Raw genomic sequence first — 138,621 nt, forward strand, 5'->3', positions numbered from 1 at the left:
CTTGCTGTGAGGTCTTGAGCAACTTATTTAAACTCTCTGAGATGCCATGTCTTCTTCTGTAAAATGGGGGTGCTCACAAGAAACGACACGTGTAAAGTGTATTGTCATGCTGGCTCGTGAGGAGAGCCCACCTTATTGGCCACCCCAGCCACTGAGTGAAATGATACCCCTGGCCTGGGCCCCAGGATGGGGGAGAATAATGGATAGGGGTCTGGCCCTCCCCTGCTCCCCCACCAGGGAGGTCTCAAGCTTGAAATCTGGAGACTGGGTTTTTGGGTTCTGGAATTGACCAATACCCCCTCCCCAAAGTCAGGTAGATAAGCTGAGGTCCGTTGGGCTGGGGAGATAACAGCCAAGACCGTTACTCTGCAATCAGGCCCAGAAGTGACCTCTAAGGTACTTCTCCATTTGTGGGACCCTGGGAGAGCAGAGAAGGGGAAGATAGCCAAACCTTTGCACCCTCTAGATGGCAGTCTAGAGTCCCTGGCGCCCAGAGCACCAGAGAGCTGTGCTGGAACCGGAGGCGTAAACATGCACCACACAGCTAAGATGTCACGGAGTTGAGTTACCCACCCTGACGACTCCACTAGCTCTTGGCAGTGATATTCAGCAAAATGAGGCCTCAGCACTTGCTGGCCTTTCCTTAGCTGAAGAGTGAATTTGGCTGGTGCTTGACTGATTCACATTTTGATATTTTGTGCATCATGGATTTTTTGCATTTATTTTTTTAAAGAAAGATTGCATTAAAATATTTTAAAGATTTTAATAAGAGATTGCATTAAAATATTATTTATCTTGGCTACTGAATTCTTTGGTGCCTCCTTAAATTTTACAGCTGAGATGAGTGCCTCGCTCATGTCCCTCTGGTCTGGACTCTGGTGATGAGAGTGGGCTAGTGGGATGGAGGGGTAAGGGGGGTGGGTGGCCCACAGAACAAATGACTGTGCATGAAGCTTTACATTCCAGTGGCTGCCTCCTTGGCACAAGATGTTTTGAGGTTGGACAAAAACGCATGTTCTAGATCTGTGATACTCAACGGGGGCAGTTTTGCTCCCCAGCGGACATTTGGAAATGTCTGGAGACATTTTTGATTATCATGACTGGGGGAGGTGCTACTGGCCTCTAGTGGGTAGAGACGAGGGATGCTGCTATACTTCCGACACTGCACTGTGCAGCCCCCCAACAAAGACTTACTTGACTTCAAATAGTGGTAGCGCAAAGGTTGAGGACCTTGATCTAGATCCACAGCATAAAAGAAAGAGCGTTAAGTTTTTCACATACTAAAGATGAGAAAGAGAGGGAAAGAGAGAGAGAGAAAGGAGGAGAGTGAAGGAGGGAGGGAGGGAAAGGGAAACAGACAGAAGTTTTCGGAGCCCCCAAAGACTTAGAAATTCCAGCCCCCCCCACTTCTTGTGTAAACTTGGCAAGTCACTTTCCCTCTCTGAACCTCATTTTTCACATCTGTGAAGTAGGGATAATCACACATTCTCATGGGAATGAGGGGGATGTGTTACCTGGAAGGCACCTGGTCTGGATACACTCAGGAGTGCCTGAGGCTTCCCTTTGCCCCCCCGACCTCCTCCTCTTGTGGGCTCCCAGCTCCCTGGGATTTTCCACTTCATTTGTTGGAATATTGACCAGAGGAAGTGTGCTCCTGGGGCTGAGTGTTCAGACTGGGGCACATTAGGGGCACTAATAATAATTATGCGGATAATAGTCATTGGGGTCTTGAGCACACCGGGGGGGGGGTGTACACCCCTATGAGGCAGTAGATGCCAGGAGGTAGGTCCCTGAAGTCCTAGCAAAGAGCAGAGCTCAGGGGTGCAATGATTGAGCAAACCTCTTACTATCAGCTCCATTGGCCCCACACCGGCCTGGGGCAATCATCCCTGCCTCTTTCTGTTTCCCCCAAAGCCCAGTATAAAGGCCACTTGTGGGGCCCAGCAGCCAGAAGCACTGAGAGTGGAGGCCTGACTGTCGGGAGGTGAGTGCTCCTCAAGCTGCCCAGGGAGGTGGGGTCCGGCGTCTTGGGGAAGCATGAGCCTCCATGGCAAACCTCAGAGACCTGTCCTTAGGACTGTAATGGCCACTGTCCTTCTCCCTTCTTCCCCAGTGTGAGTGAAGTCAGCCCTGGTCCTGAGCAGACCTGGTCCTGCTGGGACAAGGGCCAGACAGTGCTGTCCCAGGGAGGGGTGGTGGAGCTCACAGGAAAAAGGGACTTCAGTGTGTTAGCTGATACCTCCATGTCCTTCCCCTGATCCTCCCGTTCAGGAGCTGTTCACTGGGGCTGGGGAAGGATGTGCTCTAGTTTGCCCTTTTAGCAACCAGTTAAACAAACAGTGCATCTCCGCTATGTGCCAGGGACTGTGCAGACACACAGTTCGTCCCCAGGGAGGGAAGGTGGAGCTGTATCCCTGTGACCAGACTGAGTAGCTATGAAACACCCACTGCTCCTGCCTGTTCTCCTGCTGGGGACAGTTTCTGCTCTTCATCTGGGTAAGCCTCTCTTCCTTCCTTGTCCATCTTCTTGACTGCACTTTTTTTTTGCCTTTGTGGGACCAGAGCCACAGCCTCCCCTCTTCAGCTGACCCAGCCCATCTCCAGTTAGATTTCAGAACCATGAAATCAGAACTGTGACCTGGGCTTTCTGTCAGGGCCCCTTACAGGGAAAAACCACCCACCTGTGAAGATAAAGGGCTTCTCACAGGCGCCTCCTCCTACCTCCCATTCAGCTGGAAGCCAGGTTCCCATCCTTCTGTGGGTGGGACCACAGTTCTTGCCTCACCCAACACCGAGGTGACCCCTGCTGGCTCCTGCTGGTGTCCCTAGGAAGGCTGGAGTGGGCTGTGGGAGCTGTCCATGGTTCTGGAAGAAGGGAGAGCCCGATCTCATGGCAGGTTACCTCTTCCTCCCAGAGAATGATGCTCCCCATTTGGAAAGCAGAGGGACACAGGCAGAGCTGAGCCAGGATCTGGAAGATTCATGGGAGCAGGAAGGACAGCTGGCCCTGACCAAGGAGGCGATTCGGTCAGAGGCAGACGAGGATGAGGCTTCTGGCTATCAAGATGACTTTGAGGATGGGGAGGCCATGGAGTCAGACCCAGCTGCTCTAGATAAGGACATGGACTGCCCCAGGGAAGAGGACACAGTTCAATGGCAGGGCAGTCCTGGGTGCAAGACCTGCCGCTACCTGTTGGTGCGGACCCCCAGGAAGTTTAGGAAAGCTCAGGTAAGTGGCAGGGAGGCCCCTGGGACAGGCCAGGGGAGAAGAGTGGATTCAACCTTCCTCCCTATTCATTTAGACTAGTGGTTTCCAGAGCCTACTGTGTGTCAGAATCTCCTAAATATCTTGTTAAAACACATTTCTGGTTTAACAAGTCTGGGGTGGGGCCTAAGAGTTTGTATTTATAACAAATTCCCAGGTGATGATGATGTTGTTGGTTTGGGGACTGCACTTTGAGAACCATTGATTCGGACCGAGGTTTTGGGGTTAGATATACCTGTGTTCAGTCCTGGTTCTGCCTTTCAGTGACTGGGTCCCCTGGCAAGTAACTTCAATTTTCAGAGCTTCAGTATCTTCATTTGTAAAATGGAGATTATAGTTCCAACCATTAAGGATTGTGGTGGGGATGAAGTGAGATAACACATGAAAATAATTTGGAATAGTCCCTGGGTCACTGTAAACTCTCTGCAAATGGTAGCTATGATTATTCTGAGTATTTTTATTATTTCCTGTAAGAAGTTCCTGACAGCAGAAAAAGGAGCAAGAGATGGGATTGAAGGGGGGCAAACAGGTCCCTGATTTCTGCCGGGTAAAAGGATGGGGCAGGGCTGTCTCCTGGAGACCCAAGGACTTGAGGAAAACCAGAGTGAATTCACTACCCCATTTCTTCTTTCTGCAGCGTATCTGCAAGCGGTGCTACCGAGGCAACCTCATCTCTATCCATAGCTACAACTTTAACTATCGCATCCAGTGCTTGACCTCAGGAATCAACCAAGGCCAGATCTGGATTGGAGGCATCATCAGGGGCCGGGTAAGTGAGGACCAACTGGATGTTCTTTCTGATTGCTTCAAAGAGTGATCTGCTGGCATCAACCTTCATCCCAGCAGCTGAGGTGACCTGAGAGAGGTAGGCAGTGATGTGCTGGCCTGGCTTGTATTGGCTCAGGAGAACCGATGATTGTATGAATCTCTTCCCAACTCTGTGTTCAGTGACTTCATGCTTGTAGCTCAAAATCTGCTATGGTGGATGTATTTACACCAAGGCAACCAGTGATTGTTGTAAGTCAGGGTTTCTCCATCCCTTTTCCTTCTCACCTTCCTACTTAGCTGGTTGTTAACTATTTGCCAGCTATATTGCCCATGTCCAGCTTAGTCTGCCTCCTTGGAACCTGGGTTTCCTCTGAGGTTCCTTGAAAAGGACCCTCAAAGTAGGGTCCTTCTTCTCTCAGACTGGCTCTGGGATTGTGGATGAATAAATGCCATTATATTTGCTACTTGAGGGTGGTCCATGGACCAGCAGTGTCAGCATCACCGGGTAGCTTGTTAAAAATGCACAATTTGGGGCCCTATCCCAGACCTCCTGAATCAGAATCTGCATTTTAGCAGATTCTCAGGCGATTTACATGCATGTAAACTTGGTCTCATGGTTGCTCCTCCATTGTCATCGCTGCAAATGCACAGGGATGGGTCTCTAGAGAATCTGGCTGAGAGCCGGGATGGGGGGGGCGGACAGCTAGAGATTTTATCTGTATATAGATAGTCACTGAGCATTCTCTGGAGCCCTTGAATCTACTGTCTGTCTTCCTGGACCTCTGCCCTCTGATCTAGCCTATCATTTCTCTAGTTTCTGTGTAAGAAATTTTACTGGACTGATGGTAGCAGCTGGAATTTTGGATACTGGGCCTCAGGGCAGCCTGGCAACGGGAGAGGACGATGTGTGGCCCTGTGCACCAGAGGTGAGGGGGCCTGGGCACCAGGGCAAGGGGAAGGGATGGCAAGGTGGACTCTTGCATACTGTCCCTTTGAGCTCCCTGAACACACATCCCCAAACTCACACTGTTCTCCCTCCTGGAGGTCCTGTCTGAGAAGAGGGCTGAAGGGTAGGGATCCCTCAAAGCAAAACCAGGTGATGGGGAGCCCTGTGTGGGGGCTGGAGGCAGACTCTCCATCCTCACAGAGCTAGGCTCCCTTTGCAGGCTCCTTTCCTCCTCCGATATGAGGGTGACTTCGGGGACAGATGAGAGCAGCAGGTGTGAATGCAAAGTGCAGACAAAGGATCGAGGGGTTACTGACAGATAATTCACCAGCTTCCAGCAGCGTGGACACCAGATGTGAGGGGGCCAAGTGCAGTGGCTAAGACCATATGTGCTGGAGTAAGGCTGAGGCGATTCACACCCCAGCTCTGCCACAGGCTCATTATTGCCCCCACTAAGCCTCAGTTGCGTCGTCTGTGAGGTGGGGGTGACCACAGTACCTTGGCCTTGGAAGCTTTGTGAGGATTCCCCACGGTGGTCTGCACACTTAGCAGTCGGCCTCCTTTGGGGGAAGAGCTCCATAAATGTTGGCCACAGGGATGTGTGGGAAGCACGGCTGACAGAGCATAAGGATGGCCTGTGGGGGTGTCATGTGGGTGCCTGAGGGGTGGGGGGCACCCTCTACCCTCGCTGACACCACTCTGCTCTCTACTGCTAGGGGGTCACTGGCGGCGAACTCCGTGCAAAAGGCGTCTGCCCTTCGTCTGCTCCTTCTAAGCCAGTGGCTTGGAGACCCTGCCTCGGAGCCCCCTCCCTTCACACCCTCCTGGCTGCAGCTGGGCCCTGGGCTCCATCCCCAGGCCTGTCCTGGTCATAAATGCAGACCTTCCACAGCACTTCCTGACTTTTTCTTCATTGCTCACTCTGGCGGGTGGTGGTGCGGGCGCTCCCTCGGGGACGCCTGGAAGCGCTGGGTGCCAGGGGGCCGTGAATCCGGCCCGCAGGGAAGCGCGCAGAGGCGCGGGCGGCGCCCCCTGGCGGCGGGGCGCGACAGGGCGGCTGTCCCCTGCCAGCCCTGCTCGCCTCCGCTGGTGACGCGCCCTTCCCCAGGAGATGCGGGAAGATCTCTTTTGGGCGGGGGGCTTGTGGGAGTGGGGGCGGGAGACCGGCCCTCCTGCCTTCTCTGGGTTCAGTATGGAGTGAGGGGCGGCGAGGGAGTGGGTCGGCTTTCCAAAACGGAGGCATGTGATTGACAAAAGAATTGGGAGTGGTAAGATCCCACTGCAAACCACGTGGGATGGAGGGGAAAGCAGGCCTGTTTCCCCCAGCCTGCTCCCCCAGCCCTGTGTCTTCTTGGCCTCAGAAACAGGCCCCTGTTTTCCGTTCTTCCAGTCAAGTGTGGGTGAGATCAAAGTCCCCAGCTTCCTCTGAGATGTGTTCCCCACTCCATTCCCAGGGATGTGGCTGTTCCCCACCCTCTCCCCGTGCCCCAGCCTGCCTCCCTAGACCAGCCACATTCTCAGGAGGGAGCTGCCAGCCACCAGGATGGCCTTGGGGCCCAAGTCAGGGCGTCAAGTGGCAGTGTGGACCCCATCCCGGTTCTCCTCCTCACCCCACTTTCCCTGGCCCTGGGGACACTCAGAGCACAGCTGCTGTCGTTTGCTCCCGGCAGGATGCTGGACTCCAGGAAGGATCTGGGGTTGATGAGGCAGGAAGCTCAGACCCGGGACTGGTCATTCAGAGGGCAGAGAGCCTGGGTTTTGGGGGAGAGGGAGTGGCGCTCAGAGCTGGGGTTGGGGAGAGAGAGATACTTCCTGAGGTGAAGTCCTACATGGGGCATGGGGAGAGTATACAAGTATTTCTGTGAGCACACAGGTACACGTGTGTGTATGTATCCCAGTGTGTACACAATCTCTGTATACCTGTGTCTATGTGAATGTGTTTGTAAATGTGCATAAACCTGCATGAGTCAGTATGTGTACTGTTTGCATATGTACATTCTCAACATCTCTGTGTATTTATGGAGAAGCCTGGATGTCTGTGTACATCTGAATGTGTGTGTCTGTGTAGCTTTGCGTATAACCTTCATAGCCCAGGTCTGTGTGCATGCGTATGTATGTGCCTGTGTGTCTTTGGCCAGGACATCTGGGAGTGTGTACTCACACCAGTGTATGTCTGAGCATACCTGAGTACGGTCTGTGTTTGTGTGTGTACATGTGTGTTATCTATACAGGCATCTGATGGGATGTGGAGTCTTAGGAGCAAAAAGAACAGTATTGCCAGATGTGCTGTGTCTAAAGGCACTGGAGTTGGGGGAACAGGATGGGCTTTGGGAGCCCCAGGGAAGTGGGTGGTGAAGCAGCACAGGGGAGAGTCCCTTGGACATGAGCAGGACTGTGGTCACATGACAGTGGGCCTGGGCATTATCATGAACCTCCCCAGTGCTGGGCCCCAGGGAGGCTTCTAGGTGAAGAGGCCTGTGCTCAGTAGAGGGGTCTGTCCATCTGCCTTGGATGGAGATGGGGTCAGGAAGCTCCTAAGCACAGCATGTCAGTCTCCCCAAGGACCTGGAAGGGGAGCTGCCTGGGGGTCAGGCCCCCACTCTGGCCCTGCATGGCATTTGGCAACAAGCTGATTCCTGATGCCCTGCTTCTAAGAGAACAGTGGGATCTGGCTGTAGGGGGTGGAAAGGATAGGCAGTAAGGGAAGCATGTGTAGGTAGCCCCAGGACTGGAGTTTCAGCGGAATCACAAGCCCCCCTTAATCAGCTTTCACTTATCTCCATGATGGAGAATGGGCTCTAGCTCATCCCAGTAGCCTAATATCCTCCTAGCCAAGACCAGAGGTAGAGGGAGGGGAAAGGATGGGCTTCATACCCATCCAGACTGAAGACTGCAGGTCAAGTTAGATACGATGTCCCTCAAATATCCAGCACTGTCTGTTATTGGGCCTCAATTTCAACCATTATATGTTCATATCTTTGGCTGTTTAAAGGCCTTCAGTCTTGAATAACCCTTGGTTGAAAAGTAAATACTCTTAGAAAAAACTCCTGAGGGTATTATCTATTAATACCTCTGGAAGATTGATTGGTAACTTGCCCAGAACAAGTTTGGTGAGAAGGGACACAGAAGGGAAGGATGGTGTGTAACAGTCAGTGGGCACAGGTCGGGGGTTTCTGGCGAAAAGAAGACATTAAAAAAGAAGATAATGAAGCAGAGTGCTGTGTTCACCATTTTCTGTTCCTGGGGACCCAGGAAGACTATTTCCTAGTATGCCTCGCAGTAAAGTTGGGTTCTGCAGCGGGCTGAGTCTGGCCAATGCTGGCAGTGACGTAGGCCACTTCAAGTCCTGGCCTTTAAATGATCCCCTATGATCTTCTAGTTCTCACTTCCATTGCCACAGTGAGCTGGGAGCATAGCTGCCAGATGGAGGGGCTGTCTCCCTACCTACCATGTTGAACCTTGCGGTTTTGTAGTTTACATGTTACTGCAGCAAAACCTGGTTTAGCCTAACACATACAGAAAAGAAGGTGCCAACAAACGTCCTGATCTTTCCCAGACAGATGAAGCACAGAAGTCAAGATCCCAGACTGGGGAGTCATAAAGCTGTGAATTAGAGTCCAGTTCTACCATTTCAGTTTCTTAACCATCCTAGGCTTCAGTTTCTTTGTCTGCACAATGAGGGCTGAATTAGATGATGAGTCAGCCTGTAGTACATTTAGCCCATTGCAGCTTCATCACTAAACGTCAGCTTTTATGCTGGGTAATTAAAGAAGCAAAATAGTGTTAGGAAGGAACATGGGTTTCAGTTCAAATTCCCATGTATTGCAAGTTCCTTTTCCTATCAAATAGGATGACTAACAAGCCACAGCAACCTCACCAGGGCTGGGGGCAGGTCCCTTGTGGTTACGTTGGTGGTTGTGCCCGGCACCCCGGGGATGCAGCGGGGACTGAGTTAGTTATTGTTATTACTACTGATACCAACCCTAAGGTGAGCACACGGAAACAATACCTTAGTTCAGCTGTGGGGAGGACAACATCAGGGTCACGCTCACTAGTTCACACACCTGCCAGCAGGCTCAGGGGGACGGAAGCACCCACAGGAGGACCACCCCAGTCTGGAGGAAAGGGAGGGGCTGGGCAAGGGGGTCCCTCCAGGACACAGCTGCCTCCATCTCCTCCTCAGAGGACATCACTGCAACTCCAGCCTCAGCCCGCCTCCTGAGAGCTGGCTCCACTGGGGATGCCTGTGGGTCTCCCAGCTGGAGAACGTGGCACTGCCTCCACTGATGTCTCTCCTGGCCAGAGATCCAGACACTGCCCGATTCCGAGGCCGCCCCCAGGGAGGTGTTATCCCACCACCCCGAGGATGGGGCTGCGGGTGCAGGGAGAGGCAGGGGAGGAGTGATGGGCCCTGTGTGGGGGAATCTGACCCCTTCTCCCCTGGGGTGGGGGAATCACTGGGTCAGGCGTTTCCCAGGGTCCATGGCTTCATCCTCCCAAAGCTGCCCCCAACCGGTCTCCCTGTACCTTCTGCAGAGGGCCCGCCCTCCACCTGCAGTTGAGCTCACACTGCTTAGCCCTCCGAGTCATGCCCACACTCCCACTTTTCCAGAGGTGGACTGAGCGTGAAGCTATAATGAAACATACTTCGGGCAGCCCACGTGCATGAGCCCCTTCTAATATCTAATTTTGTATTATTTTAAAAGGTGGCCCAAATTGTATTGCACGCTTCAGGCTTCACAACACCTGGATGTGCTCCTGAGCTGTGCCCTGGCGGTTTCTGGGGCGGAGATCCCAGAAAGGGGAGCGGGTATCGGGATCCATGGAGGCGGGGGGGCTAGATGCCCCCTCAGCAGCCTTTCTGGGTGCCTGCTCTTGCCTCCCTCCCTTAGTGCCACGACATCTGGGCACTCTTTTTGCCACTAACTGTGTGACACAATCATTTGCCATCTCTGGCCCCATTTTGCTCATCTGCAAACAGGAGAGTTGGACAAGATGTTTCTAAGGCCCTTTAGTTTCTAGCATGACAGACTGACCACCTTCTCAGGCCCTGTGGGGAGGGGCCTGGCTGACCAGCTGCTCACAGGGCATTAGTCTCCCTGCAGCCCTTGCACCGATTGCAGTAAGAAACCCCCTCACCTCACAGAACATGGCTGCAGATTTGGGAATCACATGCCACCCCAGTGGTGTCCAGGGTGGCCAAATCAGGCTCCTGGAGTGAGGGGCATGTGGATAGTATGTGTGGCTCCCTTCCCTGGTGTGGGGACAGAGCTGTGGGGTGAGGTAAGGAAAAATTCATCGACAGTCACGTCTCCTATTTCCTTCTCAAATTGGGACCCACCCAGGTTGGAGAAAGGGACCTCACATCACTGTCCAACTGGTTTCCTCCAAAATGGGGCCTGAGTTCCTGGGGAAAGCATGGGGCTTATTCTTTATTATGCTGAACCTAATCACACTCAGGGTTGGGGAGGCTGGAACAACAGGGCCAGACACCCTCTGATGTTCATTCGTCTCTTGTGAAGTGTGGGCAGTGGAGTTAGACCTGGGTTCAAATCCCAGCTCTCTCACTTCCTGGCTGTGTGGCCTTGAGTCTCTCTGAGCCTCAGTTTATCTTTAAAATAGGGGAACTAATATCTACCTCGTAGGATTATTCTAAGGATTAAATGAGATAATGTGTGTGCCTGGTACTTGGTAGCCCCGTGGCCACTCCTTATTATAATGATTTCTATCTCTGTTCTTTGGAGAGGGGTCAACTCAGGTGCTACTGCTCTGTGTGTGTGTGGAGGGGGGTCGGGGGGTTCTTGGGAAGCAGACAGGGTGGAGGTAAGGGGTGAAAGGGCGATGAAGGTCTTAGCTGGGAACACTACTGTCTGTTGGAGCACGGGGAGCCCAGGTGGGGTGCCCTCTTGGGAGGCCTGGAGCCTGAGGGTGAGCATGGGGCCCCGGGAAGAGGCCTAGTGGCCGATGGAGTAGGCCCCCGAATCCGTGGACTGCTTCTCCTCCGTGGTCTGGTCGCCGGGGTACACCGGGTTGGCCGAGGGAGCCCTCTTCAGTGTCGTCTCGGTCACCTGCAGGTGGAAGGGTGGCACCGTGTGGCTCTGACTGTGGGCAGAGTCCTCCTCGGGGACCCCACTTGACAGACTCAGCAGTTGGGGCTCACAGCCTGCTCGTGAGGGGCTAGAGCAAGTCTGTGCGATCCCAAGATTCTTTATGTGCACCTCAAGGGCAAATAAAACCCGCGCTCACCCACAGCAGGATTTGCCCCTCCCCAGCAGTGGCGAGGGGACAATGAGCAGAAGATGGGGATGTTCCCGGACATGACACACAGAGCCCCGGAGATTCTCCAGAGGGCCCACTCTCGGCCAACCCCCTCTTTTCTGGACCCCCAATGTGCATTGAGGTCCAAGGACCTCCCCTAAGGAGCCCCCAAACGGGGAGCCACTGAGAGGCCCAGGGTCTAGTGCCCCTCCCTGCCCTCTCCCTCCACCTCCTGTGCCCCCAACTCACCTCCTCAAACTTCTTGGCTTTGTACTGGTCAGCCCCCTTGAGGAAGTTGAGCAGGATGATGTCACAGAGCACAGTCCCCTGGAGGAGGGAGGTAGGGAGGCCTGGAGGGGCTGCCCTGGGATGGGTGGGAGCAGGTGGTGGTCAGGGGGTCCCTGGAACATGGGCAGGACTGGGGCTCAGGTGAGTGCTCCAGAGATGCCTGACTGACGTTTCTTCTGGGAAAAATGTCCAGGGGCTTTGAGGAGTGTCTTCATGATCTGCCCCCCAGTTTCTGGGGACCACCCGAGCCCAAGATGCAGACAAATGACTTGGTGGAGAAGCCGAGGGGCTGAGGGTGCTGGAGGTGCTGGGCACAGTCCCTGCCTTGCCAGCCGGGCTCTGTTCCTCACCAAGGCTCCTCAGGTCTGTGGATCCGTGGAGTCTCCTCTCCACCCCGTAAGGGAGGGGAAGGAACTCTGTACCAGGCAGAATGCACAGGGGAGGCCGTGCTCCCCACCACTGGAGATGCTCACACAAGGGGCTGAGCGGGGAGGGGGTGGAGGAGACAGGAGCACCTGGGAAGGGGTCGGGCTTTGTGTTCTAGGCAGAAGCAGGGCCTCTCAGGGTCACTCTCGCACACACCCGGCCAGCCGAGGCGCCACCCTGACTGGCCTGTTGGAGCCTGTGGAGGGCCTGAACTCACCACTCCCACTGAGGTGAAGGCTGCCACGGAGCTGATGATGGTGGGGATGATGTTGAACTTGCCAGCCTGCATGCACAAAGACACGGGTGCGTGGGCAGAGGGTCCAGCAGGGTGGGGGTGAGGCCCAAGGCTGCACGGGAACCCCCAGCCCAAGGGACTGTGGAACCCTGGGGGGTCTCAGTGGCTCATGGGCCCAGCCTCTCACGGGCCAGTGAGAAGACAAGACAGGACCAGTGGGGTCCCCAGAGCTGGTCGGTGGGCAGAAACCTGCCCTCGGAGGAGGCTCTTGAGGGCCCAGGTTGGGTCTGGGTTTCCTCCCCTGTCCACCCATCTGCCCAGCCGAGGACTCACATTCCCGTACACCAGCACGTCGAAGCGGATGCCAAAAGCCTTCAGGAGCGTGCGGTACTCGCTGCCATTCTCCATCTTGTAGTACTTGGCAAACCTGGAGGCGGGAGGTGAAGGAAGGTCCCGGTGTGGGCTCCTGCCTGCTACTCCAGGGCCCTCACTGACTGAGCAACCCCTACCGATGGTTTGGTGGGACGCCTGCCACAGACCTCCCCATGCGGGCAGCTCATCCCTGGCACAGGCATCATCCTGGGGGCTTGTTAAAAAGGCAGATTCCCAGGCCCCACCCCAAACCGTTGGCATGAGGATCTCAGCAGGTGGGGCCTGCTGATGATTCTGATGTATGGAAAGTTTGAGCCACGCTGGACTCCAGGCTTCTTCAGTTCTATTAGTTTGGGTATCCCAGGGCCTGGCTCATGGCAGATTCTTCCCTCCCTACAGGCTTCTCAGCTTATGTGGGTTCAAAGCCTTTGTCTGACATTTATCAGCTGTGCAGCCTTGGGCCAGTTACTTAACTTCTCTGAGACTCAATTTCTTCACTGCTGTGGGGAGTGGTACAAAAGGACTGCTTCTTGGACTGAATGAATCCACGTACAGCTGGGGTTAGAACAGTGCCTGCAACGCAGAAGGCACCTGGGGAATGTTGGCTGATGTTGGCTGTTGTTATTGCTGAAGAAATGCATTTGCATTTACAGAAGAGTTTAAAAAGTGCTTTCAGACACCTCATCTCATTTCACCCTCGTGACAAACCTGTGGCAGAGGGCTGTGACTGCTCTGTTTTTCAAATGAGGCTTCAAGGGGTTTAAGTGACTTGTTCAGGGCTACCTAGCCAGCTGAGACTTAACACTACTTGCCCACGTTCGCGACTGTGCCCTCTACACCTGTGCCTGGCCTGCTGGGACGCAGGAGCTGGCTGGGGACGGAAAAGGATGATCACATGTAATTCTCACCGGACACAGCGAGGCGGGTGTTCATGCCCCAGTTTTGAAGGTGGCGGTGGAGGTGAAGGGAATCGCCTGTGGCTTCAGTGAGCAAGCACCCGGACTGCAGTTGTCTTCTGGCTTCTGAAGCCAGGGCATTTCCCACTAGAGGGCACTGCCCTTCGCAGGCAGACTCGCATTAGCAGACTGTGACCTCTTTGGGCTACCGTCCCACAGCTCTAAAGTGGGCTCCTGATGCCAGGGTCCCAGGGAAATGGTGAGGACTAGGTGAGAAGCTGGGAGTGGAGAGCGCAGAGTGCGCCTTATCGTGTGGGGCCGACACAGATCTTACTTGGTTCCAGCTGCCTCCCTTTCAGAGTGTCTGATCCCCACAGATTCCCAAGGCCCGTCCCAGCCTCCTGCAGCAGAAAGAGGGGCCTGAGACATCCCTTCCTGAAGGTGTTCAGTGATTCATGTGGCACCCCTTCCAGGGATATTTGCATTAGAAATTGTGCAGCAGGGAGAATGAAATGCTCAGTCCAAGTGAACAGATTAGGGAGGGATCACAGATCATTCGTGGGGAAGTCATCTTAAATCATAAAATGTCAGCCATCTCCTCTGGCTGTGGAAGACGTCAGAGTCAGGCAGAAGCGAGTCTAAATCCCGGTTCCACCACTTGCTAGGAGTGTGGCCTTTTACGTGACTTAGCCCTCAGGGTCTCGCTTTCCATGTCTGTAAAATGGGGGTGGGGGCTCATACCCCTCTGCAGGCCTTTGAGGAGGGCACCATGGTTCCCTGTCTGCCTGCTGCTCCACACCCACTCTCTGCCCTTCTCTGCAGGGCCTGGAAGCCTGGCCTGTGGAGCCTGCTTCCCCCAAGCCCCTTGCCCTCTGGATCCAGTTGGGTTCAGCTAGTGGGAGGCCCTAGAAGGTGGCCAGAGGATGGGAGGAAGAAGAGGCCGGGTGAGTAGTCCCCCAGCAGCTCTCTGCTGGGCCTCAGACAGAGGCCAAGTTCCCACCAAAGGCCCAGAGCCTAGACGGTGGCCCTGTCCTACAGTCAGGCCTCTCTCCAGGCCCTGCCAACCTAGGGGGCACAGCTTTCCTGTGTGGCCAGCCCTGGTCTATTCCCCAGGCTGCCTGGATCCCCCTGGCCTGCGTGCACCTTTGTGAATAGTCCCCTCCTTTAATCATCCCTTTTGGGACCATTGACTGTTTCCTCCCTGGACACCTGCCCCTCCCATCCCCATTTACAGAGCGGGAAGCTCAGGCCTGGAGAGGGTTAGCTGGTTGGGAAAGAGGGCCGAGTCTGGGCCACTCATTTTCTGCCTGTGCCTGTGCCTGGGCACAGCCAGGGTTTGTATGCCTGAGAAAGGCTGAAAACTGGTCACGAACAGGTTCCCTGGGGGCATGACCTGGGAAGGTTTTCCCAAGGGCTTTGTCGCTGGAGGAAGATGTAGGGAAGGCAGGATATCTTGAGGCTGAGACCCAGAGTGAGAATGAGAGTGGTCCCGGGAAGGAGGCTGGAGGAAGCACAGCAACCTCACCGAAGAAGCAGAGGCCCGGAGGACAGGGAGGGGAGGTGTTAATTCATCTTGAAAAATACGGTAAGTCATGGTCTGGGGCGTGGTGGCAGAGAGCTTCACAGACCACGGCAAAGTGGAGTGAATTCAAGCTGCACCAGCAGGAGGATAAGGGGATGACACCAGAAAGGAAATCAGCTCTGTAGAGGTGAGGAGGTTCAAGAACATAATTCTCCAAAGAGACCTCTAGGATATTTTGAAAAAGCTTAGAAGAGAAGCATCTGGAATGGGCAGAAGGTCCAGGAGGTCCTCACTGAAGCTTCCAGGTTGGCCTGAAGCTAAGTATAGACCATCCCCATCCCCACACCCACCTTTATAGGTCAGAAAAATATGCATATCTCTTGATATAAGCACCTCAATCAAGCTCATGAAGAAGGCACACTGACCCATTTTACAGATGGGAGGACAGAGAAGGTAACTTGTCTAAGCCAGGTTTCTGAGCCACACCAATGACCCTGAAGTCTGTGCTCTTTGCCCTATGCTGTCTTGCCACTGAGCTCTATGGAGCTGCAAGGACACAGCAGCCCTTGTGCCATCTCTCAAAGCCCTTCCATGTCCTGTGGAGTCCTCCATCACTGGGGAGGTCAGGGCCCTTGGGTGAGAGGTGTGGTAACTGATATGCATGGGGACTGGCCAGGGGTGTGAGGGTGCATCCCAGACATTTGGAGCAGGGCTGAGGCTGGGACCATGGCCCTGAAATCTGCATTCCTGGCCCAAGGCTGCAGCCGTGAAAACTGCTCTGACATTGATTCAGGGAACAAAAAGTCAGCATCCTGGCCACTGCTGTTCAAAGCGAGTGCTGGCTAAATTTATCTTGGGAAGGAATGTGAAGGGAACAGGGAGAAAAAACCAAAGCGGACTTGGTTTTTCTCCAGCACCTGCCTTCCAAGAGGCAATAAGCATGATAAGATCATTATCTCACCAGCCACCCACCCCCGGAGGAGGGCTGGCAGGGACGGGTTCTCTTCTCGGCTGGGGGGGAGGACGAACAGCACTCAGGCAGGGAGCGCCCGGGCTGCAGGCTGGGGAAGGACCCAGGAGTCCTGACTTCTGCGCTCCAGGGAGGCTGGTGGTGGTCACAGAATGGGGCCCAGCCCTGTCACACTGGGATCTGGGGTATCTTCTGTCCTGGCACATGGCTGGATCGTCATTCCCAGCTGCCTTGCATCTAGCTGGGGTCCCCATGACCATGACTATTTCTTGCCAATGGAATAGGAAAGCAAGTGAGGTCTGTTACCTGGGGGCTGAGGCGTGTTAGAACAGTGTACCTTCTTCATCTTCCCTGTTCTTATAGCCAGTTTCTCGGGAGCTAGGCGGAAAACTCAAGGCCCAGAGGAGACTGAATCAGTAGGTGGCAGGAGCCCAGATCCTTGAATGACCACGTGGAGTGCCCCACCTCCCCTGACTCAGACTGCCCTGTGCCCAGGGCAACCAACCTACCTTTGTGTGAAGCCTCAGAGATGAGGGGGCTGTTTGTTGCAGCAGTTAGCAGTATTTACCCTGACTGTTACAAACACTATAATTTTAAACCGAGATGCCTGAGGCGCAGGGAGAAGTTATTTGCCAAAGGACAAAGATTACATTAAAACTGGGGAGTTATTCAAGATTAGCCAGAGAGAGGACAAATTCCAGTTGATGCTGCATTCCTCGGAACAAACCCTCTAAGGAATTCTGAGGCCATCCGGGTGCGGTCCTAATGCTGTCTTTAACAAGGCTTTTTGACCCTGGGTATTCACCCAGCATCTCTGAGCTTTTTACCTCAACTGAAAAGTGAATGTAGAAAGAGTTGTGGATTGGATTAGATAATGTTCATATGTAGGAAATGCCTGAAGCTTGTCCCTTTTCTTTCTTATCCCAGATCAAGATAAAATGAAGTCATATCTATATTTACCTTAACTCTTGACTCCTGGAGGTAGCATTAGCAATCATAACACTCAACATATATGAAGTGTTCACTGTGTGCCCAGCATGGTGCACAGTGCTTTATACTTATTTCTCATTTAATACTCAAACAGTCCCAGGTGCAGGTGCTATTCCAATTTTACACATGAGGAACCAGGATCAGAGAGGTTAAGCAACTTGTCTGAGGTCACAAAGCACTAGTCAGTGAGCAAAGCTGGGATTTAAAGTCAGGCAGTGCAGTTCTAGAGTCCACACTCTTAGCTGTTCTTTGTCCACATTCTAGACTGTTCTTTTAGTCGCCTGATTTCTGTTAGGTCCTGGATAATTTATGTCAGTTCTCCAGCTGGGGAACCCTTTTGCATTGGCAAAGTGGGTCTCAACACCCAGAGACACTGGCTGGGAGTGGAACAGGTAACAGAGGAGAGCCATGAGGTGTGGGAGGACGGACACCCAACCTCCTCATCTGCCAAGGGGAAGCACCGAGTTACACCACGCCTGCATCCTGACTCTTCAGCTTTGGTTTTCTTGGTTGGGAAATGGGGTTGGCAAGAGTGACACCACCATTCAACACCTTGGCCTGGATACCAGGCCTCCCCCAGACCTGCCCAGTCCCCCTTCCTAGCCTCATCTGCAGACACCCCACCCTGCCGCCCGACCTCTGCTGGGCACCCCAAGTACCAGCCACACACGCCCCCTGCTGCCCTGTGTTTCCTGGACACATGTCAGAGACACAGACTTCTGAGCCTTGGCCACACCTCCCCCTTGCCTCCCCTTTTCCACCTTGCAAACGCCCAGTCACCCTTGGGTTGCAGCGGATATTCAGGGCGCACCTGCTGTCTGTCAGGCCCTGTACGAGGCACTGCTGATGCCCTGGCAGGAGGAATACTAATTAATCACAGAATCCCATAAACAGCTAAAATCAGACATAAGGGCTGGGAAGGCGAGGAGCCCCATTCCAAGGGCAGAGCTGGCCAAGACACATGACCCCAGCTGGGCAGGTCAGGGCTGCGCGTAAAGTGACCCCGAAGCTGAGGCCTGAAGGATGCGGAGCTGAAAGGTAGGAAGGCCTAAGGTGGGGGCAGCTCTCCTGGCTGAGGGAACTGTGACTCCTCTTATGGGAAAGAGTGTGGTGGCCTGGGGAACAGCTGTATGCACCTCCTCCCAGTCCCATGTTCAGGGACTTCACGCTGGGAGCTCGGAACTGACTGTGGTGGGATATTTGCCAGGAAGATGGGCAAACAGTACACATCAGGGCTTTGATTTCTTTTTCTCCAGACAGCCCATTTTCCAGTGTAGTGCTGAGGTGGAAAATCCCCCTGGGTCTCTGCTGGGACCCAGGCCTCTGCTACTGGTACTGCCATACCAGACTGTGGTTGGTAATCTGGACTGTCAACTACGAGTCAGACCTCAGTCTCTCTCTGCCCAAGGGCCTACCTAGTTCAGTAAGGGGCAGGGCAAATGTTTGCTGAAGGACTGAATGGATTTTGGACCTGTTTGACATCTCACAGATGGAGCTTAGCAATGCTGGACTCCAGGTTTCTCCTATTGACTCGAGCTTCTCCAAATTCTCCCAATTCTTCAGGTGGAGCTGGTATAGGGTGGTAACTCACAGGCTGTTCCCAAACAGAAAACACTTAGATCTGGCAGCTGGCTGAGTGCAAAAGTAGGTGCTATTGGTGGGAACCAGCCCCTTTCGAGGGGAAGCAGGGAAAGGAGTAGAGACATAAAATATGTGGAGCACTTATTCCTGCTGGGCACTAGCTCAGGGGCTTCCACAGCTGTTATTTCATTGAGACAACAGCTCCGTGGAATGCTGGTGGCTTAGGGGCTTTGCAGGGAGAGGGTCCTGGGCTTGAATCCTGGTTTTGCCACTTGAATCAGCATACTTAACCTGGGGCGAAGTACTTCACCTCTCTGGGTCTCAATCTCCCCACCCGTGAAATGCAGATAATAGCAACAGCTTGCAGGTTGTCAACATACAGCAGCTGCTGCCCGTGAAGGCTGAGCACAGCGCCTGGCACAGAGCTTCCAATGAACGTTGTGTACAGATCATCAGGTAACGTGTGGGCTTCACTGGCGGGGGACAAGCATAGCGGCTCTCCTTAGTCTACAGCCTGCCAGGAGCACAACGGGAATCTGAACGGGGTGCTTGACTCGGAGGCCCCTGCCCACCTCCAGCTGCTTTCTTGAGAGAAGGGCGGGGAAGCAGAGTTCAATGCGGCCTTGGTGGGCAGGGCCTCCTTAAACTGGTGCCTGTGAAAACTGTGAGGGAAGCACAGCATGGCTGGGACTGTGCTGATGCCAGAACTATCAGAGGAGAGAACAGGGCGAGACACCTGCCTGCTGAGCAGGAAGGCCAGGGGCAGGGGTGTGGGGTGGAATGGCCCCGGGGCAGGGCAGGCTGGGAGGCTTCTCTGCGGACCCACTGGGCCACCAGAGCCCACATTTGAAATGATTAGAGGTCTACCTCCCCTCCGCTGCTGGGCCAGGGCACCGGGAGGCAGACCTCGCCAGGCTGGCCGGGTTCCTGCCTGCTTCCTCTCTGCCTGGGGGTTTTGGGCAACAAGGAGGCACCCACCAGAGGGCAGGAAGGAGAGTGGGTGGCATTTATTCTGCCCGCTGCCTCCCTGCTTGGCTGTGGTTGGCCTATGGCTGTTGCTCTGTGACTCCTGCTCTTGGCCAGGCCCCCATTCCTCCCACTGTGGCTGTGGGGCTGGGGCGCAATGGCGTCCCTCTTTGCTAGGCCCCGAGTATTTCAGCTTCTCCGTGTGTCTCTTCACAAAGAGCTGACAGCGCTTTCCCACCGGACCCTCCCTGAGACACCCGTGACCAGACAGGACACCCCCAACACAGGGCCCAACTGGACAGGACTGAGACCCTCTCACGTGGGCCTGTGTGTGTGTGTGTGTGTGTGTGTGTGTGCGTACACATACATGTGCTTGCTCCTCATGTCACAAGCAGCAACAGAGAAAGGATCAGAACAAACACCAATTACCATAATAAATCATCTGTCAGATGTGTTTCTGCAGGGCAGTGTTGAAGCTGCATTCCAGTGTGACAGGCCTATAAATAATATCGCATGCTTCAGCAGCCCACTTCCGAAGCCTTTCCCCAGACTCCCGCATGTGCTGGTTCAGACGTTTTAGAGCTCAACTGTGCCTTGTCACCTTAGCCAGCCTATTTTACAGAGGAGGAAACTGAGGCCCACAGAGAGGATGAGACTTGCTCAAGATCACATTAAACATCTGTGGCAAGGCTTGAACCATGGCCAATGGGTCTCCTGATCCCCAGCCTGGGCTGTCTCTGCTTCACCTTAATTTTTGACTTGCTTCCATACAGAATATTTTATGTATAAACATTTTTATTATTTGGGCTCAGGCTTATCATTACCACTATATAAAAAAATTCCTCTGTCATAGGTACTGGTCTTGCTCATCTCTTATCAGCCACAAAGCTCAGGACGTGGTATAATCTGGAAGCTGGGAGAGACCTTCAAACCCCTCCCTATATTAGTCTCAAGAGGTTTCCCTCACTGCCTGAACATCTCCAGTGAGAGGAAACACTACCCGTACAAGTGGCCCGGTTCCAGCTTTGGGCAGCTCCAACCATTAGAAGTGCTTCCCTGCACTGGGCTGACATTTGCAGTAGTCGGTAGTCAATAAATGTTTGCTGAATGGAGAAGGGTTTTTATCACAATGTACGAATCCCTTGGAAGCTCTCAGACATCTGTTTAGAAACGGTCCCATAGAATGGTGGAAATTCCTTCCTAAAGCGGGGAACGTGTAGCTGTTACAGCAATAAACTTGTGGGATCCGGGTTGGACTTGCAAGGGAACACTTGGGCCTGGAATCCGAGTTTCTAAGAGAAGGGGGTGGTATTCTCAGCAAAGCTTTTGCCTGGTGGGAAGTAATTTTGCCAGCCGAAATATACTTTTACAGTCGATGTTATACTGTTAAGAAAATATCTGCTGGCAGATTTATTGCAATGGGGTGCGGCTACATCCTGGGACCAGGCCCACGGGCTATAGTTATTCACTCATAGCCTAGGAACCTAATCAACCTCAAAGGCAGGCATTTAAAAAAGAATGTGTTGTTAATCTTTAAAAATATATATATATTACTATTAATTCATCTTTAACAAGGCAGGGAAAGTGGACATGGGAGCTAGAAGATGTGCCAGGGAGCCAGGTTACTAGCTGTCTGCTCCTGGGAGGAATCCCTTTCATCTCTGTAAAATGAGGGCAATCACACCTGTCCTACCGGGATGCTTGTGGTTGCCAGCACACTGGAGCCAGGCTGCATTGTTTGGGCAGAAATACAAAACCTCTGAGCCTCAGGTTTCCAGCTACAAAAGTCTCTCTTCAGAGTCAATGGGATAATCCGCAAAGAACACTTCCTAAATCCTTGGCTTCCTGGTGAGCACTCCGTGAGGGTTAGCAAATCTTTTCTACCAAAATTATTGGTTGCAAGGATAGGATGGATAGACACGAAAACTATAAAGGGCTAAATAAATTCAGGATGGTTCTAACCGCCTTGCCTTCCGCTTTAACCTAAAAAAAAGTGAAGAGGAAAATGGAAATACACCCCATCAAAGGGGCCTTCAAGTGTTTCTGTGGAGATGATGGGCGTGCTGCTTTTAACACATATTCTATGCTTTTTTGGAAGGAGGAAAATCCAGATTGCAGAAAGAATGATCAAAGCCAAGGGTGCATTTCAATACCGTCTCTGTCAATTGGCCTAAGATCCCGCTGATCTGCACGTTTCGGCATGGAAGCACAGCAGGCGCCAAATTTCAGAGCTTCGTGAAAGCTGCTGTGGGTACATTTCCAACCCGAAAACGATCACTAGAAACACCTACAGCATGAGGAACATCTAGCAGCTGAACAAGTGTTTTTTGTCCTAGACACCATGTGAGGAAATCCAAAACGACGTTGCCTTTTAGTAGCAAAGCTGTCTTAGGAACGCTCAGGGGCGAAACAAGAAATCTGACGTTCCTAACTGCAGCATTTTGCTTCTCTCATCGTTCCCAGCAATCCCTACCCGGTATATCTCTGACAGTGGCTTTGTTATTATTATTATTTGCAAGCATTGTGGTGGTGGAAGGTGCAGCTAGAAGCAACAGCTGAGGATCAGGTCCGGGTTTGAGTCCTGATACACCACTTGATTAGGCTGTGTGAACTTGGGTCAGTCTCAAAATCTTTCTGTGCCTACTGGGTGGGTGTGGCAGTGAGCTGTGAATCCTGTCAAAAACAGCTGTGGAAAGGCTTTGCAAATTTAACTCTAGGGGCTCTTAATTGGAGGTCTGGGGATGGGCTTTTAAAGACCTTCCAAGTCCTGGAACTTTTTGCTGCATAAATGCAGAGGAAAAGCACTGGAGGGCAAGTCCCCAAGCTGCCTGGAAGCTAACTTCCAGCGAGAGAGAGCCGGGCGGGAGCAAGGGGTGTCATCACCCTGCATACGTCAGCACTGCTTGGATTTATCACTCTGAGGATGTATTTACACCTAATTTGTAGAAATAAAATATCCTCAAAAAAGAAATGGCCTGCAAAGTTGCTCATGTCTACAAATACGTGCATTTTTACAGGGCAACGGGCTGTGTTTTCATCAGGGGCACATAAGGGTTAGAGACCTTCAAGAGCTAATGAAGGGCTGGGGTCTCACAAAGGAAAGGGCATCACCGGTGGTCCGTGCTCCTCCCTCCCTGCCAGGCCCTGGGCCTCAGCTGGCTGCTTGGCTTCTGGTGGGCCCGGTGGGGTCACGGCTCCTCCTCACACTGTGCTCCCTGTTCCAGGAACTCCCTGCCCTCACTTCTCAGACCTGGACGGTCACCAATGTCCTGTTATGGGCCCCAGGCACTGCACTTCCCACTGGGGCTTCTCTCCACCCTGCCCGCACCTTTGAAACAGCCCCTTTATTAAAGTCTCCTCAAATCACCCAATTTGCATGTGCCATCTGTTTCCTGCTGGGACCCTGACTGGAACAGTATTCTTCATCTGTCTTTGTATCATCTCTGCCTGTGCACTCACACACACTCACTTACATAAGTGATGCACACATTCATGTGCAAACTCTCCTGGTTACACATGCACACTCGTCTACGAGCAGAGACACCCACTCACATGAAAACTCACACACATCCCCACCTGCTCCCAGCCCTTTGGGGAATGCAGGGCTCTGGTTAAAATCCTGCTCGGGAGAACTGAGGGTCCACCTGCGGCTGTGCAGGAAACTCTCCCTGGTCTAAGCTGCAAGGTGGCACCCCTACCCTGGGTACCTGTCACCTGCACACCTTTGAATTGGCCCCTCTTGCCAGTTGTTATTTTTAGCCATGTTGCACTTTGTCCACCACTAAATCAGACAAGCGCACCAACGCACACTTTCAGTGTACTCGGAAAGAGGCTTCATAAAACTTCCGAGGTAAGGTGGCTCTTGGGGTCTTTAGCCATATGGAATAGGCACGGGAGTATAAATAGAATCTTTTAACCAAATTCCAGGTAGGGACAGATGGAAACCTTCAGGAGATCACATAAAACAAGACTGATTTAGATGGGCAGCCCCAGGTATTTTGGGTGGGAGTTGAAGGGAGACACAACCTGGCTCATGACGAGGTCACCTTTCCAGTAATTGGAGCCGTTGGTGATCGGCAAGCCCTCTTGTGAAGCAGCCCCTTGTATGGGGCTGATGTAGGTGTTGGGAGCACATGACCTCTAAAGCTATTCGAAGATGACCTTGGACAAGTCACTTCCCACTTTGAAGTTTCTGCTTCCTCATTTGTAAAATGACTACCTCAGTCTAGGTGTCTCCAAGAGGTCCTCAAATGCTATAAATTCTCTAAGTCTCTGATTCTGTGGGCAAAGAGCTGCACAAAGTTGGGGGTGGGGGCATTTGGAAAGGAGCTGCAAAAGTAATTAGGGATGGAAATGCAGATCTCCAGCTGCCTCTGGATGTCTGAGTTTGCGGATGAAAACAAGGCTGAGTCCTGGCTGAATGATTCCAGAGCAAACGGCAACATGAGCTGTTGAAAAAAATCTGGCCTCTGTTGGAGAGGAAGCAGCAAATGAATTTGTTTTGGGAGACAAAAGGCCAGGCTATGAATTGTGCCTCCAGCAGCTGCCAGTCTTTAGACTCCCTGGGCCTCGGATTCTTCGTTTTAATCAAGGATGAATGGAATGACCACATAGGGATGTTTTCCTGAGCACTAACAAATATGAATGTCCCTTGTCTTCCTGGCTGGGGTGGAGATCATCCAGAAACTGTGCACATTCAGGCTCCCATGCTTACTGGCTCTGTGACCCTGGGAACCTTGTTTAACTCTGCAAGCCTCTGTTTTCTCATCTGTCAAGTGGAAGGATCACAGCGCCTACCTTGTAGGGCGGGTACAGAACGATGAGCCAAAGCGCCCACAACACCCTGCACACTGGGAACCAGTGCCTGCCTGCCAGCATGGCACTTGGTGGGATTCTAAAGAGCAGCACCAATTATACTGTGCCACAGAAACCACAGTGTGGCCTGCACTCGACCTGCATGTGACCCTTCTCTTATCTTACAGGCATTCAGAAAGGGGGCCTGTAGCCTCCCCCATGTGGGCTCTTAGCTTAGCATTGGGTGTCTCTGTGGTGCCAGCAGCTTGAAGGCAGCATGAAGGTGGTGGGTGGGCACCCAAGGGAGGGATTTGAGGGAGGCTGGGCACAGGCCCCTGTTTGCCATGGCCGTCAGGGAGCCAGCCCCGCGTGCCAGTGCTGTTCCAGGGGCCCTCTGGAAGCTCTTCTAAAGCACAAGGGTGGAACTGAGTAACTTTGCCCCTTCATACCCTGGCCTTGGAGGTCTTTGGTGAGGGCGTCAGTTATTTGGGGTTTCTCTTAGGCCTCCAGGAATTACGTTCACAGGAGCCTTAGGCATCGTCTGATCTGTCTCCTCAGGTGCCATCTAAGCTGATTTACGATCAGGTTTGTCTCATGTCTGGCTGAGCCTGGGTTGAGGAGATTGGGACAGTGGCAGGGCAAGAAACTGGAGATAAAGAACTCCAAACCAATTTTTCCTTAAATGGAAGACCTTGTTCTAAGCCTGTGTGTGACACCAGAGCTTGGGGTCTTCAAGATAGTTATATTCTTCTTATAAGTGCTCCTGCCAGATGACTTATTTGGAAGACTGAAGAATTCCCACTGGCCAGAGGGAAGTTATTAAGATGAAAACTTTGCGTTTTAGATCATGAGAATTTTATTAACATGTTACTATTTTAAGTGGCCATACAAATATCCTTTGTATTGATTTCAGTGTGATGTACTGACTGAATAAATACGCCAATTTCTGCCAGGGAGCCAAACAGTATTTTTAACCTACTTTAAAATATGTGTTGTTTCCTATGGTTTTTTAAAGTTTGGAGTTGATTATGAAAGCACTTTCAATTTTACAAAATTCTTTCCACAGCATAGACATATATTTTAAACTATTAAACATAAAATGTAATAGGGTGGGTAATTACTTTTAAAATTATGAATTAAGGTGAACAATAGGTGAAATAAATTTTTTTTGCTTATGTATGCTGTTATAGTGGAAAACACTGCTACAACAAAGGGAATTTGAGTGACAGTTCTCTGACCATGTAACTGAAATACGTTCTTATACGTATTTTTTTTCCCTGATCGCTGCCTATGTAGCCTGTTTAGGCAATTTTGTGATAAGAATAGTGTGTACTTAATCAGGCCCTGCCAGAAACTTAGGGATTTTCAAAAATAAAGGGAAAAACCAAACAGAGGGCTGAAGCTTTTCACACATTGGCTGATAGGACCCTCAGGGTCATAGTAATACTGATGCATTTCATAGGTGGGGAAATTGGGATGGGAGAAGGTCAAGGGCTTTCAGATGGTTCCACATAGTTTATCCCTGCATTCTGCCCTTTCTCTTTCTTCAAACTGTGTGTGGGGTTGGGGGCAGTTCCCTTACGTCTCATGGGCAATGGGAATATAAATCAGATGTTTTTTGAAGGCTGGTTTGAATTCCCTTCTGGAAAGGCAATGAAGAATTAATGACCATTGTCGATCCTTATTTGTGACTCGGATGAAATTTTCTGGTTATGAACAGAAATATAAAATTTCCTTCGCTTTGTGGAGCAAGGAACCTTAGAAAATTCAGGTCACAGAAGAAGGAATAGGACTGGCAGGGAGTCACATAGGCGTGTTACAGCTTCTGAGCCGGCGCTAAGATCGGGCTCAGAATCACAGAACACAGCATTTCAGGACGCTGGCATGTGGTGCGATTGCCCACTGGGAGCATGAGTCCTGGGCGCGATGCCTCCCAGTTGCGGGAGCCACAGTCTCACAGGACTGACCGATCCGGCTCCCAGGGAGGAACAGTTGGAAAGCCCTTCCTAATTTTGAGCTGAGACCTGATGGGAGGATGAGGTAACTTTCTTTCCCAGAATGCATGGCCGCTTGAGATGCGGTTCTTAGAATAGCACGTGCCTGCCCCACTCACGTCCCGGGAGACGCGGGGTTACCTGAAGTTGTAGCCTGGGGAGATGCTGCTCTTCTGAGAAACACTGTCGAGTCGGGTGAAGGAGTATTTGGGGATGCACTGCTCCCATGCCTTGTCCAAGTCGCACACCCAGCCGATCTTAATACCCAGAACTCCGCCCTGGAGAAAGGGTCCGCATGTGAGGAGAAAGGCCTGTCTCCAGCCTTCCGACTCCCTGTTCTCAGCCAGCATGGGGGCTGGGGGGCATGACAAATGGACTAGTAGTGATTTCCTTTCACTGTCTGGGTGGAGGCCGGAGGCAGGGAGAAAGGAAGGTGGTTTGCTGCATGTCGCTTAGCAGAGAAGTAGGGCGGCCAGGGGCGAGAGCCTTGGGCTTCTGAATCCTACTCTGGTTATCTTCAGTCCCTTAGCTACAACCTGGGACAGAGAAAGTGGCCATATGTCCACTTTCCCATTGCAGAAGCATTTTCACAGACCTAAGGCCTCTGCCTGCAGGGGTCAGGTGAAGACAGGAATGGGCAACTGAGGTTTGGGGGACTAGGGTGAGGGAGGCGAGCCCACCCAGGACAGGAGCCAGTAGAAAGGAGCAAGGCACGACACCTGCTGCAAGCCTGGGATGCCTCCCCCGGGTGGCGCCTCGTGGCGGCTCCCTCCCCACACTTGGCCCCTCTGCCTGCCAAGGGGCGGAGTCTGGCTGGGTTGAGTCCCGGGGCTCCGTCCTGGATTGGTGTCTAGCTGCTCACCGTGCTAGCCAGTCTGGCAAAGTCCTGGCCTGCAAACTTGACCACATCCCCCACCCGCAGGATGGGGCAGAACGGGGCCTTGTCAGGGTGGAAGCGGCACGTCTTCATGTCGGTGGCCGTCAGGTTGGGAAGGAGGTTTCCTCTGGGGAGGAGCAGAGGAGAGAGGCCGGGCGCAGGAGTTGATGCGAAGACAGTCAAGCACGTATTTCTCTCTACCTTCTGAACCCTCCGCCCCCGGGCAGGGGATCTGAGACCTGATCTCTTAGACACTGTCCGCCTCCCTCAACCTCTGTCCCTGCATCTGTCTTGTAACTCCTACCATCTTCTCTCCCACATTAGGTGTGGGTTCATGTCTAGTACCCCTCAGTCCCCAGACTGGGGCTCCCGGAAGGCAGGAGTCACATCTGGTTACTCTGGTTCCCTCTGTCATGGTGGCAGTGATCTGTGCACACACCCCATGCCCGCGAGGAGTGTGGAATGAAGGAGTCAGTGAGGAGGGGCTGGTCTGACTGAGGGAAAAGGGTCACCCACAATGAGCTTGGTGTGGGGAGAAAGAAGTGGCACGAGCCCCTTGACAGCAGAGAAACTGTTGCCAGAGCCCACCCAATACTCCGTGGCTGAGGCCAGCGAGGGGACTGGGACTCGGAGCCCAGGGAGATGGGTGCGGGGGATGAGGAGAGACCAGGGAAGATCTGGAAGCATGGGGAGGGTGGGGAAGGCAGCAGGAGTTAGGGAGGGAGCTAGGACCCACTTCTCAAAGTTGAACAGGGGGAACCGGATGCTGTTCTTGATGAAGATAGTGAAGTTCTCAGCTTCCATCATGACAGGCCTGTGGGCAAGAACAGGTGACCTTGGCTTCCTGGGCTGAGAACAGGGACACATGGGAGCTTTCTTCACCCCGGGAACCACCTTTCCCAGGGTTTGAGGGTCAGACGGCCAGGAGGGGGCAGGTGAGGTGGGCTGCTATCCCAAGTTCACTTCCCCACCCCAGGAGTGACACTACGGGGCACAGGGTTGCCCACAGCTCAGAGAGGCGGAGCTCCCCACATTGGCAGAGGAGAGCTGGTGGGGGGCCCTCTCTCCTCCCCCTGCAAAGGCCCTCACATTTCCACCGTGTCCACTTCGGCAGGGCACCAGCCCTGGATCTCGCAGGTCCGGAGCAAGTTGCTGTAGTTCACGCAGCGGCCGGTGAGGATCCCTATGAGGGGAGATGCAGTGCTGGGGGACCGCCTGGCCCTTGTCCCTCCCTCCTCCCCCTTCCTCAGCAGGGACCCCCTGACACAAGCACAGGGACTTGGCAGGTGGAGAGGAAGGACAGGCAGGCAGAGAGGTGGCCCGTGGCACTGCAGCCCTGCAGAGCTCTCTCCCTCCTCTCCTCCTGAGCTCCGGACCAAGCCACAGGGAGGTGACAGCTGTCCCGTCCTCTTAGCACATCCCAAGCCCCTGCCACCCTGACGCCCTTGTTCGCCTTGTTCCGCATCACAGCCTGCTCTTGCTGGCCTCTGGGCCTGTGCTGCGGCTGTTCCTTCTGCCTAGAATGTCCTTTTTAAAGGCTCCCTGTCCTACCAAATCTCACTCATCCTCCAGGGCTGTCTAAACGCCTCTGCCTCTGAGAAGCCATTTGGGGCCACCCGCCCGCCTGGAACCAATCTCTCTCCCTCCCATGGCTCCCACAGTACCTCCTTGATGGCACGTGCCACCCTACGGCACATCTGTCTGTCACCACCATCCCTGGGCTGGCAATCCCTCTGGGAGGCGGCCCTGCTGGGTCTGGCGTACAGTGGGCATCTCTATGTGCGGGCAGAATTACACGGAACAGGCCAATCCCCCTCCCTCCCCTAGGCTGAGCTCCCCCACGGGGCTGTGCTGTCCTCCAGGGCGCCACTGCCCCTTTGGGGTTGTGACAGGGTGGGGAGGGCTGCACTCACCCCCTCCTGGGAAGCGCTCCGGCCTGCACTGGCTGTCTGAGACACAGTGGTACTTCTCCTCGCTCTGTGGGAGAAAGGTCCGCAGGTGGGCAAAGGACCCTGCCTGGACCTGGGAGGGACCCTCGGCTTCCACTGCCTCCCCACAGGCGGCCTCTGGAGGCTGGAGGCCCCAGGACACAACTGCACGGACCCCGGACCTCTGGGCACACCCACAGCCCTCCTGGCCCTGCTCTCCACCCCCAACTTCTTCTCTGACCTGCTTCATCCAATTTCCACCCACCACCTCACCTCTGGGCAGAACCCTTGCATCTGGTTTTCAGTAACAATCATCTTGGTGATGATGACAAAGACAGAGGTGCCCTTGGGAGGAGAAGGGAGAGAGACAAGAGCACCGTGCCAGTTCCCGAGGTGGGCACTACGGCCACCCCCACCATGCAGAGGAGGAAACCCAGGCTCGGGCTCTGATTTCGCCAGGGTCACAGGGCTAACGAAGGGCGGAGGTGGATCCAGGCCAGGCTCCTCCGGCCACCCACTGGCCCCTTGGGCCCCCTCTGTGTGTTGTGCTTGGTTACAGGACCTTCGGCAGACCTCAAGGGGAGCCCTGCTTCCCTGAATCCTGGTGCTACACTCCGGAGGGCAGGCCCATGCTCCCCCACGCCCCCAGCTGCCATGCGGGGCTCTCTGGGTGACTGATGCCACAGATTCTGGTTTGAGAATCCCACCGGCCCTCTTCTTGCCTCTCCCCCTCCCCTCCAACTGACCCAGCATCTGGGCCTACCTGGGGTGGGGTCACATAATCAGACACATCCATGACTCGGTTGGCGTACTGGCCAAAGCCCTTCACCTTGGTGACCACCGAGGACTCAATGGCTGTGTCCCGCACCTGGTATGCCTTCTCGTGCAGGAAAACCCACCTGGGCAGGTGAGCAGGGGTGGAGAGCAAGAGAGAAGGGTCTGGTTTCATCAGGCAGTTGATGGGAGAGGCTCCCTTCCTGCCAACATTAAGACAACTCGGGGTGCCTGGCGGAGGGAAGGCCTGTGCTGGGGACCTGTGCTATGTGGGACCTACAGTGTTACTCCATCTCATCCCTATTTCTTGCTTAAGAAGCACTTTTAGACTTTTTTTTGCTGATATTCCCACCCATAAAATTTTAATGCTATAGTTATCAGTGTAGGTGCTGTGTGTTTATTTGTGCTTTATACATTAAAAAGGTGATTTTTTCCTAATCCCACAAGAACCAATTTTCATCCCGTGGAGGGTGATGTGGCCCCTTGGAGGATGCATGGCCATCCCGCTGGCTGGCGGTGGAGGCCCCCTCTTTGCCCAGAGGCTGGGAGAGGGGGGCGGGCAGAGGATCTTAGGCCTCTGACCAGGTGTGCATTCCAGGCTTTGTTCACGGCAGTATCCTAAATGTCAGCACACAGTAGGCGTTCAGTTAACAAGTCAACGAAGGCACTTAGGAGCTGGGTGCTTGGCAGAGTCTCCATCTGTGGGAATGGGGGATGAAGACGGGGGTGGATGGGAGCAGCAGCACGGGGGCCTTTACCAGGCAGGTGAATGGAGCTGGGTTGGAAAGCAGAGCGCTGTAGTCTTATTTCTTGGGTTGTGCTGCCACCCAGTGGACATTTACCTGTACTGGCTTCTCCCTGCAGCTTCCAGCCTGTGGCGGAGTGGATCAGGGACGGGCCCCGTTGGGTCTTCCATCCCGGCTTCCCTCTCCAGACTCAGGCTGACTTCCCCAGCAGCCAGAAGGACCTACAGACAACCCTTCCCTATGCATGTCCGTGGGGTGCCTGCCTTTCCCACCACAGCCTTCAAGGCTCAAGCCTCTCTCCGCCTCACTACCGTGCTTGCAGCCTGCGTACGGCCCAAAGTGTCTGTTCCTGACAGCACACTGGGAGGCAGATGCTGTCACTGTCTGCAATGTGCAGTTGAGAAAACCTCATCAAATGGGTTTGGAAAATGCTGTGCACTCTCTATTTTGGAGAAACACCTGCAACAACTTGTGGAATCTAGGCTAGCACTTTGGGAAATGCTGGATTAGGGTCCCTTCCTGCATGCTGACCAGGGTGGTAGAAGGCTGGAGACCCCAGCAGATGAGAATAAGCAGAAGGACTGTGTACATGAGACAAAGCTGGGGGAGGTCTAGACTGGGAAGCTGCTGAGGGCAGTACGTGGGCTGCCCTGGAGCGTTTAAAATGAGGGGTGAGGACTTTAAGCAGAGGAGCTTCCTGACTCCCAGAGAGTTGTCCATGAAATGGCTGCTGCCAGGTGGTGAGCACCACATGCCCAGGAAGGCAAGCCAAGGAGAGGACAGGGGCCCACCTTCCAGCTGGGCTGAGAGGAGGCACCTTCCTTGCAGGGGGTTGGCCTGGACGGCCTCTGGTGTTCCTGATGCTGGGAGTAGCTGCTGGGTCATGCAGGGGTCACAGTCACCTATGGGATGGTCACCTGCCCAGCACACATATGTGAGCACAGGGTGACACTGGCCAGCGACTCCTTGTTCAGTTTTCAGTGAGAGGGTTTGGTGTTATCCCTGTGATAGGGCCTCCCTCATGCACTTGAATTCCAAATGCTTTTCTGAATGGGAGAGAACAGGTGGAGTCACAGCCAGCGCTGGATGATGGTGCTAACAGGTAGCCTGTTTTCCTGTCGCATCCTGGGAGCAGCCAGCATCTGCATGAATGTACCATTAGGATTCGCATACTTGTAAAACGCTCTCAGGAACACCACGCCTCTGTGGAAGCCTGTGGTGCTGTGGGCTTTACTTCCCAGCACTTGTCTTCTGGTTTTGGAAGGGGAGGGGTTCCATCGGAGCCTTGCAAGAAGTATGGCTCACATAGAAATCTCATCTGCTATCCTATGTCCTAGCAGAAGAGAAGAGAGCATCTCTACTATGAAAACTGTGAAGTTATCCAAATGGGCATTATCAGCTCATGGCCTGAGGCCCTGCGGAGCAGAGAGAGTGAGGTCCAGGCCCAGGTCTCTCTGCTCCTAGTGGAGAGCACCTTTGTGCACGTACCTGAGTGGCCACAGTTGCGACATACCCACTGGAAGCTCAGTGTACCCTGCCATGGAATGGACACATCTCCAAGTGCTGAGCTAATGAAATGGTTTCCTGAGGCCCCTCTCTCTGTCCTCAAAGTCCAGGAACATTTGCAGATGAGAAGCAGAGTTCAGATTCTTATTATCGTCTAACCAGCACAGCCTGCTAAGTGCTATAAGTGTTAAGGATTCATTAAATCCTTATCACAATGCAATGAGACAGCTTTATTATTATCATTATGCTATAAATAGGGAAACTGAGGCACAGAGCCATGTGATAACTTGCCAAGCTGGAATGTGCGTTCCAGCCCAGGCAGGCTGCTCACAACCACTTCACTTTAGGGACTTAAGCTGTGTCCCAGCTTGGGGCCAGACCCTGGATCCTGGCCTTTGTCCTGCTGGCTCCTGGGGACAGAGCGTTTCCTAGCTTAGGAAGGTCTTGGGAGGAAGGACCCAAGGGCTTGCAGCAACAATTAACCAACCTCTTTCTTCTCCTGCCTCCTTCCTGTGCCCAGTGGGGAGGAGAGGACACATTCTCTTTCCAAGTTAAGTAACCATTCCAGCGGCCCATAGGGCCCAAGGACATCACCAGCGCACCTTGAAATAAGGGAATGTTTCATTTTCAGAATGGAGGGGCTGAGTCCGTCTCTAAAGGCCAGGGCTAAGGAGATGGGGCAGGACTGAGCCTTCATTTCTTGGCATTTACTCTGCTGCTCTGACTTATTTTTTTTCTCGTATTCCTGGTTTATTATTTATAGAGCGGAAGGCGGGTGGCAACTCCTTGGCAGGTGGGATGTGCAGGAAGGAGGCCAGAGCAGCGTCCCCACGCCCTCCTGGCCACCCCCAGGGGGTCAGGGAGGAGGCCAGGGAGTGGGAGGAGGAGCATGCGGTGCGTGCATTAGGAGGAGCAGGGTCTCTTAGGAAGGTGTGAGCTAGGCAGAGGGAAAGGGGGAGGCGTGATGGGGAGTCTGTGAAAGAATCATAGTTTCCATCTATTACTGAGTCACCCGCCTCAGCATCCCAGGCAAGACACTTGACACATGTCCCCTCCCCTCGCCATAACTCTCCCTAGGAAAGGCATTCCTAAACCCATTTCTGGATACAGGGACTGAGGCTTAGAGACATTAAGTGACCTGTCCAAGCCCCACTCCTAGTTAGTTAGTGTGACAGCAAGTCTCCTAATCAGGTGGTCCCTGAACCACGGCCTCCTGATCATGGGGCTGCAGTCAGGGGAGAGGGGGGACAGCAATGAAAGCCAGTGCCCTCTCCAAACCTGTAAGAGAGGGGCTTCCAGCAGGTCTTCCCAACATAATTGTCGCCTAGTGTGCCAAAGAGGCACCTTGGGCGGTGAGGGTGGAGGAGAGAGCCAAGAAGGCAGAATTCAGGTCCTTCTCTTTAGAGTAGTCCCCCTTTTAAGTGCTTTATGTATTGAGCTTCTACATAAAGTCTGAAATGTGGCTGAAAATTATGAACCAAAGTGGGTAGCTGTGCGATGATGGGTTTGGGGGTCAGGCCTTGCAGGGGGAGGAGAAGGGCTGCATTGGGGTCAGAGGCCCCATCGGCCCCCACGGGTTCTTCCTACAGATGAGCATCAAAGGGCTGGCCATGTTTGTGAGGAGGCAGCTTCCTCCAGGAAGGCGATGCGTCAGACAGCGCTTCCGGGGACTAGGGCCCCACAGAGGCTTCTGCTTCCTCCTCAGCTTCCCACGGGAAGTCCCACCCCAACAGAGGAGCCTGGGGATTCCCACCTGGGCCTGTGCAGGAACAATGTGAGAGATAACCAGGTAAGTCCTCTGTGTACCTGGGCTGGGTAAACAGAACCAGCTTTGAAGAGGTGTCAACCAAAGATAAGCAGAGGTGGGGTGGAGAGCATGTGTGGAGACTGTGAGGTGGGGTGGCACTGTGAGTGTATGAGAGAAATGGTTGGCTTGGGTTATACACGTCCTGGGGAAGTGTGTGTATCTGGTCCGCCTGACAGGGCTGATGCAGAAGAGCTTCAAGTACTAGTTAAGTGTTAATATCACAGCATTAAAAATCCTTTCAAATCCTATTGAGTCCTAGCCACCACCATGTCTCTCCACAGGACCATACAGCCTCTTAGCGGGTTACCCGCAACCACTCCTACCTTCTCCTATCTGCTGGCGTATCAGCCAGAGCGATCTTCCCAGCTCAGATCTCAACACGTCCAGCTGTCTCAGTCACACACACACACACACACACACACACACACACACACACACACACACACACACATTCACTCACTCACACACGTTAAATTGTTTCAGCAGCTTCCCGTCCATTTACTCTCTGTGATCGCGCCCCATCTCACACCACCCACACTGGGGCTCCCTCTGCTCCAGCCATAGAGACCTTCTTTCTTCTCCCCAACTCCCAGGCTCTTTCCATTTGCAGAGCTGGGTTTCTCTGCCTTGAACCCTCTTCCTTTCCTTCTTTCACCTGGATTGCTCCTCCTTGTCCGCCAGATCTTGGCTTGGCAGTCTTAGTTAGCTCTCCAATCAGCTCAAAAACCTCTCTCAGCACTCTGCACCTCTTCTTTGAACCCTGAGCCGCAGGAGAAATTTTATAGTTGTTCGAGGAGATTATTTGATTGATGTCCACCTCTTGTGTTGTAAGCTGCATGAGGGTGAGGGTCCTGTCTGTTTTTGACCACTGTTCTATCCTTGGTGCATAATGCTTGGCATGAGATGCTCGATAAATGTTTACTAAATTAATGACAATGGATTCATGAAGTCCTAATGGTGCATGGGCTCGTGTGCACAGAGATGGGGCTCAAGCCAGGGGGCTGGGCTGCAGAGTGCACTGATGTAACTGGAAGGAGCTGCCCGTGGGGAGCTGTCAGGCCGGGAGATGGATGGGGTTGGATATCAAGACGCCAAAGAGCCTCTCCTGCCTGATTCAGCAGGCCGGGCTCCAGCACCGAGGCTCAGAGCATCAGACTGGACCACAATGAGGGGCAGACAAGGGTGGGGGTGGGTGAGGAGGCTGGTCCAGGAGCCAGCTGCCTCGCCTCCATCCCTCTCCTGCCTGGAGCCACCAGAGCCAGGCCAGGCTGGAATGTGCTGAGGCAGCTTGTGCACTCACCTGCACCGACATACCGTCTCGTGGCTACAATCACAGCGTTGCATATGCACGTGAACATGGAACCTTTCAAAACCAGCTCTGAGTCAGGCTGAGGAGATGCAGACGTGAAATGTTTGCAAACATCATTATTTCACAAAGCCTCAAAGTTGGGAGGGACTTCAGGCCATTTAATCTTACTCCAAAGCTTGACTCCCTTCTCTAATATCCTTGAGAGTAACGTGGGATATACAGCCTTATCTACACCACCTGCGCAGATGAAGCCTGCTAATTGTCACCAAGCATGCAGGGCAAAAATCCCTTAATTCACACCTAACCACCTTTCTACGCACAGCTTCACATGCTGCTTGGACCTTTCAGGCAAGCAGCCCCCTCACAGGCAGCTCCAGCTCAGTGCACACAGGACAGGGTGTCTGCTTCACCTGCCTGAATACTCATGGCAGGTGTCAGTGGCTCGTTATCTCACACCCACAGACCCTTTGTCTCAGCAACAGCATGAGACGAGAGACCTGCACACCACGAAAGGGGACCTTTGAGGTTTCTGCCTGTCTTTCCTGGTGCCACCAGTGTGTGTGGATGAAGGACAGAATCTATGTTTTCTTTCCAGCCATTGTCTGCTCCATGGCTCTTTGTAAATGTGTGTGTGTGCGCCTCCACGAGGTGGGGGCTGAGAGGGGGTGTTTGGACCTTGTTGGCTCTTAAGCAACTCCCAGAATGGGTTATATGGTACAAAGTCAGGTAGAAGGAGGGAGTCTATGCTTTCTGACAAAGGGGAGTGTTTCTGGGTTCTTGAAGAGGGATCCTATACAATGTTCAAAAAGACACTTCTCCTTAGCAACTCTCCCTTTTAGCGTTATTCGTGCCTGTGTTTCTCTCCAGCTCCAAAGTAGTGGATGCCCCCTACTTTGTCCCACCCTCCAAGCATGAGGGCTGCTCCCCTTCCCATGTTTTCTCACCATCTCCCCATGCCAGACGGAGAGTTCTCGTCCTAATGGGATCCAATTTTCCCCTCCCTTCTCTGCCACCAACCTGATCAGCCTGTCATCAGTTCCCTTGTTCCAATGCCTGCCCTCTCCTTTCCTGTGCCCCCTGCCTTTTTGAGACCCCAAAGAGTTGACTGAGGGGAACTGGAAGATGTGGGGTCTCTCTGATCACAGATCAGGGGAGTGAAAGAAGAGAGAGGGGAGGTGGTCACTTGGGACCTCTCCTGGTGGGCTCCAGGCAAGCACTTCCACTCCTCTGAGTGTGTGCCTAGAAACCACTCTCCAACTCCAAGGATTTCCTGGGAAAAAGAACTCATCTGGGACCAGATCCCTGATGGGGATGGCCGAGGCCTGTCCTTGGGACGTGGCTCCATGGAAGGAACTGTTTCCCCCAGGGAGGAGAAGCTCAGGAAGCTGGATAGCAACACCGAGGGGAGGACCAGAGGAGAGGACACCAGGAAGCCCCCGTCCTAGGCCCTGGAGGCCCACAGACTCACCCCACGAAGTAGGAGATGATCAGAAGCTGAACCGCTCGGTTGATGATCCCAATGGTCCAACTCTTCACAACCACCGACTTGGTGGTCTCGTAGGTGAAGAAATCTGATATGCAGTTCATGCTGAGAGAATGCTCAGGGGTCACTCAGAGGGGTCCCAGTGGCGGTCTCAGGAGGGAGAGGTCCTCAGGACCAGGAGACAGAGATCAAAGCCTGGTGGGGGCAGCTTAGAGGGGCTCAAGAAGTGGGGCGCCTGTTCCTTTAAGGCAGGCACCTCTAGTCCAGTGCCCAGGCTCTCTTTGCTCTTGACACTCTGGGCGGCCAAGAGTCCAAGGCCAGGGCGGAGGACCCCCTTTTTGTTCGTCTCCACCCCACTCCCCTGTGATGTCACGGCAGGGGTGGGGTCTCCAATCCCAGGCTCCTGATTGCCTGGGATGCAGCTGCCTAGGGCCCTCTGGGACTCATGTTTTATCTGCACTCTGTCTACCGTTTCTGTTCCGTTCCCTCACACTGCATCTTCATCCCAGCTCACCAGCTGCTCCATGCTCTCCTTAAACCCCTTCCCAATGCTCCCTGCTAGCCACCTAATAGGGTGACTGAGCTGAGTATCCCCTTCATTCCTGAGCTTCTTCCTAAAGCTGCTTAATTCTGCAACCACCCACTCCCTTCCCGAGTTGCCTCCAATAGCATGGGACGGGGGCGGGGTCCCTCGAGCATTTCTTGGTCTCCTGGGAGGTGGTGATGAGTGAAGAGTCCCGTAGTTCCTCTAGCTAACTCAAGTTGACAGTGGATGCAGCTCTACCTGTACGCACAGAATTTTCACTTTTTTTTCCCAATTGCCAGTTTACTTATCTGAATCACTTATTAGATTACATGCTCCTGGAAGGGTGGGGCCGTTACCATCTTATTCCCTAGCTTCCTCACATCCTAAAACTGTGTTGGAGCTCAATACATCTTTATTGAATCCGGTTGAATTTATGCTGCTAGATGGTGCTTCACTAGCCATTACCCAGAGGTTAAAGCCCTAAATTCAGGGAGCAAGAGTACATTCCTATTGTCTCTTGTCCCAGGATTGAGTTAGAAAGCTTGTGTAACTATTCTGTCAGATTGTCAGAGAAATGCTGAGTTTAAATATTCTGTCCTAATTTCTTCATACAGGACACATATTATCAATCTTTCTGAATGTAAAGTCACTGTGATTATGACTGAAGAGAACAGGACTGGGGGTAAGAGATTTGGGTTCTAGTCTCTGGCTTTGCTGCCAACCCACTGACACCCTGGACGAATCTTCTTTGGGTCTCAATTTTCCCAATTGTAAAAGGAGAAGGGAGTAGACAAACTCAAACATCTTTCCTGGTCTGGCCTCCGATTTTGCAAGATGAACCCTAGGACTACCTGGGGGTGCATGACTCCTGAAATTCTAGGCTGATGAGGTTTCAAATCAGTTCTGGCTCCAAGGTGAACCTGACACCAGCCCTTGAAACCGATGCTGCCATTTGCCAGCCTCTTCCAGGCAACTCACACATCGCGGTTGTGGATGTTTTTGGGTGCGGACAGTGAAACTCACTTCAAAAAGGTCCCAGTCCCATGTGACAGGGGACAGTACAGTCACGATGACACTGACACCAGCATTTTCTTTGCAGTCAGTGAGAGGGATCATTTCCCTCCACAACTCTTTTTTCTTCTTGTCCCACTGACTCCTTTCTACTCGAAAGAAACCACTATTGTGCAGCAGAAAGGGACACATCATTCCAACACACACACGCATCTGTGGAAAGTCTGAGGAGACAAAACGTTACGATTTCTCTTCAGAACCTAGGGCTCCACCGAAGAAGGTTCTATAATTATTAAAGAGTCCTACACACTCCCATTTTCCAGGCGGATTTCCGGCGGGTGGACTTCAACCGCAGCCCGGCTTTCCTCAGGTCGTCCACGGGTCCGACGCTCTAGGCCACCGCCTCTTCGGCGGGCAGGGCTCGCGTCTCTCTAGCTAGCTCATCCTCTCGATGGTCCGTGCACGACTTCCGGTGGCGGGACGCGGGGCCGCGCACGCGGGAAAAGCCTCCCCGGCTTCTCCGCATCCCCCGTGTCCCCGCCCCCTTCCCGCGTCCCCTAGTGCGCCCACCGCCCGCACCAGGGCCGTTGCGAGGCTGCAGCCTGAGGAGGTGGGTGGTCGCCCACCCCGTGCCCAGAAGGGCTTGGACCCTGCTTCCGCGCGGGACGCTCGAGGTTGACCGTCCACCGTTCAAATTCACAGGCAGAGAGTGAATCCATTTTACGGGGAGCGGGAGCTGTGGGCCTGGGGCCGCATCGCGGTGGGAGCGCTGGGAGGGAGACCCTCACCCTTGAGCTAGGTTGGGGCACGGGCGAGGTGCGAGCTACGGAGAGGCCCTGGGGTTCCGCCGCTCGTTGCCACGGCGCCCGGTGGAGCGCCCGGAGCGGGTGTCTCTTGGGGTGTAAGCACTTCTCCAGGCCCGGTTCTCTAGCTCGGGCTGGGCCTGGTCCTTCGAGCTCTGCAGAGCCCGCTTTTAGGTTTCCAGTCAGTGGAGATCCTGAGACACCCAGGCTCAGCCAAGGGTTGCCACCTGCTCCATCCGTGGGCCTAGTGAGGTGTTACCGTTTCATGCTTATCTATCTTCCTCTTGAATTCAGATTCCCAACTTGCCGAGTATCTGCACACCCACCCAGGAGTTGGGGCCAGCTCCCAGTTGAGGCCAACAGGGGAAGGTCAGCATGGCAGAAACACTGGAGTTCAATGATGTCTACCAGGAAGTGAAAGGCTCCATGGTAAGAAGGGCTTGGGCTTTTAATACAGGTGGAGAGAGAGGAGAGTAGATTTTTTTGTCCATGAACAGGAGCTTGCCTTGATGATACTGCTACTTTGGAAAAGGACTCAGAGTGTAAGGTGTACCTGGTGTTTCCCCAGCAAAAGGCAGTAGTGATGGAAGAGTACAGACGTCGAGTAACTTACGATGGTGTTACCTCCCAAAAACCCATCATAAGTTGGAAGTGCATTTAATACACCTAACCGACAACATCATAGCGTAGTCTAGCCTACCTTCATTGTGCTCAGAATACTTAACATTAGCCCGTAGTGGGACAAGATCATCTAACACAAAGCCTACTAAGCATTGAATATCTCATGCAATGTACTGAATACTTGATTGAAAGTGAAAAACAGAATGGTCATAGGGATATAGAATGTTTGCAAGTGTATTGGTTGTTTACCTTCCTGACTGTATGACTGATGGAGCTGTGGCTTGCAGTTCAAAATTCAAAACTCGAAGTATGGTTTCTTCTGAATGCTTATTGCTTTTGCACCGTCCTAAAGTCAAAAAATCATTAAGTTGAGCCATCAAGAATCGGGGACTGTTGATATGAGTGAGAGTCTCAGAGTTGGAAGGGACTGTACCTGCTGCTCAGTCCAAATCTGAAATTGAGGACCTGGCAAGGTTTCTGGATACCAGGGTCAGGACTAGCATCCAGACTTCCTGGCTACATATTTCTTCTTTCTGTCCTTTATTACTTCACCTGTTGCACATTCAGTATGGGCATTGGGTGGGGACTGTGAGTCACTCAACATGTGCCATCCCCGTGCATTTCGGCCTGTTTTTCCAATAGAATGATGGTCGGCTGAGGTTGAGCCGCCAGGGTATCATCTTCAAGAATAGCAAGACGGGCAAAGTGGACAATATCCAGGCTGCAGAATTGACAGAAGGCATTTGGCGCCGTGTTGCTCTGGGCCATGGACTTAAACTACTCACAAAGAATGGTCATGTCTATAAGTATGATGGCTTCCGAGAGTCGGTGAGATGTCCTTTTGCTGTAAATCCCCTTTGTGCTGTGCTGCCTTGTTTACTTTTTGTTTTCTAGAGAGTTGGTAGTCTTCTTCTGGTAACTGTGTAACTGCCAGCTTTGGCTCCTTAGAGCAGGGCATTGAGGCCATTAAGCATTGTTCACCTTTGGGTGTCTTATGCCTTGACTCCAGAAGATTTTCTACTATTTGGATTTTTTGGTGGGTGCTCATTGCCTTTATCCAGGTTCAGTCTTAGCTTGACGTTTTAGTTTAGGTTTTGTTCCTCCATTTGTACTGCTTGAATTGAAGACTTTACTGCATTTTAATTTCCACTTCCATTAAAATAATACCTGTACAAAGATAGCACTGTGAGCCCATAACCAGGCATGTCGGTTCCTTACTTTCGTCCTCTCCCAGCCTGAGATCCGGTGCCCAGAAACAACTTCTAACAGCCTTTTAAACAATTTTATAGCTGAGGTTCTAAGTCAGTGTGAATTTCTGATAAAAGGTATATTGGGGCAGTTTCTCAGAAATAGATCATCCCAGCAAGTTCAAGTTTGTGTGAAGACCACCAGGGTTTACTGGGATTGCTGTCTCCCCTCCACCCACAGGAGTTTGAGAAACTCTCTGATTTCTTTAAAACTCACTATCGCCTTGAGCTAATGGAGAAGGACCTATGTGTAAAGGGCTGGAACTGGGGCACGGTGAAGTTTGGTGGTGAGTCCTGGGGAAACTGGGGATGAAAGGTTTCCGCCTTTGCCTCCTTTGGTGCCTTCGTAGTGCTCTCTTTGATTCCCTATCTGTTTGTAATTCAGCATGTATTTCTTAAGGACCAACGTGTGTCAGGCATCATGCCTGGTTTTGCGGGGTACAGTGTGAACAAAAGAGCCCAGTGCTCTGTTCTCAGGGAACCTACAGTCTGGTGGGAATGTTGCTTATGCAGACATGAGGCAAGGAGTTTGTGGCTTGATAAGCTCTTTTCCCACAGGGCAGCTGCTTTCCTTTGACATTGGTGACCAGCCGGTCTTTGAGATACCCCTCAGCAATGTGTCCCAGTGCACCACAGGCAAGAATGAGGTGACCCTGGAATTCCACCAGAACGATGATGCAGAGGTGTCTCTCATGGAGGTGCGCTTCTACGTGCCTCCCACCCAGGAAGATGGTGTGGACCCTGTTGAGGTGAGACCTCCCCGCGTTGCCTTAGGAGCAGGTGATGCTGTGCAGGCCCCAGCTGGCCTGGGAGCAGGACTCCTGCTGCCTGATGACCAGTGTGTGCTTCTGCAGGCCTTTGCCCAGAATGTGCTGTCTAAGGCAGATGTGATCCAGGCCACTGGAGACGCCATCTGTATCTTCCGGGAGTTGCAGTGTCTGACTCCTCGAGGCCGTTACGACATTCGGATCTACCCCACCTTTCTGCACCTGCATGGCAAGACCTTTGACTACAAGATCCCCTACACCACAGTGCTGCGTCTCTTTTTGCTGCCCCACAAGGACCAGCGCCAGATGTTCTTCGTGGTAAGCAGACACTACTGTGGGTGGATTGTCCTGGTTTTGCCTGAATCCCTGATAGATGGATCCCACTGGTGTTCAGTTAATCAGCAAGTTCTTATGAAGCATCAACTTCTGCTAAACCTTGTTGGCGCTTTGTTATTAGATCAGCCTGGATCCTCCCATCAAGCAGGGCCAAACCCGTTACCACTTTCTGATCCTCCTCTTCTCCAAGGACGAGGACATCTCCTTGACTCTCAACATGAACGAGTGAGTGTCTCCCTGGGCTCGCGTCCTGCTGCTGTCCCGGCAGCAGACAGTGTGCCATGAGAAGGCAGCTGTGTGCATGGCCTCATCTGCCTCTGTTGGTAGGGAAGAGGTGGAGAAACGCTTTGAGGGGCGGCTTACCAAGAACATGTCGGGCTCCCTCTATGAGATGGTCAGCCGGGTTATGAAAGCGCTGGTCAACCGTAAGATCACAGTCCCGGGTAACTTCCAAGGGTGAGTGCTGGCCTGGGGTCCTGGCCTGCCCAGGGATGGGCTATACCATTTCTCCTCGGTAAACCCCTCCTGGGATGGGAATGTAGCCTCTTAGAGGCCTGGTTGGATGGATTGTGATGGGTATTGGTTGCCTCCATCAGAGCAGCTTAGTGAGCTTTATTTAAGCACAGGTGTCACTGCCAAAGATGTGTGCCCTTTGGCTCTGCCACCTGCTTCCATGGTAGGCACTGATGGGGCTCCCTGCGTCCTCCACCAGACATTCAGGGGCCCAGTGCATCACCTGCTCCTACAAGGCGAGCTCGGGACTCCTGTACCCACTGGAGCGGGGTTTCATATACGTCCACAAGCCACCTGTGCACATCCGCTTCGATGAGATCTCCTTCGTCAACTTTGCCCGTGGCACCACCACCACTCGTTCCTTTGACTTTGAAATTGAGACCAAGCAGGGCACTCAGTACACCTTCAGTAGCATTGAGCGGTGAGAGCCTCTGCCAGTCACTTCCTGGGCATCCTGGTCCTGACCCAGCCTCATCCAGGAACGCTAGCATGGCCCAGTGCCCTCTCCAGCCTGTGACACTCCCCTGTGACTTGTCAGGCTTCGAGCAGAATTTTTCTTTGGTTTCCTGGGATTTGGTCCTTGGAGCACTCAGCCTTTGGAAGCTTCTCTGTTGCTTTTTCTGCATTTGAAAAATTGTTCTCCTATTACGAAAAATGTATGTGTTCAGTACTAGTTCTTACTCTCTTCCATTTCTCTGTGATGGAAATGCTCTCTCCCTTTCTTGGAATGAGCTTTGGTCTGAGAACACAGCAGCTAATGTTTATTGAGTGCTCACCGCGAACTAAACATTTAAGAACATCTTCACACTTAATCCCCATAACAACTCTGTGAAGTCTGAAATTCAGACGAGTAAAAAGATGAACACACCCTTCCTCTGATGTCCTCCCCCTGCTCTGTGTATATTTGGCAAGTGCACACCCTTTCCTGCCTTTTCTTTCCCAGAACTCTTGAGACCCTGTACATTCCTTTGCCTGCCTTACTGCTGTCCTCCAGGCCTCTCAGAGCTGATGGGTTGGATAATGTGGTCAAGGACTCCAGGCCCCTCAGGCTGTCCTGGCTGATGGTGTCAGAGCAGCATGCATTCACCCCTGTGTTGGCCCTGTGGCCCTATCAGTGTGGTAACATGGTGCATCTCCCCTCACAGGGAGGAATATGGAAAGCTATTTGATTTCGTCAATGCAAAAAAACTCAACATCAAAAACCGAGGATTGAAAGAGGTATCTCTGGGCGGGGAAGGCCGAGCCACTTCTGTTCTCTCTATAGAGGGAGGGGGCATGGGTTTGTCTGGCTTCTTTTTTTTACTTTCTCTTTTCTTCTTACCCTTATAGAAAAAAGAGGTGCGTGTGGCCCTTCCCCCTCCTGGTGCAGGTTTCCTCAGCATGACCGTAGATCAGTCTGTGCAGCCCTGCAGGAGCCCCCAGTGGGGCTGGGAGAGGGAGGGGCTTGGACTAACCCAGCTGGCAGGAAGTCCTTGGGCACAGGCCCTGCACGCTGGCTGTGTGTGGACAATCCAGCCCCAGGGTCTTCTGGGAGCTGCTGCTCTGGTCTTACAGGCATGGGGAGTGCTTTTGAGTGTGTAGTGGTTCTGGCGCCAGGCTGAGTTGGCGCTCACTCTCATCTCTTCCCTGGCCAGGGCATGAACCCAAGCTACGACGACTATGCTGACTCTGATGAAGATCAGCATGATGCCTACTTGGAGCGGATGAAGGAGGAGGGCAAGATCCGGGAAGAGAATGCCAATGACAGCAGCGATGACTCAGGAGAAGAAACCGGTGGGCCAGCCCTGGCAGTGCTGGGCACAGGGGTGCCAGGCTCTTCACTGAGGCCAGGGCTGGGCTTACCCTGGGGCCAAGCTGGGTGTCTGGGTAAGGGAGGGATTTCCAGTGGGGGCAAAGCTGATGTAGCCTGTGTTCTTTTTCAGATGAGTCATTCAACCCAGGTGAAGAGGAGGAAGACCTGGCAGAGGAGTGAGTTTTGGTTTCATCTCTTAGGGGTCAGGTGGTGGCCTATAAGCTTAAGGGACCCGGGAGTTTCTAGACATTTCTCATGTCCCAGCATTCACTACTGACCCAGGGTGGGAAAGTGACCTGCAATGAGAGGATGCATGGAAATGCTTTGAAAGTTGTCGAGGGCTTTTTGTAAGTGTAAGCCACATCGTAAAGCCAGGCAAGTGCGGTGGGGAGGGAATGGGACTGAGAGCAGCTCACCTACTGGCCGGGAGTCCTTGGGTCAGTGTTGAATCTCAGTGTCCTCACTTCTGAGACGTGGGAGTCCTGTTGTGCTCGTTGCCTGTGTCAGAAGTGTGACTCTAACTTTAACATAAAAGGAAATTTTGTAAGTTGGTGTTGACTGGAGAGTCTAGGGATATCATTGTCTTCAGGCACCTTGATCCAGGTGCTCAAAAGTTGTGGGGTATCTGTTTCGGTTTCTTCTGATTTTCTTTTTCTTAGTTAGATAGGTTTGCCCTGTGTGGTGTCAAATGACCCTCAGAAGCTCAGGGAAGGCTTAATCCTACTGGTTTAACACCCGGAAGTCCTTCTTTCAGAGCCACAGTAAATAGCATGATTACTGCCCCTTCCTCAGTCTGAGGTAGATGTGCCCTGCTGGGCCAGAACGAGGCTCTGTGGTTGGAATGAGCCCCTCCTTGCAGGAGCAGGGTGGTTCCTTGCTGGAATTTGGAGCTCTCTTAATCCAGGAGAATTGGTAACGTAATGTTAGGCAGAAAAAAAAAAAGCAGGAGTCATCTAATTCTCTTACCCCATACTTACGAAGATCGGTGAGCAGAGGCTTGTGAGATGCCTTGAACACCGTTCAGCGCTGTGCAGGTAGCAGGTGTTCCATGGACTGAGGAGTTCCACATGTATCAGTCAGGACTGTAGTTGTATGCATATGTTCTGGGTTGGGCTGAAGTTGGTTTTCCTTACTCTTTATAGTAATGTGTTATCTCTTCATCAGAGACTAGAGTAGATCAAGGTGACTAACTCAGAGGAAGTGGTAAAGTAGACTTGGAGCATACTCTGGGGTACAGCAGTGCTTCTGTCCCTCGTGCATGGGATAGAGTAGGACCTGGCCAACGCCATGACCAAAGAGCAGCTGAAGCCCACTGGTTTCTTTCATTTTTTTATTGATTGATTCAGCAAATACCCCATAGTCACGGCTGCGTCTGGAGAGTGGATGGTTGAAGCCACGTCAGCGAAGGGGAGGAGGCAGGGTTGGGGACTGGTGGTGGAGGTCCTGTGGTGGTCCTCCTCTTCCCTTCTGGGCCGGTAGCTTTGGACTCATTTCTCTCCTTCCCCAAGGTGCTGGGGTGCTGTCCTCCCACTCTGAGTCTAAACCCCCCTCTCCTTGGCAGGTTTGACAGCAACGCCTCTGCCAGCTCCTCCAGTAATGAGGGTGACAGTGACCGGGAGGAGAAGAAACGGAAACAGCTTAAAAAGGCCAAGATGGCTAAGGATCGCAAGAGCCGCAAGAAGCCTGTGGAGGTGCAGACTCCTCTAAATGGGAGGGTGTCAGGGAAGCCATTACCTTTACCTTGGGGCCACCACCAGTAGGACCTGTCCATTGGTCTTCCTGGGGCTGCTTTTCGTAGCCAATGATTGTGGCTTTGAGGAGTATCTTCTCGGAAATGGTTTCTCTCAGGTCCTTGAGATAATTAGCTTTTTGGGATGTCTGATGTAGGAGACAGGCTTCTTCTGTCCCAGGAGCCCAAGGAAAAGGGCCCCCGGTGAGCTAGGCATGGGAGCGGAGGGAAGACATGGTTCCTGCCCTCATGGAGCTCTCAGTCTAGCTTGATGCTGTTTAGTCCTTTCTCCAGTTTTTCTCCCAAGTAGGTGATCCAGATAATTTCTTTGGGAGAATGCGGGGTCTGTGGGAAATAGATGGCTGAAGGCATTTGGGTTCTTGAAGGTGAAGAAGGGTAAAGACCCCAATGCCCCCAAGAGGCCCATGTCTGCCTACATGCTGTGGCTCAATGCCAGCCGAGAGAAGATCAAGGCAGACCATCCTGGCATCAGTATCACGGATCTTTCCAAGAAGGCAGGCGAGATCTGGAAGGGAATGTCCAAAGAGAAGAAAGAGGTGAGTAGGTGCAAAGATGAGAGGTGTGACTCTTGCAGCTGATAGAGGGAAGTCCATTGGTGGAGCTTCTCTGTATAAATTTTGCCTACATCAGGGAAGAGGTCTTATCTATTCTTGGTTTTTTTTTTTTTTTTTGTGTGTGTGTGTCTGTGTGTATGAGACAGGAGTGGGATCGCAAAGCTGAAGATGCCAGGAGGGAGTATGAAAAAGCCATGAAAGAATATGAAGGGGGCCGGGGTGAGTCTTCTAAGAGGTGAGTGTCAAGAGCAGAATGGCCCAGTAACTGCTTTTTTAGCAGATTTTGTAGGTCTGGGTTGAGATGTTAAAGATAATAGGTATGTTTCTGACTGCAGCAGGGCAGTGCTTCTGCAAACTGGTGAGGCAGTTGCCCAAACATGGGTGATGTGCTAGAGAATTCCTGGAGGCACTGGATAAACAGGGCCCTTTCTTGAGGGTCAGTTTATTTGAAGGCATAGGGGAAATAATAAAAATACATTGTGTAGCACAATTCACATGGATTTTTAAAAGTAGAGCAAGAGATGTCAAGTGTTGCTTCTCAGGCTGCTTTAGGCCAGGCCCTGATTCTTCTGCTCGTTCACTTATGGTGCTCTCCTGTGGGGCACGTCGAGTGAGATGGACCCTGTGGCTGTATTGGGAGTGGCCCTGGAAAGCTAGGAGAGTTTTGGCTTTGAAGATGGATGGAATCTGAAGGCCCAGCCCCTTTCCCTGTTGATACTGTAGGGACAAGTCAAAGAAGAAGAAGAAAGTAAAGGTAAAGGTGGAAAAGAGATCAACGCCCTCTAGGGGCTCGTCATCCAAGTCACCCTCAAGGCAGCTCAGTGAGAGCTTCAAGAGCAAGGAGTTCGTGTCCAGTGATGAGAGCTCTTCAGGAGAGAACAAGAGCAAAAAAAAGCGAAGGCGGAGTGAGGTGTGGCGGGAGTTTGGGGGGTGTGGGGCGTGGAAGGGTGAGGGGCATCAGAGTCAGTGTGGGGGTTGGGTATGTTTTGGGGCCTGGGCTTCTGATTGGTCTCTGAGAGTGATGAGATGGAGTGGATGGGTGGAATTCTGAGGTTCTGAGGCTAATGCTGGAGATGCGGGAGAGGGGTTCGGTGTTGGGGGCCCTTCACCACCGAAGTGGCTGGGAGACCAGGACTCTACATCTTTCCCCTTAAGAGACCTTTGATTTTCAGGACTCTGAAGAGGAACTGGCCAGTACTCCCCCCAGCTCAGAAGACTCAGCATCAGGATCCGATGAGTAGAGAGGAGGAAAATTCTCTCTCCTTGGGCTTGCCTTGTCATACCCCCGTCTCCTCCCCATGCTTTGGTACCAGTTTCTCATATGAAATGTAACCCTTGGATTCTGTGCCATCTGAGCAAGTTCTCCTGGTGGTATGCACTTCACTGGGGCAGCAGGGTAGGCATCTTAGCCTGACTCTTTATAATTTGGGGAGAGAGGATGGGAGGCAGGGCAATGCAGGATCCACATCCTCGTCCTATTTTCCTGACTTTGGCATGTAGCTGCTGCTCCTGTTCCAGTTGCTGCAGCAAGGTCATGTGAGGTCAGGCCTGTAGCTCCTAACTGGGGCCTATTTCTACTTTTATTTTGTATTTCTGGTCTGTGAAATCATTTAATAAAGGGAACTGACTTTGGAAACCATGTCCTTATGCCTTCTCTCTAACCGTGTTGTCTTGCTCCCACTCCTCTTGGTGGTTACCACACTTATGAAAGGGAGGGCCCTGCTGGCTAGACAGAGAGCTGGTCTCCAGGTACGTCCTCTTCTGTTCCCGGCCAGACAAGCATTGGTTTTCTAACTCTTCTGCCGGGATGGGCCACCAGAGAGTCTAGAAATGAGAGCCGATTTGATTAGGAAGTCTCTTCTCAGTTCCACTCCATTAGCCACATGAAGTGGACGGCTGGCGGGGGGGCAGCTTCTGGCTCCATCCTTAATCACCTATGAGTCAAGGGTCTTCCAGGGCTTTAGATAATGGAATCAGGATTGACTAGCCTCCCTTCGGCCAGGGGAATGGAAACCTGAGCCTGGAGTGTTGGGGAGGGTGAGTGGTGTGTGTGGGGGTAGGGGCAGTCTGATGATGCAGGAAAGGTATGGAGTATGTGAAGGTTTTGTGCAGTGAGGAAGAGTATACACCAGATTTTGAGGTTGGAAGGAACGTCTCTCTGGGGAGGAGGCATAACAGGAGATAAATAAGGAACGAGGAAAATAGAGCTTCTAGTCTTCCTCACGGTGGCTCTAAGTCTGAGCTTACACACGTGGAGTGGGCCACGTTACGTAGGTTCTCAGGTGTTGCCATGGGAAACCCCTCCAGCCGGCCAACAGTTCCCTTCTTTCTATCTCTGACTGGTGCTGCAATCGGTGCGGGGCTCTGAGCCTGAGGATTGGGCCGTCTCAAGGTAGTCTCCTCTCTAGGCAGTCGTCTCGGTGGCCATTTTGCCCGAGCGCTTTTGGTTGTCGAATTGCGTCAGTTTCTCCCGGGTCTGAGCCTGGGGCGGGGCCCTCATTTGCAAGGTCATGAATAATTGAGTACCCGGGCAGCTCCTATTTGCATACGATCGGGCGACTTCGGCACGAGCTTCCCACGCCGGCTACCGCCGGCTCATGGATATTCATAGAACGCTCTGGGGGCGGGGCGCTGGGCGGGGATGGGGGCGGGGCCCCGCCGGAGCTCGCTCTGGCTCGGTCCCGCGGTGACGGCGGCAGCGGCGGCGGCGGCGGCGGCAACGGCAACTGGCGTCGGGGCGCCGAGCCCTAGCGGAGCGGAGCCAGATCCAGGGGGAGCGCGTGAGTGCGCGGGGGCGGGGTCCAGGATTGGGGCGGGGGAGAGGCATGGAAGAAGTGGGCGCTTTCCAGCCGGAACCTCGGGTTGAGGTGGGGTGGGGGTCACCAGGAAAGTTTGCAGGGGCCGGGGGCGCGGGAGAGCTGGCGCGTGTGCTCGGGGGCGGAGGGTGCACCGTCTGGAGCTCGTGCTGGCTGAGCCAGAAGAAAGGGAGGAGGGGGCGAGGGCTTGAGGCGGGGCCGGGGGCGGGCGGAGCCGCTGGAGGGACCCCCGCCTCCCCTTTCCCCGGGCCGCTCTAGCCCCCTCCCCTGGCTCCCTCGGCACACCCCCAGCCACCCTAGTCCGCCCCCACCCAGGCCGCGTCCCCAGTCCCCCACCCCCGTCTGTTCGCCGGCTGCTTCACATCCCGCTCACAGGTCCTCGCTTCTGTCGCCGCCGCCCCCTTCTCTCCCAACCCTCTTCTCCTCTTCGGCTGCCGCCGGCCCCTCTGTGTCCAGAGCTTCCCACTGGGCCCCTCCAGACGGCCCCTCGCCCCGGGCTGTTCCGTCTTCCCGTTGGCCCGCCCTCCTCCAGTTTACAGGCTGTCTCTGCCGACCTCTCTGGCCCCGGATCCGGCCAGAGATCCCAGGGTCCATAGGGGCGACCCCGCCTGTGCCGATGCCTCTCTGGGCTCCTGCCCCTGCGGGAACTTCCCAGCCTCCCCCAGCCCTTAGGCGGTCTTTGCTCTTGGGGGTCAGCTAGTCTCCCAGACTCGGGGTGCGGAGCGCTCAGTGTCACCGGGATTCTATAGCTTTTGGCTCCGGCCTTTTGTCACCTGGGTTTCTTGGCTGGGGTGCTGTGCCTCTGAGCTGCTATGCCCCCCTTTTCAACTGGGGAAGCCAAGCCCCTACCTCATTGCTTCAGCTCCTCAAACCGTAGAGGTGCCCCCATCAGGCCCTCAGGTGAAAGGGTTTCTCGGTTCTGGGCCAGTTCATCATCCTCATTTCTAACCACCCGCACCATGTCAGTTGTAGTAATGTTCAAGGACAAGGAAACGGTCTTGTGTTTTCTTAATTTTATATTTTCTGTCACGTGCCCCTCCCCACGCACACTTGGACTGGCTCTGCAGTTACCCACCCACCCGCAGCCAGCGGTCTTCCTTGGTTGTGCGCTAAGCAAGGGATTGACGGCCCTGGGTTTCTCCCTACCCTCTTCAGGGTGTCTCCCATCTTTGAAACAAGCTGGGGGCAGGGTCAAAGGTGAGTGGTGGGTGGGTTTTGCAGCGGTTCCTCAGGATTTGGTGCGGTGTTTCCAGACCGGCTGGAGTGGTGACTGAGGACGGCACTGCCTGCTGCAGGTTGGAGAGGGTTGGGTTGGGTTGGGTTGTCTTCATCTCACCGACTATGTGCATACCAGGTGATAGGAAACATCCCCTTCCCTTGGAAAGGGAGGCGAGGGGGGCAGTGTCAGTCTTTTGAGTGGGCTGGTGCTTCAGGAGCCAGGATGGGACCTGAGGAGGAGGTGGAGTGTCTGAAGAACAGGTGACATGGGGCCTAGTGGGTGAAGGAATGGTCTGGAATGCTGGCAGCCCGTGGTCTCCGAAGAGGAGGAGGTGGTTACCAAGGATGTTAGCTTCTTGATGACAGTGGAATCATACTAATAATGGCCAACATTTATTGGACACTTGTTTTGTGCTAGGCATTGTGCTAAGCAATTTGCATGCGTCTCATGTAAGCCAACAGTCTCAGTAACTCCATTTATCACATAGGGAAACTGAGGCTTATAGAGCCTCACAGCATGCCAGCTGTCACACAGCTAGAAAGTGGTAGACCCAGCCAGCATTTGAGTCCTGGTATAACAGACCCTGGATCGCCTGTTACAGGCTTAGAGGAGGGGCACCATTTGGCTTCTATCACAGGGCTGTGTCACTTGATTTAAAATGTCTTCTTCTGACCCTCAAAGCCCCTCAGGCCAGCCCTAGGCTGGTGAGTGATGTCTGCATATCCCTGTTTTATAGGCGGAGGATGTCCCACTCTGACTGTCCTAGAAGGGGGAACCCCAGGGAGATTTCCCCCCAAGCTGCCCCACCCCCCGGACGTTCTCAGCCCTGTCCCATTCTCCCAGGCCCGGCCTGGGCCGGCTCCTCCTTCCTCTTGGCTGGGCTCTGGAAATCCAGTGGGAGGCCATTGCTATGGCAACAGGACTAGGCCCTGGTTTTACCTCATCAAATTCCAAGCTGAAGCCAGAGCGATTGAGAAATTAAAGAAAAAAATGTATTCCAGATGTTTACTTTTCCTTATTTTTCCGTGTTTGGATGATACAGCTCCGAGGGAGGCGGGAGTGGGCAGGGATGAGGAAGGAGGAGGGGGAAAGACTGGGGAGAGGGAACCACTCCCAGCTGCAGGAGGGAGGGGGGAAGGAGGGTGAGCGGGAAGAGGGGGCAGGCAGTGGGGCGGAGCCCCAGGTTGGGGAGGAGCGGGTTTTTCCCGTCTCCCCTGAGGTGATTCACAGAGAGACTTCAGGCTTTGTGGCCCTCTTGCTCTGCCCCTGAGTAGATACCTCAAGTGGGACCATCAGACCCAAGGGGTGCCTTGGGAACAGTGGTAAGTGGGGTGTCTGGGAGAGCTGGCCAGGGGAGGGAGCAGTGGGTGGCTTCCTGAAGCTTCAGGATTTGGGGTTAGGAGATGAGAGGTGGAGAGGGATCTGGGAGGAGTGGAGGGTATGACTGCTGGGGCCCTTCCTTGACCTCCTGTCACCCCCTCCTGAAGTTCTCTCTTGCTGTCGCACACTGCCTGGGCCAGAAGCGGACTTCCCTCAGCTGTGCCTACTGCCGGCGCCCAGCCCTATTTGCCCTCTCTCTGTCTCTCTTCCTGGGTCCTCAGCTGCTCCAGCTCACAACCCTCTCTCCCCAATTCTCATGCAGGTTCTGCCGCATGTCATGAAAGTGTCTGCTCTCAGGGAAGGTACAGCCACGGCTTCCCCGCCGCCCCGGGAAATGGAGGAGGGGCTGGTATCTGCTGGCTCTGAGCCAGGTACCTATGGGTGCAGGGTGGAGCAGGGTGGCTTGGAGCAGGGCAGGACAGGCAGAGTCTCAACTTGGAGGGGTGGGCAAGGGATGGTTATGTGAGGTGGTGGGGAATGGATGGGTGGGGGGTGCAGGATGAGTTTGAAAGGTTCTACACTCCTGTTGAGGCCCTTCAAGACCGTTTGAGGTTGTAGAAAGGCCAGCAAGTGAGACCAGACTGACCTTTGAGATGATGTTGGAGATGATATGGATCAAGCAGGTATTTTAAAGGGGGAAATTGAGGTCGAGAGGGCAATGGCATGCACGTAGAGGGGTTTAAACCAGGTCTCCTGGCTCCCTGTCTACACACCTTTCTTGTTCTAAGCCAAATGAGTGGGTGATACAGGATTCTATTAGAAGGGCCATGGCCATGAGTAATTCTAAGGTCTTTTATTTGGCATTGGAATGCCTTATATAGAAGGTAGGTTTCGAGCCTTGTTTTTTTTCCTTGTAGCAGATTTACTTCTGTTTGGCTTAGGTAAATAGTAAGTTTGCATTCCTGATCACACACTGGATGATAGTGGGGAGGCAGCCTGCGTGTGCACGGTGGCGAGGGTGCAGCGGAGAGGTGGAGTGGGAAAGCTCAGCTGGGGTAAAACAGTTACTGTGAATGGTAGTATAGCGGACTGTCACATAGGAGGAAAGGAGGGGACTGGGGAGATGGGGGGCTGACTGCTTAATATGGCAAGCTGGCATTCATTTTTGGCTTGTTTGGCCATTCATTCAATCTCCCATTTGATAAGAATGTGTGATAGGTCTGAAGTGGAATATGAGGAGAAATGAGGTGCCACCTGGGCCCTTAAGTAGCTTTAGCTTATAAGAGGGATTGACTAAAACATTTTGGGAATTTGGAGCTGGGAGAAGATAATTCTGGGATGTGTATGGAATATCAAGGAAGGCTTCATGTAAGAGGTGGCATTTGGCTTGTGCCTAGGAGGACGTGAATGTTGTGATTTTGTAGGGGGGGAGATGCATCTCTGCTTTCTGGTTCCTCTGATAGCATCCCAACCAATCCTTTCCTTTTGGTAGGTGACCCTCGGGCCAAACCCCCTGTCAAGCCCAAACCCCGGGCCCTGCCTGCCAAGCCAGCCCTGCCTGCCAAGCCTAGCCTGCTGGTGCCTGTTGGGCCTCGACCTCCCCGGGGTCCCCTGGCTGAGCTGCCTTCTGCCCGGAAGATGAACATGCTGGCAGGACCCCAGCCCTACGGTGGCAGCAGGCGTCCTCTTCCCTTTGCACCAAAGCCCATGACTGAGGCTTCTGCTGGAGGGGGAGCCCCCCGAGAGACTGGGAAAGAGGAGGCTGGGAAAGAAGAGATGCCCCCCTTGACACCCCCAGCTCGATGTGCTGCCCCGGGGGGCGTGCGGAAGGCCCCTGCCCCCTTCCGTCTAGCTTCGGAGCGCTTTGCAGCCACCACGGTGGAGGAGATCCTGGCCAAGATGGAGCAGCCGAGAAAGGAGGTGCCCGCCAGCCCTGACCGCCTCTGGGGCTCCCGCCTCACCTTCAACCATGATGGCAGCTCAAGATATGGCCCCAGGACCTATGGCATGGCTGCCAGTCCGAGGGATGAGGATGGCGGGACCGTCTCCAGGAGGTGGTCCCAGGAGGAGCCGGCAGAGTCTCCCACAGAGTGCCCAGAGGAGCACAACAAGACCCCCGAGGAGAGGTGAGGGGTGGGAGGCTGTATGTTTTGTTGCAGCCTGGAGGATGACGCGGGTGGCCCCATCTGGGGCTGTGACCTTCACTTTCAGGCGAGTTGTGCGCTGTGAGTGGAGACAGAGCCTGGTTTTGAAGTCACAAAGCATCCCCCCCGGCAGATGGTGTTTTCATTACTATATCCTTTTCACAATTGTGATTCTCTTTACAGAATTGATGTGTGTTTCCAGTAGAGCTCAAATGTACGGTAATTGAAGTTTATTTTTAGTTTTTTACACTGAAGGCTGACCTTTGCCTCATTTAATCCACAGCCAGGCTGTTCAGTGAAGGGAATATTAGACCAGTTTTAGAGATGAAGAAACTGAGGCTCAAAGTGACTTCCCATGGTCCCTCAGCAAGTAAGAGACTGAGTTGGAGTTTGAATTCAGGTCTCTTTGATTCTCAGCATGTGCTCTTAGTTGGGAGTTCCTGCTGTGGGTGGAGCAGTATGCCAGGGGCTCTGTGTGTGTGTACGTGTGTGCGCGCGTGCGTGCGTACCCATGCAGCAGGATGACTAGGGCACGGTCTGCCCACGAGGAGGAGTCTGATGGGAAAGATATGACATGAACCCACTTTGATGCCAGGCCAGCTGGTGTCAGTGCACAGAGATTACAGCCAGATTGGAGACTTGTTGCATGTGATACACTCATGCAGGGTTGGTGCCAGTATAAAGGAAAGCAGGCCAGGAGGTGCCCCCTGGACTGGTGGGCACAGGGCATTGGAGGAAGAGGATGGGGGATCTGCCGTTAGCCGCAGCTGCCTGGAGGCCATCCTCAGGGCAGGGAGAGCCAGGTCAGCACAGTGGGCCCCCTGGGCCCTTGTGGCTCTGACGGCCCAGAGGCTCCCTGCCGCCTCCTGCTGTGCAGGGCAGGGCTCCTTTGGTCTGGGCTGAGCTGGAATATGTTGCGCCTGCCTCTGCCCTACCCTGCTCTCCAGCCTTGCGTCTCTCTCACCTGAAAGTGCCTAGGAGGCAGGGCCCCCAGTTAACCTTCCTTTGTCCCAGGCCCAGGCTCCAGGAGGTCACACCCTGCCTGGGCTGGCTTTGCCCTCCATCCTCCTCCCTTCCCTGGCTCCAAGCAGAGCTTAAGAGGAACAACTTCAACCTTGGAAAAAATGCTCTTCCTCGTCCTCCTCCCCTCTGCAATCCTTCAAGAAATATTGGCAGGGCAGCCCAGACCAGCTGCACTCTCGCTGGCCAGAGGGGAGCGTTAACCCCTCATGGGCTAGGGGAGAGAGGAGTTATGTTTTGGGGAACCTTTGTGGGGTCTGGACATGCCCAGTGCTTTTCCCAGAGGAGCTGGGGGAATTTAACCCTTGATGTGCAGGTAGAGAGTGGGCACTACGTCTGCGGGTTCTGGGCAGGGCTCAGTAGTAAATGCCTTGGGGTAGGGACTGAACTTGGTGTGCTATTAAAGGCGCTTAGGCAGACTCTTAATCAGCTGTCGCCTTACCCATCCTGGGACAGGCTTCTCCATTCTGTGCCTCCATTTCCTGTCTTGTTCCCTCACAGGAACTCCCCTTCGGACCTGGCGTTCAACGGGGACCTGGCTCAGCTGGCCAGCTCTGAACCGTGTACTGATGTGAGTTATCCTCCTGTTAGGAATTAGAGTCACAGTATTTTAGAGCTGGGAAGGTCATCTGAGATCATGTGTTCCACCTCCTTGTAGTTCCGATGGGGAAGCTGAGGCCCTTGGCGAAGGTGACTTGCCCAACAGCCTGCTTGTGCTGTAGATCACTAAGGTGGCTAAGTGTGGGTCAGGCTTTGAGCTCCTTGTTATAAAGAATAACTACAATATCCTTAATAGCTGCCACTCATTAAGTACCTACTGTGTGCAGGCATGTTCCAGGGATGCTGACTAACCTAATCTTTGTGGTAACTAGAAAATAATAGGCCCTGTTGGTCTCACATGAGGGGTGAGGCCCAGGCGAGGCCACCGAGGCTCACGGGCTGAGGCAGGATCTGAGATACCCAACTCCAGTGTCTCTGGGCTGGAGACACTGTCTGATTGGGCTGCCTTCTCGGGGCTCAGAAGAGGGAAGAGTTTCTTCCTGGGGGTTCCCTGTTAGAGCCCCACCTCTCCCTACCCTGAGCTCAGAGGGTGGTCAGCCAGTTTTCCTGAATAAATGATGTAAAGGGTGGCCCTCCTTGCCCATAAAGGCCTTGTTAGCCAGTGTCTCTCCCATTTGCCCAATGGTGGAGACCTGACTCCGTTCATCTGTCTGTCCAACAAATATTTACTGAGCACCTACTATGAGCCATGTGCTGGGGAAATAGTATAGAGCAAAATATATACCATTTCTGCTCTCGGGGAGCTCACCTGCTAATGTGGGGAGGTAGACATGGAAATAGATAACGTGTGTGAATGAGAAGATGTGTGGTGCATCAGACAGGTGCTGGGGAGACCTGGGAATGTAGAGGGTTCTGGGATTAGGGTAACTGGGAAGGCCTTGCTTTGAAGGTGACAGACAGCTGCATGGATGTTTGGGAAACACATTTTGGGCAGAGGGAACTGCAGATACCCAGGGTCAGGTACCTCTCTGGCAGGGAAGCCAGGATGCCTAGATTGCCGAGAGGAGAGGAGCTGGGTGGCAGTGAGGGTCCGTGGGTGAAGGGTTGGGTTGTTTTGAGCATTGTAAGCCACTTGAAGGACCTTGGCTTGAGTGGGTGAGGAAGTCATTGAGGGGTTTGGAGGAGAGGAGTGACACGCTACTGGCTTAGTTGTAAAGAAACACCTCACCCTCTTGGTGGCAGGCAGCTAAGAGCAGCAGCAAGGAACAGTTAGGGGGCCAGTAATAGGCCAGGTAAGAGATGAAGGCAGTTTGGACCCTGGAGGTGGAGATGGTGAGGGGTGGTCGACTCTGGATAGCATTTGAAGACAAGTGGACAGGATTTGCACATAGACTGATACGAGGAAGGCGAGAGTTCAGAATTGTGGATGAGTCCATGGCTTTCGGCCTGAGCAACTGGAAGGATGCGCTGACCATTTACCGAGACAAGAAATTGGAAGTGGGGAGCAGAACTGGGGGACATAGAAATTTGCTTCAGGATTTGTTGAGTTGGAGGTGCCTTTTAGACGTCCAAGTGGAAATGTCAGGTGGGCAGTTGGGTATGAGTCCGGGCTTCCAGAGACTCATCAGTGCACAGATCACCTTTCAGATCGGCTGAGATCACCAAGGGAGTGGGTGAGGTGGAGGAGGGAAGAGGCCTGAGGCCTGACCAGGAGACCAGGAGACCAGGAGACTGCAGGAGCAACGGTGAGGGCAGGAGTGTCTGGCAGGGGTAGAGCTCTGGAGGCCCAACCAAGTCAGCTTTTGGACTGCAGGAGGGGGCTGTCAGGGTCAGATGCTGCGGGCAGGCCAAGGAGGGTGGGCACTGGGAATGGGATCAGCCTCAGGGAGGTCACTGGCGACCTTGACAAGAGCAGCTGGGTGGCCGGGTGAAGGAAGAAGCCTGTTTGGAGTGGGCTCCAGAGAGAATGGGGCAAGAGGCGGTAGACAGTGAATGGAGGTACTGTGTCCAAGGGAGAATGGGTGGTGGCTGGAGAGAGAGGTGAGGGCCAAGAGTGTTTTTTTGTTTTTTAAGATAGAAGAAATGAGAGCAGTTTGTGTGCTGAAGGAAATGAGCCAGCAGAGAAGGAAAAATCAATGATGCAGGAGAGGGGAGGGGCTGGCCTTAGCCCAGAGCAAGGACAGTTGGATGGTAGGAGGGGAGCAGTGTGCTGGGCTCACGCAGGTAGCCAGTGTGAGTGTTCTCTGTCCATGGCCTCTGTTTTCAGGGACAGGAAGCCAGGCCAGCAACTGAGAGAGGATGGGAGGGGCTGGAGGCCTGAGGACACAAGATGCTAAGGGTTGCCTGGGAGCACTGGTGAGCGGGTGAGCGAGTGAAGGGGGGATGTAGTAGGCGCCCTGGATACCTCGGGGGCCTTAGGGGTTTGAGTGGTGGTGAGGCTGAAGCTCCTGGTCACATGCTTCTCTCCAGCCATGGGGGGCTGCAAGGGGCAGCCTGAGGTGGAGAGCTGTGTGCAAACAGGTGGTGCAGGATGAGGGCGAGGTGAGGCGGAAGTCTAAGAAAGTGACTTGAATGGTGGTAAGGCAGGAGGGGAGTGGGGGACGGCAAGCTAGAAGGAGGGCTCGTGGACCAGACTTCACAGAAGGGCCAAGGGAGGTGGGAGATGGACAGACAGGAGGGAGGGTATGGCCCGGGACCCCTGAGATAGAGATTGTGGAGGGGTCGCTGTTACCAGCAAATCTGGGTGTGAGCCTGGGAGAGGTGGCTCACAAAGTTGTTGCGGGAGGGGAGGTCAAGGAGCAGAGCCTGGCTGCCCAAGTGTCTTCTGTGCAGCTGTTGAAACGCTCAGAACTGGGGTGGTTAGCAGGGTGGTGGTGGTGCACTGATCCAGGGGCTAAGCTTCTCAGGGAATGAGGGTCTGTAGGGGCTCCAGCAGGCAGGCCTGTGGGTGGGGCAGTTTCAGTAAAATCTAGTTAAAAACTAGAGTTCTGTGGAGGAGGGAGGAGGGGGAAATGGAAGGGGCCTTGAGAAGCAAGTGGGACCCCTTCCCTGCCCGTTCCCAGTGGGTGGTGATGGGGTGGGGAGAGCCCCACTGGCGAGGCAGCAAGGGAGGCATAACCTCAGTGGGCACAAAGTCAGGCAGAGCAAGGCTTCCGTCGTTGTCCAGGGACAGGCTGGGCGGAGAAGGGGAGGGCTAGGTGCCGGGGCCCCTTCCTCCCCTTGCTCCTGCCCCTGCCTCCCCAACCAGCATCCATCTGCTCTTCTTTACGTCCTAACGCAAGAGGCACGTGCACAAATCTTACTTAATCCTGACCTCACACCATGAACTGATATTGCTGCCGTGAACCCCAGTGTACAGATCAGGAAGCTGAGGCTCAGAAAGACCAAGCGACCACCACGTGGGAGGCACCGGTTTATAAGTGGCCATGCTGGGGTGGCACCCGGCCAGGTGCTTTCACGTCCCCCAGGGTCTTTCTCCTGAATTCCGAGGCCTGCCTGCTTCCTTGGGTAGCGGTGGGACCTGTGGATACACAGACCAGAGTGCGGGGCTTCATCCCTTCCCCAAAACTACTCCTGGGAGCTGGTCTGAGCCTGCACTGGGCTTGGAGTCCTGTTCTAAGACAAATGCCCAATTTTCCTTTTCTCTTCACAAAGCCAGTGATCTTGACCCATGAACCATGGAATCTTAGGAGATCTCTAGTGACCTTTGGGACGGGTGGGAGGATTTGAGCCACCTGAAGTGGTGTGAGCAGTATGATGGGAATGAGGTTGTGTGCATTTTCTGGGGAAAGGGCCTAAAGGAGGGGTCTGTAAACCCTAAGAAGCTTAAGAAGCCCTGAATTGTGTTTGGGTCCTCTCCCTACTGTCCTGAGAGGCCCCTTCTGAGCTCTAGTTTTCTCCCTGGTCTGTGGAGTGGGAGTGTGAGGAAGCAGCTGACCTGGGGGTCTATATGGGGTTTGCAGGTGAGTGGTGAGAGGTGAGTGATGGCTCTTGACCTTTCTCTTGCAGGTTTCCAAGCCGTGGGTCCCCTCAAGTCCAGGCCCTGCCTCAGAGAATGGAGGCACCACCAGCCCAGGCCTCCCCACTGAAGTCTCAGGCCCAGATCCCGGGTCCCTGCGAGTTCACTCACCTGATGGGAGCCCTGTGTGCCACTCTCAGCTGCCAGAAGCCCAAAGTCCCGTGGCTTCCGGGCCTTCTTCCTGCCTCTCTGTGACTCCAGCATCCTCAGCGGCAGTCCTGCTGGGTGAGGGCTCCTGCCGTCCCTCTAGCCCAGGGCTCCCTGCTGTGGGAGTCTCAGAGGCCCATGGACCTGGCAGCCCGGCCCCTGAGAAGGTCTTGGGGTGCCAGAGCCCAGAGCAGCCCCCAGCCACCTCGCCCCGGCCCCTGATGGAGGGGGGTGAGTTGCTGGACCTTGCCCGGACTTTTCCATCTGGGGATGTGGCCAAGGGTGATGTAGACCTGCGCCCCATCAGCCTGGCTCAGCGCCGATTTTCTGAGGGTGTGCTCAGGCCTCCTAGCCAAGACCAGGAGAAGCTGGGGGGCTCACTGGCTGCCCTGCCCCAGACCCAGGGGAGCCAGTTGGCCCTGGATCATCCCTTTGGGAGTGGGACAGAGTCCAACTGGAGCTTATCACAGTCCTTTGAATGGACCTTCCCCACGCGGCCTTCAGGTCTTGGGGTCTGGCGGCTGGACTCCCCGCCTCCCTCCCCTATCACCGAAGCCACTGAGGCTGCGGAGGCTGCTGAGGCTGGTGATTGGGCAGTGTCTGGCAGGGAAGAAGGCGTGTCCAAGCAGGGGCACGGAGCCCAGTCAGCCCCAGAGGGGTCAGGAAGGCCTGGCTCCTGGGCGCAGGTGGATGATCCGGGCATCTCCTCAACCCACAAAGGCGATGGCGAGAGTCAGCCTCAGTCCCCAGCTGTGCCCCTTGAGCCATTACCAACAACAGGGGTCTCCCCTGGGTCAGCCTTGTTGCAGGCAGAGGAGAGGTATGAGGAGGGGGAGCCCCTGGCCGGACAGGAGTCCCCGCTCCCTCTGGCCACCAGGGAAGCTGCTCTGCCCATCCTGGAGCCGATCCTGGGGCAGCAGCAGCCAGTATCCCCTGACCAGCCCTGTGTCCTCTTTGCCGACACCATGGACCTGGGGCAGGCACTGCCTGCTGAGGAGGAGGCCGTGATCCTGGCCCAGGCTGAGACCACCCTACCCAGAACAGAGGTTCAAGACCATTGTAGGGCGTCCCCTGAACCTGCAGGCCCTGAGAGCAGCTCCCGCTGGCTGGATGACCTCCTGGCTTCACCACCACCTAGTGCCAGCAGTGCAAGGCAGGGAGCTGGGCCTGAGCTGAAGGACACGCAGACCCCAAGTGCCTGCTCTGAGGTGAGGCTGGGGGCACAGGGAGGGTGGGGGGCCACAGGATGGAAGCCAGGGCTTTGGTGGGCTTTGTTCTTTCCGCGTGGATTTTATGTGTCAAGAACTTGGGATTCATGAGCAGAGAACCTGTGGATGCAGCCCTCATAGCTGTCCAGTCTGGCAAAGCTGATAGAGCACAGGGTACGGAATGGTGCCCAGGGTTTAGTGTGAGTTCATATCTGACTCCTTCCACTATCTGAATGGGCCTGGGGATGTACCCTAACCACTAAGCCTGAGAGTCCTTTCATGATATCTGCCTCCTGGGGCTATATTGCAGGGAACATTAGCTGTGGAAGGCGCTTGGTGCAATGCCTGGCATGTACCGAGCGGCCAGTCCATCATGATAAGTACTACTGTGAAAGGTAACAGTGCAGCCACTTAAAGCATGGGCTCTGGAACTGGACTGCCTGGGTTCACCTGCTCTGCTCTCTATTTGCCCAGAGGTGACCTTGATCAAGTTACTTTTCTACCTGTGCCTCCTCAGTTTCTTCATCTGTAAGACAGGGATAACAGCCATGAGCTCTCCCTTCCCGTCTGATGTTGAAGACAAAATGAGCTGTAATACTTAAAAAGGACTGAGAATAGTGTTGGTCATCATGAGTGCTAAGTGGTAGCTTCTGTGAATGTTTTTACCATTGAGCTCAAGACTTGCCTGTAGACAGGCAGCTAAGGCCCAGAGGAGGCAGAGCCTTTTGCAGGTTACCCAGCAAGTCGGTGGCTGGGTCTGGGCCAGGGCACCAGTTCCCTTGGCCAGTGCCCTTTCTCCTACCAGGCTGCCTCTGAATTTACGGGCTGGAGTCCAGGTGGCTTTTGAAATGATTTTTCAAGCCCAACTTGGGCTGGTAGAGGGCAGGGCTGGAAGGAAGGCACAGCCAGCGGGCCTCTGGGGCAGAGGGAGTGGAGCCGGAGTGCAGGAGGAGGAGCAGGAAGGAGTTAAGACCAAGCTGGCTCCTGCAGTAGGTGTGTCCGTCCGGGGATGTGGGTGACTCAACTGGCTTGGGGCCTCAGCCAGAGCTGCAGCTGCTCTGGAGGGAGCAGGGCCAGGGCTGTCGGACAGGTCTGGGCGAGGGGAGCGGTGCAGCTCTGTCCCGGCGCCTGCCGCACCCAGCAGCCTGGGGCAGGCAGGGGGCAGGGGCTGGGGCAATGGCCCAGCCTGGGGATGTGGAGCCCAGCATGTCTATTTTGGAGAGGCTGTTGGCCAACGCAGCACTGCGGGATGAGGCCGGCCGGCTCCGCAGCCCTGAGCCCAGGGCTCAGCCGCCGGAGGGAGTGAGTCAGGGAGTATGGGAGTATGGGATGGGGGGTGCAGGGAGCCCTGGCTGGGTCTCCCCCAGGGCCCAGATGAGGGCTGGGAGGTCTTCCTGGGGAGGGCTAGGCAGAAGGGTGCCTTCCTTAGGGAGCAGGGGCCTGGGAGCTTGGGGGCAACTTGGAAGGGCTAAGGGTCATGTTGGAAGCTCACCTTGGTTGGAAAGGAGGTTGTGGAGGGGATTTGAGTCTCAACCTCCCCTACTTGGAAGTGTTCCCCAACCCCCATACCCATGTGAAGACCACTCTACCAGGTGGCCTTTCTCGTGGCAGTCAGCCAAGTATTGCCTAAGGACTGTAAACATAACCATGGGATCACTGAGTGACCATTGCATGCCAGGCTGTTGGCTGAGACTTGGCTCAGGTGATCTTGTTTAATCCTCTTAAACCACTCCAGGCAGTAGGAATTACCTGTTTTAAGGATGAGGCTCCTGAGGCTCAGAGTGGTTAAGTGATTTGCTCAAGGTCACACAGCTAGGCTCCAAACCTACCTAGGGTTTCTTTGCTAGGGTAGATTGTTAGGGCTCTCAGACACTAGGCAGTGCTGACTCTCATTCTGGATTGACTCCCACCCTGATTGACTCTAAGCACTGTCTTTTTTTCTAATTCCCAGGGACTCCTTGGCTGGGCCCAAAAAGATCTGCAGAGTGAATTTTGGATTGCAGCAGACCCACATCCCAGCAGTTTTCGTCCTTCCAGCTGGTCCCAAGACTCTTCTCAGGACTATGGCCTCGGGGAGGCCAGCCCTAGAGGGGACCCAGACCTTGGAGAGCCAGACTGGGCGGGCAAGTGTGGGCAAGGAGTGGGGGAAGGGAGCGCCACGGAGTGGGCCAGCAGGCGTGGCATCAGCCAGGAGGAAATAGAGGTTGGCAGCCAAGATGGGAGTGGAGCGCCTGCCCCAGAGGGGCTCACAGCTCAGGACTGGGTGACTGGAAAGCCAGCCCAGATTGGCGCTCAGAGCCAGGAGGCGGATATTCAGGCCTGGGAGTTTGGAAAGAGGGATTCCCAGGGCACTTACTCTAGCCGGGATGCGGAACTCCAGGACCAGGAATTCGGGAAGAGAGATTCGTTGGGTACTCACAGCAGTCAAGATACAAGCCTTCAGGACTGGGAATTCGGGAAGAGAGACTCGTTGGGTACCCATGCTAGCCGAGATGTGACTGAGCAGAGTCCAGAGCTGGGAAAGAAGGACCACCGTGGAGGGTACGGCAGCCAGGACACAGGCGAGCAGGACCAGGAGTTTGGGAAGAGAGATCCTTTGCTCGGCACCTATGGCAGCCTGGGTGCAGAGCAGCCTGACCAGGATTTTAGGAATGCCTGGCTGGGGGATTATAGCGGCAGTGGCAGCCCCATTGCCCTCGGACCCCCGGACAGAGGCTTTGGAGTGAGAGCCCTGAGCGCCGGGTTCAGCCCCGAGGAAGCCCAACAACAGGACGAGGAGTTTGAGAAGAAGGTCCCGAGTGGGGCAGACAGCCAGGGTGAGGCCAGCAGGGACGTGGGCCGACCTGAAGAGGGAGAGTCACGGGGCTTGTTTGGGCCCAGTGCCCCCGAGCCGCAGGATGGGGCTGTGGAGCAGAGAGACCGGAGCAGCTGGCAGGGCAGCCCTGCTGGCCAGGATGTCGGTGGGCCGCAGGGGAGACAGCAGGCCACAGGCCAGGGCCCAGACGGTGCTGACCTCCCAGACAGGGAGGGGGAGCAGCGTGGCTGGGCCAGCGACTTCTGCCTCGGTGTGGTCCCCCAGCAGGATGTGGCCTTCAGCCCAGGGCAGCGGGCCTGGAGTGGCGGCTTCTGCATGGAGGCTCCAGGCCGGAGCTCTCAGTTTGGTGTCATCGGCAATGACCGGCTGAGCGGTGCTGGCCCCACCCCTGCTGGCAAGGTGGGAGGGGGCTGCTTTGTGCCTCCCGAAAAGGCCTTGGCTGGGCCTCTGGACTGGACTGACCAGCTGGGCCTCAGGAACTTGGAAGTGTCCAGCTGTGTGGGTTCTGGGGGCTCAAGCGAGACCAGGGAGGATGCCATGGGACAGATGGGCTGGTCGGACAACCTGGGCTTGAGAGATGTGGACCTGGCCAGCCATTTGGAGACTGGTGGGTCTGAGGAGCCCAGGGGGATCGGCGCTGGGGAGAAAGCCTGGACTTCTGACCTTGGGGTGGGGAGCAGGGATATGGTTGGTGTGGGGGAGGTAGGAGGCCTCAGCCAGGCCAGAGAGAGTGGTGTGGGGCAGACTGACTGGTCGGGTGTGGAGGCTGGGGAGTTCCTTAAATCAAGGGAGCGTGGAGTGGGGCAGGCAGACTGGACACCTGACCTTGGGCTGAGAAACGTGGCCCCAGGGGCAGGCCAGGTGGATTGGGGCAACAATCTGGGCCCGAGGAATTTGGAGCTGCCCTGTGACCTGAAGTCTGGAGGTTCTCTCGAGCTGCGGGGATGTGGAGTGGGGCAGATGGACTGGACCCAGGACTTGGGACTCCGCAACATGGAGCTCTCTGGGGCCCTGAGCGAAGCCAGGGAGCGTGGGGTGGGAGAGGTCAGTCAGTGCCTAGAGCCAGGCCTCAGGGACAGTGGTGTCTTGTCCCCTGGCCTGGAGGCCAGAGACCCCTCCGAGGCCAGGGGCATGGGGCTAGGTGAGACAAGTGGGCCAGAGACCCAGGGTGAAGATGATTCTTCTCCTTCCGTGGAGACCTGCCCTGCAGACCTCAGAATGGAGACAGGAGAAGCCCCCAGCTTTGGAGCCAGGTAAGGGGAAGGTGTGACTGAAGGCCGGCTGAAAGGTTTGCAGCCTTTCTGAGGAGGAGAAAAACAGCTTTCCCCGGGGTGGGGGGGGGACATTTAGTGTTTGGAAAGTCGACATGGAAAAAGTCATGTTCTTTTTTTTTGTTAAATGAAACATAACACATGTAGGTGAGTTCTGTTTGTGATGAAGATTGGGATGTTTGGTGTGCTCTTCTGCAGTCCATGCTGTAGGCTTTCTTGGTGGTTTCTTCTGTGGTTGTACTGGAGGAACTGGCGTGTGTCCCATCCTTGGATGGTTTCTGGTGGGTTCCACACTTGTGCACAAAGGCTGTTCCACTGGCCTCTCTGCTCCCAAGCCAGGGAACACGGATGCTTTCCCAGCTGTAGGAGGGAGGACCCCGTGACTTCTTGCCTGGGCCACTGCAGGGCAGGAGTAGAGTGGACAGTGGCTTATTATATATTTCTTATGAAGGTTAGGAACGTGGTGTTTCTTGCCTGCCCTGTGCTAAGGCCGTAGGAGCAACAGTCCAAAACTTGGAGGGTGTTGGTGCCTGGCTCCTGACCCTGTGACCTTGGCCTCCATGCACAGAGTTGGTGAGAGAGCTTTCGAAAGGAACAAACTGGTACTTTTACAAGCCAACCACAGTCTTTCTCAGGGATTTTTATGCTCTAAAACAAACTGAGGTGATTTTGCACCTGGAAAGGGTGCTAAAAAGACATGGTGTCTATTTTGTTAACATTTCCATCCATTGAGATTTGGTTTTATCCTCTTGGTGGAGTGGAAAGTTACATCTTTTCTAACCTCAGAGCCAGAGCTTCTGGGTGGGCTTCTGGATGGGGAAGAGAAGGGAGGCGTTGGGTGAGGGCTGTGTTGTAAATGGGAGCAGGCGCAGGAGGTACCAGAAGGGAGCTGGAGAGAATCCTAGACTGGGCCGTCGTTTGGGGTGGATGGAGGAGAAGGAGGGAGAGGAAGGTGGGCAGAGCCTGGGGCAGGATGGTGCTGGGGTTGCTGAGGAGGGGACGTTCTTGGACTGAGCTGCTGAAGGGGGAGGCGCAGAGGTGGTATTAAGACTGCAGGGATGGGTGTATGCAGGACTGGTGTCCAGAGGCTTCAGGTTGCTGGGCTACTCTGAGCCTCATTTTCTAACATAAGACTTGGAGCTTTGACATCGCTGCTGCAGGCGCTAGAGGGGCCCTGTGTTTGCTCCCCATTTCTCTTCCTGGGACTCCTGGAGCCCGCAGAGCCTGGCACTCAGCAGCACCTCTGACCTCATTGACCTTCACAGTTGCCCTGTGAAGCAGAAGGGATTTTTATCATCTTCAGTTTGCAGACCGAGAAGTGGTGTGACCCACTTAAGGTCACAGAGCAGCTGGGCCTTTTTTTGACTTTTTAACTGCTGTCAGGTGTGGCCGCTGCGATCTGGACCCTCAGACTCCTAAGGAGTGGGGCCCACAGCCCTGCACCTTTCCCCTCCGGTTGGGTGGCTCTTGAGAAGGGGAGAGTGGGGATATCTTGTCCTTTGTTAAGGATGGAGGGAGGTCTGCCTGGATGCTGGGGGTGCGGTGGTGTGGGTTGGGGGGTGGGGGGATTCACAGAGAAGCCGGGAGTCCTCAGCCCTCAGCTGTCTTGAGCTTTGGTCTCCACCATGCCTTTAAAGACCCTCAGGTCTTCTGGCTGTGGTGTAAGTTGGGAAATGCCTGCACTCTGGCCGGACAGGAGACGCAGAGCATCATGTGCATTAGTGTGTATTAGCGCTTTGAAAGCCAGGAGTAAGGACACCTGTTTACCTTCCCCGAACGCAGTGCTTCCCGGATCTGACTAATATCCAAGGGGCTAGTGTTCTGAGCATCTGACTTAGGGAAATTCTACACCCTGGGAAGTTGCTCCTTAAAGGACGTTTTTGGGGTTCCTCTGGTAATGAGAAGTCCTTGAGAATTGCTCAGAGTAGTCTGGTTTTGGGCCTGTCTGCCCAGTTTGGGCTCTGGCTCTGCACTGCCCCCCCGCCGTGCCTCTGTACACTGGAAAATACCTGTAGTTGTATCTGTTTTGCACATTTGGGTGGGTGTGAGAGCCCTTGGGGACATTGATGACATCATCCCAGTGTGGGACAGAGGTCCCCCTGATCCCCTGATGGTGGGCGGGCCTTGGCTGGGGTGCTGTCCAGCACTGCTGCTACTGGACCAGCACAGGGGTGGGTGGGATGTGGGGAGAGCTCAGGCCCCTGTGCTGTGTCTAGGGCCACCTTGTCCTGGGGGGAGTGTTGCTCCTTGGTCCCCGAGAGCTGGTGCACTGCCCCCTTGTCTCTGGTCTCTCAGTCATAGACTCTCAGAGGACCCTCAGGGATGTCTGAGGCCAGCTCCGTCATTTCATGGGGGGAGAAACTGAGGCCCAGAGAGGCACTGTGACTTGTATAAGGCCCCCAGCTTGTGACTGTGGGCTCCTTCATGTTCTCATGAGCCCCAGCCTTGTGCTTGGCCTCTGGGCGCTCTTTCTGCCTTTCTGGGGTCAAGGCCAGCTGCTGCCCCTTCAGGCACGTCATTCCAGCTCCAGCCCTGAATTGCCCTCATTTTGGATCTTGGAGCCTTGAACACTGGGGACTTTTTACAGATCTATTACATGCCATTCCCTCGGTTTGCACCCAGAGGGGGTGTGGGTGTGGGTGTGGGTGGGGTTAGATGCAGTCCCAGCCCTCCACATACTCAAAGTCTGGGTGGGGGAGGGTTATCTGTGGAATGAGAGAAGTCCTTAGGCCAGGAACCTGTGTTGAGGAGGAAGATGATTAGCCTAAACATTTATCACGTGCCAACTATGTGCTGGGTTCATATTTCTGCCAACAAGCCCAGCAAAGTGTTACTCTTATTATCTCCCTTACAGATAAAGCAACTGAGGCTCAGAGTGGGAGGGTAACTTTGCCAAGGCCACAGGCCTAGGAGGGATGGAGCCCTTATCTGTGCTGGAGTGGTGGCACTCAGCACGAGCCCCTGACCTGTCATCCGCTGGGGAGGAGCTCAGGTCATCGGTGCTCTGGGTGCTCGGAGGCAGGACAGCTTCTCCAGAGAGGGGGAGAAGGGTGAGTGAGGTTAGGCTGGCCAGGACGATGTGCACTGTAATTTTTACGCCCTCCCCATGTCCCCTCAGGCCATCCCCAGAGCCCCTGAACTCCTCTGCCCGAGTGGTCTGGGGCCAGGATGTAGATCTTTCCATCCACCCATCCACCGTCTCACATCCCCTTCTTGCAGGGGGCCTGCCCTAAGCCTTTCCTCGGCTCCACCCCAGGGAGGGGCTCCGGGCAGGGCCTCCTGGGGGTGGGGGCGTGGCCACTGCCCCCTCCCTCCCAGCCTCTGGTTTGGAGCTGCGGGGTGAGGGGTTTGCCTCCCATCCAGGGCTGCTCCCGATTCCGCCCACTTGTTGCACTTCTGCCTCCGCCTCCGCCCTTTCTCCCCAGACCGTTTAAGTTTCCATCTGTCAGCAGTTTGTGGAAGGACAGACTGACACACGTTCCCTCCCGCCCTCCCCGCTTCCTGCCTGGTACTGACTCACCTGCCTCGCTGTCCTCCCCCTCCGATCCCGGGAACTCCAAGGCCTGGCTTCCGGGCACGGCCCTGCCGGCCTTTCCCGCGCCCGTGGGTGTGGGTGTGGGTGACCGGGTGTGGCTCAGCTGTGCTTCAGGGTGGATGGGTACTAGGTGTGTCTGGGAGTGACCGATGAGCAGCACACACCTCCCTCATGGGCGTGCTGTGTGTGTGCAGGGTGTGTCTGTGTTTCGGGGGTGGCGGGAGAACAGAGGCTCCTCGTGTGGGGTGTGTGGTGTGCTCTGTATGGTGCATCTGTGTCATGTTTGAGGGAGGGGCAGGCAGAAGATGCATGAGCTGCATTGAGGTGCAAGGTGACCCGGCCTCTCAATTGCTTGGCAAACATTTACTTAGTCCTGCTCCTCCTGGCCAGACTCGGAGCCAGGTGCTGGGGGCACAAAGGCAAACGGGGCCCGACTTTGCCCTTGAGTTGCTTACAGACTAGCTGTGGGAACAAAGAAGCGCAGACTCTGGGCAGGCCTGGCACAGGTGGGAGCCCAGAGCTCGCAGGGCTGAGGAGGGGCTGTCCTCGGGGAGGAGAGCAGGTCAGCGTCGGAAGAGGAGCTGAGCTGCAGGGAGAGTGAGGGGCAGCTGGTGGCGCTTTTGGGGTTGGGAGAACAGCTTGTCCAGACATGTAGCCATCTGCATGTTCTGAGAGTCCCTGGCTGTCCTGTGAGACTGGGGAATGGGGTGGGGGCTGAAGAGATTACACAGCCCAATGGGCCAACACCTGGTTTTTCCCAAGGAGAGGGACCACACACGCAGGCGCCCCTGGGAGGGACACATGGACAATATCAACAACCCCAATGGTAGCAATAACAATAGCAGTTATTTATAGGGCGCACGTTGAGTGTCAGGCATTGTGCTTTAGAATCCTTACATCTCCCAAAGGGCTCTATAAAGTTTGAGGATCCTGAGGCTTTTATAGGTGCAGGAGTTTATGCAAAGTCTCAGTAAGATCTGGGATTTAAAACTGCCAGGCTGGCCCAGCTCATGCCCTCTTTGCTGTGCAAGGCTGTGGCCATGTCCTCCTGAACGAGTGAGGGAGGCCTGGGGGAGGGGGAAGCAGATTTGGTGATGTGGCTTTGCTTGGCGGGGGTGCGGGGGGAGATGTGGCCTCGTAGTCACCTGGTCCGTCTCCTTTGCAGCCCTGGCGTGTGCCCGGCCCACTCCCCACCCTCCGGCTCCCTGGGCCTCGTGGAGGACATGCTGGCTGCCAGCAGCTCCAAGACAGTGGCCCGCAGGGAGTCAGCAGCCTCAAACCACAGGGGCCTGTTGGAGGAGGAAGGAGCCACAGCAGGTGCTGACCGAGGGGAGCCCCTGGAACCTGGCAGGGACCCTCTGCCTGCCTGGAGGCCGCAGCCTGATGGTGAAGCCAGCCAGGCAGAAGAGGTGGACGGCACCTGCGGCCCTTCAGGGTCTGGGCAGGGTGAGCAGGGCCTGACAAGGCAGCAGCCGGCCCAAGGTCCTCTCCCCACCAGCTCCCCCAGCCAGGACTTCTCCTTCATCGAGGTCAGTGGAGGGTGGGCCCAGGGCAGTGGGTGGGCTTGAGGTGGGGGGCTGGTACATGGGTGGCACAGCCAGAGCCACGTTCCTTGGGCTGCCCTGAGCCGCGTAGTGCCCTGAGCAGTCTCAGGGTGGGAGGTGGGTAGTGGGCAGTCACATGATTGGGGCACTCCAAGCTGCTGGAGGGGTCAGCTCATGGCCAACTGCTGTGGAGGCTCCTCTGGGATGGGACAGCAATGACATGGTGTTACCATTGTCCTGAGCAGGACATTGAGATCCTTGACAGTGCCATGTACCGGAGCCGTGCCAACCTGGGGCGCAAGCGTGGGCACCGGGCCCCAGCCATCCGGCCTGGAGGCACCCTGGGCCTGTCGGAGGCGGCAGACTCAGATGCACGCCTGTTCCAGGACTCTACAGGTAGAGCTGGGGGATTGTTTTGTGACAGCTGTGCCTCTGGGGGCCGTGCAGGGGCAGGGAGGGCTTGCTGTCTGTGCTGAGCCCTCTGTCTGGGCCCTTGCAGAGCCACGAGCTTCTCGGGTGCCATCTTCAGATGAGGAGGTGGTGGAGGAGCCTCAGAACCGCCGGACACGGATGTCCTTGGGCACCAAGGGGCTGAAAGTCAACCTTTTTCCTGGCCTGAGCCCATCAGCCCTGAAGGTACCATCTGATCACTCGGCAGATGCACACAGCCGCCTGGCCAGCAGGCCGCCTCGTGTCCAGCCTTTCTCCTCTCTGCCTCTTCGTGCCCCACCCCATCCTGTTCCTCCTCTCATTCCACTCAACGGCGAGGGCCCTGCTGGCTCCTGCGCTGTGTGCTAAGGGGGATGCTGAGAGCGGCGTTTGTGTCCCAGAACCTCACGGGGTCGTGGGGGACACAAGCCAGGTCTATAATTAGCTCTGGTAAGGAGGAGGGCTAGGAATCACTGGGGAGGTGCAAATAAGGGTTGGGCCCGTCCAGAGAGAGAGGAGGTATTTCTTAACATTGAGGTGCTGCGGGATGGGAGAGCATGCTGAGGAAGGCCTCATGGAAGCATTTGACCTTAGCTGAGGCATGCACAGGAGTTGGCTGTGGAGGGCAGAGTGGTGGGGCATCCGGGCAGAGGGAACAGTGCACGCGGAGGCACTGGGACAGGAAGTCACCACTGGCTTTGGCCAGCCCAGTTAGTTAGAATTCAATTCTGCAGGATCTTTCTGAGGGCCTGCAAGATGCAAGGCATGGCTCGGCTCTTAGGGGTGGCTTGTCTTTAAGGGACTTCCCATCAATTCGGGTAAAAGAACCTCAGAGGGGTCTGTGCCTGATTCTGGGGACTGCATACTGCTGGGAAGACCTAGCTCTCAGAAGGGAATTCTTCTGCCTGTCCAACACCTGCCTGCACCTGGACTTGTCTCTTAGGCCAAACTGCGCTCCCGGAACCGCTCAGCTGAAGAGGGGGAGCTGGCAGAGAGCAAGTCGAGCCAGAAGGATTCGGCGGTCCAGCGCTCCAAGTCCTGCAAAGTCCCGGGGCTGGGGAAGCCTCTTGTGTTACCTCCCAAGCCAGAGAAATCCTCAGGGTAGGTGGCCTCAGCTCTGACTGGCCTCACTGGGTTGGCCTGAAAAGGGAACCCCACTTTACAGAAGGGGAAACTGAGATTTGGGGAGGAGGTCAATGTGGCTCAAATTAACTATATTAAGTTGGGGCCAGAGATTGGAATTCACAGCCAAACCGCAGGCTGCCTCTTCTGGTTGAAGGGGATGGGGGTTCCTGTCCCTGCTATCCCCTCATTTTGTCCAGCTTTCCTAAGCTTTGCCTTCTGCCTTTCAGGTCAGAAGGATCATCACCCAACTGGCTACAAGCCCTGAAGCTGAAGAAAAAGAAGGTCTGAGAAGTCACTGAGGTGAGAGCACGTTCCTGGGCTTGGGGCCAGCCTCGGGTGGGGAGTGGGGTTCACGCGTGAGGGGGGCCTGCCCTGGAGGACTCAGGAGGCCCAGTCTCTCCTGTAGACCTTCGCTCCCCATCCCCTTTTCTCTGTGAGGCTGGAAGCAGGCAGGGGAGGCCAGGCTCCAGGATTTGGTGGGTCCTTTGGCTTTCCCTAGATTGTGCCCATAGAGCAGGGTGTTGTCTGTCCTGGAATGGATGAGGAGAGGGCGCTTCCATCCCTGTCATCCTCCCTGGGCTCAACCTCTGTGCCCTGTGGCTGGCCTGCATGTGGTCAGCCAGCCCTTCCGGTCTGGGACCCCTGGGGACAGTGGCTCACCCAGTTGGCTCAAGGTCCCCAGCAGGGAGCGTCTTCACAGCAGGGCTCGGCTGGGGGAGCTGGGCTGGGCACAGGGCGAGGGAGCCTAGCTCTCCCGCCTGACCTCTCTGCCCTCTATGTTGCAGGTCCCCCCATCTGGCAGCCTCAGGCAGTGCCCAGTCCTGTGGGGTCCCCAGCGAGGAGACAGCTGGAGCCCCACCATGCCTCAGGCTGCAGCCTCTGCCCCCCTCCACCTCTGAGGAGCGTGGGGGAGGCACATTTATGCACTTTGTATCACCTTCCCAACTCTCCCCCACCCTTCCCTCCCAACCTGGATTCAGGCATTAGTGGTTGACGGTTTTGGTCCCTCCTTTCCTTGCTCTCTTTCCACCTCCCTCTCTGCTCCCTCTTCCAGCCTCCCTTGGGTTTTCTTTTGATACCAATTTATAGCATTTTTTATAAAAGCCTTTGATTTTTGTAATGGGCCAAGCCCTGCCCCACCCCCACCCCAGGTCTCCCTCCACCATGCCAGGTGCCCCACCGAGACCAAACATTTTGCCACTTGAAACAATAAAGTTTTTTGGGAATTGGTGCTGCTCAGGTTGTAGTGTGGTGTGTGGTCCTGGTACTGGCCCACCAGGAGCTCACTCTGATGTTGAATATGTCACTTCCTTTGCACTCCTGCGCTCAGTGTCCCCAAGGAGGGTGTATTGGTTATAATAAGCTGATTGCAGATTCAGACAACCCCAAATGTCAGTAGCATAACACATAAACTTATTTTCTGTTCATGGCACAAGGTGGGCTGGTGATGGGGCCACTCTGCACCCTGCTGTCTTTTTGGAAGCAAGGCTCCTTCCCTGTTGTGGCTCAGTCACCTGCATGGGCCGTGGAGTCCTCCGTGGCAACCAGGGGAGAGAGGGGAATATGCTGTTGGAGACCCGTGTTTCTTTGGCTAGAATTCAACTCATGACCCCTGTTATCTGAAAGGGAGACTAGGGAATGTAGCTGAGCTGTGTGGCCACAGAGAGAGATAGAGGACCGGATATTGGAAGAAAAATAAATCCTCCCCTCTAGGGGATTGTGGTCTTTAAGGGTCCTTTCAACCCATGCATTCTGGAATGTCCCCAGGCTCTGGCCTTTCCCACCCAAGCCCCTGCCCATTGGCATCCTACTGTCCCTCAGCCACCTCCTCTGTCATCCTGGGCTCCCCAGACTTGCCAGCCTCTTTTAGGGCCAGCATGGTCTTTCCCTGGGACTTGGGGAAAGGAGAGGCCCCCATGGTCCTGCCTTGATGAGCTCTGAACAGAGTCACTGAGCTGCAGGTCAGAGCTATAGGTGAATTTTGAAGTTGTCCCATTCACTAGAGCTTCTTAGCCCCACCATCCTCTTTTTTTTTTTTTTTTTTTAGGAAGTATGGGAGCTATTGATATAATTTGAAAATTTGACTAATGCTGTGGTCTGTAAAAGCATGCATGCACAATTTCACAAACCAGGTGGGAACTCCCATCATAGACTTCTTAGAGCAGTGGTTCTTAATCTTCACTGTATAACACTGTCTCCTGCGGTGCTTCTTAAAATGCACATGCCTGATTCCTGGGCCCAACCCCAGGTTTCCATCTCATAGGTATGCCTGGCGATCTCAATTTTGGGGATCCCCTGAAGTGGAGGAGAAAGAAAGGCAGGGGGCCTTAAGGGGGTGCCTGGCTGTGCCCTGGCTAGGTCTGTGCCAGGCAGTCCCCATGCCAGTCTCCCAGGAACCAGCAGAGCCCAACTGGCATGAGTTTTGTCCTGTTCTCTTCCACCCTCCTGTCCCCAAAGGAGCAGACTGGCAGGATCCCAAGCCAAATACTTAAGACTCATTAGTGGGACAAATGGGCTGGTCCCGGTGCCTGGGCTCTGCTGGGAGGGAGCAGAGACAGGGGCCCTGCTTCCTGGGAAGGCAGAGCCAGATCTGGTGTGTGGGTAGGGGTGATCCCACACCCTCCCTCTGTCGGGAGAATGGTTCATGGCCTTTGTTGGGAGTTAGGGGTAGGGGGGACCAACATGTACAAGCTTTGGCCATAAAGGCAGGTACCTGGCTGTGCTGAGGGTTTGACCATAAAGGCAGGTACCTGACTGTGCTGGGGGTTTGACCATAAAGGCAGGTACCTGACTGTGCTGGGGGTTCTTAGGAGTGGCCTCCCAGGGGCAGGTTGTGGTCTCTTGAACCTGGATTTGGATTTTGGAAACAGCTGAAAATCACTTGGATGCCTGTACCAGGGGGAATGTTAGACAGTCAAGCAGGCTGATCAATTTTGGTCAAAGGTAGCTCCAAAGGCAGCGTGAACTGTGGAATGAGTTCTAGAAGAGTCACTAGAGTAAGTGTACAGCCTTTCCGGGACCACTTAGAAGGTCTCAACTCAGTGTGTTTATCAAGAAATGAAGCCTTTTTTCTATATGTTAGAAAGCTGAGCTGTCCTTTCTCAGAATTTGGTCCCCATTCCAGGGTCTCAGCGCCGGCTCCCCCACTCCCCACATCCCTTGCTTCTGAGGCCTTCACCAAGAGCCCGTCATGTGGGAACTGGATGCCAGACAACAGAAGAAGCCTTTGGGAACTAAACAGAAGCAGGGCCCAGAGAGCAAGTCCTCCATTCCCTACAACCCAGGAGCTGGAATTGGCATTTGGGACGGTGTTGAGCCTTTGAGAAGCTAGCTCTTGCCCACGGTGCCCTCGGTATCTGCGTGGTAGTGTTGTGGGAAGTCTGAAGGGTTGCTACCCATTGTTGGCACTGCCTTCCCCCACCATCCTACCCCCAGATGGGGTCTGGCACCTGCCCGTGGTCACAGCCCATCCTGAGAGGGTCAGAGACAGGTAGTTCTGATGGAGGCGTAAGCCCTAGATTGGTGGCCCAGAGCAGGCTGCCGCTCGTGGATGGGATTTTCTTGGGTTGATTTGCTTCCAGGGCCTCTCTCCAAGCTAGAAGCCTAAGCTCACCTGGGACAAGCCCTTTGGCAGCTGCAGTGGTTGCCTCTCCTCCAGCCTCTCCCCTCCCAGCAAGTGCTGAACACAGACAGGAAGAGTGTTGGCAGGTTTCAGCCACACACCACCCACCCCAGGGACAGCGCCAGGCCCTAGTGGTGAGAACCTCCTGGGTGCTGAGTGATAAAGTGGGTTTGAATCCCTGTCCAAGGATCGACTCTAATTATACTTTTATTTATATAGCACTGTGTCTCCAAAGGGCCAAACACCCATTCTTTTTTTTCGAAACAAGGCTTATTGAATTTTTTCTGATGACAGAAGCAAAGCATATTTATTGTAAAGCACTTAGCATCTAAGATGGAGAAGTAAAATTCAGAAATGTGCCTGTAACTTCACCACCCAGATATGCTGCTGACATTTTTTAAAAACGAATGCTTATTTTAGAATAGATTTAGATTTACAGAAAAGTTGCAAAAATAGTACAGAGATTTCCCCTAAACCCACACCCAGTTCCCCCTAGTTTTAATATTTTACATTATGTGGTACATTTGTCACAACTGATATAATATTGATACACTGTCATTAACTAAAGTCTTTATTCATATTCCTTGGTTTTTACCTAATCTCTCTTTCCTGTCCTGGAATCCCATCCAGGATCCCACGCTGTGTTGAGCTGTCATGTCTCTAAGCTGTGACAGTTCCTTAGACACTCCTTGTTTTCGAGTACCTGGACAGTTTGCAAGGAGAACTTGTCTGGCATTTTGTAGAATATCCTTCAATTTGAGTTTTTCTGAGGTCTTTCTCATGATTAGACAAGGGTTATAGGTTTTGGGGAGGTTGAAGTAAAGTGCCATTTCATCAAAGGTACATGCTATCAATGACTTATCATTGTCCGTTTTCACTTCGATTCGCTGGCCGAGGTTGTGTTTGTCAGGATTCTCCACTGTAAAGTTACTCTTTCCCCCTTTTCATACTGTACTCTTTGGAAGGAAATCACTAACTGGCTTTTAATAGATTTGCTTCCAGTGTCAACCTTTTTCCTTTGCAATTGTTCATTCCTTACCAGAAGCCGGGATCTGGATTCTGGTCTCAACACTTTTATTTTCCTAATTTCTGGAGATCGTAATGTGTAGGTACATATTCCTATTTTAAATGGGTTTGTGCTTTGGGTTTCATCAGTTAAAATTACCGAGCACTTCATGTGTGCCGGTCCTGGGCTAAGAGCTTTCCACAGCTCCAGTGAGGGAGGGGATGCTGTCGTCTTCATGTTAGGGATGGGAAAACTGGTTTGTGGTAAGGGGGTAAGTTGCTCAGCATCTACCGGCTGGCAAGTGGCAGAGCTGGAATTCAGACCTTGTTCTGTGGTCCCAGAGCTCAGCACTAGATCACACTAATTGGACTGATTAAAAGCAGTCATAGAGAAGGGAGGTTCAGAGTCCAGGTTTGGGAGTTTGAATCATGGTATTGATTCGCTAGCTATGATGGAGGTGTAAGCCCTAGATTGGTGGCCCAGAGTAGGCTGCTGCTCATGGGTGGGATTTTCTTGGGTTGATTTGCTTCCAGGGCCTCTCTCCAAGCTAGAAGCCTAAGCTCACCTGGGACAAGCCCTTTGGCAGCTGCAGGGGTCGCCTCGCCTCCAGCCTCTCCCCTCCCAGCAAGTGCTAAACACAGACAGGAAGAGTGTTGGCAGGTTTCAGCCGCACACCACCCATCCCAGGGACAGCGCCAGGCCCTAGAGATGGGAACCTTCTGGGTGCCAAGTGTCCAGTCACTTCATGTCTTTATGCCTCAGTTTTCTTACCAGTTCAGTGGTAAAAACATTATCTTCTTCCTAGGGCTTTTGTGAGGGCTAAATTATTTAAAACAATGCTTGGCTCAAGGTAGGCAGTCAATAAGAGTTATTGTTATTATAATTGCTGTGCTGTCTTTTTATTTGCACAACCACCCACCATCCATCTATCCACCATCCATCCATCCACCCACCCACCCATCCATCTACCCATCCACCCATCTATCTATCCATCCATCCATCCACCCACCCACCTACCCACATGTCCACCCATCCATTCACCCACCCGTTTGTCCATACATCCATCTATCCAACCATCCATCCATCCATCCACCCACCCACCTACCCATCCATTGACCCATCTATCCACCCATTGACCCACCCACCCACCCACCTACCTACCCACTCATCTGCCCACCTACCCGTCCATCCACCCACCCATCCATTGAAAGCACTGCCTGCTCCAGGCCTTGGTCTCCCTATCTATAGTGAGTGTGAACCACAGCAGGAGTTCTTAACCCTTTTTGAGCCATGGATCCTTTTGGCAGGCTGCTAAAATAAAATACATAGGATCACAAGGGAAACTAATTATACCAAAATACAGCTATCAAAATATTAAAATACAAATCTGTGATTAGCAATATATGTGTTTATTAACATATTAAACATGAGTTAGTGGTAGGTCCAATTGTTATTATAACTTTCAGGTAGTAATAATATTTTGAGAATTCTGCTGTGACAAATGAGCTATGGAAAGATCTGTTGTTATCTTTAGTGTTCCTAATCCTACTGTGGTTTGATGCCTGTGTTCATGATAGGAAGAAATGCTCAATTTCAGTTACAAGTTTATGAGTATTTCTTTTTTTTTTTTTCATGGGGATTTTAAAAAATCTATTTTGGCATCATTAATGTACAATTACATGAGCAACATTATGGTTACTAGACTCCCCCCAGTATCAAGTCCCCACCACATACCCCATTACAGTCACTGTCCATCAGCGTAGTAAGATGCTATAGAATCACTACTTGTCTTCTCTGTGTTATACTGCCTTTCCCACGTTTCCCCCCGTCCCAGCCCCACTACATTATGTGTGCTAATTGTAATATCCGTTTTTTCCCCCTATCCCTCCCTTCCCACCCATCCTCCCCAGACCCTTTCCCTTTGGTGACTGCTGGTCCGTTCTTGGGTTCTGTGAGTCTGCTGCTGTTTTGTTCCTTCAGTTTTTCTTTGTTCTTATACTCCACAGATGAGTGAAATCATTTGATACTTGTCTTTCTCTGCCTGGCTTATTTCATTGAGCATAATAGCCTCTAGCTCCATCCATGTTGTTGCAAATGGTAGGATTTGTTTTCTTCTTATGGCTGAATAATATTCCATTGTGTATATGTACCACATCTTTATCCATTCATCTACTGATGGACATGTAGGTTGCTTCCATTTCTTGGCTATTGTAAAGAGTGTTGCGATAAACATAGGGGTGCATATGTCTTTTTCAAACTTGGCTCCTGCATTCTTAGGAGTGGAATTCCTGGGTTAAATGGTATTTCTATTTTGAGTTTTTTGAGGAACCTCCATACTGCTTTCCACAATGGTTGAACTAATTTACATTCCCACCAGCAGTGTAGGAGGGTTCCCCTTTCTCCACACCCTCGCCAACATTTGTTGTTGTTTGTGTTTTGTATGGTGGCCATCCTTACTGGTGTGAGGTGGTATCTCATTGTGGTTTTTGAATATTTCTTTCTTCAATCTAAGTTCACAGATGGCTGAAATCCTAACATGGATGCTCAGATGAAGAATGGAATTAGAGGATGCCCATGTGATTCTGGTTATCAAACCCATGTGATTCCATCTGGTCCCTAGGGGTTCTGGGGAGTGGGGAGAGGGAGCCCTGTGCACTGAGGATGTTAACCCCAGGACAGACATGCCGCTGGGCCTTTGGAGCCTCCGCCTGGCTTTCCCGGATCTCTCTGTTCTAGATGTTGCGGAGAAACCAGCTGGCAGCTCCCCACAAAGCCTTTGCCCTCAGAGATCAATGGCTGCTGCTGCAGATCTATTTGCTCGGCCTTTTGTTTTTGAGAAACAACCTGCCTTTCTCTTGTTAACCCCTGCCAGCCTGGCCCCAAACAGAATGCCTTCTGTGGTCCATGCTCAATACTAGGGCAAGTTAGACATCAGGAGGGTAGTACCCCATGGATGAAGGGCACCCGCCAAAGGCCCAGAGCTATGCTGGGCCCCCTCACCTAAATGTTCAGCTCATTTGATTGGCTGGCAGCAAAGAAGTTAGACTTCGAAATCCAGTCTGTCTGAACTTCAAGGCCTGTGCTCTCTCTAGGGTATCAGAAACCTCCTATCCCTGCTTCACCACACAGGTAAATTTGGGGTCTTTTCAACCCCAAGATACACACATAACTACCACTGGAGGGTGGAGTTAGTCAAGGGTGGGAGGAAAAGAGAAGGAAGGGCACCCCAGGTGGGGCAGAGCTGGAGTATGAGCTTGGGCCAAGGCCGGGTGTGACAGTGTGGGACACTGAGGATGGGAGCTGTCTGGGTCTGCTCAGGCTGCCTTAACAAAACACCGCAGGTTGGGGGACTTAAACATAGACACATATTTTCTCACTGTCTGGAGGCCGGAAGTTCAGGATGAAGGAGCTGGCAGGGCTGGTTGCCTTGGAAGACTTTCCTTGGCCTGTGGATGGCTGTGTTTTCACATGGTCTTCCCTGTGGGTGACTGTATCCTAATCTCCTTCATAAGGACGCCAGTCATACTGGATTAGGGCCCATCTGTAGGACCTCATGTAACTATGTTACCTCTTGAAAGACACTTATCTCCACATACAGTCACAATTTAGGTACCTGGGTTAGGAATTCAACATATGAATGTTGTGGGGGGGGGCGGCCACTGATCAGCCCATCATAACAGGAGTTGACTGTGGAAGAGGGGACACAAGGGCCTGGATGGGAATGAACAGAGCCAGAGTAGAAAAGGCTTCACGTTTTAGGACTTAAAGGTGCTTGCATCTGATCTGGCCTGGGAAGTACAGTTGGGAAGAGAAAGCTGTCATTTTCCAGGCCCCAGTGCTGGGAAATTCTGGGAGTGGTGAGATCTCTCAGGCCGGCATTCCTCAGGGCTGGTCACTGGGCCATGCCCCAGGGAGGGGCCAGCATTGGCTTTCTGCCCCGGCTCTGTGAAAGCCCCGCCCAGCTGGGTGGGTCCCAGAAACTTACAAAGTGGGAAACCTTCCTGCTTTCCAGAGACTCCCATCTGGGTGGGTATGGTTGTGCCAAGAGCTCGCTAAGCAGAGTCTGATGGGCCATGGACTGCTCAGCGCCCCCAGAGAGGAAAAGGAGCCGAGGTCGGCCTTCAGGGCCCCCACAACCCTCGGGTGTCAGAAAGCCTGGTCCCCTTAGTGGGGTTGGTGTCCCAGGCTGGGAGCTGGGGAGGTCTGAGGTCCCTCACTGCCTCTCTGGGTACACACTCAACACGTTCCACCCCTCTGCTTCCTGCTTTCCTCCTCCATATAATCAGGGGTTGGGATATAATCGCTAGGAGCCTGGCCCTTCTGGCACTGACTTCGGGAAGTTTTAGGATTTGAAACCGCGAAGGAAGGAAGTTGGGGCGGAAGGACCAAAGGAAGGGGTAGAACCACCGCCTGCCCCTGGGGAGAGCCTCCTCATCCCACCCACCAGCTGGAAAGGAGAATTGGGGATCTGCTTTTTCTAGGGCATGTAAAGCTTGGCTGGGGCAGGGATGGTGAGTGGAGGTGCTCCTGCCTGCTAACTCTTGAAAATCCTTCACTGACCAGTGTGTCCAGCACATGAATCTTAAGAGTAGAGCTTGACGGATTTTTATGTAAGAATACATTTGTGTAACCACCACGGAGATCAAGATCTAGCACATATCAAAGCTCAGGAGGCTCCCTCCCTTTTACCTCTTTGCACCCCACCCCCAGGTGTCTCCTATTCTGATGCCAGGTTGGTTTTGTCTGTGGCTGAATGTCGCGTGAGTGGAATCACACAGTACACATGCAGCCTTCTGTGTCTGACTTCTTTAGCTCACTGTTCCACCCGAGAGTTCCTCACCCTAGATTCTGCAGGAAACAGGGAAGCAAGCTCCACATCAGATGGTCTCTTCCGTGTGCACCCCGGAGCTCACCTCCTCCCTGAAACATGGTCCCCAAATTCCTCAGCATTCCTTTATCAGGATGTCTCTGCTCTGGAATCTGGGTGGCTTGTGGTGCGTGGGGAATGAATGATGCTTTGACTTCATCTGAGGCATATAAGGTGATTTGGCTGTATTTATGGAATGCTGTCACTTAGAATGCTGGACAACCATGGAAGGAGTCTCTCTACCTCGAGGCTGCCATGAAGCTGAGTTGCTCCAGGAGGCCACACCTAGGTGCTCTGTCCTTAGTCCTCTTTAAGTCTGCCCAGCCCAGGCATCCTGCAGGTGAGTGAATGGGCCCCAGAGGATTGGGCCCCCAGCCGTCAAATCATTCCCTAACTTTGAGTGTTCCCAGTGGAAGCCCTAGACATCATGGAACAGTGATGTCACCCCCCTGGTCATCTTGTTTACCCCATGCCCTGTCCAAATTCCCACGAAATACAGGTGCATAATAAAATGGTTGTTGTAAGCTGCTAAGTTTTGGGGTAATTTGTTACCCCAATAATACCTGGAACATGGGGTGAGAAGTGGCTGGACTCAGGAAGATTGAATTTAGCCTTGTCATTGGGTGGGAAATGGCAAGAAAACCTGTTTTCCTGAACCTACTGGCTGCTTCACGGCCCTACCTGGGCCTCATCCTCTGGTCAGTATTTAGGGAGCATAGCCAGTCTCTGCAATGTGCAAGGAAATCGCATAATATAGCCCCAGATACATAGTACTCAAGAGAGGTGTGTATCAGAAGCATTATCGTTCCCCTGTCACTGCCAGGTGTCCTCTCTGTGGCCTCTGGATGGGGACACTGTCAGGGAGCAGGACTTTGGCACCCTGGTTCTTGGAGTTCCTTTCTGACGGTGCAGCTCTGGGCCAAGCTCCTTTCCTACACTATGAAATGTCATCCTTGTTGAATGGATGGAGCATAGACAGCATGGCACTTAAAATGATTGACTGGACATTGTGGCTCTGCCTCTTATTAGCTGTGTGACAACGTCTGACCTCTCTGAGCCTCAGTGCCCTCTGTCATAAACAGCATAATAATGAATAGTCCTGGCTCTGCCCAGGGCTGCTGAGAAGGCTAAAAGAGATAATAATGCATGGGCAGCATTTGCTTAGTACAGTGTAAAACTTTAATAAATGTTGGCCAAACAGAATAAAACAAAACAGGGAGGAAGGGAGCTTACACGATTGTCATTAGTATTGAATTTTTTTTCACAGATGAAGAAGAGGCCTGAGGTCACGAGCTAATAGGCAGAAGAGACATGGCGCTGTTTGGATCTGTTGCCAAAGCTCGTGTGCCCTCCACTCTGTTTCTCTGTCTTTAGTGAAGGTGCTTGTGGGTCTGGAGCCTATGCATGACCTTGCAGCCATGCCCAAGGCTGGTGGAGGTGCATTACTCCCCTCGGGGCTAGGTGGTAGCCCACTGTGGCGTGACCTCCAGCTTCAGTGACCCTGGCCATGCTGGGCTTAGCCACTGAAGAGCCCTCTGGGCATGGGGGCTGCAGGACAATGCATCCTGCCTTCCAGAAGGCCCTGTTCTTTTTTTGTTTTTTAATCTGTGATCTATACTGGATGCGGGGCTTGGAAGCTGCCCTTGCCTCAAGCAGGTGTCAAAGGGAGAATCTGATTTATTTTATTCTTTTTACCAGCTTAATTGAGATACAATTCACCTACCACACAAATCACCCATACAGTGGCATTTGGTATAACCACAGAGCTGTGCAAACATCACCACAATCAATGTAAAACATTTTTGTCACCCCAAACAGACACCTTGCACGGCTTAGCCATAATCTTCTACCCTTCCCCCACCCCCAGCCCTAGGCGACCATTGACCTACTTTCTGTTTCTATAGATATGCTTATTCTAGACATTTCATATACACAGAGTCGTATACTACATCGCCCTTTGTGAATGGCTTCCTTCACTTAGCGTAATGTTTGCAAGGTCCATCCGTGTTGTAGTATGGCCAGTATTTCACTCCTTTTTACTGCCAAATAATATTCCATGCATTGCTAGACTACATTTTATTTGACAAGTCTTGGGTTGTTTTTACTTTCTGGTTGTTATGAATAATGCTTTTTATGAACATTTGTGTACATGGTTTTGTGTAGACATATGTTTTCATTTCTCTTGGGTATCTGCCTAGAAGTGGAATTGCTGGGTCATACGGTCATAAATTAACTCAATGGTTAGCCTTTTGGGGGAGCTGCCAGACTGTTTTCCAGGCAGTTGCACGATTTTACATGCCTGCCAGCCATGTGTGAAGGTTTTGATTTCTCCACATCCTGGCCAGCCTGCCTTTTTGATTCTAGCCATCCTAGCGGGTGTGGGGTGGTTTGTCTTGCGGTTTTGGTGTGCATTTCCCTGATGGCTGATGTTGCTATCTTTTTGTTTGCATATTGGTCTTTTATATGTCTTCTCTGGTGAAGTGTCTGATCAGAGCCTTTTCTGATTTGTCTTTTTTGTTACTGAGTGGTCAGAGTTCTTTATATTTTGGATACAAGACCCTTCTGCCAGTTTATTTTTCAGAATCTTTAGGAACGGCTGTTTCATGACTTCCTTGTTGCCATGTTTATGGGCTGGAGAACTGCGTCAGAAACAAAATATTGGCTCATTTACTGGGCAGAGCTTGCAGCCCTTGGAGGCCACAGCTGACATGCATTCCTGGTGCTGGTGAAATAGACAGGCTCCTTCTGCTTCCTCTTTCCCCTCATTTTTCTTTTCTTGAGCTTTGCCTCAGTTGGTGGGTCTCAAGTGGCGTAGAGAGCAGGAGCATATCAGGTCCCCCCCCATGGGGCTCCTGCAACCCTCAGAGCCTCACTGACCCCAGAGAGCGGGACATGCTTTCCTCCCCACGCCCCTTCCCACTTTCTGTTTGTGAACTAGTGCCCAAAAAGTAACCCTCGCATGGCATGAAATGGCCCCTGGGTGGCAGCAACACTGAGATGATGGCCCAAAGATAGCCGGCAACGGCCCGTGCGGATCCCCAGACAGAGAAGACAGGACGGAGGCTCCTCAAAAAATTGAAAGTAGAGCTGTTGTATGACTCAGCAATCCCATTTCTGGGTATATAGCCAAAAGCCTTGGAATCAGGAGCTAGAAGAGATATTTGCACTCCTGCGTTCACTGCAGCCTTGGCAATAGCTGAGACTGGGAAGCCACTTAAATATTTATCAACGGATGAATGGATAGAGAAAATGTGCTCTAAACATATAGTGGTATATTATTCAGCCTTGAGAAAGAAGGAAGTCCTACCATTTGCAACAACGTGGATGAACCTGAAGGACATCATGCTAAGTGACACAAGCCAGTCACAGAAGGACAATACTGCATGATCTCACTTATGTGAGGAATCTAGAATAGTAGGACTCAGAGAAGCAGAGAATAGAATGGTGGTTGCCAGGGGATGGGGAGAGAGGGAAATGGGGGGTTGTTAATCAAGGGGTACTAAGCTAAGGTCATACAAGATTAGTAAGCACTAGAGATCTACTGTACGGCATAGTGCCTATGGTTAATAAGACTGTGTTATAGATTGGAAATTCGATAAGACAGTAGATTTTATGTTAAGTGTTCTTATCACACACAAAAAAGAAATAATGAGGGCAGGAGGGAAAGTTTTGGAGGTGATAGGTGTGTTTATGGCATACATAGATTGTGGTGATGGTTTTATGGGTATATTTATTTCCAGACTCACCAAGTTGTATACAATAAATATGTCAGGATTTTGTATGTCAATCATATCTAAGTAAAGTGGTTTAAAAAATCCACAAAATTAAAGAAAAGAAAAGAACATTCTCTTCTTGCAGGCAGCTGCGTGTGAAGCTGGGTTAGGGGGTCAGATGGTCATCTGGCTGAAGCCAAGTGTGTAACGTAGTGAGACACGATCATGTTCTAGGGAGGCAGGAATCCTTTTACCTCTAAGAAGGGTTTCAGCGGCATCAGTCAATGTGTATTAAGCTCTAATGTTGAGCCAGGCATTCTACTCTTTTACAGTCTTTATTTCATTAAATCTCCACTACAACCTTATGGGTTAAGTCCAGTTCATCCTTGTTTTCTAAATGGGGAAAGTGAGCCCAGATAGATTAACTTGCTAACTATCACCCAGCTAGTAGGTGGCAGAGCTGGGATTCAAAGGCTAGTTGCCTTTAGAACCTTCTCTTTGAAATTGTCTCCTTCTCCATACCCACAACACCTAAGCTCTTCTATCCAAAGTCTGTTGATGTTCATGTTCATGTCTTCAGTTCCACAGAAATTTGCATGGGCGGCAGCTGAGCTGTAGGAGAAAGAATCCCTGAGCCTGGGTTCAGAATACTGGCAAGGACACGTGTGCTAGCATGCACAGGTTTTCTGTGACTTCGGTCCATTACATCATCTTTCTCTAAACTTCCTTACCATACAATAGAGATAATGTACCTACGTCATAGGGGTATTGTGAAGGTCAAATGAGATTTTGGCTGTGGGAAAAACATGTGAACTAAAGTTTGGAAAGGCAGGATTGTTATTCTTATTACATTGTTCCCTTAATACAGGTCAAATCCTGTAATCAGCCGCCCCAAACCTAGATAACAAGAGTTTTGAGGCTTAGCCAAGAAGTTCAGGGTTGGCTCACTTCTTCTGAACAATATTCAAGACAATAGAAATGAAGCACCGCTCCCAGCATTGGATTTTGGAGCTTGTGGTACTGGGTTAATCTCGAATCCTGTCCCTCCCTCCCGACTTCCCAGCCGCCAGCCTGGATCTTGGTCCTCTGCAGCTTCACCTTCTGGGCTGGCTGAATCTTTACCTTTTGCTTGTACTTCAGTGGGAGCTGTGTGGTTCTTTGCAGCAGAGACAGGAGGTGTTCACCAAATGCCCACACACTCATTGGTTGGGGCCAATGAAATGTAAGCAGAAACGACATGTATATTTTCTAGGCTGCGGCAGGTTAAAGCCAAGGTTTCCCTTCCATCTCTGCTTTCCCCTGTGGGTGACCATCTGTAAAACAGAGGAAGGTCACTTGAGCCACATCGGCCTGTGACATGGACAAGAAATAAATCTGTGTTGTGATACGCCACTGAGATGTGGGGATTAATTAGTTAAGCAATGTAGCCTAGCATTGCCCCGACAAATGTATTTCCTGCTACCTGTCTACAGAGAGGGGAGGGGAGAAGCCCCTATTCCAGGCAGAGCAGCATGAGTGAAGACGGGTCATGTTAAAGGGAGAATGAGAACACTGGTGTGCATGCACCTGAGGTTCCTCGCTCATGGGGCCCGCTGACAGTGGGTAAGCTCACATGCTTTGAGATCTGGCTCAGCCATTGGTTGGCTAGATGCCTTGGACAAATTAGTACTGAGCCTTGGTTTCTTTAACTGTACATTGCAGACAATGACAGCCCCCAGACAAGACCGTGGAGTTGTTGTGAAGACTGAAAGAGTGGTTAGCTCAGGACCTAACTAGGGTGAATGCCTGATATAAATGCACCATGTTAGATATCAGCTGGTTGTTTCCCAGGAGTTCTGGGAAACTGATTGCCTGACAAAGAAAAGTGCCTTCTGTTCTTACAGTAATCTGGAGCCTGAGATGGTAAAAAGGAGAAGACAAGGAGATAGGGTATTCTAAGGGCTCCTAGAACTGATTCACGCAGTCTGCATTTTTCATTCATCCGCCCGTCCATCCATCCGTCCCATCCATCCGTCCGTCTGTCTCACCTGCCTTCCATCATCCTATTATCCATCCACCCGCCAAACTAAAACATTTAAAAATCATTCTATGAATCTGTGAGGGAGTCTTTAATCCACAGAGAGGTGGAGCCTGACGCGCTGGGGCAACTGGAGAAACCCTTTTACAGTCCTGATGCCTCCTTAACAGGAGCTGGAAGAAACAGGGGAGTGTGGAAGGGAGCAAGGTAGGTGGCATCTTGGTGGGAAGGGCAGTGACAGGAAACCAGCGTAGGGGCTGCGGGCCTCCCCTCTCCCCTCGCGGTGGGTCCTCCCCTGCGTGAGGAGCTTGGTGGGGGGTGGGGCGGGGAACCTTCATCCCGGGCAGGGCATCGCAGTCCGGGGCTCCCTGGCTTCCACCGGGTCTGGTGGGGGGCGGGGGGCGAGGAGAGCGAGCAGGGTGGGGAGCAGCCAGGCGGTGCTTCACTGCAGTTAAATCTCAGAGCCACAGAGTGTGGGAAGTGCCTCCCTGAGTCTACAGCAACATTTCTGGCAGCTTCGTAAAGACTGGTCAGAGTGAGTGTGGTGGGTCTTCTCTGCCCTTTCTCCTGGGTACATGGGTTCAGTCGTGTTGGCTCTGCTTCCAGCTCCAGAGCTGCACAAGTGACCAAGGTCTGACCAATCACAATAGCAATTCTCCTAGGCTGATGGGCTTGGTTCAGGGGTAGGTATGTGACCAATCCAGCACGATGGGATTCAATTTGTGCACTTTTGTTTGTACTATTGGAGAATAGAGTCTCTTTTTCATTGGACTCACAGCTGGGAAGCCATGGGCCTGGAGTTTTCGGAAACTTAGGAAGTCCAGGGAGGAGATCTGTCTAAGGCTAACACAGCAGAATGTGTTGTTGAGAGAACAGAGGCCGCATCCTGATGCCATTGTGTCTGAGCTCCTAGATCCAACCATACCTGAAGGCTGAAAACCTTTCCAGTTATGTAGATTCTATCCTGATTCTGCAACTGGTTCTCCAGAAACATCTTTGGCTCTCTGAACACTATCTGATGGGGGACTCTCACCACCAGGATGCATTTCCCGTCTCTACCCTTGCTCTCAGTTCAGAGTGGATTATTTACACCAGCTTATGAGCTAGGCTCCTGCAATGGAAAAATGGATTGGAACTGGGCCTTATCTTCAAATAATCATAGTGTAGAAAGGGTGATAAACATCACTAGAACAGTTCAGTGGGAGACGTGCTGAGATAAAATGAAAAGTAACTGCCTTGGTAACTAAAAGGAGGAAGGAAGCCTGAATCTCAGAGGGTGTGGAGTGTTAATTAAGGTGGTTGAGAGGAGGAAATATTCATTTATTCTAATAGGTATTTATTAATCATCTGTTATATGCCAGGCACTAGGGGTATAGTGGTGATTACACACAGTCATGGTCCCTGACCTCAAGGAGCTGATAGTCTAATGGGAGTGGGGGCACCAGACTTCTCAGGATAAGCTGTGGGCACAGGGCACGATCATAGTGCTGTGAGAATAGCCAAGGAGCTTGGCTTGGCTTTGGGATCCAGTCAGGAAGGCTTCTCAGAAGAGGAAATGCTTGGGCTGATAGTGGAAGGAGAAGCAGGAATTAGGTAGAATAAATGGAGTGTGGACATGGGGAAGCATCCTGGCAGAAGGGAACAGCATCTGCAAAGGTCCTGTGGTTGGAAGGAGCAGAACAACCAAATAGAACAAATTATTTGGCTGTTTAACTGTGACATTAGGCAGGCTTCCTCACCCTGGGAATCATTCTCCTGATCTATCAACAGGATAACAATGTCTACTTTGCAGGCTTGTCCAGGGGATTAAATGAGATGATGTGTGAACAGCCCTGGCAGAGAGAGTTGTCAGTCAAGAGCAGTGGTTAATCACCTTCTCCTTCCTGCCATCCCTGGTGGATAGTGCTTTAGGCGGTCATTTTTGTTCCTGGAGTTTTCGTTTTTGTTTTCGTTTTGTGAACCCTCCTTCCCTTTCACCTGCTCGCCACAGCTCTGCCCTGGGAATGCCCCCATTGGCTCCTCCAGGTGGCTGAGAAATGGGTCAGGCAGCATGGAGATCTCGAGACAGGGAGTCTTCTGGGATGAATTGTGTCCCCTCACTCCCAAATTCCTAGCCCTCTCAACCTCAGAAGGTGACTGTATTTGGAGACAGGGTCTTTAAAGAGGTAATTCAATGAAAATGAGGTCACTAGGGTGAGCCCTAATCAATGTGACTGTCTTTATAAGGAAAAGAAATGTGCAGACAGAAATGCACAGAGGGAAAGACAGGGAGAAGAGGCCACCCCCAAGCCAAGGAGAGAGGCCTGAAATAGAGCCTTCTCTCCCAGCCCTCAGAAGGAGCCGACCCTGCCAACACCTGCTCTCAGGCTGGTCTCCCAACTGAAAACAAATGTCCACTACATAAGCCACGGTGTCTGTGGTATTTATATGGCAGCCTGAGCAAATGAATGAGGTGACGTGACAGGCATAGCAGGGCATCTCGGCCACCTGCCTGGCAGGGATTCCTGGATACTTGAACCCCACCTCCCGCCTGCAGCACCTGAGGCTGGGGGAGGAGCCTGTGCTCTCCTCTCCTCGGACTGGGGAGATAGAGGAAGAGAATGGCCAGGCAGAGAGGAGTCCTGAGAACAAGGTGGCTTTGTCCTTCACCTGCTGCCTTCCTGTCTGGGGATGTGGGTATGTGGAGCGAGAGAGCTCTTGGACCAGAGTGGAGTCAGACTCCTGGGTTCTCATGTCCTGACTCCACTACTTCCTGGCTGTGTGACTTTGGGAAAGTGACTTGCCCTCTCTGTGCTTCATATTTCCCATGACTAAACTGGGACTGCTAGGCATACCTACTCCATTGGGTTGTTGTGGAGATTAAAGGAGTGTTTGGAACAGTGCCTGGCACAGAGTAAAGGCTGTGCAAGTGCTAGTGAGCATAAGGACCACTTCCCTCTTAGAAGGGAGGAAAGTTCCTGGCCTTAGGAGTTCAGGCTAAGGCTGAAATAGGCCACTCCCAGATGTTTCAGGACGGTGGACATGAATGGGTCCACAAATGTTAGTTGTTGAATTCTTAATTCAAGTCCTGGTTCTGCCACTCATTCGAGAAGTCACGTATCTGCTTGTCTGTAAAACATTCGGCTGGCTCTTCATGTCCCTGCCTGCCTACCAGTCATGGTGACATGCAGACTAGATAGCAGTTGTGAAATCGCTTTGTAAAACTAAAGCCCCGTATCATTGGGAATGTACACCCCCGTAGATATCATAAGAGCTGACATGTGCACGCTTGCCTTTATGGGGCATTCTTCTGTCTTACATACAGTTCTCATTTAGTCTGAGCTGGGCCCTATCGTTCCCCATTTTATAAATGAGAAAACTGAGGATAAGGGGATTAAGTAACTTGCCCAAGATTACCAGGACACTGCGGGGCTGGGGTTTGCTTCTGTGCATGGAACACGGGTGCTTGTCCCCTAGTCACAGGGCAGTGCTGTCCAGTAGGACTTTATGTGATGATGGAGATGGTCTCTGGCTGTCCTGTCCAATGCAGCTACCCTACTGAGCACTTAACTGTGGCTAGTGCGAAGGAAGAGCTGGATTTTTAATCGAATTTAATTTTAATTCAATAAAATGTAAGTAGCTACACATGGCTCATGGCCTCTGTGGCAGGCATAGCACTAGACATTCTCCTCTTGATGTATGTGCCAGAACCACATTCCAGACAGCGCGCAGTGAGTAAAACAGGGAGCGGCCAAACCTTCACAGCTACTAAGCCAGATTGTGGGGACTCCAACTCACCTCTCCTGGCTTTAGCCCCAGGCTCCGAGCCAGTCCTGGCTCTTCCCCACTGGGCCTGCAGAGAACAGGCTGCTCATTCCCGAGAGGTGACGAAGGTCAGGATCCTTCCCGCGGCAGTGACCAGACCTCCTGTTTCCCTGATGGGTGGTGGCACAGGAGAGGTTGAGGACCCTTCCTTACTCCCCGACCCCCTCACTCTTCCAAGCAGGCTCTGAGCTCTAAATCCCAGAAGAGAGAGAGAGATGGGCGGTTGAGCCTGCATTCCCTCTCTGAGCTGGAAGCCGAGCTGGCCGGTGCTCAAGGCTTAATTAGCTGAAACAACTGTGAATGATAATCTTTAAAATGATAGTGGTTAAAGCTCAGGCGGTGCTGCTTGTGGTGATTCAGCCACCCGGCATGAACGCCCTGTTGCCAGTTCAGCCATGCCAAGTGAGCCAGGGTGCTGAGCGGAGTGACTCCAGTGGGCCCTGCGGCAGCCCCCTGCCTGCCCTTCTCCATGGGATGGGAGAAGCGAGACTCAGCATCTTCGGGGGCCCTGCTCTCCATCTGCAAGATGGAGAAGACCATGGAGCAGGACGGTTGTGATTGTGAGGAGTCGGGAAGAGGCTTTGCAAATCGTAAAATACTCCAAGAACCACGGTCAGTCGGGCTGCATGTCATGTCATGGATGTCATGAATGCTGGGCTTGCTCCTGAGTGACCCTGAGCGTGGCACTTCACATCCCTAAAGCCTGTGGCCCTCCCTGGAAAATGGAGAACATTCACCTTTAAGATTGTCCTGGAGGATTAGGTGAGTATGTGCCCATGGAACTCTGGGCCCAGGTGCCCGGCGCAGAGCACATACTCAGCAAACATTACTCTCCTCATTCATTTTTTTCTTATCTTTCTGCTGGAAACACTCCTGGTGTGGGAGGAGAGGGAAGGACTTGGTCAGGAGGTTGGAAGGAAGTGATGTTTCAGCGATAATTCCCTCCTCTACCCACACTTTGAGTGATGTAGAGTTTAGTGGGTGCCTGGGCCTTTGGGTTTAGGGCGGGAGCTGAAGAGGCAGTAAGCGGGACCCTTGCAAGAACCCGACGTGCATGTTCTCTCGCAGAAACCCCCCAAGCAAGAGGGTGGCCTCCAAAGCCACTTCTTAGGCTGAACCATAGGATATTGCTATTTTTCTAGGTCAAAAGTTGATTGAGTATAAAGCAAGACTTATAAAATAAATAAGGTCACTTGACTTGACTAATTAATTGTCTGCATTAGGCAATGTGTTGCCTATATGTGTCTATTTAAGGACACGAGAAAAAAAAGGTATAAATGTTTTAATAAGATTTAAAGAGCTCTTCAAAGCATAACAGGAGTGAGGCCATCAGGCAGGATATTACTAATTGCTGAGTAATTAATAAGAAAATGATGGGTGTAGAAGGAGAGGGTGCTCCAGAGGAAGTGGGGTGAGGGACGGGTCAGCAGGAGGTGGGGTTTATGTTGTGTCTGGAAGGAGGCTAGCAGATTCAGTAGGCAGAGAGGGGTCAGAACAATTCTCTTGGCAGAGAAAAACATCACAACTAGGTCTGGGAACTCTGAGAGCACCAGGACACGGAGACCGTGCCTGGTAAACATTTCTGCATCTAACAATCCCCACGGCAGAGTAGGTACCGGTATGTACTGGATAAAAGAATGAATGAATGAACAAATGAAATGTGTGGAGATAAGTGAGAAAATCAGCTGCTTGGAGGTTAGTGGGAGGGAAAGCTGCAGATTGACCAAGGAGAGTTCTGGATACACACAAAGGAGCTTGGCTATTACTCAGAGGAAACTGGAGTTCCCTCCTATGAGCTCCAAAAATACACATTATGTATCAAGTTGGGTTCCAGCAGTCAGAGAAAATCCTTAGAGGATATCATTGCTGATTTTCAGTTGAGGCAATCCTGAAAAACAGAGGCTGTTCTGTATCAGGGTAAGTTAGATTATGTTGCAGTTGCAAAGAACCCTAGAATTCCAGTGACTTAAAGCCACATTACCCCATGTATCTTCTCTCTAGGATTCTGCTGATGGGGCAGCCTATATCTGGGACATCACTGCTCTTGTAACAGAGGAAAAATAAAACATGGTAAGCCACGTGTTGGATTTCATAGCTTTTGCTTAGAAGTGACACATTTCCTGGCTAAAGCAAATCATATGGCCAAGCCAGATGCCGGTTGTGTGGGGAGGTATAATCCCCAATTCCTAGGGAGTGGCAATAAATACTGTTGAACAAGAAAACCACCACAGATCCTTACTGAAATTTTGTCTAAAGTGAGAGAAATAAGCTAGGGAGATAGATGACATGGGGCTTCATTCCTGGGTTGATTTATGACTAAGCTTTATAACATTTTTCCCAGCAATAAAGAAACCATTTTTGCTTATGTAGCCATTCTTGGCCATGTTCTGGATAGTTCTTTATAAGGTGGGAAAATGAAAATGTGGGGCCCCTTGTTAAAAAATTATTAAGAATTTGAAGACAGTGACAGCAAATCAGTAAACCAAGTGCGGAGCCAATTTCAGCACAGAGCACTGGGCGGCTGTACACGTTGCACACCCAGGAAGCTGCCCTGTGTATAGGGAACCTCAGGTCCCATCTAGTCCATGCTGGTTATCTTTCCTCTCCTCTGCCTTCCACTTGGCCTGCCTCCTACCTTTTGCATTCCTCTCCCTTCTGTTTTCCAGGCCTGAATCAGGTTGTCCATTTTTCATTGGCCTGACAACCATTTCCCTCCAACCCATAGATGCAGATGTCTGGGACGCCCTTCATGAACTGTGGGGAGGCCCAAAGGGAAAAGCAGAAAGGGGAGTGCTTGAGGACAGCATCAGGGTTGGGACCCTCATTTCACTGTCCACAACAACTGTCTCCATTCTCTTCAGTCCTCTGACGTGCTACCCTCTGTCTCCCTGTTCATCTGTCATCTGAAAACAACCATATTCTCAAATCCAAGCCTTCAGACCTCCTGACATTTGCACCCATCCCAAGGCCCTGGGGAAGCAGAGTTTCTCTGTCCTGCTTAAAGCTAGTCCTCTCCCCTGTACTTTGGGTCTCTCTCTTGCTTAAACTATAGTTTACCCCTTTTTGCTTTCTTCTATTTTACTCCTTTCAACTGGATCCTTTTCATTGACGTTTACTTTTTAAATAACAGCCTTATTTAGATATAATTCACATACCATACAATTTACCTGTTTAAGTGTAACTTTTAATGGTTCATAATGTAGTCAGTATGCAACCATCACTGCAATCAATTTTAAAACATGCTCATAATCCTGCAAAAACCCCCATACTCATTAGCGATCACCACCCTTCTCACCTCTCCTCCCCTCCAGCTCTAGGCAACCATTAATATACTTTCTGTCCCTATACATTTCCCTATTTTAGACATTTAAAATAAATGACATCATAAAATATGGGATTCTTCATTACTGACTTCTTTCACTTGGCATAATGCTTTCAAGAATCTTCCATGTTGTAGTATATATCAGTACTTCATTCTTTTTTATTGCCAAAGAATATTCCTTGTATGACTATACTACATTTTACTCGCTGGGCATTTGGGTTGTTTCCACTTATTGGCTGTTATGAATAATGCTTGTATGAACATTCATGTACATGTTTTTGGGTGGGCATATGTTTTCACTTTTCTTGGGTGTACTCTTAGGAATGGAATTGCTGGGTTACCAGATAACTATGTTTAACCTTTCAAGGAACTGCCAGATTGTTTTCCAAAGTGGCTACACCATTTTGCATTCCCACTAGTAGAGTATGAGGCTTCCAATTTCTCTACATTCTTGCCAACACTTGTTATCATCTGTCTATAGCTCTCCTTGTGGTATCTCATTGGTATGGCATGAAATGGTGTCTCACTGTAGTTTTGCTTTTAATTCTCTGTGGCTAATGGTGTTGATAACATCTCTTTACATGCTTATTGGCCATTTGTATGTCTTTGGAAAAATGTCCACTAAGACCTTCTGCCAATTTTTTATCGGGTTGTCTTTATTATTAAATTGTAATAGTCCTTTATATACTCTAGCTACAAGTCCCTTATCAGATACATTATTGAAAATATTTTCTCCTGTTCTATGGACTGTCTTTTTACTTTCTTGATGGGGTTCTTTGCAGCACAGAAGTTTTAATTTTGGTGAAGTCCAATTTATCTATTTTTTTGTTGTTCCTGCTTGTGCTTTTGGTGTCATACTTAAGAAACTATTGCCAAATCCAAGGTCATGACGAAAGCAGGCCTATGTTTTCTTTGAAAAGTGTTGTAGTTTTAGCTTTTATATTTAGGTTTTGGTCCATTGTGAGTTAATTTTTCTGTGTTGTGAGATAGGGATTCAACATCATTCTTTTGCATGTGTATATCCAGTTGTCCTGGCAGTGTTTGTTGAAAAGATTTTTCTGTCCCCCATCGAATTGTTTTGGCACTCTTGACAAAAATCGACTGACCATAACTGAGGGTTTATTTTTGTAGTCTCTATTCACGTCCATTGATACGTGTGTCTATACTGCCCATCTTTATGCTGGTATCCCACAGTCCTTATTACTATAGTCTTGTAGTAGTTTTTGAAATTAAGGAGTTTTGAGTCCTTCAACTTTGTTCTTTTTCAAGATTGTTTTGGCAGTTCTGGGTCTCTTGAATTTCCATAAGAATTTAGGGTAATCCTGTCAATCAGTGAAAAGAGGCCAGCTATAATTTTGATGAAGATTGTATTGAATCTGTAGATTAATTTGGGGAGCAGTATTTGTATTAAGACTTTCAATCCATGAATGAGCATGGGATGCCTTGCCCTTATTTAGGTATTCTTTAATTTCTTTCAACACTGTTTTACATTTTTCAGAGTATAAGTTTGTTTGTCTTTGTTAGCTTTGTTCCTGTGCTTTTTTTCTTTTTGGTGCTGTTTATAAATGAAAGTTCTCTTCATTTTATTTTCAGATTGTTTGCTAGTATATAGAAATACAATTGATTTCTGTATATTAATATTGTTTTATTAGATCGAATAGTTTTTAAATGGATCACTTAGGATTTTCTATAAGGGTTTAAGCCATCTTTAAATAGGCATTTAAAGATGTTAAGGCAATTAAACATCATTTAAAAACACATCTTTTCAATGTGGGTGCTTTTAATTTCACTCTCTTAACTAGTTGTTCTGTCTAGAACTACAGCGCGATGTTGAATCGAAGAAGCAAGAGCAGACATCTTTGTCACGTTCCTGATCTTAGGGGACATCGGTCTTTCACTATTATGATTTAGCTGTGGATTTAATGTAGACATTCTTTCAGGTTGAGGAAGTTCCTTTTCATTCCTAGTTTATCAAGTGTTTTGATGATGTCGAGGTATTGATTTTTGTCAAATGGTTTTTCTATATATAGTGACATGATTATGTAATTTTTGTTTTTTATTCTCTTGATATGGTGCATTGCATTAATTGATGTTAAACTGACCTTGCATTGCTGGAATAAACCCCATTTTGTCATGGTGTATGTATGTATGTTGGTGTATTTTTTTTGCTGGTATTTTTTTCAGGATTTTGGTGTCTATATATTCATAAGAGATATTGGCCTATGGTTTTCTTACCATGTGATGTTTTTTATGGTTTTGGTATCAGAGTAATTACGGCCTCAGAGAATGAATTGGAATATTCCTTCCTCTTAAATTGTTTTTGGACATATTTTTGAAGAATTAGTATTAGTTCTTCTTTAAATGCTTTCTTCCCTTGCTTTAAAATTTTTCTTTTTATCCCTGGATTTCAGCATTTTTATTAGGATATGCCTGATGTGGAGCTCTTTATATTTATTTTACTTGGAGTTTGTTGAGCTTCATAGATGGGTTAACTGTTTCTCATCAAATTTGGAAAGTTTTAAGCCATTATTTCTTTGAATATTTTTCTATTCCTTTCTCTCCTCTTCTTCTAGCAATCCCATTATATGGGTATATTTTATGTGCTTAATGGTGTCCCACGCTTCTCTAAGGTTCTGTTCATTTAATTCATTAATTTTTTTCACTCTGTTCTTTGGATTACATAGTTTCTATCAATCTATCTTCAAGTTCATTGATTCATTCTTCTCTTATCAGTTCAAATCTGTTGTTGAGTCCCTCCAGTGAATTTTTCGTATTAGGTAGTGTACTTTTTAACTTCAGATTTGCTATTTGGCTCTTTTAAAAAAATATAAGTTCTAACACAACCCAAGAATGGACTAACAGTTAGCAAAGGGAAAGGGACTGGGGAGGATGGGTGGGAAGGGAGGGGATAAGGGGGAAAAGGGGCATTATGATTAGCACACATAATGTGTGTGGGGGGCATGGGGAAGGCAGTATAGCACAGAGAAGACAAGTATCTTACTCTGCTGATGGACAGTGACTGTAATGGGGTACGTGGTGGGGACTTGATAATGGGGGAATCTAGTAACCACAATGTTGTTCATGTAAGTGTATGTTAATGATACAAAAAAAGAAAATATAAGCTCTACCATTTTATCAATACTTGCTTCTTGATCAAACTTTGTCATCACATCTCTGTTACTTCTTTAAGCACAATTCCCTTTGCTTCCTTGAACATGTTTATAATGGCTACTCTGAAGTCTTTGTATGACAGACATGACATCTGGGCTGTCTCACAGGCGGTTTCTGATGCCTGCTTCTCCACACTTTGTATGGGTCACATTTTCCTGTTTCTTTGCATGTCTTGTGATTTTTTTGTTGAAACGTGGACATTTTCGGTATAGGAACCCTGGAGACTGACACTCTTACCCTGCATGGTTTGTTTTTGTTGTTGTGTGTATGTTTCTTTCCTTTGCTGAATTACTTTAGCAAATTGTATTTCCCCCTTAATATGGAGCCTGTAACGTTTCTCTTTACGGAGTGTAACTTTGGATGTTCCCACAGCCATCCTGGGATGACTGGTTTCAGCAGGACCCTCTTTGATATCTCTCTCTCTGATATCTCTGTTAAGCTGTCTGCCTCTGTTATTATTACATCTGGCTTTTAGCCTCCCCTAATTTTCTATTTTTCTGATTGTTCTAGTATTGTAGACAGTGCCCTGGGGCATCCACTGCTCTGCAATCGAATCCAATTAAATTTGGCGAGTCTTTGAGGTTTGTTCTGACCCCAGGAAGACTCTTCTTAGCTGTCTCTTACCCTGATTCTCTTTGATAAACCGGCTGGCCTGTGGTTTAGCTTGTTGCACGGAATGGATCTACTAGCTGTCTCTCTGTTGCTACCATCAAAATCTTCATTGTTTTTGGGGGCACTCTTAGACTGGAAATTCCCCACACTCTGTTCCAAATAAATTCAGCTCCTCTGGGGAGAGCTTTGGAGCTCTCCAGTCTAATTAACTTCCTCTCCTCCTGGGCAAAATCTCTGAACCCTTTCTCCAGAGCTGGGGGCCCACTTCCTTCAGAGTGACAACCCTGATTTATGAGCAGGGCATGAAAGATGATGGACATTCTAGTCTTTTCAGGTTACATGGTATAGAACCTTCACCCTACAACTGAACTGGCCTGAGGGCAGTTATCTCCCATATTCTCAGCCTTCTGTGCCTGGGGGTGAGCCTCTGGTCTGTGAGTGAGAGGTAGGTGGACTAAGTGAGCCCCTGATGTTTTGGCCACCTTTACCAGGGGGTTAGCCTCTGCAGCTTGGAGTATGGGTTAATGAGAAAGGCTAGTAGTCTGCCTTTCCCAGTGAGATACTTTATTCTTTGGGAACTTAAGAGGGAGATCCATTTTTAAAACCATATCTGCTCAGATTGGAGCTTCCATTGTCTTGTTAAGATGAAGAGGTGGGAGGAAGGTGGCATGTCATGGCTCAAGTTTCACAGATTCTTGCTGTTCTTACTAAGATTAGTTTTGGAATAAATGTGTCTTCATTTACTGTACTCCCTTAGGACAATTACCAGAGACTTTAAATGGTTGGGCTTAATAATTATTTCCATTAGTTTTGGTTGTTTCCTGGGGAGTGGGTCTGCACTAATTTCTCATCCTGCCATCCCAGAAGTCCCCCTTGGCTTTTAAATAAGCTCTAGTGTTCGCCATTAGAAATAATTCTATCCTGCTCCCAACTACTGCTCTATTTCTTTTAGCTTTTCCTGTTAAAGTTCTAGTAAAATTTCTGTTTCCTCCTTTCTAACTTTCCCCTGAATCATTCTAAATACATTTTCCAGACCTATTCACCTTGAAAGATCAGCTTATAGCCTAAAGTCACCAGTGACTTCTGCATCTCAAAGTCCACCAAGTATTCTTCTCTCATCTTCCTTGAGCTGTCAGTAGCATCCCAGCACTGCTAACTCATCCCTCTTTGTTGAAATGTCCTCTTCTCTTATATTCTGTGACTTGGCGTCCACCCGGATGGCCTCCTATGCCCCTGGCTAGTTTTCTTTGCCTACTTTGCAGGCTTGTTCTCCTCTGCCAGCCATTAAAAGGGTAGAGATCCTCAAGGCTCTGGCATGAGCTCTGTCTTAGCTATTGAAGGCTGAGAAACAAATTGCCCCCAAACTTAGCAGCTTGGAACAACAAGCATTTATCATCTCACAGTTTCTCTGGGCCAGAAATATGTGCCTCTGGATTGGAGTCCCAGAAGCCTGCTATTAAGGGTGTTGGCCAGGGCCGAATAGTAATCTGGAAATTCGACTGGGACTGCAGAATCTGCTTCCTATCTCCCTTATGTGGTCATTGGCAGGATTCACCTCTTCACAGGATGTTGGACTAAGGGGACTTTTTCACTGGCTGTTGGCCAGAGGCCTCCTTCAAGTCCTTGCTGTGTGGTCTACCATAGGGCAGCTTAAACCCATGGCAGTTGACAGTCCCCAGAGGAAGTGATTGAGAAGGCGGGCACCCTTGGAAGCTAGTTTTTACAACTTAATCTTGAAAGTGACATCTTAGCACTTTTACTATACTCTACTTTTTAGAAGTGAGTCACTAGGTCCAGGCCACATTCAAGGCCATAAAAACAAGACGTGGAGATCACTGGGACCACCTTAGAAGCCCCCTGCCGCAGGCTCCCTTCTCTCCTCACTCTCTGCGTTCTTCGTAGACCACCTCAGACATATTTCAACTTTAGTTACCAGCCACACATGAGAGGGAGATGATTCACAAACTGATGTTTTCAGTCCAGGCCTCTCCACTGACTTCCAGGTTCAGGCAACTGATCAGTTCCCTTTCACTTGGATTTCTCCAACACTGCTCAAATATAAAAACCGGACTCGTGGGTTTTTCCCCAAACAGGATCCTGTTCCCCTATTTCCTGTATGTTGGTTATGGTACAGGCTAAGATGGGAGACAGACAGACAGATGCACGGTCCAACTGTCCCCCACGTGGTGTCCAGATGCGCTGCCATTCTTTTAGCTGCAGTCTTCATCTGCCCGGTCGAGGCTGGCTCGCTGGCCCCAGGTCTGTGTTCCAGGAAGGGGAGAGAAAGGAAGCGAAGACTAAGTAACTTCCTTTTTAAAGGATGTGACCCAGAAAAGGCACATATCACTTCTACTCATATCCTGGGGACTAGTCAGAGGCTGCAGTTAGAGGGTCACCTGTGGTGGGGAAGCTGGGACCTCCTGTTTCTGGGCCATTAAAACATGGGGGGGTTATTTTACTGCCTAGACTGGGTTTCCCTCAGAGCAGTGTCTAAGGCAGGGAGCTTATGTACTTTAATTTAATAGGGAATAAACTCCCAGGGAACAGGGATAAGAAACACGGGAAGTGAGGCAGGAAGGAGGGAGAGAGAAAATGAACTTGTCCCTATGAACTGACCAATCTGTTAGGCTGTGACTCCAAGTTGTATAAACTGCCCCCAAGAACCAGCCTTTTGGGAGGGAAGGTCTCCACTGGCTTCTGTCTCCTGCTGATCAAAAGTATGTCCTCTGGGGTACTAATTCTTTTGCTTTTCTGGGTTTGCATGCAAGGACATGGGCACCAGCAACCTCAATATGGAAGCCCCAGAGCAGGAGGTAAGTAGGTGTGACCACAGGTCATAGGTCAGACTGTGCCTGCTTCCGGTCCATCAGAGCCCTCACCGAGCAAAGGCAGGGGAGCCTGAGGAATCCGAAGTGGCCCACAAGAGGACCTCGGTGCAATCACTAGGGGGAGAGGGAGAAATAGATCCTGAGGCTCACTTACCACTTCCTGCTGCACCCTGTTTCCACCAATGACATCCCTATTCATTTAGTTCCAGCCCATGAGAAGCCTAACAGATGCCCTCCCATCTCCCTTGTCCTTATACCTCCATCCAGTCCACAATATCTCCGAAATCGATTCACTCTCCATTTTGGCCACTGCACACTTCATCGAAGCTCCTGTCACCTCTCGTGGGGATAAATGTCTTCTAATCGAACTCTTGTCCTCCTTCGGATCCATTCTCCACACACAGCAGGAGTGGCTGTTCTGTAACCAACTGGATCTTGTCACTGTGCCCTGTTAATTAAAACCTGTAGGTGGTTTTCCATTGCTTGGAGGATGAAGACAAAAATCCTCAAGGTGGCCCACCGAGCCCGGTGGCCTGCTCCCTGGCCTCCTGTGGTAACACAGTCCCCATTGTCTTCTGTTCCAGCCTCCCTTCGGCCTCGGCTTTGCTGAGCCCCAGGCAGCCGCAGGACCCTCACGGTGGTCTGCCTGGTGCCTGCTGTCATGCTCTGTCACCTTGTCACCCGCCTGCCTTCTCCTCTTGGAGCTCTCAGAGCAGTTACCATTTCCCAGGGAAGACCTTGATTTTCCCAACTAGGTCAGACTTCTGTTATAAATGTATCGGGTCCTGGATTCCCCCATAAGCAGTCTGGGTATGTATTTTGTATTTCAGGCATTAGTAAAACAGGATCACTGCTGATGTTTCATACTTAAAAAAAGAAATTTCAAAGAAGACGTCATATGGAATAGCAAGACTTTTTGTGAATCTCATTGCACTTTTTATTCTGTTTTTATTTTAAATGGATTATGGAGGGGATGGTCCTAATCGTTTCAGTACTTACAGCCTCTTAGAGACTCAAAACTCTGATTGTGCATATACCCTCCTTGTAAGACTTCCCACAGTTGCAGTTTTTGTGCCCTTAGTGGGTGCTGGTTCTCTGCACAAGGCTCTGTTTCTCGAAGAAGAGGCCTAGGCAGTGATGTGGCTCGCCGTCGAGTTTAGCACAGGGTCTCCCCCCCAGGGGAGAAGCAGGAAGCATTCCTGAGTGAGTGAATCACAGGAGTCTGGTGCTCCAGGCTTGTCACGGCTTTGCCTCTGATTAGCTGTCTCCCACCTCTCTGCGCCTGAGAAATAGGAAAATGTATTTCGAGAGAGAGAAAAAGGAAAAGCATACACACATTTTAAAAAGTTTATGATTAGTCAAATCGGTGTGGCCTTTGGGGCCCCAGGGCTTCAAAGTCGGAATGGTTTGGAGGTTGAAATATGAAGAATATTTGTATATTCACACCTCTTGCTTGGGCCCACTCAACTGTGCGTCCCTTTTCTCCAATGCTAGAATTAGTGGGTGTAGTGGGAGAGATTTCAGTGCAAAGTTGGTTGAGATAAAAGGTTCAGTGTTCGAATGGCTGGGTGGGAAGTGGGCGGTGGAGGCCGGGATTGCGGTCATCGGAGCAGCCACGAGGTGGCGCTGCGTGCTCAGCGATGAGATTCCTGCCTCCTGAGAGGGGACTTCCTCCTTATCTGCAGTTTGTTTAAAAAGATCCCTTAGTCTCTTTCTAGTCCATCATTTTCTTTAATAAAATAGTTACATTTTCCCCTTTCATTGGTATCTTGAGAGAATGACATGCTTGAAGGAGAGACATGAATAATATTGAGGATGATTGGTTTTATTCCTGCACTACCCAAAGAAAAAATGTCAAGAACATTTCCCATATCAGTGTCATCATATGATATTGGGTAATTACAGTGAAATGCAACCACATTTCAGGAAAGAATATAGCTCAACACACTGAGCTGGGTGAAAGGGCCTAGAGCTTGATTCTCCAGGAGATGGGGAGCCCGAGCTGGGCTCAAAGAATCATCAGCTGCTTTGACCCTGCGGGTAGTCCCTTTTGCTAAGGATTCTTAGCGCAGCCCTACAGCTGGCAGACTCTGGGACTGACCATTCCAGATGCCACAGGAGCCGAGAGGAAGGAGGTCTGCCTACCTGAGCTGCGTGGAAACAGCCCGCGGGGTCTCTGCCAGGTGAGGTCTGGAAGCCAGTGCTGGGAATAGGGCTTTGGCGAAGGTCAAGGCTGAGTACCAGCTCATGTCCACCAGAGGTCAGCATTGCCCAGTGGAGGCCCACCAGGCTCTCACTGTACCTCGGGAGGCAGCTCTGTGCTCCTGTCTGGCAGTGACGTCCATGTCCAGTGCTCATTTCCATCTCCCAACCACCTCTAGGCCTGAGCAGTCACCAGGGTGCAAGATGCTGTAGTTCTAGGCAAAGGTGGATGGCAGCCGGATTCCTGTGGTATCTGTGAAGCCCTGGGGCAAGCCCTGTGGCGTCCGGAGGCGGCTACCTTTCTGCTCACACAAGCTGTTGACTAATCTCCTGACTGCTACCCAAGCACTGGACAGGTAGCGCAGGCACCTGCTGTACTTCAAGAGACTAGATAGAAGGTGTCATTAAAAATGAAAGACAAGAAGAAAACATGACTTTACAAGTTGTTTGACATCATGAACAGTATACCATGGTGGTTAATACCACAGACCCTGGAAACAGCCAACCTAGATTCACATCCTGCTTTTAATACTTAGGAATTGAGGGATTTAGACAAATTTCTTAATGTCTAATGTCACTGATTAAATGGGAAAATTGGCACAGGCTGTGTTTACTGAGCATTGCTCACTGCCAGGCACAGACCCAAGTCTGCGTCTAGTATCTCATAATTCTGACAATGGCTGCATGTTATTACCCCTAGTTTATAGTTAATGAAGCCAACGCTTGGAGAGGTGTAGTAACAGAGCCAGGATTTTGAAACCAGGCATTTTGCTCTCAGAGTTTACTCTTTTAATGATTGCAAAGCATGTTGGTCTTGCAAATTATGCATCTGCTATCACGCCCTGTGAATTCCTGAGTGCTGGATGAGAGCCCTCAGTGAATTTTCCTTCACTCAACCTCACACTGGGGTTTACAACTGGGCTAATGCCATAGGGTAGTGCAGGCTCTGTGTAGATTCCCTGATGTTCCCTTTAGTGAAGCACTAACAGGTCCCATTTGGGTGCAGAGGCTTGGCCCTGCACGGGGTGAGAACATCCTGGCTGTAGAGCTCTTCTGGGATCAAAGTCAAGAGTTCAAATTCTCCGTCTGTTACTTGTCAGCCATGTGCTCCTGAGCCGGTGATGTCACTCTCAGAACCTTGGTTTACTAACCTATAAAATGGGAATCATATACTAAGTTATCTTATGAAATTTTTTGGAAAAACTTTTTTTTATTTTTATGAAAATTATGTTGGGGAAAGCATTTACATGTGCTTATGCACTGCCTCACGAACTTTACCTGTGGGGATGGGAAAGCTTTACTGATTACTTGTGGTTCTGTTTATGTGGTGTTCTAGCTTAGGGAGAAGAGAAATCACATCCCTCCCAGATTCTACCCTGTAACAAAAAGAATTATTTGAGTGTTCCCCTTTATACAGGCTTTTGCCCTGGACAGCTGCGTCTGTTTCCCAGTGAGCTTGTCTATTCCAGCCAACCCTCAGAGATGCCTCCAGAGGGAATGTCTTAAAGCTTAGATCGGATCTTTCAGCTAAGCAGAACTACGTATGTAATGTTAATTTTCTAGCTCTCTTTTCATCCTGGCCACGTTTCAGATGCTTGATGGCCACATGTGGTATGTGGGTCAAGCTTTTCAGTGACACTTTAATGGCAACGAAATGGTGGTTGGCTTTTCCAGCCTTATCTAACTTTAGCCTCAGTACATTTTAAGCTTTTTCTTTTGCATCTCTGTATGGTTTTCTGCGTGCATGGCATCCTTCCATGTTGGGTAGTTTACCTCCACCCTCTGATTGATACCTTATACCAACCCCATGAGGTAGATACTATGACTCCCATTTTGCCTATGAGAAAACTGAGGCCTGACATGATTGGGCCCCTTGCAGCAATGTGCTCTGAACCACGCAGCTCTATTGAAGGCAACACTGGTTAATGAGTGGCCGTGCCCCCAGTTGGAATGTGCATAGGCTGGCAGGGGCAGGAGTGGGTGTCTGGTCCACAGGGGTATTCAAGAGGCCCCTGGCTGGTCAGGCCAGGGTGCAATAGAGATTTCTGCACTGGGTTGGGGCAGGGAAGCAGGTTGATGGTGCTCTGTGAAGTTGTGAGGGTCTAGGGTGTCTTCCCAACCCTGGGGAGGGTGTCTCCAGGCAGGGTGGATGGGGTGCCACTGTCTCCAGTATGCGCTCTGATCTCAGGGTGGAGGCTTGCTTGCCTCCTGCAGCCGTGCAAGGCTGGCCTTCCCCAAGCCCTAGTCGCCCTGTGCAGACTCTGGGTTGATTGCGTTGATCTTCCCTCCTGGAGGGCCCAGCCCCACATCCTCCTATTGTCAGCACTGATACAGTACCTCATTAATTTAGACTCACTGTAAATATTTTTGGAAATACTGTGTTGCTCTCCTGAAGATTGGTAGGGTTGGGCGCGAGTGGGGCCGGGGTCCTGTCCGCCTCTTCCTGACCTCCTTCCGGCCTCTGCTCTGTTTCCTGTCCTGGCTGCCTGCTGCCCAAGGCCCTCCCCTGCACCTAACAAAGGCCAGAGAGCTCCAAGGAGAAAGGCTTCCTCCGGGCACGATCTTTAGGGGTGGGAGACAAAGAGTGGCACAGAAGGTGGTGTGCTGACTGGGTGGGGACTCCTGGATGATGCCCTGTTCCCCCCTTGGGTCTCGCCTTCCTCGTCAGCAAAGTTGAGGGTGTGAAATAGATTAGTGGCTGCAACCTTTTTACCCGCAAAGGCCACTTGGCTTGATTACTGTTCTTACCCCCACAGTGAGTTGTCATTTGGGGAGGATTCTGTTTGTCTAACCCATTCTGTTTATTAAATCATAATTAGTTCATTCTCTTTTTTATTCATCAAAGCCATACTGCACAGCTTGGAGTAACCAGAGCCACCATACTGAGTAGTGAGAATCACTTGACATTTGGAGAGGGTTACCTCATAAGGGTTAGGGGGCTATGTGCCATCTCCAAAAGGTTTTGGGGAAGGCCGGCTCTGTGCTACCTCCCCTCCCCTATCACTATATCCCAGGGCCTCTGAGCTCAGCTTGCGACCAATTAACTAAATGAATCTTAGGAAGCCTTCCTATTCTAAGTCATGGGAACCTCACCCCCATCCAGGTTGTCCTAAAGAGAGCCCTGATTACTACTGAGTTTATAGAAATGGTGGTCCTACTGCAGCCAAATGGTCCCGTGTATTTATTAGAGGCCCACTATGTACAGGGTGCTGTGGTAAATAATGTGGTGGTGGTGGTGGGAATGCTGGGTAAGGGAGGAGGGCAAGGAGAAAAGGCTTCCAGACCCCCATCGCTCATAGGCTTAGCAAACAGCCCATTAGATGGGGCTTGGTGCCATGGTGGGGAGAATGGATGCTGTTCTGATTCTGCCCACCACTGACCTGCTACACTGTTATTCTGTCTCCCTCTTTAGCAAGAAGTCTGCTTCTCCAACCACCTCTGGGAGCCACTGCTGCAGTTCCCAGGGTCACAGAAAGCTAGACCTGGCTGGTTCAATGTCCCATGTACAGATGGGGAAACCGAGGCTCAGAGAGCATAGGAGGCTTCATCCAGGGTCATGCAGCAAGCATTTAGGTTTCAGGTAGAATGTCAGCACCTCTAAGAGGACCCTCCTGCCGGTGGTCTGCCCTACCACCACCCACTTCCCATTTATTCTTTGTGTCACCTTCCAGTTTAACTTTGTAGCACTCACCATTATCTGAGCTCAGTGCATTTACCTATTGTTCATCCATCTGATCTCTTCCCTCCTCTAGGCTGTACTTGCAGGAGACTAGGGACACGGTCTGAATTGTTCACACAATCAGTGTGTGCCTAGGGTCTCGAATAGAGCCTGGCCCATAGTAGCTGCTCAATAAGCATTTACTGACTGAATGAATTAGTAGCCAAGATGGGCCTGGAACTCATATTTCCTGGCTTGCCAGATTTTCCCACATTTGTTGTCCGCAGAGCCTGGGGAAGTTCTGGGAGTTTGGAATACGGCCTGGGAGTTTGAAGTAGCACCAAATGGCCAGGGGGAGGATCTGCTTTGATTGTAAGAAAGCAGCTGGCCATTTGTTTTTTTGGTCTGATTGCTGCTAAAACAGAGCTTGTGTGTGTGTGTGTGTGTAGAGCTGGGATGGGGAAGGAGGAGGCAAGAGGGCTTGCAGAGTGGACTGGACAGTGGCTTTCACCCTGCCTGCTCCCTGTTGTCCCCCCCGCCCTTTCCCTCAGATAACACCACCAGCTGGGAGGGACACAGCTGCGCCCTTCTCTTGGGAAGGGGAGCAAAGGGCCCTGCCGCCCTGGGTGCGACCTAGGCTGTGGAGTTCAAAGCAGCCTGTGAAGTGAAGGGGCTGCTGCAGGGCTGCAGGGAGGAGGCGAGAAGTCAGCAGGGGTCGAGAAAGGCAGCTCCACTTTGATGTCCCCCACCCAGTGTGTGGGGCAAGTTCTGGGCGAGGTCCCGCAGCCAGTTTGGCTTTTCCCTTCATCCCAGCCAAGAGAGATTCAATTAACCACCCCTTCCTGCCCTTTGGGGAGGATGTTTATCTGGATCCCAGACCCCAGCACACACTAGGTGCATGAAAGCGTGCACCCAGTGTGCACTCGGCCCATGGCACACACAAGCCCTGCTCGCAAGGGCAGGCAGCCACAGGATCACTGGCAACAGCCCAAATCAGGCTCTGCTTTCTGGGCCCTGAACAGCCCGGGGGAGGGGTGGGTGAGGGCTATTGAATCCCTGACTCCAGGGGTCGCCAGCAGTCTGGGCCCTCCTGAAAAGGCCCTGTGGCAGGTCTGGGGTGCAGCTCTGCCAGGAGCTGTCCATCTCTGGCTCATCACAATACCTCAGAGAAATCACCCGGGAGAGAAAGAGGTCTCCCAGGAAACCCGCTCGGCCTCTCCAGGGCCCGCCAGCCCCGGGACACTGGCCCACAGTCCGGCCTTAGCTGCTGGCTTGCCAGATGGCTCAGGGTGGCTTCTTCTGGGTCAGTTCAGCAAATGGGGGCCCTGGTCCCAGCCTTTCCCATCCTTTTGCTGAGTGCATTCCTTTGGCTTTAATTCAACAGGCATTTACCAGGTGCCAAGGTGGGGGTACCAGAATGGGGAGCAGGTGTTTGCCCAGGTGCCCTCTGTCTGATGAGGGCTCACTTCTGACCCTAGGGACACATTAGGTCAGCCTGCAGTACTGGGCCTACTCACTCAACTTCCATCTGTGTTGGACAGACAGGGACCCTGGGCATCAGCCTGGGTGCGGAGCGAGGCTGGCTGATTCTGCTTGTCCCCGGCTGCCATTGCTGGGGGTACTCAGGCCATCTGTTTTCAGGTGACTTTTGGCCGGAGGCCTGATCTCATCCACACTCCACCCCACCTGCTCCAGTCAGGGGCCCCCTCCCAGCCTTGGCCCCTAATCCCTCCCATTTTAACCAGTTTGGCCTATCTGGTGATATTAATGGCTCCTTAACCCCCTGAGGCAGAGAGCCTGGAGGCCAGAGGATTAAAGAGATGGGTCCCTGTCCTTTCCCTGGGCTCTCCATCTGGCTTCTGATCCACGTGGAACCAGCTCAGGACAGAGACCTGCCTTTGGGGACACCCTGAGCTCACTTGCTTCCCTCCCTGCATGTTCCGAGCTGCAAAGGGCATGGGCACCTGCCTCTTTCTGGGGGAGCCAGACAAGATCTGGATTCACCGGTGTCCTAGAACTTGACCTTTATCCTGGGATGTCCGGAGCAGTCGTTGTTTTTATTCATAATGGGGCCATTGATTGTACCCTGCCCTGAGCCAAATTTGTTCCTGCACAACTCTCAAGGGTCCCTTTTGATAGGTCAAGGTTGAGCAAGTCTGATGTGGTCGAAGATTAACCATTTCCACCCAGGCTTGCTTTCAGGTTATAATGAATGCTGCTCTGTGTCCTGTGTAGACTTCCATTAGACAAACATGGAAAAGCAAGCAGGCCCCAAGAAGTCCCTACCCTGGGTGCCATAGAAACAGGAATTCCCAGCTCTGGGTCCTACCGGGTGTCCTGACCATCGTTTTGCAGACTGCCAAGATTCCAGAGGCTGGGTCCTGTTAACTTTCCAGATGGCATCAGGCAACCAGGAGTCCTCTCTGGGAATGGCTGGTCACAGGGCAGTTCTGGATTAAGCTATGGCCCTAACCCTCTGGGCAGACCATGGCCTATTGCCTGGCAGGGTTCTTATTCCCTGTTCCATCAAGAGTAGGGCATATCTCTAAAATATTTTAGTCAATCTGTTTTTAATTGCACCCGAGACAGCTTATTGTAAAATATGTTACATATATCCTGGCACCATCCTACATTTCTGCAGTGCTCAACAGAAGACAAACCAAATTTAAGAAAAGCTAGAGTTCTTTCCTTTGTGAAGTTAGTGGTTAGTCCTTGGTCTCGAGATAGCCTTAGTTCAAATTCTGGCTCTGAGAATCACTAGGTGGGTGACCTCGGCCAAGTTACGTCACTTCCTGTGCCTCAGTCTCCTCAATCTGTGAATTGAGAGTAATGAGAGCACCTACTTCCTAAAGTCACTGTGCCTATTAAAAGAGTTGGTAAACATCTATAAATGTGCAGAATATTTAAAAGAATGCCTGGCATGTGGCGAGTTCTCACTATGTAATCCTCAGGAGAAATACCAATGTTTCCTTCACACATTGCCTCAGGTAAAGGTCATCCAAGACCCTCATCTTTCTTACTTTTCTTTCTAGCCTTCTCTTCTGTATCTCTCCATTGGCCCCTAAGACTTTGGCCATGTTTGTTTCCCTTTCTCTGTATGTACTCTGTATCTTCCTCCTGGCCTATCCTCTCTGTTGTTCTCCCACTTTCAATACTTGGCAAGCTCCTGTTTAAAGAGCACCAACTGGGGGCCTGAGGACATGTTTTACATGTCCTGCCCTGTGTCTTTTAAATGCGATTAATTTTCCAAATTTGCAAACCTGGAAATTGCTCATAAAATCCAGAGTTTGAAATTATGTTGAAATAGCAGAAGATATGGCAATGTTGGGCTCCACATTTCTGCATGGCAACCAGAGACTGGAACAGGAGGCTTCCTTTTCATGGGATGTGCTTGCTCTGGTTTGCCACAGTCTCCACCACTCCCTGTTGTCTCAGACTGGCTGTTTTACCCATATACACTCTTAACTTGGTCCTTGCGGGTATTTCAGTTTGGGGCCCCTGCCTTAAGATGCCTACAGATTTTCTGTCCAGCCTTCCCTTGAGACATGGATTCTAGTTTTGTAAGCCCTTTGCTTTGAATGTGGCCAAGACTTCTTTCCTAATTTTGCTACATCTCATCCCTGCCCAGCTTTAGACAGCCTCCTCCACTCTTGGGGCTACATGTCTTTTTTTTAAAAATCTTATCTTGTGTATTCTTCCCTCCTTCCTGCCCAGAGGTCCTGGAGAGGTGAATGGACAGAGCAAAGTGAGTGTTTATGGGATTGTGTCCACAGCATTCCCTCAGTGGCTGCCCCTTTTTCTGTCCCCTCCTCTAGCTACAACTTCCTGACCCCCACAAGGTTTTACAAACACCTCTTGGTTCATGAAGGACAGTAAGAACCTGAGGACTGAAATGTACCCATGTTTGCATCTCACAGTAATTCATATACTCATTCTTCTATATATGGGCTTCTCTTTTCTCTCCTCAGTTCATCTGTCCTTCTGTTTATGCACTCAGCAACCATCTAGTGATTACCTACTACTGGCAAGGCACGGTTAGGTGTTAGGAAAGGAAGGAAAGCAAACAAAAAAACCATAACAAAACTTATCCTGGGACCATAGGCAAGACATTTACCTCAGTTTCCTGATAGGTTTAATGATTGGATTAGAGATCCTTTTGTCTGGGGTTTTTTTCTTCTGTGACTATGTCTTTGACCTTCTAAAACTTTCTATGCCATCTGCAAATTGCAGTCTAACAGCTTAGGAATTCTAGAGAAATCTCCAAGTAAGTGTGTCTGTAAACCACAAAGTTCCCAGAGAGGGGCAAGCTGAGGTGTGAAGGAGGATGATGGGGGCCAAGAGGAGTGAAGTCTGGTCTGGGTGGGGGCTGGGAGGGCAGGAGAGGAGGGTGGGGGCCAGACCAGCCTGCCAGGAGGGTTTGCCAGATGCTCAGACTATCCAGAGAAATCTCACACCCCCCTAGCCCCCTACAGCCCTGGCTCCAGCTCAGGCTGGATCCCAATCTGCATAATTTACCCCATTTAGAGGGGATGGGAGAGGGTGAGAACCTGCGGGTAGAGAGGACTGAGGAGGGGGTGCTCCAAAGGCCAGAGGAAAACCAGAGAGAGGGAGGTGGGGCCAGGACAGCAGGAGGCAAACTGCAGATAACATTCTGCCCAGCACTGCAGGGGTCAATTTGGTTCACTTGCCCAGGGACAAGAAAAAAAAAGTGGGCTGTAACTTAAGGATCCTAAGACTCACAAGTGAGGGGCCGGTCTGGAGGTGGAGTGGGGAGCGACACGCCAAGGAGGAGAGACAGACCCAGGAGGGCGCGAGGAAGTGTCTTGGCCGAGGCTGGGGCCAGAGGGAGAGGGTGGAGAGAAGTCTGCAGAAGTGAGGCACCCTCCGGAGTCCGGAGGATCAGGGGGCAGCTCCTCCTGCATCCTGGGAAGGGCTCTGGACACCTTCAGCCCCTCTCACCGCCCTCTGAGGCTCAGCCAGAAGCTCAGGGTGCTTGCTGAGCCAGTGACACGGCCGCGGAGCTGGTGCCCCAGGGAGCCCCCTGCCCATCTCCTCCGCGCTCCCCAGCATGGAGGAAGGCGGCGATTTCGACAACTACTACGGGGCAGACAACCAGTCTGAGTGTGAGTACACGGACTGGAAGTCCTCGGGGGCCCTCATCCCTGCCATCTACATGCTGGTGTTCCTCCTGGGCACCACGGGCAACGGCCTGGTGCTCTGGACCGTGTTTCGGAGCAGCCGCGAGAAGAGACGCTCAGCTGACATCTTCATCGCCAGCTTGGCAGTGGCCGATCTGACTTTCGTGGTGACCCTGCCGCTGTGGGCCACCTACACGTACCGGGACTACGACTGGCCCTTTGACACCTTTGCCTGCAAGCTCAGCAGCTATCTCATCTTTGTCAACATGTACGCCAGCGTCTTCTGCCTCACCGGCCTCAGCTTCGACCGTTACCTGGCCATCGTGAGGCCGGTGGCCAATGCTCGGCTGAGGCTGCGGGTCAGCGGCGCCGTGGCCACGGCGGTCCTGTGGGTGCTGGCCGCCCTCCTGGCCGTGCCGGTCATGGTGTTCCGCTCCACCGCGGACCTGGAGAACACCACCAAGGTGCAGTGCTACATGGACTACTCCATGGTGGCGAGCTCCAGCTCGGAGTGGGCCTGGGAAGTGGGCCTGGGTGTCTCGTCCACGGCCGTGGGCTTCGTGCTGCCCTTCACCGTCATGCTGACCTGTTACTTCTTCATCGCGCAAACCATCGCCGGCCACTTCCGCAAGGAGCGCATCGAGGGCCTGCGCAAGCGGCGCCGGCTGCTCAGCATCATCGTGGTGCTGGTGGTGACCTTCGCCCTGTGCTGGATGCCCTACCACCTGGTGAAGACGCTCTACATGCTGGGCAGCCTGCTGCACTGGCCCTGCGACTTCGACCTCTTCCTCATGAACGTCTTCCCCTACTGCACCTGCATCAGCTACGTCAACAGCTGCCTCAACCCCTTCCTCTACGCCTTCTTCGACCCCCGCTTTCGCCAGGCCTGCACCTCCGTGCTCTGCTGGCGCCAGAGCCGGTGCGGGGCTGCCTCCCACAGCAGCAGCGGTGAGAAGTCGGCCAGCTACTCCTCGGGGCACAGCCAGGGGCCCGGCCCCAACTCGGGGAAGGGCGGAGAGCAGACGCAGGAGAAATCCATCCCCTATAGTCAAGAGACCCTTGTGGTTGACTAGAGCCGAGCTCAGAGAGAAGCCTGGCGTCTGTTCTCTGGCCCTCCCCAGCCTTCGCCCTTGCTCTCTGGAAGTCAGGGAGCACCCGGGCACCCATCCCTTGCACGTGGCCCTTTTGCTGCTCCCTGCCTCCTGCCTCTGGCTTGTCTTCTCCTGCAGTCTTGTTCAGAGTTTGTGGTTTCATGGAAGGACATGGCACCTGCAGCCCTGCGCTCAGCCACTCAGTATCTGTGAGGCTGACCTTGCACAAGTCTCTTAATCTCTCTGAGCCTCAGTTTCTCCATTTGTATAAAAATGGGGAAGTCGTACTGACACTAAAATGATGTGTATGTCCTGGCTCAGTAAAAGTTCCTCTCTTGCCCCTTTCCCTGGACCTCCACCTCTTTTTTTTCTCTCTCCTTTCCTTTCCCTCTAGTTTTCTCTCCCCTCTCCCCTTGGTTTTTCCCTCTCTCTGCAATTCTTTTCTTTCTTTCTTTTTTTTTTTAGGAGAGCAAGGAGGCAGAGGCTTTTATTTGGAGAGAAAGTGAAAAGACAGAGCTCCTGGCTCAAGCCAGGAAGGGTCAAGAGAGTCCCCTCTCTCTGTAATTCTTAACTTCTGGTTCCAACCCCATCTCCATAGCGCATCCTCCTCCCTCTTATTTTACCTCCTTTCTCTGAAGGGCTCCTAAGGGTTAAGAATCCTGAGGCTTGCAAACACTGCCCCTGTTCTATGCTGTTTCCCAGAGCCAGAAGGGACTGGATGGGTGGGGTGGGCTGGGTCTCAGTGGAGTGTGCTCCAGCCTCTGCAGCTGGGAGCTCTGAAACTTCCCCCAAATTGTATGGGTTGGCTGTAATTTCAGGCACTGTGGGTAGAGCAATCCAGAAAGGGGGTGTTCCCCCCTTTCTGCAGCCCCTCCATGTTGCCAACTACATAAGGTTTCTACAGATTTCTTCAGACCCTTTCATCCAACCTCACGTCTCCCTGAGTTTGGAAGGCAATGGGGTTGATGACACAATGGGCTCCCCGGTTTCTTTATATGAGTGGGGAGTTGGGAAGGGAAGTTGGAGAAGGTGGGAGTCAGCATTTAGTCTAATGCTGCTTGGCTTCCCTCCCCAAATCCACATCCCTCCAGCCTCCTCCCGGACTGTGAGCCCCAGGGGTTCCACCTGTCTCCTCGCCCACCCCATCATCCCAGGACACTTCTTGTGCTCTGGTGCTTCCTGGTGCCCAGTCACTTTGGGGTGGGATGCTTGCTTTGTGTAGGTGTGTGTGTGTATATATAATTGTGTGTGTGTATATGTATCAGCACAGATGAGCATAACAGGAAGAGCATTGTGCCTGTGTCATGTGTCACTCGGGTGGACATCCCCCCACCCCTTACTCTGTACCATCCCTCTGCTCTTCACACAGTGTCCTTGAGGGAAGAAAGGACGTACTGAGGCAATTTAGAGTAGAAGGAGACCACCCCCACTGGACTGGGGGCTCTGACGGCTGGTCCGTGCTTTAGCAGAGAAGTCCGGGCTGGCACTGGTGTCCTAGAGGGAGATGTCTCCTTAAAGCCATCGTGCCCAAGGCCTGGGGAAATCCCGTGCGCTGGTCCCTGTCCTTCTCTAGGTCCTTGAGGGAAACAGGAGGCTGGATAAGAGCTTCCCTTGGCCCTCTCCCCCTCCCCTCTGCTGTGGTCACTCTCCCCTTTCCCAGGGTGCGTGGCCCTCTTTTTAAGAAGGTCACCTGCTGGCCATGGGGTAGAAAGCGCTGGGTGGTGTTTTTCCTCCTTCACCATCAGAATCGGACCCCTGGGCTCCTCCTGCTGGGTTGGGGGGCTGAGAACAGTGACCTGAGCTGCCTGTGCCAGGGCTGCCGGCATCATGGCGCCAGACAGGCCTTGAGGATGACATTGATGGTGGGGCCTTGGTGAGCTGGGGGCAGGGTGTGTGTATTCCAGGTTTTGTTCTTGGAGGACTCTGCACCTAAGGACAAGCCATGAGCCATGGAGGCAGGAAGAGCCCAGCCTCATGTAAATGGCCATCTTGAGCACCTGTGGGATGGCACCAGCTCTGGGGGCAGAGGGAGAAGGGGACGGGTCTCTGCTCAGCTTAGTCTTCCCATCACTCAGAATCTTCCAGATTCACTTTCTTGGCCTAGGGCTGTTTTGAAAGCACCCAGTCAAGGCTGGAGGAAAATTCTAGAAGGGAAGAGTGTGCCCGTCCAAGGCCTTCCTGGGGCACCTGCAGAGACTTCCTGCCTCCAGTGGAACGGAACTCCTTGGTGGTTCCGGACAGAGAGTCGGAGAGGCTGCCGGTGGTGAGGCTCCCTCATCCCCCACCTACCCCTTCTTTGGAAACTGTGCTATTTTCTGACCCTGTTAGTCACTGCAGTAAAATAAATAAAATTTTAACAGATCAAATAAATCTGTTTTGTGTAACTATATCCAAAGCCTCTTCTCACACAGTGTCTTGAGATGGGGAAAGGATCCCCAGGTTGCCAGTGTTACAGTGGGAGGTGCAGTGAGCAGGCTGCGGGGTCAGGAGGAAGAGCAGTGAGGTGGGAAATCAGAAAGGAAGGGAGGGAGGCAGGGGGAAGCTGGAGGAAGCAGGCCCCAGGGCTCCTCAGGTCAGGGAGGACAGGGGGAACTACAGGAACTAAAGGGGCAGGGGAGGGACGACAGCTCAGGTTTTGTGCTTTGAAAAGCTGTGGGACAAATGAGCCTACATAGGGGAGTCCAGAGCACAGGTCTGGGGGAAAACGCTAACGTTTCTTCCCACGGAAGCAGACCTACCGTTCATTCATTCATTCACCCATTCATTCACTCATTGTCACATGAGTGTCCATTCTGTTTAAACCAGAAATTCAAATGCCTGCTATCTAATCAGAGTCACTCTGGGTGGTTTTGAGAATATCCATTCCTGAGTGTCACCCCAGACCTGTGGAATCAGATGCTCCTGGACTCACCCCGGACATTTGCAATGAACTAAAAGCTCCTCAGATGATTTCCACCGAGATAGATTGTGCCCAGATTAAAGTAGGCACACAAGCCAGAGAGTCAGAGCCCGAGGAAACTGGGCTCTGAAAGATCATTGGTTTGGGGGAGGAAGGAGCTGAAATGATCCTTGGGGGGAAATACTCAGTTCAGACACGTTCACCATCTTCCATGAAGACTTCCGGTGCTCATGTTTGCGGATGACAAAAGCACCTGCCACAGTAGGATGGATAGTAGCGAGAGAGCTCCTGTCTCCTGCACCTTACCGCCCCGTTGAGCATCTTCCACATCATCTAATTTAATCCTTACAGTCCACTGAGAGGGGCACTCACCTCATTTTGCTGATAAGGAAGCTGAGGCTCAGAGAGGTGAGTCAGATATCTTGACCCAGGTCACGCAGCTAGCGCACGGAAGAGCTGGGCCCGGAGCCAGTGAGATCCGCCTGACCCCCAAGCTCACACTCTTTGACCACTGCTTCTCCCAGAGTGCAAATGAGGCAGTGCCACGTGGCTGGGAAGGAAAGTGACGTCTCATCTGTAAGGCACCTGGAAACCAATTCAATGTGTGGAGCGAATGGGGTGGATGGGAAACGCAGGAGAGAGACAGAGGCAGAGAGACACAGTGAGAAGAGAAAGGAATAGAGACAGAGACAGCAAAAGAGAACCAGAGACAGAGATGAGGACAGAGACACAGAGGGAGTGAGGAGGTAGTCAGGAAGGGGAAACTGGGAGGCAGGAAGGGAGCTAGAGGGCAGCTGGGGGGTGGTTTTCCCTCTTCTGAAGCACACCAGGGACAACCCTGCAGGAATTTACAACTGTGACAACAAGCTATTGAGCTATTTTTTTCACAGATGCTGTAAAAAATCCCTCACTAACCCTCCAGGGAAACTTGGGGTAGGTTATGCGAAAAATTTGTCCACACATTTCTGCATGTGTTCACTCAATCACCACCATCTGTTTAGTCAACAAGACCCGATGTATGGCCTGTGTGCCAGGCAGCAACTCTGGGCTCCAGACCCAGTGGTGACCAGGACCCGTGGGCTCCTCCTGGTCTGCTGGTGGAGACAGATAAATGAGCGATTGTAGTCGAGTGTGTAAGTTCTGGGACAGGGAAAGCACAAAGAGTCTTTCGGGCCTCATAGAGACAATGGAATGAGTCTAGGCAAGGCGTCAGGGGAGACTTGAGAGACAGCGTGTGCCAGGAGCCTGAGGTCTGAAGGGTGGAGGGTAAGCATCTAGCGGGGAATCTGCTCTGTGCAGAGGGGATCCCCAGAGATAGGGGAGTGCAGCCCCTCTGAGGAGCTGGAAAGAGCACTCGTGTTTGTCTTCGCTCACCCCGACCCCAGCTCTGGGAGGAGGGCCAGGCAGAGGCACGAGAAAAGCTTGCCCAGTGTGATTGTGGGTGATGAGCAGATGAGGGGCCTGGAACTAAAACCCAGGCCTCTCGGCAACTTGGGGAACCAGGGATTTTTTTGTTGTGACCTCCAGTTATTCCTTCCTTGGGCTTGAACAGTCTTCACCTGAGATATCTGCCGGGGTCTCCTAAACAGGGCCTGGGAGCTCTAGGGCCCTCTCACACTGGGCTCGTTAGAGAAGGATGCTAAGAAGGGGCTGATGGGTCCCTTGGAAAGACCCCCTCTGGAAGCCAGGGTGACACTCATCATGACAGAGTCTAGAGGTGACATCCCTGCCATCTCAACAGGTTCCACTCTGTCCAAACTCAGGAGAGTTCCAAGCTGGCAGGGCCTGATCCAGGGGGTGTATCTCCTCTCGATTATTGGCCAAATACTTACAAAACCACTACGAGCAATGTTGTTTTAAGCTTCCCACAAAGGGAGCTTAAAAACAAGTTCACAAGGAAGGAGATTTCAGAAATGTTGGGCTGACTTAGAGGTTTTAATTTAACTATAGTTAGAGTCAGAGTACTAAGCAATGTTCATTGATTTTTTTTCATTCAACAAACATATTCAGTGCCTGCTCTGTACCTGGGGCTATCTCAGAAGCTGGGGGTACTGAGGTGAGCCAGATACTGTCCTTGCCTTCATGCGGCAACCTAAAGCCTTCTAGTCTTACCTTCCAGCTGAACAGATGATTACCGAGGCCCACAGAGGGGGAACAATTTATTCATTTATTCAAGGTCGGATGGTGGGATGCTGACCCCAGACCTCCCGCTGCCAGGTCAGAGCACGTACTGCAGCTCCAGGCTTAGAAAGGAGAGAAGGTCTTTTATTGAGAATGTGAAGATCAAGTGCAGAAGCTCAGAGCTATGACGGACGGCTAGCTGGGAAGGGGGAGGGTACCAAGGTGCTTGAAGATGATTGCCTGTATTTTTGTTAATATACCTTTTATTTTAGAAGAGTTTCAGATTTAAGGAAAAATTGCTGATCTAGTATGGAGAGTTCCCATACCTTCCCTTACATTAGCATGACACACTTCCCACAGTTAATGAACAAATATTGATACATTCCTATTAACCAAGTCCATACTCTATTCAGGATTCCTTACTTTATGCTGAATGTCTTTTTTCTGCCCTAGGATCCCATCCAGGATAACCCGTTACCCGTGGTTGTTGTGTCTCCTTAGGCACCTCTTGGCCACAACAGCTTCTCAGAGCTTGTTTTTGATGACCCTGACTGTCTTGAGGAGTACTGGTCTGGTATTCCGTTCCATGTACTTTTTAAACAAGTCTGTTTTTGTTTCCATCTGCCAGGCACATGCTAGGTGATAAGGGTAGAGCAATACATAAAACACAAGTGATTCCTGCTTTCATGGAGTTTAAGGAATAAATAATACAGTACAGTAAGCATGATCGCAGGGGAAGCACAGGATGCCCTGAAGGCTGTGCACCACAGAGCGATCACAGAGAGGGCCAGCACATTGGCTGAAATCACAGGTCCGCCTTCCGTTCTACCAGGGTTTAAATATCTGGCATTCTCTTCTGCCTCCAAAGCCACCCTAGGGCTCATTTTCTTGTCTGAAGAACTGGAAACCTGGGGACATGAGACAAAAGAATATTTGTGTTCAAGGGATGTCTTACCCATATTGTTCTGTACTTTATTATTTGGTCATTTCTTGCCTACTTGAGGCTGCTTCTTACATGGATCAAGGATAATCAGAAATGGATTCTTCAAACCTGCTTGAACTACCCTGTTTGGCCAGCACCCTCCTCCTCTACTTCATGTCCCCTGAGCACTGGGATTTGAGTGCTGTGCCACAGTTCTGTGCACGTCTGTCCCCTCTGCTCTCGGGGCAGCTGCTCTAATGCAGGGGCTGTGTTTACACATCTTTGAATTCCCAGTGCCTGGAATGTGGCAAGCGTTCAAAGAGGGTTTGCTTAAAGGATTGAACAACTGGAGAAAGAAAGTGTAAGAGAAAGGTGAGAAAAACTGATTTTTGCTTGGTGCAAACAGGTTGATTGCTTTTAAAAGAGCCCAGAAAGATAAAGTAGAGACAGGTGCCAGATGAGTACTAAGATTACCAACCACTGACTCCATTAAGCCAAATAGCTTGGTCTCACGGCTGTTGCTTGGGAACCACAGAGCCAGAACACAGGGTTAGTTGGACCAGGTTCAGGGGCCACTGCCGATATTTTTGTAAGTAGAATTCCTCAGGTTATAGCTTTGCGGTGACCAGTTCAGTGTGGATGCTGGAAACTATGTCTTCGAATCTCTTGGGCTGGATGATGGTGTGCAAGGCTAGTGGGCTTCCTGGGGAAGTTACTGGTGAGCCAACGGGAGCCGGCACTGAGTCACATGGTTTCTGGGAATCTATGTCTTGACATCTACTGTTCATGGAGGAAGGACTCATGATGGTGGGGATGTACTGACTGAATGGGAAACAAAATTTTGGACTTCCCCCCTTCTATAAAAATACTCAGGGAAAACTTCTCTTCCGGCCCCTGAGAAAATCTGGGCCAGGTTGAAGGGCATCCAAGAAGATTTGGCAGTCTTTCTTTTGGGTCTGGAATATGTCCACGAGTTCAAGAAGCCTTCCTGTATGATGGGGATGAAGTGGCCTCTGATGACAAGAGAGAGACCCCGGCTCCACTCTAGGGGGGCTGGCTCTGGTTTCTTTGGCAGAGAAAAGACTTTGGTGGCAGGGACAACAGTGACCCGGAATTTGGGGACTCCCATCCCAGAGTGCCAAGATAGGAGAGAGCATGAATGCAACCTCTGCCCTTAGGAAAAAGGGTGCACCACAGTGGTGGTTAGTTGATTTCCGGGAGGAGACCCTGAGCATCTGTGGGATCCAGCTGGCTGCAAGCTCTGATTTGGGGGTGCTGTTAGACTGTCAGTGCCCCTGGAAGGTGGTAGCTATTTGCTATGCTAAATGGAAGCTATTTTTTTTTTGAGAGGGCATCTCTCATATTTATTGATCAAATGGTTGTTAACAACAATAAAATTCTGTATAGGGGAGTCAATGCTCAATGCACGATCATTAATCCACCCCCAGCCTAATTCTCGTCAGTCTCCAATCTTCTGAAGCATAACGAACAAGTTCTTACATGGTGAACAATTCTTACATAGTGAGTAAGTCCTTACATGGTTAACAGTACAAGGGCAGTCATCACATAAACTTTCGGTTTTGATCTCTCCTTATGAACTATAAACAATCAGGTCAAATATGAATATTCATAAATGGAAGCTATTTTTATGTTTGAGGAAAGCGACATAGCAATTACCAAAGGAGTTGACTAAAGATAGATGTTGTAAGCTGGAGAAGCAAGTGGTTTCCACTCTGTGTTAGGAGCCCAGGCAGCCCAACATGCCGGCAATGGAAAGTACAGCACGATCGAGCTGAAAAGGAGTGTTCCAGCCTCCCCACTTCATTAGTGAAGAAAGTGAGGCTTTGGGAGGGTCAGCAACTTTCTTAATGTCATTGCTACGGAGTGGCTTGAGCTGGTTGGCCTGGTCTTCTTGACTCCCAGGCCTGCTTCCTCTTCATGTCACCAAGTCATCGTCTCTCTATATTGCAGATGGCTCTGGAAGCGATACTTGTCAGAGTAGACAGGCAATCAAATGTAGCAGTGACATGTCCAACCTGTGTTGGTGATGACTCAACTTGTTTTCTTCACACCATGCTGCTTGCGTTTCTGCTGTCCATCCTGTTAAGAGCAGTTAGCTCTAGTCCAAATCCTAATTCTTTTCTTGTTTGTGTCATCAAGACCCAGTGCTTCTTAAACTTCAGTATGCAGAAGAACCACTGGGGATGTTGTTAAAATATTGATTCTGATTCAGCAGGTTTAGGGCATGTCCCAAGGACCTTGTTTCTAAAAGACCTCTGGCAATGATGGATGCTCTTGGTGCAAGGAACACATTCAGAGCAGCAAAGACCTGGGGTAGAATGCTCATCACGGACTGTTTTCTCATCTGTAAAATGGAACAGTAAAAGTAGTTGCCCCATAGGACCGTTTTGAAGGTTCCATAAGGTAATGTTTTCAAGGGCCTTTGAATAGTCTCTGGCACATCAGAGGTAATCAACAGTGTTTAGTTCATTAGGACTTCTACAACAAGAATATCACAAGCTGGATGGCTTACAAACAACAAACATACATTTCTCATAGTTCTGGAGGCTGACAGTCCAAAATAATGGTCCTGGCAGATTCGGTGTCTGTTGAGGACCCACTTCCTCATTGACGGCCCTCTTCTTGCTGTGTCCTTACATGGTAGTAGGGGCAGGAAAGCTGTCTGGGGTCTCTTTTATAAGGGCACTAATCTCATTTGTGAGGGCCCCACCTTCATGACCTAGTCACCTCCCAAAGGCCCCACCTCCAAACACCATCACATACGGATTAGATTTCAACATATTAATTCAGTTTATGGCAAATAGGTTTTAGTTTTCTTCCATTCTCTCTTTTTGCCTCTCCTATTACTAAGAAAAGTGACTTGATGGACTTTCCACTACAGAGGGCTTGGAGGATCTTTGCATTTTAAAAGTGTAAGGGAGAAAGGAGTGCTCAACAGCAGGACTGTGGCTGTTGGTAATTCTTCTTTTATTGGAAATATTTTTATCTTGGCTGGAACAACAAAGTCAAAGCAGAGACTTCTGCCAGAAGTCTGCATATAATATTAATCTGGTCAGAGGTTTGTTGGAAGAGAAAGATTAAGAATCATACACTACATCTATATATTTTCAACTTAAAATTCAGTCTCTATAGTCTTTCAAGTTAGTGTGGGCCTTACCTTCTCTGGCTGGGAGTGCAGAAAAGGAAGATAAAGTTCCACAGTAGGGCTTCAGAGCTGCAAGTTTCACTCTCATTGCTGCTTCCAGCTAAGTGTGTCCCTTGGGAAGTCTCCCCACCAGTCTGAACACCAGTTTCCTTATCTGTAACATAAGGAGATTGAAAAAGATCAGGGCAGCCAACCCCTTCCCATTGTCATGTGGCCTTTCCTGCTTGATGATGGATGGCCCTAGACCTCTGAATCCTCCTCAACACAGCACTCGGGGAGTTGAAGCAGCAATGCAGTTTTGAATGACCATCTTTAAGAACCAACATTCCAGGATTCTAAGAATTGCTAATGGTGGGATTTCAAGCATTAAAGATGGGCCTTGATGGATGACTAGGATTTTGGCAACTTGAATGTGGTATAGCGTTGGTAGAAAGATATCTAGACTGAGGGGACAGTATGAGTGAAGGCAAAAGGGCAGGGAAGAGTGTGAGGTCTCAGGAACAGACCTGGCAAGCTTGTGGGGCATTCATATATGGGAATGTGAGGTAAAAGAGGGGAGGTTAGACTAAGGGCAAGCCTTGATGATCCATTCACTCCTTCATTCAACAAACATTTATTGGACATTTACTGTATGCTAGTCACTTTGTTAAGCACTGGGGTTATAGTGGAGGTTGAGAGAGACATGGTGCTTCTGTGTAAGTTATCACTTTTGTGGGGGTAGATAGACAATAAACAGGTAACATACATAAGCCAACATACTAAATGGCAGATGACAGAAAATATCACTTCAGACAGAAAATAATGTTGAGCACCATTTCAGACAAGGTGCTCAGGGAGGGCTTCCTTGGAAGATGACCCTTCGGTTGACACCTGAAGGATGACAGTGAGCCTGCCATGTGAAGGGCTGGCTGAGACAATTATGGTTCAGGGAAGAGCGAATGCAGATTTTGGAGCTGGAAAAATCTCAGTGGATTCACAGAGCTATTGTCAGGGCAACTGAAAGGCTAATGGGCAAGAACTCAGGGAGAGGGTGGCATGAGACAAAGTTAGAGAGACAGGTGGGGCCAGTTCCTGTAGGACTTTGAAGGCCATGGTAAGTGGGGTGACTTTATTCTAAGTGCAAAGAGAAGCCATCAGAAAATGACACCATCCAATTTACATAAAAGCATCCTTCAGGCCTCTGTACAGAATGAATTGAAAGCGAACAAGAGGTAAAGCAGAGACACCAGTTAGGACACTGAGGCCGAGATAAGAGATCATGGTGTGTCGCGTAAGGGTGGGGCCCACAGGGACTTGGAAGGGAGATAGATTTGAGCCACATTTTGGATGCAGAATGAATAAGATTTCTGATGGCCTGGATGTGGGTGAGTGGATATGGTGGAGCGATAGAGAGAGAATTATCCAAAGTTCTGACTTGGGTCACTTGGAAGAGGGTGGTAACAGTCACTGAGATGGGGAAGGCTGGAGGAGTGTGGTTTAGTTGTGTGTGTGTGTGTGTGAGAGAGAGAGAGAGAGAGTGAGCGAGAGAGTCCAGCATTCTTCTCACCATGTCACACCTGGGATGTTAATGAGCTACCCAAGTGAAGATGCCGAGGAGGCACTTTGATATGCACGTCTGGAGCTCTGAAGAGAGGTCTGGTCTGGTGATGACAATCTGAGCGTGGTAGAGATGGAACTCTGAAGAATGCTACTGAGAGATCAGGTCAGAGGAGACCAGAAACCGCAGGGTTTGTTGATACAGACCTGTCATGATGGATTGTGTCGGTAGAGCACAGAGAGTTGAAGAGTGTGAAGAGAGACAGGGAATACTTACAGAAGCAACTCTTTCCAGAAGTTTTATTGGAAAGGTAAGCAGAGAAATGGGCAATAGCTCAAGAAGGATATGGGATGGGGGAAAGCCTCGGAACAAGCAGTGATTCAGGAGCATGTTTTGTGTATGCCAGTAACGATCTGAGAAAGCCAAGACTCGAGGCAAGAGCAACCTGTAAAGAGGATGATGCTTCAACAAGGGGGTGATTAGAAGAGAAAAGCCTCCGAGTAGGTCAGAGAGGATGCGAGCTGGGTCATTCCTGAGAAGAGAGAATATTCCTTCGGCCTGTTCGGAAGCAAGTAGGAAAGGATGAGTTAAGAAACAGGTAGTTGCTAGATTTTGGGTGGGAAGGTGAGGGGGTCCTGGCTTTGTGACTTCTAACTTCTAAGTGAATCATAAGATGAAGTCATGAGCTGTGCGTGAGGTAGGGACAGGGGTATATAAAGGTTTGAAGGCACAATTCCCAGCAAAATTCCTGGGAAGCTTACACTGCTGATTCTCCACTTTGAGATTTGTGCCCATGACTTTAAAGCAAAATCCCTTAGCCAGCTCATGGGATTTTTCTTTGATAGCATTTAGCTGCTGCAGTTAGAGGCCCTGAGAAGGTGCTCAGCATGTGTTGGAGGTTTCGAGGGGACAGAGGAGAGAGATGCGAGGGTGTCTGCGTTGTTTGCAAGAGTGCAGTCATAAAGAAGGACAATGGAGTTCAATTTATGGAAGGAAGGAAGCAAAGACAGGAGGTGGCTGCTGGCTGGTGGACTGTGGTGGAATCAGTGGAATTAGTGGTCAGGATAAGGGACAAGAAATGTGGGAGTGGGGGTAGTGGCGGAAGTGAGCTGGAAGCCTGGGAAATGGAGAACAAAAAGCAGGATTTCAAAATAAGAGATTTCTGGTAATGACATGCGCTGTGGTGTGGCTGCTGAGTGGGTGTCTGCAGGAGCGTTGGAGAACTAGGAGGTGCAGGGCAGCAAGGAACCGAGAGGCCAAGCTGCTGGGAGAGTTGCTATGTAGATATTGCACTTTTCCGAATTATTGTAGGAAGAGAGAAGCGAACAGATGATAAGCAGGAAGTTTGCGGTAAAGGAGGGGTAATGACCGAGAGGAGGGCAGAAGGACACGAGTGGGGAGGCGGGCACAGGTCTAGAATGAGAGTAGGGTCATGGTGAGCCCAGAGGTGGTTTTTCTGCAAATTATCCCTCCTCCAGGGGAAGCAGCCCTGACTCAGGATGCGCAGCGTGGGGAGTGTGGGCTGGGTTTTACTTACCCCTCTGGTAGGCATCCTTGGGCAGGACACAACCTATTTGTACAGTCTGTACAGGCATGCCCTGGTTGAATGGCATAGGCATCGAGGGAATCAGCTTTTTGCAGGAGAAATGTCCCGACAGAGGCTATGGGGAGCAAAGATCAACCCTCTCATTTTACAGACAGGGAAATGGAAGCCCAGAGACAGGAAATAATGCAAACACAAAGGAGCTTGGTGACAGAACTGGACCAAAACTCTGTTGACTCTCAGTGCTTTCGGCCACACCTCAGAATAGAAGTGATGCTGTAGCAAACACTCCAAATTGCAAATTCAAAAACATGTTGTCTCTCAAAGTTGCTTCTGTGGGAGGTGGCAGACTTCTTTCTAGGGATGTTGCCATTGTTCCAGCCATTTCTGGAAACTCCTTCAGGGAAATGATCTTCAGAGGCAGCTTCTGAGTCACAAAGGCAGTCCACTGTCCTACAGAGCCTTATTTAATACATGGTGTGGGATTTTTCTCCTCTGGTGTTGGGTCTGAGAGCCCAAGAGGCCACCAGGAAATGTAGCCTCTCTTCTTTTTATTTCAACACATACTGATTTTGCACTCAGCATGTTCCAGGCCCAGGAGATCCCCACCTACGTGTTGGGGGGCAGCTACTGTTGTGAGCTGTGTTCAGTCCAAACAGGTTTTGCTTTGCAAGGCTGGCAGGCATGAGGTTGCATCCTCGGGCATCTTAAATGCAAACAACAGAATCTGCTCCAGTTATTTATGCAGAAAATGAATCTGATAGAGACTATATTAGGTAGTTCACAGACTCTCTGGAGAATTAGACTTCAGGAAGGAGGCTACCTATGCTTTCAGAAGTCCTTCCTGGGATCAGACACAGCATCTCACCACAGCTGACTCTGAGACCTGGATGATTCTCTGCCACTCCCCCACCTCAGCCAGAAAACAGATTCCATGTCGCTCCCAGGGCCTCAGCTTGCTCTCCTTCAAACTGACTTCTTGCATGTGCCCAAGGCGGTGCTCAGACTGTGGGGAGGTCCCACACAGGCAGTCCGTGCAAGGAAACAGTGAGAGCTGCAGACATGGTAAACGTTGCCTACTAAGCTGTAGGCTTCCTTAGGCCTTTATGCCCAGAACTGGGAAAGCTGCCCCTAGGTGCACAGTGGAACTGGGCTGTTGTCCTTCACGGAGTGTGTTCTGCAGCTTGACATCACAGCATAGCTAGTGGTTTGTACTAGAAATTTAGAGCTCCTTTGAAATTAACGTAGTTCAAAGAGAAATGGGAAGCTCCAAGCCCCTGAAAATGGGTGGCTTTCCAGGTCCAAATCATCCTGCCAGTGAACCTGTGTCCATGGAGAAAGCTGAGACAGTCTCCCTGGAAATGCTATTCCCCAATGATCCGGAATCCCTTCTCTCTAGTGTCTCTAATAAACAGCAAGGTGACCCAGCCCCTCCCTGTGCATGCAGAAGAGTCAGCTGACAGGCATTTACTGAGGGCTTGCTGGGTGTCAGGTACTGGGGCTTGAGCCTGGGCTCAGGGGCGGAGGAGGTTTAGACGTGAGTAAGCTATGGACAGGCCTACACATAACTGTGTGTCAGTGGGTACAGGGAGTAGGAGCAAAGGGCCTTGGGACCTTTCAATCCTGGGACCATGTCCTTGACTTTGTTGAACTAGTTTTCCCATCTGCAAAGTGGGGGTAATAAAACTTAGCTCATGTGATTGTTTGAAGAAGTCAGTGGTATAAAGTACGTGAAGGAGCCAGCAGCTGGCACATAATAGGCACTCAGCAAGCGTGGTTCCCTCCAACACCCCACCTTCCCTTCTTTTCTCTCTTCGATATAAAGCGTGCTGGGATTGTAGGGAAGGTCGTGGTTAATTCGGCTTGATGGATTAGGGCTGGGCTCCTAAGGATGCATGGGCTTCATCAGGCAGAGGGTGAGGAGCACGCCTTGAAGCAGTTGATACAGCTTGATCAAAGCTGTGGACTACTGTGCCTGGGGCTGGTGGACGGAACATCCCCTAGGTGAGTCCCCTTGGGAAGGGGACTGGCTGGAGGTGCATTAAGGGCTCTGTGAGTCAAGCTGGGCGCCTGAACATCCTCCTGCAAGCATGGGTGGTCAGGGGAGGGCTTTGAGGCAGAGGAGTGCGCCTGAAAGGCCAGAGCAGCTGCTCTTTGGCTGGTGAAAATCTCTCTCTTTACTTAGAACTGCCCTGGACTTTGGAGTTTTCCATATCTCTGCTTTGAGAGATAAAGATGGAAGGGGTAGGCTTTTTTTGGCCCCTGTTCAGCCTATGGTTGGGTGTCTTGGAAAGCTTCCCAACACCATTACCATTTCAAATAAGAAGCATAATAATGCTCTTCGTCGAACATCTACCACTCTCATGCAATGTTAGGTATTTTACATAAATAATCCCAGATCCTTTTAATAACTTTGTAAAGGCAGATGTTATGATCTCCATTTTGCAGAAGAGAAAACTGAAGCTCCGAAATGCTAGGCAGTTTGCTCAAGGGCATGTAACCAGTATATGGCTATGCCAGGATTTAAAGCTGGGTTTGTCTAATTGCAAAATCTGTGTTTGCTTCATGGTGCCACCTCCTAAGTTCCATTGTTGGTTATTTCTAACATGACAGGAAAACTCCTTTTCTATACCTACCTATACCTCTATATTCATATCCATACTCTACCAGCTCTCTCTCCCTCTTTATCTAATAGAATGGCAGAAATCTACCTAGCATCTCAAAATCTCTTGCCTTCGGTTCCCCAAATCTCTGGGAATTAAGGTGCATTCATCTTTCTGGATGGGGAAACCAAAATATGGTAAATTGTTGTCATTATAGGTGTTGCAGAGTACAGGTGTCCTGCTTGCCACCTCAGTCGGGGACAGAGTAAAGAACTAGTCCCTTGAGAAGAAGATTTGGGAGCAACTTCTAGGGTGTGTGAGATTCTTGGGATTCTGTTCTCTCCCTGTAGATCCCATCAATCTCTCAGCCATGCTGGAAACCCCTTTGTCTTTCAGTCTGTTGTGGTAAATTGGATACAAGTCCTGGAGACTTGAATAAAAGTATCATCTCTGACCCTCAGTTGTCCAGTGGATGGTCAAGTGAGGATGGTTAGCATACCTGCCTCCAGACTGTTGTGAGATAAAACAAGATGCCTGTACAATTCTGGGCACACAAGTGCCAATCAGGTCTCTTCTTTAATCTTAGAAATGTATGAAGCCACATTAGATGGTTATTTTGAATAATTAGTCTCAGTCTTGTCTTTGAAAATACACAATGGAATTAGATCCTAAGGCTACTTGGCCATAGCAGGGAAGACTGGGATAAGGAGGTAGAAGAAGGGAAGAATGAGAAAAGGGTTTATCAGGGGCAAAGTTCAGGGACTTTGTTATTTGTCCAGGGTCCCGGCCAGGCCTGCCCATGAAAACAGCAGCTCATGGGCTTGGGTGGGCCCCTTTTCATCTGGCTGTGTCCGTAAAAGGTTGGATGAAATCTTCATCAAGCCATAAATAAATTCTGGGCTCAAAATACAACTTTTCCTTAAACGGCAAAATGCTCTTGGGTGGGGAGGTGACTTTATTTGGGTTTCCCTGGAGTGGGCAGCAGCTCACGGAAGGCTCCTGGCAGGAAGCAGCCCTGGTGGCTCCTGGCCAGGCCGGTGGAGACCTCTGACCTGCTCTCTGGCCCTCAGGAACTCCTGCTTCCCCGGGAAGAGGAAGGTGACAGGGAGGATGGGAAGGCATGGGGAAGAGCAATTGGAAAAAAAGGAGCTTTCTGGAAAAAAATTGGCTGTCAGGGTACCATGATGATTGGCAGATCCCCTACTGAACTGTTAGCCCTCAGGGGCTCCATGGGGCTTTCTGCTTTTTGTTTGTTTCCCTTGTCTGGCCGGTAGTTCTTGGCATGCCTTGAAGTCCCAGAGTGATAAAGGGTCATTGGATCGCCATTCTGCTTTATGTAGCTGTCCTGCCAATGGGTTTCAGCCCTGGACAAGTTCACTATGGATTCAACCAAAGAAATGACAGTAGAATGTTCTTGGGGTGAAAGGGTTTATACCCAAATTTATTCCCACGGTGGCAGGTCAGTCACTAGAATCCTGTCCACTCAGAGTGAGTCTGCATGCAGCAAGCCTGTCTCTGCCTCTGGGCCTCTCTGCCTTGCAGCCATTCAGTCTCTGTCCTCGGCGCTGCCACCACTCGTCTTATCTCCTCTCCTGCAGCCTTGCAGCCATACCACCGTGTCTCCCAGAGCACTGGGAGGAGCTCTCTATATAGAGTCAATAACGGTGCATTGCCGACATGTGTGTAGTGAGCTAGCTGACCAGGGCCAGGTGGGAATCTTGGCCACAGGAACCTTCACTTTATCCACAGTAGCAAAGGCCAAGAAAAGGGAACTGAGTTCCCAGGGCCAACTGAGCTATTGACCTAATTAATGGATAGATAATAACAATAATAATAATAACAGTAGCAGCTAAAGTGAACTGAGCACTTGCTCAGCTTGGTATTTCCTGGGCTGGAGTATTTCGTGGGCCTTACCTCATTTAATTCTGGGAGATGTAGGTGCTATTGTGATCAGCCCCATTTCCCAGGTGAGAAAACTGAGGTTCGGAGGGATGAAATAACCTGCCAAGCAGGGAATAATAGCCAGCAAAAGACAGTTGGGTTTAAAGCTGGGTGGATGGGTCGAGGGCTGAGAATTGCCCCACTGATGGCTGGCAGCTATCACTGTTTTCCTCATCCCCTTGTCTTCTGCAAGGCTTGATATGCAGAGGACAAGTTGCTCAGCAAATTATTTTTATGTAAGTGATAAAAATCTTTTTTCTCATTTTGCATTTCTGCTGGGGTCTTGGTTCAGAGATTACGCCCTTCAAATTGATTAGTTTCAAAGTGAATTTTTATGGGGAAGAGGGAGTTAGTATCCAGAGTCTATTCATGTGCATATCTAAGATCTCTCACCTCCTTGAGATAAGTAATATGGCAAGAGAGATGATAGTTAATATTATTTCACATTTCTCCAGCACACTGAAGAGAAGTAATGTGTACTGAACACACTTATGTCAGGCTTTTAGCATCTGTTATCTCATGATCATGTCTTGGGGGAGGGTGCTATATTATTATACTCACTTTACAGATTAAATTTAGTGTTGACTTGCTTTCCCAGGGCAACACTGCAAATGGAAGAGTCAGGTTAGGGACCTAGAAGGTCAGAACCGTAAGTCTGCTATGCCAGGTTATCCTCCAGGTGTTGGAAAAAATAGTTTAAATGGAGAGAGGACCAGATGTACATTCCACTCCACAGGCTGCGGTGAGAACCGGCAGAGGAGAAGGAGATGTCTCTTATTTGTTTGTCCTATGGAGATCGGGGAACTAATGCAAGCTGGAGGTAAGGTGCGAACTCAGCAATGACTTTGGGGGGGTCCCAACATAAGGCAGGAATCAAGGGGCTTGGGCCAGTGGAGCCTGGTGTTCATCCACCAAGGACGCCCTGTGCTCAGAAATATTTGGAAGCCCTGAGCAGACTGTACTGAATGAGAATTAATTCCTAGATGACCTCCTTTACCAAAAACTTAAGCTGAAATAAGCTAACTGCCCTCCAGAATTTAGGACTGCCTCGTTTTGGCTGATGAGAACGATCTGGGCTCCTGTTACCTCTTCCAGAGGCAGAGGCTGCATGCCTTCATTCCCTGGTGCTGCTCTTTGAAATACTGCTGGCACCTGGGGGCCCTCTCCAGCAAGAGCGCACAACCGCTGATCTGGGTGTCCGACCTGGGACCCATCAGAGTGGGAAATGAAGTGTTTCTCTCCTGTTCTCATTTATCACTGGCCCCTGTCCTTTGTCCTTTGGGGCAGGATTGATGGCTTCTGCTGGGGTTGCATGTGCAGCCTCTGCAGAGGCGCTGGGCTTCTGATGTGCATCTCCAACTCTCTTGCACCAGAGCTTTGAAAAGGCTGAGAAGCAAGTATTCAAGCTGTGTAATAAGTCCAGGGGGCTTGAGGGACTAGGTGGTGGGGGCTGGGGACCCCTGAAGCATGGCAGCGCTGGGCGGTCACCAGAAGGATTTTTACATCCTGGGAATGGACAGCTGTTCTAAGTGCAAGGGTGTCTTACAGGAGGTTTGTGTTTGCAGTGGACTGAGCCCAGCTGCACTGGCGAAGGTGGGGTTCGTGGATGTGTGTGTGTATTTGACTGTTTGTATAGGTGTGTGTTTGTGTGAGTATATGTGTATGTGTGTATATAAGTGTGTATATGAGTGTGTGGACATATGTATTTTGTTTGTGTGAGTGTGAGTGCATGAGTGTGTGTGTCTGTGTGTTCCTTTAGGACTGCCAGGCTGGGTTTGGACTTAATCCAGTGAAGTCCCTTTCAAGTGGAAGTCAGAAAACTCGCCCCCCCGACTCCTGAACCAGAGTGATTGCATGGCTGTATGGCTGGGAAGGCATTTATAAGCTATTTTCTCACTTTCACACTGTCTCTTCCGTCCCAAATGGTGGCACAAACAATGTATTTGTGAGAGACCCCTGGTGGCTAAGGCTCTCTGGTTTCCATGGAAGCCATAAAGCCCATCGGAAGGGGAAGGGGGAAGGGGAGGGCTTGGCTGCTCCCTGGAATGGGAGGCTGCCTGGGCAGACAAGGGCTGGGGGCGGGGTAGCAGTGTGTCGCGAGGACAGTTTAGTGTCCTTGTCTTTCCACACAGATTACGGGGTACTGGAGCCTCAGGCTTAGGGGAGAAAGCTGAAAGGCAGGGAGCTGCGTCCTAGGGCTGGAGTATGATTCAAAGACTGGGGCAAAGAGTCTGGAGGAAGAGCCCTCTTCTGACCCCACGGTCTGGGAGATAAACCCTAAATTCCCTGGATCACCATTCAGGGCTTTCAGTATCTGATGCCACCAGCACTGTCCATTTTCCTTGATTTCCTCCCCGACAGCCCCACAGAACAGCGCTGACCTTGCTACTGTAAGTTCCTCCAGGCTAGCAAGCTTATCTTACTTATTCCTGCATCCCCAGCTTGGCTCATAGGTGAGCGGTATCAATTGACAAAATGCATGTGCTTACTCCAGAACCCAGAGTCTGTGCTCTGACAGAGCTCCCTGCCTGGAAAACCCTGATTCTTCCTTCTCTGCATGCAAGACCTACCCCTTTTCCATGCTCATCTCCAGTTCCACCTTCTTTATGAAGTTTTTGCAGCCCACATTTGTTACCAAGGGCTTCAGACCATGCATACAGCTCCTTAGCTTGCAAGTGTATATGCATATCTGGTTTCTCTGATCACCTGTGTCTGTGCTTAATCACAGTCTTTTGTGCTTTAAGTACAGACACTTTCCCTCCTGTTGGAAAGAGCATGGAATTTGGATAACAATAATACTAATCAATAATTCAGGTCCAACCTGAGTGCTTTGCAAGCAACGTATCATTTGAAGTAAAAACCAACTGAGAGTGAGGCTTGGCTCTGCATCTACTATTTGTAAACCTGACAAGACATTTCAACTCTCTGAACCTCAGTTTCCTCATCCAGAAAGTAGGAATTATAATAATTTCCATGTTCTCTTCATAGGGTAGTTTTGGAGATTGGAAGAGCTATTAGTCAAGGCAGTGCTTTGAAACCTGGAAGGTGTGTGTTGTTGTCATTGATTAGAGTTCTCAGACTGCAAGGAACATGCTTCACTGGTTTTATGGCATCTCTCTGTCCCACTCCACGCAAAAGTGCTTACCCACCATACTGGGGATGCACACAGCAAATGTTGGTTGAGTTGAACTAAAGATTTGTAGAGAAACTGGTGCTGGGAGGGCTGGCTGAGTCCAGTTGGGGAATCTCAAAGTGTGTGGCCCATGGAGGCTTGGGAAGACTTAGGGTATTTGGGGGATTTTCTTAGGGTAAAATCTTCAGGGGTCAGAGGTCACAGCCTAAGGCACTGCAGTTATTATGAGGAAATTTAGGGAAAGGGCAAGGTGAAGATTAAGAAATCCTTAGGAATGGCGTCGGGGAAGCTCAGACTTTAAAAATACCTGAGCACCTGCTACTTGCTGGCCAATTGCATTTATGAATTATCATCTGGCTTTGTTTTCCAACCACCTTGTGAAGTGGATGTTACTGTCCCCGTTCTAGGGCAAAGAGACCTGCCCACGCCTGGCTCTTCCTCCACTGATCCATATCATAGGCATACCTCATTTTATCGGGCTGCTCTTTGTTGAGCCTCGCAGATATTACACTTTGTTACAAATTGAAGGTTAGGGGCAACCCTGAGTCCTGCAAATCTATCAGTATCATTTTCCAACAGCATTTGTTTTCTTTATGTTTCTGTGTCACATTTTGGTGATTCCCATGATATTTCAAACTTTCTAATCATTACATTTGCTATAATGATCCACCATCAATGATTACAACCAGCTAAAGCTCAGATGATGGTCAGCATTTTTTAGCACTAAAATACTTTCAGATTAAGGTAGGTGCATTCTTTTAAAAAGACGTAATGTTATCACACACTTAATAGACTATAACATAGTGTAAAAATAACTTTTATATGCACCGCAAAGCCAAAAACATTCATGTGGTTCACTTTATGGTGATAGCTGATATTGTCCTACTTTGATATTGCAGATTGTCTCTGGAACTGAACTCACAATATCTCCGAGGTATGCCTGTCCCTCCCTGACTCCAGACTCAGGTCTTGAGGTCCCATTGCCCTAATGGAACTAGAGTAAGATGACCCCTTGAAAGACCCGCTGAGTGTTCCCAGGGGTCAGAAAACCAATAGGCGTGGTGAATGCAAGAAAACATTTGGTTGGAAATCACAGCTTGTCATCCAGGAGTGAGCTCACACCAGGGAGAAGAAACCCAATAGGCTTCCTGTGTTGTTGCCCGGGTGGTCTGGTTTCTGCATCTCCTGCTGTGTGTACACCCACTTAACTCACAAACATCCATCACCACAGGGCCCAGCGAGGGGTGACACGGAGGGGAAGGGAGAATGGAGGATGATGGGAAAACCCACTGGTGGCCCCCAGCAGCTGGCCTCCCTCTGCCCCCTCCCTGCTGGGCCTCAAGGTTCCCAGGGGCAGGGCTAAGACTGATTAAGGACTGTCTGTCAGGACGTGCCCACCAGCTGCCGGGTGACCTCAGAGGCTGTTTAATGTCCAGCAACACAATGTCAGTCACAACCTTTGCCCTGTCGGCACCACTGGAGGATGGAGCTTATTCCAAAGAGGAAAACGTCTTTAAAATAGAAGCTAGCCTCCTCAGCCCAGCCCCTGGCTTTTCCTGCGACTTCAAGGCTCTCGTTGGAAGCCTGGAGATGGCTGTTTTCCTTCTCTAGTGTGGCCAAGAAAGGGGCCAGGTGAGAAGCTTACCAAGTGGAACAGACCACTGGGACCAATTATTATCTTGGACCCTGTGAAAACATTTTAATTTCCAAAGAAATGTCTCAGAGAGGCCCCCCATCCCTTTTATGAAGTGGGAAGGACCCTCCTTATGCTCAGTCCTCAGCCCCTGCCTGTTACCCTCAGGGGCAGTTGCACTCTCAGGTCCAGAGCTGTGTGGGGCAATAAGGTAGCCACTAGGCACAGGTGGCTATCCAAATTTAATTTATATGGAAAATTAAATGAAATTAATATTCCAGTTTTTCAGCTGCACTAGGTGTGTTTCAAGTTGTTAATAGGTAGCTAGGCTAGTACCTATCAGGTTGCATGGTGCAGATAAAGGACATTTCCATCATTGCAAAAAACTCCTTGGACATCACTGGCCAAGAGCAGCGGTGCCACTCTGGCTGCCCATTGGAGTCACCTGGGAGCTTAAGGGAAGTCCTATGCCTGGTTGGGGTTCACTCCCAAGACCCAGAGTCAGTAGGTCTGGGAAGTGGTCTGGCATTGGGATTTTCCAGAAGTTCCCCAGGTGATTCTAATGTGTGGTCAGCACTGGTCCCCTGAGTCTCAAACTTATCTCATTAAAAGGATCGTGTGGAGCTTAAAAAAAAAATCACGAGGACACTTCCCTAAGGATTCTGATTCAGCAGGTCAGGGGCAGGTCTCTGGAGTCTGTGTTGTTATTAAGTGTATCAAATAATTCTTAGGGTTAAGCAGGTTTGGGAAAAATTGATGTAGACTAAGGACAGGAAGAATGTTACTCACCAGGCACCTGGAAGGCCAGGCATTGTGCCATAGGGCCCCAAGGCCGCAACAGTCTAGCCGGTTGGGCTTTATACGTACTTATGTCATAGGTAAGGAAAATGGAAATTCAGGAAAGATGAAGTCCTTTTCTGAAGTCATGCAGCCAGCAGGTGGTGGCACTGGCCTTTAGACTCATTCTGAGTATTAAAGAAAGTGGTCTCTGGAGTCGTTTTGGGGTTTAAATCATTCCACTCCATGTGTGACCTTGGACAAGTCCCGAAACTTCTCAAAATCAATTTCCTTCTTTGTAAACTGGGGCTTGTACAGTACCTACCTCGGAGGGATGTGCGAGTGACTGAACGAGGTAATGTGCGTATGGGAGTTGGCATGGTGCTGCGGTCATCAGCTGATGTCCCGCGGACTCAGCTCTGGGCGTGAAGCACATGCCACTCCAGGCAGGTCTGTTCTTGTCATCACACCTTCATTCCAAGACAATTTATGCAGTATGGCTCCAGCTGCTGGGTGTGCGGTCAGGAGGACTCCTTGCTGCTGACCAGGTGGGCTCAGGCCACCTCCTTGCCCCAAATACCCCTTCAGCAGAATAGCCGAAACAGTACTAGAAATAATAACAATAATTTGGAATAAAGGTCACAGCTGCCACTTACTGAGAACTTCAACTCCATGCACTGTGTTAAGTGCTTTATGTGTCAGTGTGTTTCATTCTTTCCACAAACCTATGGGGCAGGGATAGTATTCTTTTTTCATACCAAGAAACAGGATTAGAGTCATTAAAACACTCATTTGTAACTGGTAACTTGCAGATCTGAGATTTAAACCTAGGTTTGGGCCCCAAAAGCTGTTGTCTTAGCTTGTCACCCACCCAGAGAAAGAAAGAAAAAAATCCACATGATGGAAAGAGAGTTTGTGTTTCATGTCATAAGGCACTTTCACGCACATGGAATTCCTGTGATGTACCCTGGGTGGTGGGGGTGGTTACCCCAAATTCCATACTGGGAAAGTGAGGCCCCCGGAAGGTGTGATAAACCAGGATTTCCTGGTTAGTGGTAGTAAACATAGATGAAGCCATGGTCTTTTGTCTGCCACATATCTGCTCTTCCCAACCTGGCCCCATGCAAGAGAAATGACCCCTGTTCTCATTTCTAGTGTTGATTAACCTTGTCCTTCTTCTGCTAGCTTATGAATAATGAGGAGCCTTTTTCCTTCAAAGGTTAAATGTTAAAGAAAGTGGGATCTGGAGTTGTTTTGAGGTTTAAATCATGCCATGTGGCCTTGGACAAGTCACAAAACTTCTCAAAGTCAATACCCAAAGTACTGAGTTTGGTTAAGCCTGAGAACATGCAAGATGGGAGTCATCTCACCATTGCATCCCAGTTCCACTCTTGAGGTAGGATCCTGCGACCTCTAGATTCTCTGTAGGGAAATGCTGGCTCCTGGGACAGCCTTTCCCCCTGTTTTACTGCAGTTCTTCACTCCACTAGCTCATGGTAGGCAGGCAGCAAGGGGCTGCTGCACTAGAATGATTGTTGGACTCAGGTAGACCTAGATTTGAATTCCTGTTCTGTTTCCTTCTTGCTTGTGAGATTGGACACATCATTAAAGCTGTCTGAGGCCCAGCTGTAAAACAGCGAATAATAATAACATCTATCTTACATGATTATTGTGAGGGTGGAACTAGGCTTATGGGTGTCAATGCCTGGCATGGCCTGACGCACGAAGGCATCCCAATGGGAGGCATCACTGTTTATGATCATAGCAGTCAGCCAGCCAAGAAGAGAAGCAGAGGGGTGAGGGGGTGCTGTCTTGCTCCACCTGGTGTTGCCCCAGGGTCCCTTTCTCTCAGCGTTGACTAGGCACAGAGGGGAAGGAAGGTTGGTCCTGGAGAAAGGACAGAGGCCCTTTAATGAGCTCAGGAAAGCCCATCTCCCGACAATAACAGCCACGGACTCTGCAATAACATCCTGCCAGAAGACGCAGCGACAGGATATGTGCTGGGGGTGGGGACGTGTGGCAGCCCCACTGCCTGCCTGCCTGCCCGCCGGTCCCTCAGCCCTGACGAGGCTCAGGAAGTAGTAGCCGGGATCAGAAGGAGGTAAAGACTTCCTTCTTCACATGCATCCTGGACTGATACAAAGGCTGCAATATCAGCTGTCTTGGACAGACACCGCTTTTGGGCAGATCATTAGCTTTCTCTGTGAGCTGCTCCTGCCCCGCTGCTGTCCCTGCTTAGCTGGAGCTGCCCTCTGGGTCCACGCTCAGTGGCTTCCCGGGGTTTCCCTGAGCAAAGGAGCAGGATGGGTGAAGGGGAGTGGTCCCCACCTGCCAGTCAAAACATCAATATTTGATGAAGGCTTTCTGTGTGCTGAGGACAGGGCTTGTCTCTGGAATTGAGGATGGTGAGAGATACCATCTCAGCCACTGGGGAGTTTACAGTTGGGTCAGGTAGAGAGGTGATGAGCAGATACAGTGATGAATGGAATTTCAAAAGTCGGGTGCTTGGGAGTTGGGGATGGGTGGGAGAGTTCCAGGGAAGGTGTCGTGGTGGAGGAAGGAGGGCATGCAGCTGAGGGATGAGCAGGAGTTGGCCAGTTCAGAGGTGGGAGCAGCCCTGAGAGTGGGAGAGGAGCCGAGCTCCGATTACCAAGGGTCTGCGGCTGGAGGAGATCCCGGGAGGCTGCCTACCAGAGCCAGAGTCCAGCAAAACGGAGGAGAGAAATCTGTGGGGACTAGGGGGCAGGGATCAGCCCCCCTGTCAGTCAGGCACACAGTGGCCTGGGCAAGTCACTCTCCTCCTCTGGACCCCATTTCCCAATACAAAGAAAAAAGATGGAACCAGGTGAATCCAAAAGGCCTTTCGGAGAATGTGTTCTAAGATCCAAACTGAAGCTTCCCTGCCCTCAAGAAGTTATGGTCTGGGGGTGCATGACCACGTGAGAGAGCATGCTTAGTAAATGCCGGCTGATTCTTAGGAAACATGTGACCGGGGCTGGGGGATAGAGAGAGGGCATAAGGCTCTGTGTCCTAGAAAATGGATTTTACCCCTGTGGAGAAGGGAGGGATTACCACTGTGTGCTCTCCGCCTGCTGGAGAGGGAGAGGTTAGCTTCCCCCTTAGTGTCAGTCCTGAGTAGCATCGGTCCCTCCAGCCAGCGGGCAGGGGACAGGACAGATGACAGCCCCTCTCCCCGTGGGAGGGCCCAGGGATCCTGTTTTCAGGATGGCCCCTGAGTCTGTGGAGGCCCTGGTCCCTGGGTCCACTAGTAGGGCAGGGAGGCAGTGGGGAAAGACGGCAACTTGACATGAGAGGCCTGGTGGAATTCCTGGTTCTGCCAGTGAGTGACAAGTCATGTGTCCTTGGGGACATACAGCTCTATCTCTCAGGGACTTAGTTTTCCTCATCTGTACAAGGACAGAGTTTTTCCCAGGGATAGCTGTGTTCTGGGCAGTGGGCGCTGATGATGAAAGATGACAAAAGGCAAGGTCACTTCCCTCAGGCAGCTTTTGTTCTGGTGGGGAGATGTACTACTGCAGTGCACTGAGTACAGTGCTAATGG

General features: G+C 51.5%; 5 protein-coding genes and 2 long non-coding RNA genes across 10 annotated transcripts; 5 read left to right on the top strand and 2 right to left on the bottom strand.

Moving 5' to 3' along the window:
* Positions 1–1,962: 1,962 nt before the first annotated feature.
* On the top strand, positions 1,963–5,867 carry PRG3 (proteoglycan 3, pro eosinophil major basic protein 2). Its single transcript, XM_017680530.3, has 6 exons — positions 1,963–1,984; positions 2,362–2,496; positions 2,916–3,229; positions 3,903–4,034; positions 4,848–4,959; positions 5,696–5,867. Exons 2-6 carry the CDS (start codon positions 2,436–2,438, stop codon positions 5,752–5,754), a joined length of 678 nt encoding a protein of 225 aa, XP_017536019.3. The 5' UTR covers positions 1,963–1,984; positions 2,362–2,435; the 3' UTR covers positions 5,755–5,867.
* Positions 5,868–9,990: 4,123 nt separating this feature from the next.
* On the bottom strand, positions 9,991–38,568 carry P2RX3 (purinergic receptor P2X 3). The gene is made up of 12 exons (XM_017680527.2): positions 36,687–38,568; positions 29,840–29,975; positions 29,350–29,421; positions 29,062–29,125; positions 28,238–28,331; positions 27,885–27,962; positions 27,134–27,275; positions 26,413–26,549; positions 12,520–12,613; positions 12,169–12,234; positions 11,487–11,564; positions 9,991–11,047 (listed from the first exon to the last, which is right to left on the bottom strand). Exons 1-12 carry the CDS (start codon positions 36,803–36,805, stop codon positions 10,934–10,936), a joined length of 1,194 nt encoding a protein of 397 aa, XP_017536016.1. The 5' UTR covers positions 36,806–38,568; the 3' UTR covers positions 9,991–10,933.
* LOC140844132 (uncharacterized) lies at positions 17,779–22,698 on the top strand. The gene is made up of 3 exons (XR_012122381.1): positions 17,779–17,974; positions 18,865–18,973; positions 21,582–22,698. It is a non-coding gene; the product is annotated as an uncharacterized lncRNA (long non-coding RNA).
* Positions 38,569–38,703: 135 nt separating the features above from the next.
* On the top strand, positions 38,704–48,260 carry SSRP1 (structure specific recognition protein 1). Of its 3 annotated transcripts, none has more exons than XM_017680538.3 (17): positions 38,704–38,848; positions 39,336–39,470; positions 40,305–40,490; positions 41,091–41,196; positions 41,468–41,658; positions 41,764–41,994; positions 42,134–42,237; positions 42,340–42,468; positions 42,725–42,946; positions 43,671–43,743; positions 44,160–44,298; positions 44,448–44,493; positions 45,879–46,008; positions 46,433–46,603; positions 46,768–46,856; positions 47,345–47,531; positions 47,794–48,260. In XM_017680538.3, exons 2-17 carry the CDS (start codon positions 39,417–39,419, stop codon positions 47,860–47,862), a joined length of 2,127 nt encoding a protein of 708 aa, XP_017536027.1. In that variant the 5' UTR covers positions 38,704–38,848; positions 39,336–39,416; the 3' UTR covers positions 47,863–48,260. The 3 variants fall into 3 exon arrangements, with proteins under 3 accessions (XP_017536027.1, XP_073071924.1, XP_073071923.1); XM_073215823.1 differs by having other exon boundaries at positions 38,719–38,940; XM_073215822.1 differs by having other exon boundaries at positions 38,725–38,947.
* A 1,008-nt stretch (positions 48,261–49,268) lies between these two features.
* TNKS1BP1 (tankyrase 1 binding protein 1) lies at positions 49,269–72,969 on the top strand. 2 transcript variants are annotated; one of them, XM_036996710.2, is made up of 12 exons: positions 49,269–49,401; positions 52,299–52,407; positions 53,469–54,102; positions 55,642–55,711; positions 59,650–61,014; positions 62,966–65,082; positions 69,801–70,164; positions 70,425–70,575; positions 70,679–70,815; positions 71,552–71,709; positions 71,961–72,033; positions 72,519–72,969. In XM_036996710.2, exons 2-11 carry the CDS (start codon positions 52,314–52,316, stop codon positions 72,019–72,021), a joined length of 5,151 nt encoding a protein of 1,716 aa, XP_036852605.2. In that variant the 5' UTR covers positions 49,269–49,401; positions 52,299–52,313; the 3' UTR covers positions 72,022–72,033; positions 72,519–72,969. The 2 variants fall into 2 exon arrangements, with proteins under 2 accessions (XP_036852605.2, XP_017536022.3); XM_017680533.3 differs by lacking the exon at positions 49,269–49,401 and adding an exon at positions 51,812–51,978.
* A 37,986-nt stretch (positions 72,970–110,955) lies between these two features.
* On the top strand, positions 110,956–115,173 carry APLNR (apelin receptor). The gene has a single exon (XM_017680540.3). It carries the CDS (start codon positions 111,624–111,626, stop codon positions 112,764–112,766), a length of 1,143 nt encoding a protein of 380 aa, XP_017536029.3. The 5' UTR covers positions 110,956–111,623; the 3' UTR covers positions 112,767–115,173.
* Positions 115,174–117,920: 2,747 nt separating this feature from the next.
* On the bottom strand, positions 117,921–125,139 carry LOC140844133 (uncharacterized). Its single transcript, XR_012122382.1, has 3 exons — positions 124,967–125,139; positions 121,905–122,046; positions 117,921–118,712 (listed from the first exon to the last, which is right to left on the bottom strand). It is a non-coding gene; the product is annotated as an uncharacterized lncRNA (long non-coding RNA).
* Between the last annotated feature and the right edge of the window lie 13,482 nt (positions 125,140–138,621).

Source organism: Manis javanica, chromosome 11 (assembly GCF_040802235.1).
Source record: "Manis javanica isolate MJ-LG chromosome 11, MJ_LKY, whole genome shotgun sequence".
Taxonomy (NCBI): domain Eukaryota; kingdom Metazoa; phylum Chordata; class Mammalia; order Pholidota; family Manidae; genus Manis; species Manis javanica.

Bases quoted from the DNA above. Each gene is read 5' to 3' on its own strand.
- PRG3 (XM_017680530.3), top strand. From the start codon at position 2,436: ATGAAACACCCACTGCTCCTGCCTGTTCTCCTGCTGGGGACAGTTTCT. The intron at 4,035-4,847 runs GTAAGTGAGGAC...TCATTTCTCTAG, and splicing joins GAGGCATCATCAGGGGCCGG to TTTCTGTGTAAGAAATTTTA. The intron at 4,960-5,695 runs GTGAGGGGGCCT...CTCTACTGCTAG, and splicing joins TGTGGCCCTGTGCACCAGAG to GGGGTCACTGGCGGCGAACT.
- P2RX3 (XM_017680527.2), bottom strand. From the start codon at position 36,805: ATGAACTGCATATCAGATTTCTTCACCTACGAGACCACCAAGTCGGTG. The intron at 29,976-36,686 runs GTGAGTCTGTGG...TCACCTGCCCAG, and splicing joins ATCATCTCCTACTTCGTGGG to GTGGGTTTTCCTGCACGAGA. The intron at 29,422-29,839 runs GTAGGCCCAGAT...TCTCCTCCCAAG, and splicing joins ATTATGTGACCCCACCCCAG to GGCACCTCTGTCTTTGTCAT.
- SSRP1 (XM_017680538.3), top strand. From the start codon at position 39,417: ATGGCAGAAACACTGGAGTTCAATGATGTCTACCAGGAAGTGAAAGGC. The intron at 42,947-43,670 runs GTGAGAGCCTCT...CTCCCCTCACAG, and splicing joins ACCTTCAGTAGCATTGAGCG to GGAGGAATATGGAAAGCTAT. The intron at 46,604-46,767 runs GTGAGTAGGTGC...TGTATGAGACAG, and splicing joins TGTCCAAAGAGAAGAAAGAG to GAGTGGGATCGCAAAGCTGA.
- TNKS1BP1 (XM_036996710.2), top strand. From the start codon at position 52,314: ATGAAAGTGTCTGCTCTCAGGGAAGGTACAGCCACGGCTTCCCCGCCG. The intron at 54,103-55,641 runs GTGAGGGGTGGG...GTTCCCTCACAG, and splicing joins AACAAGACCCCCGAGGAGAG to GAACTCCCCTTCGGACCTGG. The intron at 71,710-71,960 runs GTAGGTGGCCTC...TCTGCCTTTCAG, and splicing joins AAGCCAGAGAAATCCTCAGG to GTCAGAAGGATCATCACCCA.
- APLNR (XM_017680540.3), top strand. From the start codon at position 111,624: ATGGAGGAAGGCGGCGATTTCGACAACTACTACGGGGCAGACAACCAG.